General features: G+C 39.0%; 1 protein-coding gene across 1 annotated transcript; it reads right to left on the bottom strand.

Moving 5' to 3' along the window:
* Window positions 1-4270: 4270 nt before the first annotated feature.
* LOC105232481 (homeotic protein female sterile) lies at window positions 4271-65798 on the bottom strand. The gene is made up of 5 exons (XM_019992442.3): window positions 64856-65798; window positions 6181-6678; window positions 5915-6115; window positions 5104-5851; window positions 4271-5037 (listed from the first exon to the last, which is right to left on the bottom strand). Exons 1-5 carry the CDS (start codon window positions 64892-64894, stop codon window positions 4529-4531), a joined length of 1995 nt encoding a protein of 664 aa, XP_019848001.2. The 5' UTR covers window positions 64895-65798; the 3' UTR covers window positions 4271-4528.
* Window positions 65799-111624: the final 45826 nt, after the last annotated feature.

Genomic DNA, 111624 nt, shown 5'->3' with positions numbered 1-111624 from the left:
TGTACAATAAAATTGAAAACATTTCAAATATTTGCTATGGAAAATATTTATACAATTGTAGCGTAGTAAAATAATAACTTAAATAAATAGATAAAATAACAATTAATTAAAAATAAAAATATTTAGTGTAAAGTGTAATGAAAAGTTGAATTTCAAAAAACATAAATAAGTCTTAATAATTCAAAAGTAATATTTAACAAATATTAAAAGAAAACGAATATTAACAAAATATAAATTAATTTATTAATTTATTGTTATGTTTTTCTACAATTTTTTTTTCAAATGCGTTAAAATTTACAAAGAGAAGCTCAAAATTAAATTGTTTTCATTGTTTGATTTCTTTCTGGAAATTTCTTAAGTTCCTGGGTTTTAGAAACGAATTTGAATTAAAATGGTGTTAAAGTTGTTTAAAATCAGAAAAAAGTATTCATAATTAGTTTTTCAATATTTTTGTGATCCAAAATATTCAATGTTATTAAAAATTGCATTTTTTTAAACCTTCCGACAAAAATATGTTTAATACTATGCTATCGCCAAATATATAAGGTTAGCTTGCGTCAATTGTTTTGAAGAAGTTAAAGTTATTATTTATTTTTCTCAGTATTTTTTAAATAATATGTTAAATCAAAAAAGTGAACTTTTCCCAATTTTTGTATTTTAATTTTTAGAAAGCATAACCCCTTCGAAATAATATTTTTTTAACAGTTAGAAGAATTAAGTATTTTTCAAACTACTCCTAGAATATTGATATATTTTAAGATGCTCGAGCTAGTTTTTTTATTCCACGCTCAATTAACAAACTCGAAAACTTCAAATAAATAAAAATAATAATAATTTAACAAAAAATAAAAATAATAATAAAAAAACTGTTAAGTAAATTTCAAGCAATAAAACAAATAATTAAATTTTTTGTTAAATTTTTAAACAGTTTCTAAAATATTTTTTCAAATCAAAAAAAAATTTAAATTTTTTATCTACAAACTTTGGCAAGCTTCTACATCAATACTTTAAAAAATAGACTTTTTAAACAGTTGAAAGCATTTAGTATTTGTTCAAACTATGTACTTACACAAATTTTTAAATTTTTTATGAAGTCTGATGAAAGATTTGAATAAAAAGTAAATAATTTTTCAACAACAAACTAAAGGAATAATTTTTTCTTCAATATATTTTTAAAACTTTTTTGAAATAAATATTTTTGACTTTTTTATATTAAATTTTTTTTTAAGAAACTTTAAACAATTTTGAATTTATAAAAATAAAATTTATAATTTGTTGTTTAGTTTTTTTTTTAATATTTTTTAATAATTTATAATTTTACGTTGTATGTAGTTAGTATATTTTTTAAACAACTTTGAGAAATTTTGAAATTTGTAAAAAAGTCTTTTATATTAGAAATTTTTTGAAATAATTTTAATTTAGTATTTATATTAAAATTTTTTTTATTTTTTTTTTAAATGTTCAAAAAATTATTATTTCACATGAATGTTTTAAAATAATATTTAACAGTCAGAAAAATATATCCAAATTTTTGAAATTTTTTGAATTTACTCTTTAAATTACAAACTTTTTTGAAATAATTTGAATTTTTCTATATTAAAAAAAAAAAATTTTATATTTTCTTTATTTTTTGTGGATAGTTTTCAAAAACTTATTTTCTGAAATGTTTTAGAAATAATTTAAAAAATAATTTACAGTCAAAATATTTAATCTCTTTCAAGTTAGTTTCATAAATTTTTGAAATTTTTAAAAATGTTCATAAATTCTAAATTAAAAGGAACCTTATAAAATGTTATGTTTGTTTTAATGTTAAAAAAAAAATTAAAAAAAAAATATTTAATAGTAAGAACTATTTAATATATGTATATTTAAAAAAACTTTCAATAATTTTTGAAAGTTTTGAAATTGTATTTCATTTTTATATTTGAAATTTTTTTGGAATTTTTTTGTTTAATACTGTGTAATAATGTTAAGTAAATAGTTAAATAGTTTATCTACTAATGTAAGAAATTTCGAAAATAATGTTCAAATTCGTTTTTTATCCCAAAATATTTACATAAATTTAACGCAAAAACTTTCTTAAATGTAATATTTACAAACAAAACAAAATTTAAGTTTATAAGTAAAATATAACCAACAAAAATATGTAACCATAGCCATGCAGCTTAAATACTTAACCGTAAATCAGCTTTGAAATTAATTATTTTTCAAAGAAAAAATAATCATCCAAAATAAAAGTAGAAATTAAAAAAAAATAATAATAATAATAGTAACAAAAAATATATAATAATAATAAAAATTATAATAAAAAAATAATAATAATATTAATAACAATAATAACCATAATAATAATTTTTAATGAAAATAATAAAAATACAATAACAATAACGGCTAAAAACTCAAAATCTGGTAAGCTATTAAATAGATTTTTGTTTACATTTACAAAGTCAATCTCGGTTTTGCCTTTTTCCATAACTAAGCAAAAACTATTAAATAACCATTATACTTATTTTATCAGAAGCTACAAGTAACTGAGTTTTATAAGCTAATAAAACCTTTTATTATAATAATATACATATTTATTTTTATTTTCTTTCTTTAGTGTTTTTTTCTAATAATATTTTTTTAGTATCACCCTGTATAAAATTTTTCATAGTATTTTCGCAGTTTTTGGCTTTTTTTTAACTTTTAAACGTTATATAATCAAGTGGAAAGCAAATTGGTTGAAAAAAATATATAATTTTGAAACATAATCAATTTAAATTTTTTCCAGTAGGCTCCGAATAAGTGCTTTTACTGCTTAGATTTTATTGGAATTTCACTTTCTTCAATCAAAAGATTGTAATAAGTTCAATAGACCAATTTTAGAACGCACAAATGCAATGAAAAGTTATGAAAAATTCATAAAAATTCTGTTAGAAAATCGTCTCCAAAGCGACTCTCTTCACAAATCACTACTAATTCGCTTCCCGCTATCAAGTAGCTTACAAAAAATGCTAACTTAAATATACATTTTCAAAAGATAAAGCAATTATTGAGTCACATTAGAAACCTAGTGAAAACAAGTCTTAAAAATTGCATACAAAAATACAAAATAAGCATTATTTGGCATACAAATTTACATTGAGAGGAAATTCAATAATCTCATGCTCATTAAAGTGACATTTTACACTAGCGAGCCTTGACTCGATTTTTGTATTTGACTATTATTTTCGATCGATTGCGTTCCACTCTTTGCTATTGTTGTTTTTATTACTATTATTTTGTATTGAGTTTCAAGGGTGAGATTTACACATTAAATGTAAATACGTATTTTCTATTTAAGTTTTGAGCCAGACTTGTGTGACTAAACGTTGTTCTAGACGATATATTTCAAGTTGGAAGAAGAATATATAGAAAAAATAATTTTCGATACATTCAAGTGCGTTTAGAATACTCAAAATCTGTTTCTATATGTCTTTCATTTCACTCGTTGTATGAGCATGCTTGTAATTCTCAACAAAGTTACGAATTTTTATATTTGGATTTATTTTTGTGTAAATTGCTGTAGAAGGTTTTTGAAAGCTATAAAAAACAGTTAAGAACAGAAAATTCTGCTAAGAAATTGCTAAGAAATATTAAACAGACCTTATTAACCTGTATACTGTAACCTAAGCCCGAGCACATAGTGGCGACAGTAGGTCGAAGTCAAAATACTCCAACTTTCACAATTTCACTTGTATTAGACTACTTTAGGCGCTGTCGCCGCTTTATTCCATACACCACTATGGTCTCAACGTAAGTTATACAAAATTTACATACAAATTATCAAAAACTCAGAGGCTACTATTTAGTTTGTCGAGTTCAAAGTAAAATCTCAAAGAAGTTCAATTCAATTCTTTCTAAAATTTCCTCCTAAGATTCTAATTTATAATTTGGTTTGTAGAGCTCAAAGAAAAATCTCGAAGAAGTTCTATGCAAAATGTTCTAAATGAAGATAGACATATCTTCTTAAGATTCTAAAAGTGAAATCTTTAGAATTGAAGCCGTTATTCTTGGACCCACGTAAGTTTTTCGTTTAGTCACACAAGCCCGGTGTTATGTATTGTTGGCTGCTATACTAGTTCAAGAAAATTAATGCAAGTAGAACATCTATTTATTACATAGTTTTGCATTTAAACATTTGGCTTTGGCTATTTTTTTATTTTATTTCATTGGTTTTCTGCTGACTTGACTATTTTTGTTGAGTTTTTGGTTACTGCTATTATAAGTGTTGTTTGTTGTTTACTGTTAAAATAGGAACAACCCGCTCACTTAAGAGAGGTCTATGGTGAGTTTATGTCTGCTATAGAAAATGCTGCCTACAAAAATTCATGCAAATGAATACGTTTTTGCTGAGCAAAAATTAAACGCTACTTCGACTACTTAAACCCAAAATATTAATTTCTTAAAAAATATTAAAAATAAATGAAAACTCTCAATTCTCAAAATTAACCACACACACATATTCACCACACAATAAAATGCAACTCTGCGCCAATTTGAACATTTACTGCTGCTGCACGAGCAGCTGTTCGACCTGATCGGCGGTGCGTAGCAGAAATGCTGCGCTCTCCCGATACGCCGAGATCACCTGACGCGCTGCCGTAATTTCGTTGGGACTCAGTTTGTGCGCCAACAAGGGCGGTGGGCGTACGGCAGCAGCCGCAGCCACATTGGGATCGTTCATTGAGCCGCCAACCATTTGATTGGCATTCATGCCGGTCGCCATGATTGCTTGCTGTTGCTGCTGCTGCTGTTGTTGTTGCTGTTGCTGCTGTTGTTGTTGTTGCTGCTGCTGTTGCTGTTGTTGCAGCTGTTGTAGCTGCTGTGTGGCGGTGACGAGCGCATTGTTATTGTTGATGGAGAGACCACCAGTGGCGACCAAACTGGTGAGATTCGGTGCGCCGACACCCATCACGCCGATATTGTTGTTCGTATTGACGGTGGTTGGGGCGGTGGTGAGTGTAACACACGTGCTGGTGGACGATGGTTTCATGGAGAGATCCGTAGGAGCAACTGTAAGCAGAAACAATAAACATTGAAACGTAAAACTTTTAAGTAAAAGCGGCGCGTAAAACTCACCATTGCCAAGACCTGCTACACCCGGAAAGTAGCCGGGATAGGTTGGCGTGCGACCGGCAGCCACTGCCGCAGCGGCAGCAGCTACAAATGGCGATGCTGCTGAAGGTGAAGTGAAATCTGATGGCCGATAAAGTGGACTTGTGGCAGGCAAACCGGCCAGCCCACCCACCGTACCATTGGTTGGCGTATTGCCATTCGATAATACAGCTGTCAGCGGTTTTATGTCCAGCCCACTAGTGCTGCCGCTTACGCTTGTATTCGAACTTAACGCCAGCGGTGAGCTGCGCGCCGAGTTAATGCCACCGCTGCCACCGCCAGCGCCAGCCGTTGAAGCAGCCACAGCGGCGGCGGCAGCAGCAGCCACGGCAGCGGCTGGTGTCAACGATAGTGGTTCGGCGGCATCGGAGTTGGGTGTGGAACGTGCGAAGCCGCCACCACCGCCGCCAACAAACGGCAGCGTAGACGTTGTGACGGTGGAGATGGCGTCGCCAGCCGAAACCGATGTGATGGTGGAATTACCAACGCCACCCACGGATGTGGCGGAACTGGTGGCAGCCACGGCGGCCGCGGCAGCTGCTGCCGCTGCTGCTGCAGCTGCGGCGACGGCTGAACCAGGCGCTGGTATGGCATGTGTGATGGGCTCCAGGCCTATACGCATACGCTTGGCATTCATGGACTCATTCTCGCAGGCAATCGCCAGTATCTGCTCCGCCTGCACGGACGTCAAGTGTGCTGGTGTTGGACGGGTCTGCGGAAAAATATAACAATGTGCGTGTGGTGTGTGCTTAGTGTATAAGTAACGGTGACTTACGGTATTATCCCAGCCTTCGCGTGTTTTCTTGTTCCGTCGGCACGACTTCAGATACGTTCGTATACGTTTGCGTGAGCGATCGCTAAATTCGGGGAATTGTCGTGCACACGAATCAATGATTGCTTGTATTTTTTCTTTTGGCTGCTTGGAAATTGGCACAATGCGATCAAGATTTTCATCCACAAACAAGCGCACGAACATCTAAAACACAAGATATCAAGTTAGTAAGTGCCAATCTTCCTTTTAAATGCACAATGAGTACATACATTGAACGCCTTCAGCCGTTCGGGGTCATGTGTGGCCAACTTCTCGTCTAGTTTATCATCCGAATCATCCTCAGAGCCTTCATCCTCCTCCTTCTGCCCCGACGAGTTCGTCTCATCCTGCGCCTCCATGGGCGATGTGACATCTGTGCGCGGCACTGGCGACAAGGATATGTCCATTTTGTTATTTGCCGCATTTTGTGCCAAAGCGTTCTGGTATTGTGCCCACAAACCACCAACCACACCCAAATCGGGTCCCTCAGTGCCATTGCGCACCGCATTTGAATTCTGATAATTCCAAGCCAACAACATCAGTTTCAATTTGTCGGCATCCTTCATTAAGCCGGCATAGGGATCCGTTTCGGTGTTGTTGTCACCGCCAACGCTCCCAGCCACCGAACCCGCTGCGGCGCCAATACCCACAACACCGCCCGTGACACTGCCGCCACCATTACCGGTCGCGTCCGTGGTGGTTGTGGTCGCTGCAGCTGGGATGGTCTCCTGAAAGCAAACAAAATATAAAAGCAATGATTAATAAGTGAATGTGGTGTAGGACACAAAATGAGGCTAAAGTGTTGGTTGGAATTTGAGAAAGCATATTTTCGTCATGAGCCAAGCAGCGCCTACTTTGAGCGCGCAAGTCTCAAGAGAAGCAAAACTTTTGCCAAACAACTGTGATTTGTTGTTGCTAGGTAGCTACTTTGTTTTTACTAAGTTGGTGCCAAAGACGCTGAGCAACAGAAGTCGTCTCCGGTATTTAGTACTGCGCCCACTCTTTGTCAGAAATTTTCGTTGATTTGATTTATTTTAACTGAATGTTTCGTTTTGCAAACTCTTTTATACAGACACTTTGCTAGAATCGTTCCTGTTTGCATCGAGCGCAGACTTTTGAAATTTTCTTTTCATTTTCTGTTAAAATTTTTGGGGAATGAAGCTTCTTTGTTTCTTCGTTGGATCAAGTAAAAGTGCAGATAGTCTCGCTTCAATGCATGCTGACCGCTAACTGTATGTGACAGCCAATCATGGGTGTAGCCCCATAGCCAAAAGTTAAAGTCCGCAGCCACGAGTCATCGACTGTCGGTTAAGCAATCTTCATTAGTCCTGCCCTCACGCTCCCACACTTGGGTTGGTTATAAACTTTTATGACCAAAGCATAGCCTGCCAAGTAATGGACACTAATACACACATACGCACACATACACCTACATTTACGTGTGTATTTTTTAATTCATGGAAGGCATACGTAGCATCTAAGAAATGAATAGAAGAACCACAGAAACTTTTTGTGCACTCTCCAACAAAAATAGGGCTTAAGGCACTCCAAAGGATACAAATGAATATGAATGTGTGTGTGTGCATGGCATATAGTTGTCGTCTGCAGTGTATGTATAAATGCACGAAAAATACAGGACCTCTATGTTCGCCTGCTAAATCGTTGCATAAATGAATATACAAGCATGTCTATATATGTATGTATGTATGGATCAAAGTATGCTTGAGTGCTTCTCCCTTTGGGGTACAATTGAGATAGTACAGTTTATTGAAATACTGGGGGTCAGTGGAAACAAAGTTTCTTATATTTCTTCGCATGAATGATTGAAAGGAGACAAAGTGTGGCGAAAGTGTGCGCCCTTAAAGCTTTGTATGCAACCCTTTACCCAGTGGCTCATGCCACAGACACGGGCAGGCTTTGCTCTTCTCGAGAGAAAGACGTGCTGTAAAGGCAAGAAATTGATTTAATTGAAAGCTAAGCGCATGCTTTTTTTATATTTCCTTAAAATGCGGTTTGCTAACTTTATCTACCACAATTAAACAGATAAAGTAAATGAAAATCGATGCGATTAAAATGGGACTGGGAGACATACTATAAAAGTCGAGCCGAGTAATTGGAATGAATGGTAATGGAAAGGGAGCCTGCTCGAAAATCTAAAGCGAAAAGCTGTTTCTTAGAAAAATTTTGAGCTAAAAATTTAATTTACTAAGAGTTGGTAATGAAATTAAGTGACTTGCAAAAGAATTTCCAGTTCTTTGTTATTCAGTTTTGGATAGGGTGCATATCATTCCATTTCTCGTAAGCCGGGAACGTATGTGTGTGGTTCATATATTTATTTCTGACGTAGCGTAGCTTATAGGTAGATGTCTATAGATAAGAAAATCCTGGATTTAACACTTTCCTTATTGACAGCCTCCTCCAAGCTCTCGAAATAATGAAATATGTACTTCGCTCTCCTCCTTGATAAAAAGCTATCATGGAAGCCCAATGTTGAAGAGAAGGTGGGAAAGGCATTTCTTGGCTTATATTGCTATAAAGGTGCTATCGTTAGGTGATGAGGACTCTCATCAAGTGTTGTGCTTTGGCTTTCCGAAACAGTAGTTAAGCCAATACTGTTCTATGGTATATTTGACTGATGGAGTGCGCTTGGTAAAGCCACACTTAAAAACAAGCGGCTCGATTTGGCATCAGAGCTTCGTACAATACCAACGATAGCCCTTAAAGTAGAATGGCCCTTTTCAACATAGCCGGCAAAGGAGTATCTCTCTCCGGAAAGCCAAACACATTAAAGGTCCCAGAATTCGATACTTCAATGGATTTTCATTAAGGGAGGTACGCATCCACTTCGATAGCAAAGGTGTTATACAGGCCTTAAAGATGAGGTAAGAACATATCGATACTTTCTCCCCTACAATTTCCTGCTTTCGCCACACTAAGGCTGAAACATCTCGGTTGCTATACTCTCTACGATCTCGGCGAATTAGCTGGAGTAGATATCAGCCAGTTTAATAAATTTTCGGCTGGCTCTAAGCGCTTTGCAGATATACAACCGTCGTTTTGATCCGTATTTAGCAGTTCTGGACGTCACAACGGACTAGCGTATTTAGCATTCGAAGTGGAATTATTCGTGGTCTCACGATTTTTAGCCTATTTATTTTATCTAAGCAGACCTAACCTACTTACTCATAATGATAAAACGGATTGCTTATAATTCATAAATAGATTTATCAAACTTTCAGAGCAAGTTCAATATGCTTGGAATATATATTTCTTCTCATAAACAACTTAGAAAATCATTTTATATACAAAACATCTTATAAAACTTTAAAATTTCTTTCAGCTTTTGATAGAAAATATAATTACACATTGAAATATATATAATAAATTCCATTAAGTAAGGCATATATTCACAACCCATTCGAAATTTTCTGGAAACTGACGACTTTGTTAAAGCCCCCTCTGCTGTTATATATAGACTTTTTGAATACGAAGCCTCCCAAATTCCCTTAACCAAGAAATTTCCAAAGAAAATGCTTTATAAGTCATTTGCTGCTACTTTAGCAGATTGAGTTTAGGGTTGAGTCAGTCCTACTTGCGGGTAAGGCAACCGCTACTCCATCCTCTAAGCAACTGCGTTTCTAATTCCCAAGAAAGCAACATCTTTCAATTTCAAATGCCAAATACCAAACACTTTCATCTTAACGACAAATAATGTCACAAATAGTTTTCAGTTCTAATGTGTCGGTAGTTGCGCCTAAAAGCGGACTGTCATACATGCAAATGCATAATCGTAATAAAATTTTACGTACAGCGAGATGTATATATGCAGCCATTTGACTGTGTGCAGTAAAGTTATCGCTTTCTAGTCAGCCAAGTAGCTGATACAACAACAACAGCCTTTAGATTTCGCAACTTCCAACTCTTCTTATAGCTCATATTCGAGTATTAAATGAAGCGAATGTACTCGTAGTTAGGGGTAGCGGGTTGTCTGCTGCTTAAGTTAGACTTTCAATGACACACTATAAATACAAAATAATTATATGGTTACATGTGTACTTCCTTCGTTTGACTGTAATGCCTACAAGTATTTGAACTTGTGAAACGCTACGGCGCTTAGGCTGAGGTAGTTTAATATAGAGCTGAATGAAGTATATAGTTAATGGAACTTACTGAATAGTACGATATTTTATTAAGGTTTCAAGAAAATCATTATTATGTAAGGAACTGGAAAGAGAGCTTATGATGCCTTTAATCATTTTCTCGTTCAGATTATAAGGATATTGCTTTGTATATCTAGCGATATAGCTCATAAAAAATACATATGTGAAGCCAGTACTTCGGCACTCCTTAAGTTATCTTAAGAAAAGACGTTAGCATCAGTTGAACGGAATAATTAATGAAAAAAAAATAAAAGACCCCTTCAAGCCCTTGATTCATATCGTTCAGCTTGTACGGCAGCTATTTGCTATAGTAGTCCGATCGTAACAATTTTTCCGGAGATTACACTAATGCCTTAAACAATAAACCACGCCAAATTTCGTGAAGATATCTCTTCAAATGAAAAAGTGTTTCATGCAAGCCGATTTCATGATTCCGATTGTTCAGTTTCAGCTATATGTAAAATTGATCCGATCTGAATAATTTTTTCGGCGATTGCAATAATCCCCTAGATAATAGTCCAATGCCAAACATCATTGCAGTACAGGTCCAAGTTCCTATTAAAAATTATCTTAGACAACTAAGCTAGGATCATCACCAGAAGTAGGCATACTACAAAATGAAGCTTTTGATTGACACTGTTGCTATTGTCATTGAAAATGTACCGCAGCAAAGTGCAATTATGTGTGGAAATATGGCGAGGGTGTGGCTGAAGTTGCAAACTAACTGCAATTAGGTTTGGCCAATTTTTTTAAATACCCGCTACACACATAACAACAAGGCTATCACAGTAAAAACCCGCTTTGAGCCTTAAAGTTTAGTAGTATTAAAAAAGCGAACATAAAAAGTTACTGTATAAACTTAAAAAAAGTAAATGAGAATGTACGGATACGTGACTCTGGGTAGAGTTCTGCAGGAATATTGAAAAGGAGTGACCGCGACTGGTACTCGGTACCCACAGTGTTGTTACGAATAACACAGTATGTGTGTAATAGCTTGGTAGCACACTTGGCTGTCTATTTAAGCTTTATAGCTAGGCTGGCTGGAGTTAGAAGTCTAAAAAGTGCTCACCTGCCTGCAAAGGGAGACAGTGCTAATTCTCTCACCTTCATTAATTTATTTATGCATACAACAGATTTTTTATGCAACAACAAGTAAATGTAAATATATTTCCATACAATATATATACATTTTATGCGCCTATGTAACTATTCCGCATGCTTTTCACCACGCTATGCGCCTAAATGTAGGCAAATGCTAGCATTTACTCGTGTATGGGCGAACGCACATATTGTGCTGTCCACCCGTGCTCGTCGCTGCTGACAGACTTTTATTTAAAATAAATTTTATTTTATATTTTAAATATAACGGTATTGTATGGCGTAGCGGCAAAGGCATAAAATATGCAAAATAAAGTAAAATTACGCGCAACGCTGTTTGATGGGTTTGCAAATGTATGTGTGCATGTGTGTGTGGCAGGCTACAGTTGCGTGTCGAAACGAAACAAACCAGACATTTTGCAAAAAAAAGATAGTAATAACAAAATCAGCAAACCAATGGCAGTTTGTGCGGCGAATGCCATTGCAATGCGCCTAAATGCAGGCTAGCGTTTTTAGCATGGCAAGCGGTGTAGGTTATATTTGCATATACATTATATATATATAGTATATGGTATACTATATTTTTTATTAAACCCTTGTTTTGTGTCATTTTAGTAGCAACATTGCAACACTGTGCTGGCTTTGCTTGAGCGCACACACAATTTAACTAAGGAAAAAGTAAATAAGTAAATAAGCCGTAACAACAAAAAGCTTTTTAAAGCGAAATAAAATTAATTAAATTAAAATGAATTGAATGTCTATGCAATAAAATAAAATAAATTACAATTAAAACACAAACGTTTTACGATCGCCGGAAAATGTGGGCAAACTATGGGCAAGCAACACAGAAAAAGTGTGAGCGGTAGAGGGAGAAGGAGCGCAAGCAGTGCCGTGTATAACAAAAATGATGAGCAAATAACGGCATATATCTGTCGCCGTGCAGTCGCGCATATTATTTGTTTACACTTGTTTTTTAACGAACTTAATTTTATTTTGAAAATTTCAGCACTGCAATGTGGCTTGTAGCAGTGAACTCAAAACTAATTTGACGCGGCCACTTCATGTGTGTATGTGCCGCACAGAATGCAGACACAAAGTCATGAGCGCAGCACCGTTAGCAATGTTACATACATGTTGCCACGGCGCCACCCCCACTAATGCTCAATATGGACACTGTGTTGCTGCGCCTAAATGTATGTCAACTAATGTAAAGTGCGCTATGTGTGTAGATAATGGATGTACAGTGGCATGCAGGTGATAAAAAGCGGTTTAAAAGGAAAATATACGAGAAGAAAATGACAATTTTAAATCTTTTTTTGGGTTCGGTGAGTACAATTGCCATTTTTATTATTTGTTTGATATACTTCCCCCTTAAGTGCGACAAAATTTTCGGCTTTATACATTGCTTACTTCGTCTTGCTAAGATTATACGTATTTTTATGAGCTCGGCGATTTTCGTTTGTCAAAAGAAATGCATCAAAGAATTTTTTGGTGAATTCTTTTCTAAAGGCAATACTGTAACAATGTCGCAGCCTTCATATTTGCCAGACATGGTGTGATTTTTCACTATTTCAAAAAATAAAAAAAAAAAACCTTGACGGAGCCTCTTCTTACGAGATATGTAGCTGAAAATCGCGAAAAGAGCCAAAGGTTATCCCAAAAATCCAGTGTACTATATACTAGTGAATTTACACGACCTGAAGACATACGTGATGCATTTGGAATCAGCCCTCAGGTATACGCAACTACCTTCACCGCAAGTACGACCCACTGTGCGCTCGCAAAATCAACAAAAGCAAACACTAACACAATTGTTCGCTTTATTTGTGGGTCGAATGCGTCGATTGACTTTATTTGCTTGTGGCATGCCATGCATCCACGCACACACACACATTCATCCACAAACATGTGTATAAGCACTCAACTGCTAGTTATATATACCCACATTAGATTGTATGCGTTTGTGCATTGTTAATTTGACAGGCGTATAAGGGCAGCCGAAATTCAGAGCGCGCATAGCGAGCACAACACAAATCATCAAACATTCAAACTTTGAGGCAGACACATGATGAGGCGCTGTGACTGGGTGCTATGCAAAAATTGCTGGCACAAAAAATAAATTCAATGCACCACAAATATATGTAAGTGTGAGTGTGTGCTTGTGGAAAAAGTATTAAAGCAGCAACAATGTGGGCAAATCTAGTAACAAATGGTGGCGAGTACACCAAGCGGCGGGTATACATGCAACAAATTTAATATATATGATAACTATATACATATATACAAAATATATGTTCCGTTTGTGTATATTTATTTGTTTTTTAACTAACAACTAAAACCGTGTAATTTTTGTGACTTTTTTCGAACGGTACATCTATTACTTTAGCCACATTGCAACCATGTAATTGCATTCGGAGTGCATGGGGCTTATTTACTGCATACCGTGCTTTGTGCATACTCAAATAAGGCTATGGGGAAGGTGATGCAGGTGGTAGTATAATAACGCAGCTCCGAAGCCTTTTTACAATAAGAACGCGGAGTTTGGGAGACCTTTTATTCTACAGGGAAACTGTTTCATACAACATTGGGCGATAAGCAACAAATATGGCAATACATATATTAATAAAAATTGAAAATTCGCAACATTTCTAAAGCAAGTCTAAATTGCCTCCAATTTTTTTTTTTTAATTTGAAGATTTTTTAAAATATAAGCATATATCGTCACCTAAAATGCAAAGTAACTTAAGATCACTTTTCATAAATTTACACGCGAAGAAAAACGTTATAATAGAAACCAGTCATATTGAAACAAAATTTGAGTTTTGGTTAGGAAATGGTTATATAGTGGCTATGCATTGGTTACAAAATGCTTATGTAGTGGTTATAAAATGGTTATATAATGGTTATGTAATGGTTATATAATGGTTATATAGTGGTTATAAAATGGTTATAAAATGGTTATCTAATGGTTATAAAATGTTTGTATAATGGTTATAAAACGGTTATAAATTGGTTATATAATGGTTATAAATTGGTTATATAGTAGTTATATCTGAGAACGGAAGCTGAAAATTTTGCTACATATGTAACATGACGTAGTGAGTCGTAAACAATAAAACCTCAATTTCGATTTTTTTGATGATACGTTGTTTTGCATTTTAGGTGACGATATACTCTGAATGTCCTAACCTGCAACGCACAATATGAAATATTGCCGTTTAAGTCGAGCTAAACGAAAATATTAAAAGCCAAAAAAGTAAAGTCTCCGCAAAGTAAGCTATCAGAATCTCAAACTTAGTTCCAAAACATTTCTAGGTAATAACTTAGCATACATGTAGGAGTACGCTTAATACGCTTTCAAGCCAAAATTCGCGTATATACTTAATGTCCCAACACCTATTTACTAGCTTTGCCAGCGGCTCCACCAACAACTTGAAAAAATCTTACAATGTTTGCTGCAACAGCGCACGTCTCACTCTTATGACCAACGCACAACGCTGCGCCTATAAGTAGACTACAACAGGCAATAAAAAAGTACGCGTCGTCGTGAACGTGAAAGCGATAAAAGAAGCATGCCAAAAGTTTGGTTGGCTGCTGGTCAAGTTTTTCGCGGTCGCATGTGTGTTGGTGGTCGTTTTTTATTTGCCAGACGTAGCAGCATGGACAGCAGCCAAGTTAACGGTGGTGCTGGTGGTGGAGGGAGCACGAGTGTTTGTATTTACAATGCGTTGAGTAGCGGGCAAAGTAGTCAATATGTTTGCGTGCGGCAGGGTTAAGCAGCGATGGAGTTGTGGCATTGTGTGAAACTTAACGCGCAACGCAGCCGCGTTTGCTGTAAGCGGATGCAACAGTCACAGCGCAGCAGTCATTAAAACAACAACAAGGGCTTGCTGCAGCAGCAGCAGCAGCGCGACACTAACAAACAGCAGGCCTGGACCTTTTTATGCCAGCGGAAAGCAGGTTGCAATTTGCGAAAAATAAAGCACAGCAAAAAATATTATAAAATAAATGAGTAAAAAACACACACACAGACACAGACACTCATACTAGCAGCCATGTAATGCGCGTTGCGTGCAACAAAAATCGTGTACGCCAGTGTGGCAAGCAAGCGAGCGCGTGGCTGACGTACGCATGGAAAAAAGAGAAAAACAGACAACCAGCATTGGTGCAAAAGTTTTTATAGGCGGAGCTTTTTTGGTCTTTTTTCGTATATACCACGCACTGGCAGCAGACTGCGCCGCCCGCCCGCCGATCGTGCGTATGTCGTTGCAATGAATGCATTATGCTGCCGTTGCCCACACGCCGATTGATGCCACACACACCGTCTCGCCCAAACATATAACGCATTTATTTATGTTTGTATGTGTGACGGCGCAAATATTGTGCCATGACAGACACAGTGTTTATTGTTATTTTTGTTTAAGTTGTTGCCACGCTTGCCAGTGTGGCACTGTATTTTTGTCGATGTTTTAATTTATTTTTTACCCATTCGCGCGCGCGGCACAATTTCGCCTGTGCGCGCTCTGCTATGTACATAAAAAAATAAAAGTAGATGGTTATTATGGCACGCAAAACACACACACACGCTCATATATAAAATCACACAATCACACTCTCTTGCATATGCACGCACATATGCTGTATGTAAGGCTGTTGCATATCCTGCTTACAAGCACTCATCCTCATTTATTTTAAGCTTATGATATGCTGGTGATGGCTGCTTCCCAATAGCATTGCCCGTCACTCGTCACAGCCTAGCCGCCGTGCTAGTCAACAACAACGCGTTGATGCACGCATTTTTAAATGGTTCAACCGTGGCTCACGCACTCACCCTGACACAGCGCGACGCACACTCCTGCGAATCGAGTACAAATCGACCTCCACACTGCTGTGTTGTCTCCAAATCGGTGCACAGGGAAAATGCATGGTGAACTGTGTAATGCAATGCCCGTAGCTGGTTAGTGCACTGCCTGCGGTCGCTTGCTGGCCACCAGTGCGTATGAGTGCCATAGTTGCAACAGCAGCATGTTTGACTTCTTTAATTGCTCGCCTATTGCGAAAATTTGTTTTGTATTTTCCCAAAGTAAGTAGTATATTTTTTGTAAATTAAAAGTGCTCAAATTCTCGCTGGAAGTTTTGTGAGGCCTTAGAACATTGGAAGCGCAAATATATTTGAGCCCATAAAAATGATAAGTTAAATATATCAAGTATTTGTATATATGTAAAAAAAGCTCTACTTTGTTAGGGCGTCTTGCACATGCTAAAGCTATGGTGTAGTAGCCTTCACAGGTATTTTTCTTATAGGTTCAAAGGTTATAAAAATACCATTATTCAGATTTTTCATTATCACTATGTGTGGCAGCTGTCCGAAAATCAAAAATCTAAGTGTTTAACTTGGGCTTCCAGATTTATTTCCGAGATGAAAATAATGTAGATAGAATTATCAAAAACTACTAGGTATTGACCCAGAGACCTTCATTTAATAAAAATGTACATACCGTTGATCACATACTCCTTTTAGAATCTTTACAAATCATTATCAGAGCCTTCGGATCTCTATTCAATTAATCGGAAAAGTCTTTTTAGCCAATAAAGAATCTCTTGTGACAGCTAATATTGATTCCCGTCAACTCTTAAGGCCTACCGAAAGTATGAAATCTGATAAACCTAAGTTAAGTGAAAGCCGAACAGTGCAGTGGTATTTATGTATATCTCTATCTTTTGAGGTAGCTAATATTGAATCTAGCCAACTCTCATGGCTTACCCAAGGTATGAAATCTAAAATGTTTCAAGCTCAGTGCAGCGAATGTTGGTAGTTGATGAACGTTTTTGGGCATTTGTAAATACAATATTTGTTCCTGATTTAGAACATGCAATGCTTCAGAAATATGTAAACACAGCGTCTACCAATAGGTATGATGTGATTTTGACAGCTCGTGATGTTTACTTATGGATTTATGACAAATTTTGTCAGAGTATGCAGTAAGGTTTGACATTTTCTTATGTCACGTTGCACTGTGTTATAACGCTTGGAAATTGTTCTGAGAATATTAAGCAAATTCACATTCTCCGAAAAATTCACAAATTCATATTCTTCAAAAAATCATCTTCTCCGATTACACCCATTTCTAGCTTAATGGCTTCGACAATAAACAAAATTGTTACTAGTGGGGTGAGTCGAAAGTGGTGGGAGAGATCGTGTGATCTTTTCTTCGTTCGTTTGATCCTTCTTCTTTACTGGCGTAGAAACCGCTTACGTGGTTATAGTCGAAGGAAGTGCAAGTGCATCCCCAAAAATTGACGTTTGCTGCGTATTATGGTATGGCGACATCATCGGGGCTTATTTCTTTAGAAAATTAGACAAAAATGTCTTTAGTACCATAAACAGCGAGGGTTACAATACGATCTTGACCGATTTTTTCCCAAAATTTTATCAAACCGATGCGGATAGTCTCTTTTTCGAATAAGCCGGATCACTGCCTCATGTTACACGTCATGGACACATTACGTGCAAAGTTTGGCAACTCGTTAATTTCGAGAAATATCCCAGTCCACCAAGATCATACGATTTTAAGGCCTTTAGGTTCTGTCCCTGGGGGATCGTTAAATGAAAGGCTTACGGCAATCAACCGGCAATGGTCGAGGAGTTCCAAGACAACATTCAGCGCACTATAGCTGAAGTTTCAGCCGAAATGATGCGCCGAGTCGTGCCGTTGAGGCTACTTGGTCGACATTTTGTTCAAATCATAGATGGCATAAGAATATCTGTATAAGAAAAAACAGAAACTAATTTCTTGTCATTTTTTTGAAAATTGTTTTTTATGTTTTGGAATTCTCAAATGGTTTATGAATTATTGGCATATAGTTTCACATTAACATAGATGTTGTGTTGAGTTAATTTTCACATATTTAAGTTTAGTATGGGAAAAAGTATTCCTTTATGTCAAAATATGTCTTAAAAATTCCTTGATTCAGTTACTTTGCATTTCCAAGCCTTAAAAGCATTTCTAAACACGGGGTAATCAGCCACTACTCCAAAACATAACACCTAAGGCCCTTGGGCTTAACAAATGACGCGCTGCATATAGCGCTGAAGAACACTAATTCATGTACAAGTAGTTCAATACTCAAGGCGCTTCAATAGTTCAAGTTGCATGGAAATACTAGAATGGCGCATAACTTTGCAGCCCCATGAAAGTAACACCAGCATGCAAGTGCCGCCAATAATGCACAGTGGTGGCACTGCACAAGCACACACACATACATTAATTTATTTTTGTATGTATGTATGGCACTCCAACGCCAACATAATAAGCAATAGACGTTATAATTTTTCCGATTGCCTCATCCGCCACAGTTTCACAGACACACACACACATACATGCGCACATTGCGCCGGCACATTTTCATTTGCATTTTCATTTTATGCACTTTCTTTTCACATAATTTTCTAAACACACGCACCAACGCACACACATATACAACTGCGAACGACCGCATGTTGTGCCTGCTTATGCGTTGCATATTTACAGGCGCCGCAACATTGGCAAACTAACAGCTGCCTAACTCGATGACTAACTGACTGACTGAATAAGTGGCTCGCTGTGCTTGTGCGTTGCGTGTGTGTGTGTGAGTACGGCTGATGGCGTTGAGTGCCGTAGACAAAAACAAAAACAAAATCAGCTGTAAAGAATACGTAACGGTACGAAAAAAACCGAACGGCGGAAACTCAGCAATTGGCAACGCATTGCATTTGGAAAAATTGTTGGAACAATAGCTGTGTGGCGGCGGTGACGCTAGAATAAAAATAATAACAAGAGAGAAAATAATACAATAAAGCAACAACAATAACAACAACAACAATGCATATGGTAAATGAAACTGTGACGTTTGACGCACAATGCGTTCGCTGCAACAATGCGGTCATTATTTATGATTTGCACCAACGCATTGTGCCGCACACACGCATACGTACGCACGCACACACATGCACTCAGCAATGCACACATATACACTTAGCAACGCTCACGCATTCATTGCTGCGCTCATTCGTTGCCAAAGCGGGTGCATTCACAGATCTAGCTTAATACTTGTGCCGCTGTGTGGGCGTGCGTGTGCGCTTTAATGTCTGAATGGCGCGGAAATTACCAACGACAACAACAAATATAACAACAACAGCTGCAAATGCAAAAATACATGCGATTATTATAAAAATTGCCACGACCAAACACCCAGAAATGCAGACAGCCGTAGCACCGCTGCCGCCGCTGTTGCCGCTGCTGTTGCTGGCTGCTTGGCTGTGCCCCCAAATGTAGGCAATGCCACAATTCAATGTGAGTACAATCAAATAGCTTAACGTTGCGGAACGAAATGAGCATTTTCCGCTCGCTCGTTGCTCACTTTGTTTGTCTGCTTTCTTTTTTGTTATCAGCGCATAATTTTTTTCATATTTTTGTATTTTTATATATTTATTATTTTTTGCTTTTGTTTTTGCATAACTTTGCACGTGTCTAAAGTGTAGGCGTGTAATTTTCTTAATTAGTTGGACTGGTTAGTTTGAATTCAATGTTGTTGTTGCGCCTTGTTTTTTATGACTGACACTTCTGTGGCGATATTTTTTGTCGGCGTTCAGAAAATCGGCAGTGTTGGTAAAACGATTTAAAAAACTAGTTTATAGTAATTTGAGACTGGGTTGTTAGAGGCTGTTTCTTGCTAATTCTGGGTTGCTGAAACCACAAATGACAGTAACAATTTTCTAACACGTAGGACTTTTTGTGTTGTAGTGAAGAGGTGTATTAATCAAACCACTACCATTTACTAAAATGAAAAACATAGCTGTTCGTAGAAGAAAATTTTTTAACAAAATTTCGTAATCAAGATACTTCAAACACCCCACAGACCTCTTAGCACCTCAAAAAAAAGTTTTTTTCTTCAGATTTGTTGAGTAGTGTAACTATTGCTTGATGAATTGGTTAGCAAATTTCGCTTTGCAATATACTTTGTTTGTCTTTTGTTCTTAAAGATTGTGCTGATAATATATAGAGATTATTAAATTTATCATATCATTCGAAATTTTGCAAAATCTCTTAACTCAACTTAGAGCTTTCTTTCTTTGCTCTAAAAATATAAATGAAGATATTTTTATAAAACTTTCGGCTATACTTCCGGTTAAGTCACCGATCAAATTTGTTGAAAAATTTGCACAGACGTTTTTTAGGCTATTAGAAAAAGAACCATGTGCTTTTCTTGAGGGAATTTTCAAAATAGCTGGAAAATACTTTTTTTCAAAGAAGAAAATTTAAGATTTTTTTTTTTAACAAAAAATAAAATTGTTCTTTACCAATAACAGCTTATTGAAAAAGTTATTTTTTGTTATTCATTTTAAATTTTTTTTATTTGTTTATTGAACATTTTTGAAAATTTTGAAATTTTTTTGTAAAATTTTGTGATTTTTTTTTATTTTTACTAAAAAAAATTATGCCAGAAAAACACATATGAGAAACAATTCAAGCTTTTTATGGACTTTTAACCCTTAAATGCATGATTTTTTCCTTTTTAAATACCAAGTGTGCATTTGTAAGTGGCGCGCCAAGCTGTCAAATTATTAAAATTAAAAAGTGAAATGTCACATCATGAAAGTTTGCGTTCAAAAACCAACACAGATATTTTTAGCACCTAATAAAAGTAAAAAGTACTGTGTTTGAGTTACCGTTTAGAAATTATGTAATGAAGAAAACACTGATGTATATATACATCATCATGCATTTAAGGGTTAAGTTCTTTAAATACTGTTGTTTTTCCTACTGGGTTTTAAAAAAAAATTGTACTCATTGAAATTTTGTCTATTTGGTGCTAATTATTAATAGATTTCAATAAAAATGTAATAATCGAAGTTTTTCCTACTGGGTACATATTGTAGGTGGGATTTTATAAAATTATACTCATTAAAATTTTTCTAAGTGAATTCTATTATTAGCGTGTGTTGATAAGAATTGAAGTTATAAAATTTTTTCGTGCTGGGTTTCACTTTTTCGGGTTACAAAATTTTGGGTTATCAACAAAAAAAATGTATATATCTTTTTCAGAAAAAAACTCTCAATTTTTCCTGCTGGGTTCGTCTTTAGCAGATAAAAGCTTTTTCCTACTGGGTACAATTTCAGCCAGTTAAAAAATCATAAAAAAATTCATAAAAAACTATAAAATAAAAACATTAAAATTTCTCCCATTGGGTACTCAGTTTATTATTGATTTAAATTTTTCCTACTGGGTAATTCTTGCGCCTCTTCCAAAGAATGATACGCATTTTGCGCTATGCATTATACAAACAAGTGAAAAATGGAACACACAAACACAAAAGCCGCTACGCAATGTACGCATAAATGTACCATATTCAAACATTATAAATACATACATACCTACTTATTCCGCGTACTTACATAATTAAGGGTAAATAAAAACTCGTAATAATTGCATGCGAACAAACATCGGATCAAACAGGGTCTCAGATTCATTGCAGCCCACTGCTGCGTATAAATATAACGGGTTATTGCATTAGCGCCTAGAAGTTGCAGCATTTTCGTTGCCACATGGGTTTATGCAACAAAACGCATTGAAAACTGCGCGGTCTGCATTAATGGCAGCGCGTATTATTTGTATAGAAGCAGATGATGAGTGAAAAAATACGATTTCCTATCTGCGCTCGTAGATTTGTGTGAAACCGCTCACATGTCTGCTTATAATTGTAAATATGAAGGCATAAATGATTGTCTGTGCGCCTAATGGTTATACTAGGCCATGCAGGGCTCATTGTTGCCACATAAGTAAGCGCACTGCAATGTGTTGCTACAGCAAAAAAGTTGCAGTAGCAAACGAAAATGGAGCAATAGCTCTAACCGCAACAACCACAGCAAGAAATGCATATTCTAAAGGGTGATTTTTTAAGAGCTTGATAACTTTAAAAAAAAAAAAAACGCATAAAATTTGCAAAATCTCATCGGTTCTTTATTTGAAACGTTAGATTGGTTCATGACATTTACTTTTTGAAGATAATTTCATTTAAATGTTGACCGCGGCTGCGTCTTAGGTGGTCCATTCGGAAAGTCCAATTTTGGGCAACTTTTTCGAGCATTTCGGCCGGAATAGCCCGAATTTCTTCGGAAATGTTGTCTTCCAAAGCTGGAATAGTTGCTGGCTTATTTCTGTAGACTTTAGACTTGACGTAGCCCCACAAAAAATAGTCTAAAGGCGTTAAATCGCATGATCTTGGTGGCCAACTTACGGGTCCATTTCTTGAGATGAATTGTTGTCCGAAGTTTTCCCTCAAAATGGCCATAGAAGTGCGAGCTGTGTGGCATGTAGCGCCATCTTGTTGAAACCACATGTCAACCAAGTTCAGTTCTTCCATTTTTGGCAACAAAAAGTTTGTTAGCATCGAACGATAGCGATCGCCATTCACCGTAACGTTGCGTCCAACAGCATCTTTGAAAAAATACGGTCCAATGATTCCACCAGCGTACAAACCACACCAAACAGTGCATTTTTCGGGATGCATGGGCAGTTCTTGAACGGCTTCTGGTTGCTCTTCACCCCAAATGCGGCAATTTTGCTTATTTACGTAGCCATTCAACCAGAAATGAGCCTCATCGCTGAACAAAATTTGTCGATAAAACACATTTCGAACCGAACACTGATTTTGGTAATAAAATTCAATGATTTGCAAGCGTTGCTCGTTAGTAAGTCTATTCATGATGAAATGTCAAAGCATACTGAGCATCTTTCTCTTTGACACCATGTCTGAAATCCCACGTGATCTGTCAAATACTAATGCATGAAAATCCTAACCTCAAAAAAATCACCCGTTATCATGTGAATAAAAGAAATGAGGGAGAAAATTATAGAATGCGCTTAAAAATAACCGCAAACAAAACATTTGAAACAGCGCACTCGCCGCCGAGCGTACAATATGTGGCACAGTGGGTTAAAACGAGCTATTGAGGATGAAAAGACGTAGCTATCCAGTATCCGCGAAAAACTTTTCTAGAGCTGGCAATAAGTGCTAGAAGGGTTATTTAGTGAATAACTTAGATTTAGATAAGCTTTTCAGTTGTTAAAGGTACCAGACGCTCTAAAGATATTCACTGAACTTCTACGTCATATCATTCACGAATACTTTGGTATGGAAAAGTTCTGTGAAACTTGGGTGCCGCGCGAGCTCACTTTTGACCAAAAGCAAAGCGAAGTTGATAATTCGGAGAAGTGTCTGGAGATGCTGAAGTGTAATAAACCAAAAATTTTGCATCAATATGTGACAATGGATGAAGCTAGGCTCCATTATTTTACTTCGAAATCCAATGGAGGGTCATCCGCGTAGACTGCACAGTCGGCTAGCATTCCATTTACCATTTACTATCTTGAAAAACGAAGGAATTTCAACAGCTACTACTGTATGGCATTTATTGCATTATTTGAGGTCAGAAATCACAGAAAAACGGAAGCATTTTAAGAAAAAGAAAGTGGGGTTTTGCCAAGAAATCTATGCCAAACATCCATTAATTAATGGGCTTCTCGTTCCTTCCGCTCTGCCATATTCTCCAGATCTGGTCTTCAACGACTATTTCCTGTTCCCAGATTTCAACAAATGCTCTCTGAAATTTTGTCGAAAGAAGAGGTGAACTGAGGACTATTTTGAAGCAAACAGTTGGAGGGTTGCTATATTCAGTGTATCACCCTTACAGGGAACCATGTTAAATAAAGAAAAACAATTTTTACGAAGAAATGTGTTTTACTATGGTAGACTGGGAACTTTTCAATTGACCGAATACATAGTTATTGCCTTGCAGCCCTTTTCTACAGATCGTTTTGTTAAGAATTAGAACATGTGTTTTTTAGAATGAGCCTTCTTCAAAAGTTTACTCCATAGAACCATAAACAATTATATAAAATCTAATATTTTTTTTTGCATTGAAATTCCTTCGAAATTCTATCGTAATTAGGGCGAGTCCATCGGTGAACTTTCAACTTCAGAGCCATTTTAGAGAACATTGTTTTTAAAAAAATAAAATTTGTTTCACTATTCATATCCACCACACCACTGTGCCCACGATTCGTGTTGCCGATTGTTGCATTCATTTCTGATGGCGCAGCCGAAGTGTGGTGTCGTGGCGGTGTGGCACTTGCCGAGCTGGCAAGCATAAGGCCAAGCCGACGCACTTCAAGTGCAACACTGTCGTGCAACCAACAACAACAACAAGTGTTGCGTGTTCGTGTGTGTGCGGCAAGCATAGATTTCACTTAACTGCCGAGGGACGCCACAAAATGAATGGCAGTGTTGCCGCCATTGCCACCGCCGCCGCACGCTGTGGCAGCCACAAAACACGTGTAGACAAACAACGCAACAAACACGCACTACTGCCTGCAACTTCAGCGCTGGTGCAACAATTGTGCATAAGTGTTGGGTGTCCGTCTGTCCGTTAGACACGTGGAGTGTGGCTTGCTGGCTGGCTGACTGCCGCCTCTAGCGGGTGTGATTGTGCGCTTATGTGGCTTTATTGTTGCTGCTGCCGTTGTTGTTCTTGTTGTTGAACGTGTCTGCCTGTGCGGATGTCATCATGAAAATTCATATGCAAATCTAGTCAAATCAGCATTAGTGCATTGATGCCAATGCCTCGCGGCTCAAGATGAGGTGATGAGGCAAGTGCGGCAAATGAGCACTGCTGTTGTTGTAGTTGCTGCATTAGATGGTGTGCTGTTTGTGTTGTTGCCAAACCAATCACACTCCCATATGGGATAAGCATCTGAGAATGTACTGTAAGCAGGCAACAACAATAAAGTTTGAGCGTGAATGTGTGGCATGCCCAGGCAAGGCAGGTGTTGGCAGCAGCGTAGGTGATGAGGCACGACAAAGACAAAAGCAACATAACCGGAGACAAGCAAATTGATGGCACTACTTGATAGTCATTATCAGCAGTTACAACAACAATAACAACAACAAAATGAGCAAGCACAACAACAATAATAACGGTAAGTGGCAGTAAATAATTATGCGCATAGCAATAGCTATTTAAATAAAAATAACAATAACAGTTCGTGAGGAATTGCAGTTGACGCTTGCCGATGGTGGCACCGTTAGAGAAGTGTGGCAGACACAAACGGCAGCGCGGTTAGCCGGCTAAGTATCATAATAGCTAAAGTGTATCCATGCAAGTGTTTGCAACAACAATAACAAAAATTATTTACAACAACAAACTCGATTATCTTTGCCGCGATAACGCCAAAACAAAAGCGTGGCAAGCAGCGCAAGCGTGCTGCACACACACGTACACACTTGCGGAAAGCATCGTGTATGAGATCTGCTACAACGCTTCACTGTCACTTTAGTCTACATAGTTGCGTCATTGTCTCTACAGACGTCTGTCCGCCAGCAGGCAGTCATGGTGTGCCACAATTTGCGGCACGCAATGAATTGGAATGCATTGAGTGAAAAGTGCAAAGCCTAGTGGCAGCATGCAACTGGCTGCAATCACCCACACACATACAGGCGCATACAAGCATATGCAGATGATGTGGCACGCGAGTCTGGCTCACAAGACACATGCACGCCAACAAACGCTCATGCTCATTTGGACATAATCATGCATACATTTATGCCGAGCAGCAGGCATAATTGTCTGCCTCCATATCTGCATGCGCGCGCGTGTGTGTGTGTGTGTGCATTATTAACTGGCACAATTTGTGTAGTTAATACGCTGCAGCAGCGTCAGCTACTAAATGCTTGTTGCAATCAAATGTGGCCTGCCGCACACATGCATAGTGGCCTGGTGGTCGCTTTCCCCCGCACTGCCATTCGGTCGCATGGTTGAATCAATGAACAAAACGCCATATTATATAACAAATAATCTTCAACTCACACACACACAAAGAGTGACATATAATTTGCCTGTCTGTGTGTTGGTAAATATTTATTCATTGCAATATTGTATGTTTGGCCAATAATTAAACGATTTGGAATTGTTGCAAAGTGTCCATTACAATTAAATGGCTGACTAATAAGTCATAAACATGCGGCGTGGCAGAATGCACAACAAGTGTGTACGTGTGTGGGTGCCTGATTAGTTGTGAGTTCGGGACGCTTGAAAGATTGTTGTTAGAAAAGTGTCACACGCAAGTTCAAGGTCGTTTGAAGCTGCTCAGCTGCCCGCGAAGTATGGCAGTACGATATTATAATGTGTATAAGGAGAACAACCTGTATATTGAAAGCGGTTAAATAGTGGCTATATTGCGATTATACTACGGTTATATTGCGGTTATGTTACGGTTATATTGCGGTTATATTACGATTATATTATGGTTACATTTCAGTTATATTATGGCTATACATCGGCTATATTTTGGTTATCTGGCGGTTTAATTCCAATAATTGTAAAGTATATTAAAAATAAATGCATTATTTCGTCAATATATTACTTTAGTAGTATAGGGTGATTTTTTAAGAGCTTGATAACTTTTTTTTTAAAAAAAACGCATAAAATTTGCAAAATCTCATCGGTTTTTTATTTGAAACGTTAGATTGGTTCATGACATTTACTTTTTGAAGATAATTTCATTTAAATATTGACCGCGGCTGCGTCTTAGGTGGTCCATTCGGAAAGTCCAATTTTGGGCAACTTTTTCGAGCATTTCGGCCGGAATAGCCCGAATTTCTTCGGAAATGTTGTCTTCCAAAGCTGGAATAGTTGCTGGCTTATTTCTGTAGACTTTAGACTTGACGTAGCCCCACAAAAAATAGTCTAAAGGCGTTAAATCGCATGATCTTGGTGGCCAACTTACGGGTCCATTTCTTGAGATGAATTGTTGTCCGAAGTTTTCCCTCAAAATGGCCATAGAAAAGCGAGCTGTGTGGCATGTAGCGCCATCTTGTTGAAACCACATGTCAACCAAGTTCAGTTCTTCCATTTTTGGCAACAAAAAGTTTGTTAGCATCGAACGATAGCGATCGCCATTCACCGTAACGTTGCGTCCAACAGCATCTTTGAAAAAATACGGTCCAATGATTCCACCAGCGTACAAACCACACCAAACAGTGCATTTTTCGGGATGCATGGGCAGTTCTTGAACGGCTTCTGGTTGCTCTTCACCCCAAATGCGGCAATTTTGCTTATTTACGTAGCCATTCAACCAGAAATGAGCCTCATCGCTGAACAAAATTTGTCGATAAAACACATTTCGAACCGAACACTGATTTTGGTAATAAAATTCAATGATTTGCAAGCGTTGCTCGTTAGTAAGTCTATTCATGATGAAATGTCTAAGCATACTGAGCATCTTTCTCTTTGACACCATGTCTGAAATCCCACGTGATCTGTCAAATACTAATGCATGAAAATCCTAACCTCAAAAAAATCACCCGTTATCACGTGAATAAAAGAAATGAGGGAGAAAATTATAGAATGCGCTTAAAAATAACCGCAAACAAAACATTTGAAACAGCGCACTCGCCGCCGAGCGTACAATATGTGGCACAGTGGGTTAAAACGAGCTGGCGAGGAAGAAAAGTGGTAGCTATCCAGTATCCGCGAAAAACTTTTCTTGAGCTAAATACAATAAGTGCTAGAAAGGTTATTTAGTGAATAACTTCGATTTAGATAAGCTTTTCAGTTGTTAAAGGTACCAGACGCTCTAAAGATATTCACTGAACTTCTACGTCATATCATTCACGAATACTTTGGTATGGAAAAGTTCTGTGAAACTTGGGTGCCGCGCGAGCTCACTTTTGACCAAAAGCAAAGCGAAGTTGATAATTCGGAGAAGTGTCTGGAGATGCTGAAGTGTAATAAACCAAAAATTTTGCATCAATATGTGACAATGGATGAAGCTAGGCTCCATTATTTTACTTCGAAATCCAATGGAGGGTCATCCGCGTAGACTGCACAGTCGGCTAGCATTCCATTTACCATTTACTATCTTGAAAAACGAAGGAATTTCAACAGCTACTACTGTATGGCATTTATTGCATTATTTGAGGTCAGAAATCACAGAAAAACGGAAGCATTTTAAGAAAAAGAAAGTGGGGTTTTGCCAAGAAATCTATGCCAAACATCCATTAATTAATGGGCTTCTCGTTCCTTCCGCTCTGCCATATTCTCCAGATCTGATCTTCAACGACTATTTCCTGTTCCCAGATTTCAACAAATGCTCTCTGAAATTTTGTCGAAAGAAGAGGTGAACTGAGGACTATTTTGAAGCAAACAGTTGGAGGGTTGCTATATTCAGTGTATCACCCTTACAGGGAACCATGTTAAATAAAGAAAAACAATTTTTACGAAGAAATGTGTTTTACTATGGTAGACTGGGAACTTTTCAATTGACCGAATACATAGTTATTGCCTTGCAGCCCTTTTCTACAGATCGTTTTGTTAAGAATTAGAACATGTGTTTTTTAGAATGAGCCTTCTTCAAAAGTTTACTCCATAGAACCATAAACAATTATATAAAATCTAATATTTTTTTTTGCATTGAAATTCCTTCGAAATTCTATCGTAATTAGGGCGAGTCCACCGGTGAACCTTCAACTTCAGAGCTATTTTAGAGAACTTTATTTTTTAAAAAGAAAAATTTATTTCACAATTTACGAACACCACACCACTGTGCCCACGATTCGTGTTGCCGATTGTTGCATTCATTTCTGATGGCGCAGCCGAAGTGTGGTGTCGTGGCGGTGTGGCACTTGCCGAGCTGGCAAGCATAAGGCCAAGCCGACGCACTTCAAGTGCAACACTGTCGTGCAATCAACAACAACAACAAGTGTTGCGTGTTCGTGTGTGTGCGGCAAGCATAGATTTCACTTAACTGCCGAGGGACGCCACAAAATGAATGGCAGTGTTGCCGCCATTGCCACCGCCGCCGCACGCTGTGGCAGCCACAAAACACGTGTAGACAAACAACGCAACAAACACGCACTACTGCCTGCAACTTCAGCGCTGGTGCAACAATTGTGCATAAGTGTTGGGTGTCCGTCTGTCCGTTAGACACGTGGAGTGTGGCTTGCTGGCTGGATGGCGAACTGCCGCCTCTAGCGGGTGTGATTGTGCGCTTATGTGGCTTTATTGTTGCTGCTGCCGTTGTTGTTCTCGTTGTTCTACGTGTCTGCCTGTGCGGATGTCATCATGAAAATTCATATGCAAATCTAGTCAAATCAGCATTAGTGCATTGATGCCAATGCCTCGCGGCTCAAGATGAGGTGAAGAGGCAAGTGCCGCAAATGCGCACTGCTGTTGTTGTAGTTGCTGCATTAGATGGTGTGCTGTTTGTGTTGTTGCCAAACCAATCACACTCCCATATGGGATAAGCATCTGAGAATGTACTGTAAGCAGGCAGCAGCAATAAAGTTTGAGCGTGAATGTGTTCGTGCAACGTGTGGCATGCCCAGGCAAAGCAGGTGTTGGCAGCAGCGTAGGTGATGAGGCACGACAAAGACAAAAGCAACATAACCGGAGACAAGCAAATTGATGGCACTACTTGATAGTCATTATCAGCAGTTACAACAACAATAACAACAACAAAATGAGCAAGCACAACAACAATAATAACGGTAAGTGGCAGTAAATAATTATGCGCATAGCAATAGCTATTTAAATAAAAATAACAATAACAGTTCGTGAGGAATTGCAGTTGACGCTTGCCGACGGTGGCACCGTTAGATAAGTGTGGCAGACGCAAACGGCAGCGCGGTTAGCCGGCTAAGTATCATAATAGCTAAAGTGTATCCATGCAAGTGTTTGCAACAACAATAACAAAAATTATTTACAACAACAAACTCGATTATCTTTGCCGCGATAACGCCAAAACAAAAGTGTGGCAAGCAGCGCAAGCGTGCTGCACACACACGTACACACTTGCGGAAAGCATCGTGTATGAGATCTGCTACAACGCTTCACTGTCACTTTAGTCTACATAGTTGCGTCATTGTCTCTACAGACGTCTGTCCGCCAGCAGGCAGTCATGGTGTGCCACAATTTGCGGCACGCAATGAATTGGAATGCATTGAGTGAAAAGTGCAAAGCCTAGTGGCAGCATGCAACTGGCTGCAATCATCCACACACATACAGGCGCATACAAGCATATGCAAATGATGTGGCACGCGAGTCTGGCTCACAAGACACATGCACGCCAACAAACGCTCATGCTCATTTGGACATAATCATGCATACATTTATGCCGAGCAGCAGGCATAATTGTCTGCCTCCATATCTGCATGCGCGCGCGTATGTGTGTGTGCATTATTAACTGGCACAATTTGTGTAGTTAATACGCTGCAGCAGCGTCAGCTACTAAATGCTTGTTGCAAGTCAAATGTGGCCTGCCGCACACATGCATAGTGGCCTGGTGGTCGCTTTCCCCTGCACTGCCATTCGGTCGCATGGTTGAATCAATGAACAAAACGCCATATTATATAACAAATAATCTTCAACTCACATACACACACACAGAGAGTGTGACATATAATTTGCCTGTCTGTGTGTTGGTAAATATTTATTCATTGCAATATTGTATGTTTGGCCAATAATTAAACGATTTGGAATTGTTGCAAAGTGTCCATTACAATTAAATGGCTGACTAATAAGTCATAAACATGCGGCGTGGCAGAATGCACAACAAGTGTGTATGTGTGTAGGTGCCTGATTAGTTGTGAGTTCGGGACGCTTGAAAGATTGTTGTTAGAAAAGTGTCACACGCAAGTTCAAGGTCGTTTGAAGCTGCTCAGCTGCCCGCGAAGTATGGCAGGACGATATTATAATGTGTATAAGGAGAACAACCTGTATATTGAAAGCGGTTAAATAGTGGCTATATTGCGGTTATACTACGGTTATGTTGCGGTTATATTACGGTTACATTGTGGTTACATTTCAGTTATATTATGGCTATACATCGGTTATATTTTGGTTATCTGGCGGTTTTATTCAAATAATTGTAAAGTATATTAAAAGTAAATGCATTATTTCGTCAATATATTACTTGAGTAGTATAGGGTGATTTTTTAAGAGCTTGATAACTTTTTTTTTAAAAAAAACGCATAAAATTTGCAAAATCTCATCGGTTCTTTATTTGAAACGTTAGATTGGTTCATGACATTTACTTTTTGAAGATAATTTCATTTAAATATTGACCGCGGCTGCGTCTTAGGTGGTCCATTCGGAAAGTCCAATTTTGGGCAACTTTTTCGAGCATTTCGGCCGGAATAGCCCGAATTTCTTCGGAAATGTTGTCTTCCAAAGCTGGAATAGTTGCTGGCTTATTTCTGTAGACTTTAGACTTGACGTAGCCCCACAAAAAATAGTCTAAAGGCGTTAAATCGCATGATCTTGGTGGCCAACTTACGGGTCCATTTCTTGAGATGAATTGTTGTCCGAAGTTTTCCCTCAAAATGGGCATAGAATCGCGAGCTGTGTGGCATGTAGCGCCATCTTGTTGAAACCACATGTCAACCAAGTTCAGTTCTTCCATTTTTGGCAACAAAAAGTTTGTTAGCATCGAACGATAGCGATCGCCATTCATCGTAACGTTGCGTCCAACAGCATCTTTGAAAAAATACGGTCCAATGATTCCACCAGCGTACAAACCACACCAAACAGTGCATTTTTCGGGATGCATGGGCAGTTCTTGAACGGCTTCTGGTTGCTCTTCACCCCAAATGCGGCAATTTTGCTTATTTACGTAGCCATTCAACCAGAAATGAGCCTCATCGCAGAACAAAACACGCGCGCGAAACACATTTCGAACCGAACACTGATTTTGGTAATAAAATTCAATGATTTGCAAGCGTTGCTCGTTAGTAAGTCTATTCATGATGAAATGTCAAAGCATACTGAGCATCTTTCTCTTTGACACCATGTCTGAAATCCCACGTGATCTGTCAAATACTAATGCATGAAAATCCTAACCTCAAAAAAATCACCCGTTATAATAAGATCATATTATGATGAATAGCGTGCGAAAGATTATTATCCATTTTAATTCAAACCTTAACCTTTAGTTCGGATACAGTCAACAGTTGACCAATATCAGAGGAACTTTATTCCATCAAGACAACACCAGTTTACACACCTCAATAGTGACTCGCAAGAAGTTCAAAGAATTTGATTGTGTAGTTCTTATGCCTTCACCATATAGTTTGAACTTGGCACCAAGTGATTCCTGTCTATGGCGTATGATTTCATTGATGAAAAATTCACCTCAAGAGAGCCTGTGGTAATCTATTTTCTTAGTTTTTTTTGCCAGTTTTGCCCAGTATTTAGAACAAAAGTGAAATTTGACCTATATCGCATTATTCTAGGAAATAACTAAAACTTTCAATTCAATCAAAAATAATGGTGTTGTTTTTACTAGATCTTTAATAGCAAATACGCTCATATACACTGTTTCTTCTCGCTTATACCTAATACCGTGAGGCTAAAATATAAGAGCTTGGATAACTTAAGGTGCCTTTAATAACTTCCACTTTTGCTAGAATATGGAATAAAGACTTTTAGAATATTAGATAGTTAGGTGATGTTTGGATAGACTATTTGATCTGAGACCATTTTGTGCTACAGTTTTGGCTAGATTCTTATTTACTTCGATACATCAATTTTTTAAGGGTTGTTCAGGACGGGATCCTCATGAATAGAAGGTTAGAAATAAGAATTTATTTTCTCTTATGGGTAGAGAGAGAGAGTCCCTTTTGTCTATAGACAGAGTTCTAAGTGTCGGTAGGTTAAACTGGATAGTAACAATATCATTCCTGACGGAACCTCCTTTTCTATTTGTTGCGTCTTGCTATTCTCTTTTACTTGAAGCATATAAAATCTGCTTTTGAACTGATTTTTTAGTAAAAAAAACCAAAATTTTTCTTGACAAATATGCATTAAAAACTTGAACTTTGTTTCCGGGCTGGGAAAGAAAGAAAACTAGATGCTCTGGAGTTCATTTATTGGAGTTTGTGATTTTGAAACAATCTAAAGCTATTTGAATATGCTCACTTGAGTTATTATAAGCCGGTCGGTCTTTGGTAGTCCCTTGTTTAGCTCGGTACTTTTTCCATAAAATATACTGAAGCGTTCATCGAAAGCGTTATTCAATTTCACGGTTTTGGCAGAACTACTTCTTCTGCTAAACTGATTCCAGATGATACCAGTTAAATTCTCACAATACGGCCTCGAATAAACTTCTAAACGCCAGTGGTAACACCATAGAATTCAAAACGAATGTAATGTTAAGTGGAAATCACATCATAAGAATGTTAATCTAACAGAAACACAATTCAGGAGTTTCAGATTATTGAAACTTCAACTAAACCATGAGACATAATTTCAAATTTTAGATGGAATGAACATAGAGAAATAACCACAGAAAACCGTTACTTCGTCATTCGGAACTATACAATGAGAATAAACCTGAATCAATATGAGACCATGAGGCTTCAACCACAACGCATGTCTTCATGTCAAAAACGACGGCTAAAAATTAATAGCTGAGCTTGAGTCACGATGAGACTGCCTGGAAATATGTATTTACATGCCTTGTGATCCTATGTTAAAACGTCAGGATCTCTATGGGTTTTCGCAGTTTTAATAGTCTTTGATTTAAAACATGACATATGAACAATATTTAGCAGGATATCAGGACGAAGTTGAACCATAAAGTGATGCTTCTTTAGGAAGTTAAGAAAGCTCGTGAGCGGCGAAATTGAGTTTTGTTATTTGGGATGATGTTGTCACTTGTTAAAAAATTTGAATACAGTAAATATTAGGGAAAATTTAATTTTGAAAAAAGACGTTAAGTATGTGTTTTTTAATATTAAAAATTTAGTAAAAATATTTCTCTCAGTGATAGTCTTTGAAAGTGCTGGTGGAAATTCTGATGTGTACATGCTTCACCTACACCTATTAGTACGGTATATAAAATTTCTTTCATAGGTGCACATAGGACAGAGGCATTTATATATAAGCTATGTGGTATATTCACATCCACAAAAAAATATTTTGGTGATTGTGTTTATATTTGTGATTTTTTTCTATAAATTTTTGTACAGAATTTTCAATTAAATCTGGTTTGAAAAGAAAAAATAATGATAATAATAAATAAAAATGAACGTTAAGCGGAACAAAAAACGTGTTTTAAATTTTTAATGAATTTTAAAATATTTCGCTTGTGTAATCGGAAATATTATGTATTAGTTTTATTTAGCAATAAACCCGTATACAAATTGCACAGAAATAAAAACCGAAATATTTTATATTTATTAAGATTTTCATAAAAAAATTCATTAAAAAATGGAAAAATATGCAAAAAATATTTTTTTAATGTTTTTTTACAAATCACCAGCAGCGCCAAAACAGGGCGCAGCCGTGTGCCTTTTTGAAACACCAAAAAATATTTGCGTATATACTTTGAGCCCCCATTATTTGACTGACTATGTGTGCACAAGGGCATAATATGCATTTTCAGATAAAAATCAATGAAAATATGCATTAAAAAAGTCCGTTACAAATAGTACCATTTTTGGTATAAAAAAAGTATTGCTGTTTGCGAAAAAAGTAAATCCGACCACTTTGACGCGATCGTTTTTCAACACCCAAAAATACTAAAACAAAAAATGTTTGACAGGACACGCGTAGGTGGAATTTTTATATATTTCCTATACTTTTCGATTTTTTTCAGAGCATTTGCTGCTACAAAACTCAAAAACAACAAGAACAAAAGGCATTGCATACAAAATATATGGGAAAAATCAACATGTGTGTAGAGAGTACTTGCGCACCCCTGACTCACACACTTTTGGTACAAAAATAAAACAGAAAAAAATACTTAACGCATCGAAAATCTATAAAACTAAATTTTATTGGAAATGCTGCGGCGCCAAAAAGAATTGCTGCGGCGCGAGTTGGGCTGTGGCTGGTCGCCACCAACAGTTTCCAGGGGTACAAAAGCGCTCGCCAGGGGTGTGTACATATGTATGTAGGTGTGTTGGTGTTGTTGGGGCCTTGCTATTGGTTTGAGCTACTTTTTGTGTAGGTCTAATAATTCCAGCCATCGCAGTTATGTTCAAAATTCAATTCCAGTTGTTTGTTCGGCTGTTTGGATGTTTGGCTGTTCGGTTGATGGGCTTCATGCTTGAATTGTTGAATCGCACTGAAGGGCTTAAAGTAACACCCTGCATATGGATTTGCGTGACAAGCAGGGGTGCAGTAGGGTACACAGCTGTGACAGCATAGTTCGTTGAACTATGACGTTCATGTGTGGGGAAAGCTATTTTATGTGGCACCCAAAGAAAGTGTGGTAACATTGCAGCGCGCTTCAAATTTAAACACAAGTATACTATTTAATTTTCATAGAAAAAACCAAATGTTGACTTCGATTACGCCGAAGCTCTAATACTCTCCACAAATAAAAAAGTTTTTCATCAATAACATCATTCAGTTCGTATGGGAGCTACAGCTATAGTACTCCGATCTGAATAATAGATTTGGAAATGTTAGAACTATCTTTGGCAATTATCTATGTTGAATTTTGTGAAGATATCTTCTCAAATAAAAGAGATTTCTATTGAATAACTTTATTCGAATCGGTCAGTTTGTACGGCAGCTATATGATATAGTGTTTCGATATGCAAAATTGCTTCAGATATTATATCATTAGCTAAGATCATAATATTTCTCAAATTTCGTGAAGAAATCTTATCAAATTAAAAAGTTTTCCTCACAATCCTTTTATTCCGATCGTTCAGTTTGTATGACAGCTTTATCTTATAATAGACCAATATCGGCAGTTCCAAAAACAAAGGAAGTAGTTCGTGTACTAATCAACGAACTGACAGAGGACATGGCTAATCGATGCAGCTTGCCACTTATATATATAGTTTACAGGGTGTCCGACGTTCAATTTGTTTCATGAAAGAACTTTTGATTATTCCTAGAATCAACCAGTGACTATGCTGTCCAAATACTTGAAAATTATACACTAGTTTGGTGAGAAGTAGCAGCATTGTTCATAGCTTCCTCGAAAGAATCATTCAATATCATGGTCATCCACTCCATCTGAAGTAGAAATATTTTCTGAAGATATCAGTCGAAATTGGGGTCACTTAGGTTTCATTAATCTGTCAAGCTAACGAGCCACTTATAGAGTAGTTTTGGTACTTTTATATACCAGATGAGGGTTAGCCACCTTTGAGATAGAGATTTCTTCCGTGCCGTCTCATACCTTGTGACCTCCAAATGCTTGAAGCCTTGTGTGTAGGGTTAATACACAAGAGATACTCCATTGTTTTCTCAGTGTATAGATCTCAACATTTCCTGCAGCTTTCTCGATCTATCAGTCCATTCTGCAGGCATGTGCCGCCACCAGGCTGTGAACAGTGAATATTCCCATCATGTTCCTATAGTATTCTTCATCGAGTGCCAGTAGGAACTTCGCTTATTTCCGATCTACCGTCTTACACATGATTTTTGCAGTTTTGCACCCTGCAGATAGTTCCATCGCTTTTTGATTTACCATGCCATGTGCCTGCCCAGATCGTCCAATAGACTCGAATAGATCATCAAATAGACAATGTATGGGTTTTCCAATATCGAACTGGTTTTCGGGTGAGACCTGTACAACACTTTTGCCAATCTCGTTACTAGCTCATTGCTCTCGATGTTTTTATAACCTGGCATCCGGTAAAAATAAAGCCGCTTTTTTATGGCAACACTCTTCACTGCTGCCCTGACTTACTTAATATCTTGTAGCAGCCCGGTAGCTTAAAAATCCGCTTTATGTCTAACGCATAACGCACTGTATTTCCCCGCCTCAACTCCGTCCTCCATTTTCGAAACATCTTAAGATCAGTTAGTTTAACAAAAAAATAAAATTTTCCTATTATCAATATCCTTCCTCTGTTAATTCGTCGAAAACACTTCTTCAAAAATGGGAATACAAGGAGGTATTGATGCCCACTACTGATCTGTCCTATATTTTCTCCCAAACTGCTTTTTCAGAAATGGAGAGTAGCTCCAACAGCCTTTTAATAAAAGACGAGGTCTAAAATCGGACAACTCCTTATCACTCAATCTAACAATATACTTCTCCTAGGGTCCTTATTCCCGTTAATTTTTCCATCTGCAAGACTTTTAATAAGAAGTTGGAAAGAGATCGTATGTTAGTTAAAAATTATTGAAACCAACCAACTCTTTTTTGTCTTGGCTTATAATACCGTTCTGTTGAAAATCATAACCTCAAACTTTCAGAAAATGACATCAGGCTTGGAATTGGGTTGATGGGAACACTGGTAGTAGCAGTGGGAAAGGAAAGGCAGTTGCGAATATAAAAATTGGGAGGTTACGGAGAAAAATTATCTTTCTATTTTAATCAGCCATACTCATTTGCATAAACATGTTGGGATAGACGGGTAGAAAATATTTTCTAGGCGCATTTTAAGACACCCACCTACACACACTTGCGAGCACAACAATACAATCAGAAACATTTTTAAAAAACTCTTCAGGCATGTGTTTGTCAAGTTCGTGAAGGTGAATCGTCAGAGCAATAGTCGGGGAAAATGATAACTGTCAGTGGGGACTGTGAACTTTGCACGACTCTAACGCAACCCACAAATGTCAAAGTGTAGATGCATACACTTTTTAACTGTACATATGAACGTATTAGCACAAACTCATCGAATAAGTAAGAGTATGAGGCATAAACAACAAACATACTGAGAACCTCACAAACTGTAATAGCGGTGCTTCGTAAAAAGTGGGTATGCCATGCAGAGCCATCAACATACTTGGGTGCGCAGACAAATTTTCCACGTCCCTAAGTCGCTAATGTGCCACGCATTTTTTTCCTAAACACAAAAAATGCTAGAGAAAAGAGAAATTACAAAAATGGGGCAAGTACGTTACAAGAACTGCAGGAAGAGTACGACGAGTATGGCGAGGTAGGTGCTCAGCATGTTTGTGGTATGGCGGCTAACCTTTTAAAAACATTTACCATCCTTGGTTTTGCCACGTTTTTATTTTTCTGTGCTTGTTGTTGCTGTAACAGCAACGGTGAAAAGTTTTGCTGCCAGTAGTCACGTTCAGGATGGGCTATGGGACGGCTTGCGTTCGAGCTGTGCGTTCATGATAATGTACTGATGTGCGATTAACAACGACACTGCAAGCAAGTAGCTCCGGGATGTGCCCATTGGAAGGTTTATGATAAATGCATAGAAATCTTAGTCTTCATTTGAACCTTTGGGAAGATTATATTTTTAAAAAATTGTTGGAAATGGTTCGATAATGATGATTTTAGTTTTCCCAGTTTTACTAATAAATAGTTCGCTTGATCCTTTAGCGATATTAATAGTATAAAAAAGAGTAGTAACTGGTCACAATTATATTCCCTCCAACATGCTACTCATTCAAAATAGGACCTCACTATACCACAAGCCAGACACCATTAAACACTAACCCTGCACAAACCTAGTCTTTGGGGATATTTTTCACTCCACTTCAAAACCATTCAAGCATACCGGAGCCTTGGTAAGCGAAATACAAACGGGAGTAGCGAAAAAGACAAAAAAATGCAAATGAAATAAAGAGTAACTTGTGCCCACTTCCGAAGGACAACAAGGCATAGAAACGCCGCAGCGGAACATGAGCATGGGTGCGTCGCGAAAGCGTTGAAGCCGGCGCCGTAATGTATGCCTCATCCCTTCTTGAGACTAATGATCCACTGCTACGCCACCTACTTCCATCATCTACCATTGCACAGCCATAAACATAGACTAATTCCAGCGTTGAACCACAACGGGACCGCGTAGCTATGGTACTAAATGCAACAGTGCGGACAGATGGAGATGACGTAGATTCATAGGACAGCGGATAGCAGCACCGGGCTACGGCGCAGCGTTGTACCAAATGAAAAAATATTATAATTTGTATTGGGGAAACTTTCGTGCGGGTTGCAGGGTGCGGCTTAGCGCAAAAGTTTAACGCCTATGCGCGACAATGATGAAGGCGCTGCAGAAAACCAAAAAAATTTCGAACGATAGAGAGAAGGCGGTTGCTACGGTGGTAACTTTAAGGCGTGGTGGTGGTAATAGAGCTGGCCAACTAGTGTTGTTTCGTCGTAATTTTATGTGTGTGGTTATTCTTGCGATGCCTTTTGATTTCGTTTGTTGTATTATCGCAACGGTATAATTCATCAGTTTGCTTGTAGAACATCTTCGTCTAGCATTCAAGTCGTCTCGTTTGCAATAAAATATGACCTTACATACATATTGTTCTTTAAACTTGAGCTTATATGCATAAATTTTCCATTCCATTGAACAAGTATTCACATAGCTCAACTCTATAATCAGTGTAAGTATATGTATACAATATTTAAATAACCATTGTGGATTTTCGTAAGGATTTTAGTTTTTTGCAGATTCAAAAACTTTTTCAAAAAAATTTGCTTTGATTTCCCGATCACTCAAAATTACGTCAGTTTCGTTCGCTAAAGAAATTCGTTTGTGATTCTTAACCATTTTATATAATATATTGTATAATATCTAGTTCGTATTGGACGTGAATAATAACCACAGCAGACCTTTAGGCCTGTAAAACCCAGAGAGTAACACCTCCCATCACTGGCATGAAAATATATCGAAAAATAAGTCTCTATTTTCAATGTAATCTTAACTACGAAATCGTTGAAAAGTTCGTAGAACTGTTTTGGGGAGTCTAAACTTTAAAGATATCAACTGAATGTATGAATCATATCACTCACGATTGTTTGGATATGATAAGGCTCCGTGAAAAGTGGTGGTCACAAGAGCTCTCTTTGACTAAAATCAAAGAAGAGTTGATGATTCGGAGCAGTGTTTGGAGATGTTCAAGTGTAATGCGCCCCAGTTGTTGCTTAGATATGTAACAATAGATGAAAGAGGGCTTCATCATTTCACTCCGAAGTCCGATCAACGGACGTCCGATTGAACTGTATGGCGTTTGTATTTTGGGATGCGTATGGAATAATCTTTATTGAATGCCTTGAAAAGGAAGAACTATCAACATGGATTATTACAAAGCATTATTGGGTCGTTTGAAGTATAGAATCGGCGAAAAACGGAAGCATTTTAAACAAAAGAAAGTGCTGTTTCAGCAAGGCAATATCACAAGTTAGTGAAATTATGGCAAAAATCTTTGAATTGGGCTTCAAATTGCTCCTGCATTCACCATATTCTCTGGATCAGGTCCCTAGTATACTCGATGGGAAGAAATTTTAAACAGTTGATCGTTGAAACCGAGGCCCATTTTGAAGCAAAGGACACATCGTACTACCAAAAAGGTTTCGAAAAGTTAGAGGGTCACTATAGTATCGTCCATGAAGGGAACTATTTACAAAAAAAAAACGAATTTGGTCAAAACTAATATGTTTTATTAAGAAGGGGAGAAGAGTTTGCAACGGATCTATTAATAATATTTATTACGATCCCATATATTGATATATTCTTTAGCGAGATGAGATCAATTTTCGGGAATCTGATGTGAACCATATTTCAGAGAAGACTCAATGTATCGTTTCGAGCAATTAAACGAAAGAGTGTGCTCCGTTGTGCGCTCCACCGACAAGTCGAATTTAATAAAGGTCATGTGACGACTTGAAGGTTAAAAAGTTACCTTTTTTCATTTTCATTAACAAAGCACAGCACGACTTTTCAGCCAAAACGAAGTGGAAAAATACAAAAAAAAAATGTTTGAACGGCACTTTTAACGATTTTTTAAGACCCAAAAGCCCCTACCCTACATATCACTTCTCCGCAATTTACAATTCCACCTCTTTTCATGCTTTTATCTCATTCATATACAGACCTTTTTCTCTGTGCACAATTTTTTCGCATCAAATCCCTTTTCATTTTGTTACAAGTCAACTGTCTGCTAGAACGCTTATCTTCCAAAGGACCAGAAAACTTTCTACGCTCAAACGAGGCACACTACGACTCATATGCTTGCCACTGTACATACAAGTATGTGTATGCGCCTGTGTGTGAGTTAGCGTGGGTGTTTAGAGAGTGCCAACTGGGAGTGAGGGCCTTAGTAGAGGAGCATTTTTATCTGTTTAGCGACTGTTGGCTGTCCCTGTCAGGGACGATGATGACGACAGCGGCTATGTTGGCGCTTGGTCAGATGGGGTCACAACGAGTTGAAACGCGCACAATGCATGGAACCTTTTTTCGGCATTTATGGCCGAGATGGTAGTGTTGTAAAACGAATGGCAGGGAATGCGGGAAAGCAGGCAGGCCGCCTGGCGGGAAGGAAGGAAAGATGGTAGCAGAAAAGAAAGGTTAAGTCAAGGAGGCACATGATTTTGCAACCGAAAAGGGATAAAAACTTGCTTGCTTTGGCGCGCGGCAAATGTGAAAATGGATAGCAAAACGGCGCTGAATACTATACGGCGAAGGGTTTGGGACACTCAGGCCACACAAATGCCGACAAACAGGCGTTAGAGATTGACATGAATTGATGTGGGTTGCGCTGTGTGTGCACGTGTGTGTAAATTGTGAGTGAGTGTAGCTCACGAGGCGCCAATACAGAAAAAAATTGTAAAATGGAAAAGACGGAATGGAAAGCACATAAAAAGTACGCAATGTCTAACCAACATACCTGGATCGCTAAGCAAAGAGCTTGCCGACACACACATACACACATATGCAAGGGGCACAGAAAATACACTTCGAGCAGCGGACAACGGCAACATCATTCACAAACCGGATAGCAACGAATTGGTGGATTGTCTGCTGCCGGAGAGGTAGCATACAAAATCGTAAAAGCAAAAGCTAAAGCAAAAAAAAAGAAACATAAAAATATGAGAAACTCATGTATGTGCTTGTACGTACACCCCCGCCGCCATACTTGCAACAATGTGTGGCTGCAACATTTTGTAGCAATAAATATGTGCAAAAGTCGCGCGCTAGCAACTCGGCGGCGGCGATGATGATGATGATGGCAGCGCAGGAAAAATAAAACACCGAATAATGTGGAAAAAAGTCGAAATTAGAAGTCAGTGGTTAAGCATCAGTACCCGAGCAGCGGCGGCAGTAGAAGGCGTGTGAGCTGCTGTGTGGCAGGAAAAAGTAATAAAATCACAAGACAAACTTTCGACTGCACTGTCGAGACGTGGCACATTGCGACGCCGACAGCGCTTTGGCTATTGCAGTCGTCTTCAATGGCGTCACGACCACTCTACTCAAGCGCAAGCTTGATTTCCCTTTCTCAACGTCAACGCTCGGGCTAGTCATCTCTTCATCAACAACATTGTAAGCGCGCAAATGAATGCTAGATTCGACTATGAATATGTATAAGCGCTTGGAGGTACAAAAAAATGTGGACTCGCTGGTAAAAATGGGAGTTTGGCGCGTTACCGTTTAGTTTTACAGTGTAGTCATTGCCGGCGAACCGGTAAGAGATTATTTGCAGAGTAATCAGAAGAAATGGTATTTATAATAAGCTTAGCGGTATTTGGCGTGTTCATAAGTAGTAGGGAATGTAGTACAAGATTTAAATAAGGAAACGAAATAAGAAGCAAATCTAACTATTTTTGAGGTTAGTTTTAGTATATAATAGTTAAATGCTTTCCCTGGAAACTCGACTATGATATTCGGTGAAAGCTCAAATATGATATCCCAAACTGGCGGGACGTGAAGATTCAAACTGATTTAAAATTCAGGCAGCCTAAGGAAGACCGCAGCCAGACACTTTCGGTCGATCGAATATGATATCCCAAAGCTGAAAGCTCAAATATGATATCCTAAGTTTGCGGGATGTAAGGATTTGAACCGATTGAGAACTCAGATTTCTTAGGGAAGACCACATGCAGACAATTCCTGCTTTTCTTAACTTCAGACTGGCGTTAATCAAGAATGAATCCATGGATATCACAGTACGGGTTACCTATTGAACATACCCGGACCATATAGGAATTAAAGACTTCCAAGCTCATCATAAGATGCGAACTAAGTATTTATAAAGCGTCTGATAACGGTAACCATTTAGCTGCGGGATAAAGACCGGACTCCTTCAAATATCATCTATTCCCTGAAAGATTTACTTGTCTACTCCAAACAAAACTCCTCTATATATATTAGTACCAGGCAACGATCGAAAACGAAAATGCTTCGAGTCCTTTAACGAAACCAATAAGAGTCTTTTGACTTCAAACTCCTTAACTACAAATCTTAAGAAGCGCACACGTCCTACGTTCCATAATTTTGTTTTATGAAAGCATTTCAAAATGATAAGCGAAAAAAGCTAAGCTTCGCCGCAGCCAACCGGCATTGACATGTGCCAATAACGCGCTGGCGAATGGGGCACAATCAAAAGGGGTTCGTTTTCCTCACTCCACCGAGAAACACCGCATTTGCAACTAGTACACAGTGCGGTTACCGCAGTTAGTTATTATTTTTCCATGAATTGGGTGTGCTCGCAGCGACTAGAGACATTTGGCACACGGAACGCGATGTGAACGACTAACAAGCGCATAGAGCAGCCACGGAAGGTCGTTGGGGGGAAGAAATAAAATGGAAAAAATGTTGCCAAACATGCCAACTGCACGTCTCTAGCTCTAACAAACAATGTCCGGCCACTACTTGTAGCCGCGTGTGTCGGCGAGTGAGCGCTTAGTTATGGCGACTCAGCTCGACTCGACTCGAAAGAAGGCAAGGCAACCATTAAGCATGCCACAAGCGCACAGCCACTGCAGCAACGGTCAATGGGCGGGCGCGCGGACGGACAAATGGATAGAGGGTTAGACAGACAGACAGACGGACGCATCAAAGACAAGACTTGGCGATGTTGCCGACGCTGGCGCTGGTGCACACCCCGATGTGAATGTAACGATAAACGGATAAATAAGGAAAACGCAAAGTTGCTTTACGGGTGGAGAAGGGGTGCCGTGGCTTAGTTAAGGGACCGGCACAAGCAAAGTTGTAGACACACTGTTGCCTTGGCGTTAGCTGGCGTATTTTTTCATTATTTTACTACTCGGTGCTCGTTTTTTTTATGTTGCAATGTGCAGCTAAGCGAAAATGTTGCACAGTCGACGGTTCGGTGCAGTTGTAGGACAAGGAATGTGGCTGCGAACGAACTAAATTCTGCGCTGTACGGAGCACCAGCGAAATGCCGCCCACACAACTTTGTAGCGACTGGCGCTGCAACGAATGCGCTTGCAGTCTTCACACACTTGCCACAGCCGAAGCGAAGAGGGTGATGGCGGTGCAAACGTATTTGGAGGACATGCAACACACATACGTAGCGACCGGGTCCCACTAAAACGGCGTAAGTTTTGTGCGCTGGGGTTAGTGTTTTCGAGACTGAGCGTGTTGATGAGTTGAACTTCAGTAGAAAGGAAAAAAAGTATAAAAAGAGGAAACAAGAAAAAATGGGGTAGAAAATTATTGCTTTTGCCCCAGTGCCAACAATGGCAAAGGAGTGGAATGAAATAAGCATCAGCCAGCCATTGTGGTGGAGGAAGAGAATTTTTGATTAAAAGTATGCAGTCTTCGAGTTGCTAGCAACGAAAATTACAATAGCAGCTATCAAGGAAAACCCCCTTCAAACAAGTAGCCGCATGCAAGGGGGGGGGCTACACAAATGAAGAAGTTAGAATTTAGTGATGAATATAATGGCGCACCATGTACGATTGGCGTGCGCACCAGCGGAGGATTGGCCACAAACACAAGCTATAAAAAATAGAAAGCCATGTACGTCCCCACTCCGTTAGCGTTTAGTATGTCAGCAGCCCCGAGCGAACTTTTAATGTACTAAAGTGCACAGTTCACTATAAAATATCACTTTACTACATTGTAAACCGGGGGTCCAGCTGTGTGAGGGGATGTAGTACGGCTTATTGCACACATGTTCGCTGCCAATACAAGCTGCTTTGTAAAACGAGTGACTAAGCACAATTCTTAGACGAACTCATAACGAAATCCAACCGCCGTCGCTGCTAATCTCCAAAAGTTGTCAAACCAACAGTGGTACTCAAACCTCTCTCCTCTATCTTAATTAAAAAATCATCGCCAAATATTAACCAAAACCTCCTTTTCGCTTTTAGTTCTTCAGCCTTATCATTTCCAGTTTTGTTTTCTCTATATTCTTCTTCTTCTTTTGTTACTTTTCCATTTGCCTGAATTTTTTTCTTGTTCGTTTTGCTTTCACATTCCCTCTTGTTGGTCTAATGTGCGGATTATTACAGTCACTCAACCATCATTTGAGATTGTTTCGGTATCCCTAAGTGCTCGTTCCCTTTTCGTTGGCTTTGTCAGTTTTTTCTTTTCGACCACATCTGAGCTCGTTAACTGACTATTGTCAGTTCTGGTGTCGCCGTCTTTTTGCTTGCATTCACGCAGTCTAACCATTGATTAAAATCATTTCGAAGTTCCTGTGTTAAACTTAAACAACTGAGAAAGGGATTTCTTTAATCGTTGTAGCTGTACGAGTACAGGATTTTTCCTCAACATTTTCGGAGATCTTTCTGTTTGAGTTAAGTAAAGGATCAGTGTTGCGTGTGATATCAGTTGGAGCCAATTCCCCGAGTTCATGTAAAGTATGAGAACTGAGATGTTTTAACCTTAATCCGGACACTTTATCTATTTAGTTGTTTTGACCTCATGGTGCTTATTGCAAAATTGGACAAGTTACGTCTACCTTTTTTCAGCCCGACCGCGTGAGTGCCAACTGAACAGTATTTAGTTCGGACGACTATCATTCCTCTGATGTGAGTCTTGCTAAGACTTAGCAATTGCTGGTTACTGACTTACGCTTAATCTGAGCTCGCGCGAAGGCCATGTGTCCAGCGCCCGGGTGCACAAAGATCGAGGAGACTCATGTCGTTCCCATTCTGGTGGGATTTGGTATGAGTGCGAGCCAGGCGCCCCGACAAGTTTAATATGGAAGCAATAGCTTGATGCTTCTGTTGATGAGAAAAAAGCACTCCTTGCATAGCTTCGAGCTTACTGTCAGCAAACTTAAGGCCTGTATTTCATCTCTCCTATCGGACTGGATGCATACCTCCCTACCTGAATTTAAGAAATATTCAAATTCTCTGTAAAATTATTGTTATCGGGTTAAAACATTTTGATGTTTTTCAAACACAGTCAGATATTATATCCATAAAATCGTTTACTTTCGGAATTCTTTATTTTTGTGGTATGCGTGGGCACAATGTTTCTTCTCTACCGAAATTCAAGGCATTTGAGATTCGCTAATAAGTTAACCAGCCTGTCTCTCGTTTTATATTTCATATATGTATTAGGTTGTTGATTCCTAAGTGTACACATCTCGCGGCTTACGTTCAGGGGCCTCACGCCTCGGTAGATTATGTTACCTCATTTCATTTTCATTTTGAAATTTTTCGTCCAAGGTTCATTCTCATCCGTATTCCTGTTTCATTTTGAAATGACTTACTTGAGGTGAGGTTCGTCCTCACTTTGCATTCCTTGATAGTATATATATTACTGGTAAGAAGAGTATGCCCTCCAAACAGCTACACCAATAGATATTAAAACTTTTTAATAGAAACAGGAAAAAAACCCTCAATGAATATGTAGCTATTTTATTTTCCCCCCATATCTTTTACAGTCCCAACTAAGTCCTTGGTTACCAAATGCAATGAGTCCGTCTTACCTCACCCTCCAACGGCTGACATACTGATTTCCTGACGTAACTAAGCACCTCCAACTCCCCGCAGTGCACGTCACGACCACACTACAGCGTACTGACCAACCAAACATGGAATACTACATACTTTTCGTCTAACGGTTAATAACAGTGTCCAGCCAAAACGCTGGCGCCGTCCAACAAAGTAATGAAATTGACGAAGGGTACGGCTGAACTGGCTATACATATACGACTTGCAGCCAGCATAGAGTCGGAGAAAAAATTAAATCTTCTGCCATTTCAAAAGAAATAATTTTTACCCTCAAGTTTTTGTCGAGCATACGTACAGCCACGTAAAGTTCCAACAACAAGCTGTAAAGGAGCAAAAAAAAACGAAAAAGAAACCAGAATGAAGATGGATTTGCGAAGGGCTGCTAGAAATGAGCGCTGTGGTGTGGGGTGGGTCGTTGGGGAGCGGCCAAGTAATGGTCGAGTTAGAAACTGTCAGTCGGGTGCGGAATAGACAAATGGATAAAAGGACGATTACTTCGTTGGGTCTAGGGATATGGTTGCTTGTAGAGCAGCATGCTGTTGTAAGTTTGGTGTGCCTTAAGCTGCCTTCACACCCACACCCGAATAGCGTAGAGTGTGCAGGGTTTCCTTTGTGCGCTTTGCTGTGCCTCGTTTGTTATTTTTCTTGCCTTGTATTGAGGCAAAGACAATAAGAAGCCTCCAACCGCCGAAAAAATTGACAATCCAATACGGTATGGAACAGTTAGAAATGCTGAAGAAACTTGACGCTATGGTGGAGTGTTTTTGTATGTGGGTGTGTGTGGAGGAAGCGCGTGTTGCGAGCGGGGGCAAGAAATTCGGACTGATTGGACGGCTGTGCGCTGCTGCCATGGCAAGACGTTGCTCACCACAGCACACAGTGTGTATGTGCGTGTGTATGGGTGTGTTGATAAAATCAGGCCGTTACTGTTACCGTGCTCCTCAGCCACACCATACCTCGCCACCTGCGCTGCCTGTGTTTGGACTAAGCTTGCCACATTGATATCTGTACGGTGTGTGTGCGTGTGTTTGGGACGGCGTCAACTTTGTTACAATCTTGCGAAATTAAGTTCGAAGTACCCGGTAAGGGTTCGTACGGTTGCTTTGCGCCCAACGGGGCGTTAGTAGCTGTGCGCGTCATAAGCCTTCTGTGCCTTCGTCAACTCGCAGTCTCGTTTTCCATTTTGAGCTTCGCTTGTTACCCTTGCGCTCACTTCCATTATGTGTGGGGGTATGTCTTGTGCGCTTTCTTGGCATGAATAGACCTCCATGTGTTTGTTGGTTGCTGCTTGTCGGCGGCAATGACAGTGTGTTTTGTAACAAACTCCGGCGTTTGCTAGCTGATGGTCAGAATAAAGGCAAGGATGACTGTTACTTGATGGGTAGCAACAAGGTTGGCGTGTGTCTTTTTGTTTGTTGTAGTCCTTTTTATATCTTTTCTTTTTCTTATCCCGGCGCTTATGATGTAGGGAGTAAAGCGAAAACAAACATTGGACATTCGGTTTATGTTCGGTGCCTTGTAGAGGTGGAGTGGGGGCTGCTTGAGCACGTTTGTCGGGGTGTGTGTACGCTTTTAGATGCCTGTCAGACCGTCCATACATTTCATCCAACAACGACGAAGACGACGATGACGGTTGATGAGGTTGGTGGTAGAACACATAAAGACGCCGGAGAAGAAAATCGAGAAGACCGTAAAGCAAGCAAGAAAAAGCATAGAAAAATCGAGCAGCAAGAAAGCAGAAGCAATAACGTAAAAGCATAAGGGACGAGTAGGTTTGTCTTAGAGTATGGAATAAAACCGTAGTAGCAGCCAAGACGAAGGCAAAGAGCGGCAACAAAGAAAAAAGTAAATGGCGAGCGCATGTGGAAAACGAACAAATGATTGCTTGTGTGTGTGTGTGCGCGCTTAGCAGAAGCTTGGTAAAAGGGGATACGTTGGTAACCTTGTAGAAGCACATCGACTTAACTATTTTGTGATGGATCTCTTTTGGCGCAAATGAAAGACGACATCGCCTACACAAACTCTCACATGGATATCTACAATTTGCCGGCATATATGAGATCCAGGAATTTTAGGTTAGGAAATGAGTTTATATGTGTGTGATTGTGTGTGTATGTGATGCGTGATGTACGTGGGGTGAAAGGTGACACATTGATCGAAAAGTTTGCACAGAAGAAAAAAAAGATAGACGAGGGGTTAGCAGCAATGGCTTAAGCGTATCCTCCGGCTAATGTCTGTTTGTATATTAAGACTCATATTAAGAAAAGTTTGATGCAGGCGTAACAGATATGTATATAATCTTGTAATTGAACGGAGTATAAAAAGGGCATAAAGCAAATTGATGAAACACATATGACTAAGATGTCTAATATGTATGTGAAAAATCGTGGCTGAAATAAAAATCAGTAGTCAACATATAATTGAGATCTTCTCAGACTTAGTACAACTTGGAACATCTTTTCGATATTTTGAAGCGATTTCCGAAATCTTCCTAGTAGGATCTCCTTTCATTTTTTATTATTCCTATATATGCATATCCAATTGAACTGAAACTTTTATATTGGGAGTTGAAGCTCTCCGAAGCATTCCTACGAGGATCTTCATCTGGGTTTTACTTGCAGAATTTGAATACTTCTGAAAATATTTTCATCAAAATCACCGTAATCTGACTTTAAAAATAATATCTAGTACCAGCTATCCTAACCTCAATCAAATCAACCTAACATAACCTCAGTTTCTCCATTATGAAGCTAAATGACATGGTCTTTGTTGGAGTGTAAGTCCTGATAATTCCAGTAAAGACAAAAGCGAGACTGATTTCGCAGGGGTAATAAATATTCGGACTTTATTGGTTCCAATAACAACGGACCTCTCTCTACCTTAATCTTCATTAGAGAGAAAAATATTAGGGATTCAGACGTAAGATCTTACATTCAATGACCATCCAAACTTTACACACTGAACAGGATGATGCTTATAACACCCAGAAAGAAACGTCGGAGACCCTTTAGCTTTTGATATATCGATCTGAAATTTTGCACATTTCCTTTTTACCACACGAAGCAGTTCGTTTGTCAGAGCCACCGCTATCGTACAACTATAGCATTGAGCTGCCATACAAACCGAACAATCAAAGTCAAGTTCTTGTATGGAAAATTTTCTTATTTTACAAGATTTACCATATAGCTGTCATACAAACTGACCTTGTATTGAAACTTATTTATTTAACCAGATATCTTCGGGAAATTTGGCATGAATCCTTGTCCAATGTGGTGGTCCGAACATCCGAATATATGTATGTTTTTCATATAGAGGAATCTTTTTGTAGATCATACATAATAAATATATTGACATAGTAGTGCAAGCTCGACGATTTGCCATGCCCTTAGTCAAACATTCGAAAACCAAATAAGTAGATTCGAATAAGCTTTCCCAAGATTGGATTTCACGATATTTTGAACCCACAAAAGCAGGAATGAATAATAATTTCGATTCGATTGGGTTTTTCAAAACTAAGATCTCGCCTGCGGTTAAACCAGCTTTCTTTTCCTTGCAAAAAAGTGCGTACGACCCTAAATGAGAGCTACAAAGCAAAGACTCCAACCAAAAGCAACATAATAAATGTATCAACAGACGACATTAAACAGCAATAAGAGTTACGCACTACGGAAAATAACGAGCTGATGAGCTAAGGTGGCAGCAACAGCAGCCAACATAAAAGCAGGACGAAAGCTGGTAAGCATAGCAAGCAGCAACAACAAGCCAAACAAAGCGACAATCTTGCTGAAAACCGTAGACTTAGTTGCCATTGCAGGTTTTTTATAAACCTACAAACAAAGCAGAACAGCCGCTTGGAAACGGCGCTGCTGAAAGGAGCTGCAGCTGAAGGCAGACGAAATATTCTACAAAAAGACTTAGACGAAATGGGAGAAAATTACCCAAAAATGTCGAAATTTATAAGATGTACACGCCGGCTAGCATCCTTGGCACCCCGCCCAACTACGCCGACAGCTTTTATTGCCAGCAGTTTCCTTTCAACTCTCGTTGTTGTTGTTGCCGCCGCAACGCTACCCAAACTTCTAATTGCGCCCGTTCGTCGTCACCAACGTCGTTGGCATTGCCGTCTTCTCTCGAGCTTTGTCTTTGTCTTTTGGTTTCAATGTTCTTAAACTCATCGCCTCTAATGTAGCCTTGCGTTACAGCAACGCCACCAAGCCCCACATTCACCAGCCACCAGCGACCCACACCACAGCGCTCCATGAGCCTGTTGTGTTCCTACTCTTGAGTCGGCATTGTTTTTGTTTGTTTGCGACACCGTGTCGACTTGTATTGCTTTTAGACGACTCGACATTAGAGTGCCTGTGTGTGTGAGCCAGTTGTTTCGACATTGACATGGGTGCCTGAGTAGTTGGAGTGGAGCGCGTGCACGTTGGTTAGTTTCATTTGTGATGGAAAGTAAATTTAGTTTGGTAGGAGTTTCTTACAGTTCAATTCATGCCGAGTTGGGTTCGGGGGAAATAAATGAAGGCACAAGTTATTTCCATACCTCCAAACCCAGGGGAACTTGTGGTAACGTGGTTGTAGGCTCAAATGTTTCGGTAGTTTTGGTGCCAAAGTTTTCGAAAAAAGTTTTGCTGAGAAAAAGATGCACAAAACTTAATGAAAATGTATTAAAATGAAACGGAACGGTGTGGAATGTAATGGAATGGATCATGTTTAATGGTAATGAAATGTGAAATCGGTTGGAGAAATATGATGAGGATATAGGTGTCTATTCTGGATAAGGAGGAATTTATTCTACTTCAATACCAGAACGAAATTGTTCTGGGATTACTCTTGTGTCACGCGTCAACTCAACCTCTTGTTCTGCAACAGACGATGTTTGGACTCCAAGTACACCATTCACTGAGAGGGATTTGGTCGGTATATTTTTTCAGTTCGTCGACGTCTTGGAGGAATGTTCTCTTGATGTTCCAGGAGGCCACTTGCTTGAAACGTTGACTACAGGGATGGCATATGCGAAGACCGAAGCTGCTTGGAACTGTTGTAAATGCTCGATGGGATACATCAGGAGACATCCTGTTATGGTCCGGAGTGCGGTGTTCTAGCAGGCCTGTATCCTCTCCTTCTGCACCCTACTGCATTAAGGACCATATTTGAGCAGTTGAATGTGCCAACTAAAATTTTAGGGATGTTTACTGTCGGAACGTTGGCGTCGAAAATGTTGAGCTGCACTCCTTCGCTAGTTTGTAATTTGGGTGACCGTAGATTTAGCAAGGGTGAGTTTTAGGCTTCTTGCTGTGAAGAAGCGACGGAGTTCAGGAAGATAGTCGTTCTCTTTTGAACACATGCCGTCAATTCCATTGCCCGACGTCATTATCGTACAATCATCTGTTAAAAATAGCGAGGAGGGGACACCACCCTGCGAAACTACTGTTTAATTCCCCTTTATTTAGATTGTTCATCTCGAAATAAGTCTTCAGTCCTGAAGGGAACGTACTTTGTACGCTACTAAGACAGCTCCCTCACAGAGGGTTTTCTGGTTGAGGCCACGAGCTCTCTGGGCGCTTATGACACTAAGTGCTGTGTGGTGCGGTGCACTTTACGGAACTTTTGCTGGTGTTTGGTTAGGCACAGATGGTGTGTGAAGGGAGGGATTAGCAAGGCTTCAAGTGCAACTCCCAAAACAACATACGGTACCGGAATTGACCGAATTTATTCGGCTAGAGGCTGTTATTTCGAAGATTTAACCCTGTAAGTAATAAATGCAGGTCCATTTCGGTTTCGGACCACAGATTCGTTCTTTTCCACATATGAGATTCAGTTAGGGTACTTTGTCTTCAGATATTTTTACTCCCTAAACCTCTGCTACAACTAGCTTATTGTATTCAAACTTCAAACTAACTTTTTCGTTCGATCAACTCGAAGCAATCCTAATTCTCAACTGTTTTATGAAATATTGCTCATACGTAAAACTTCAGCTTCTAAACTATTTGCAACATATAATTTAAAACAGAAACTGTTAAGGAATTTATTTCAAATATGAGTGAGGATTTAGTGGATCTAGAGCGACAAATTGTGGCAATATCTCTATTATTCTTATTATTCTAAATGCATTTGCTTCGGTATTCCTATCGCTCCTTTCTCATTCAATAGTTGTTCAGGGTAGGGTATTTCTATTTCAAAACTTTCACTGCCAATTCTTTAGGCTTATTTTCCATAAGTTTCCTTCCTCTTCCTACACATGACCCAATCTACTGAGCCTTTGGAGACTACCAACGCTATGCTCGTATTCCTCTCAACTTTTCTTATTGAACTTGTGTGCCGGTTTGTATGAAGAGTGTACGACTTTGCGAATATTTTGCTGACTTGCGTTACAAACACTCTGCCGTATGTGTGTCAGTGTCAGTGCCAAGCGAAACAAGTATGGAAGAAACGTTGGAAAGGTGAGAGACGTAGGCACCCCTCTATAGATGTGGCAATGTGTTTGGCTGACTGCTTGAAAATGGTGCTCTAAAGTCGTTTTAAGCAGGTCCCATGCATAGCACACACACATGCGTTTACACATACACATTTCATGTGTGTCTGAAGTGGTGCGGTTGGCATAGAATTTTGCTTCGGATTTTCTTATACCGAAACTTCGTTTTGATTAGAAGGAGCACAGCTTGCGAAACGGAGGTGTGTAAAAAGCAATTTGAGTTAGGTATACCCAAGTAAGGATATGTGCAACACACACAAATACGCACACCGACTCATGTGGGGAGAAGGAAGTGGGTTTGTTGGGCTGTGAGTTAAGCCCTGCCTGCTTGAGACTGTTGTGTGGCAAGCACAATGAAAGCGGCGGCGACGGTGGCTGGGTTGCAAGGTTGTGTGACGCTGGTATGAGCAGGTGTAAGCATAAATGTTGGTTGTGTATGTGTGTGTGTGTGTGCATTTGACAAGAAGACGTTTGCTGGGTGGCTGTTTGGGTTTGGTTTTTGTCGCTGTAGCATGAGTTTGCTGCCTCATCTTGCTGGCGCTGAACGTATAGATTACGAAAACACTATACAGCTTGCCACATGAGACACACACACACATGTCTTGCCACACATACATGCATTCATATTTGTGTGCCAGCATCTTTTATATGCTCGTCTATATGATTATCTTTGTTCATATGTATGTATGTATGTATACAGATGAGCGCAGTAATGTGTCTTACAAGGCCGTACCTCGGGTGCTGGCGGGTTAGACAGACATGTTTGGCGTCCAGACGCCGCAAAAGTACTCAAACATGTATATGTGTGTGCATGTATGTGAGTATGTTGCACTCAACCTTCTTCACACATGTAGTCTTATGTGTTGTCGTAAAATTTCGAAAATGCCTTCTTATATATACCAAGCAATTGTACGAGTGTGTGTATATATATGTATGACGCTTTCTATTTTTGCAGTTGCCTCAGTATTTCGACAGTTTGGGGCATGCTTTGGCACAGCCCGCAGGCGACTTTCTTGCGAAAAATACACACACACACACCCACCCATGTGTAGCTGTGAGTTTTTTGGGTCTTACTCAACACCACCGGCAGTGTGTGCGTGTGTAGCTATATGCTCGCATATTAATGATTCCTTAAACTCGTAGCGTTGCCGTCGGCTGGGGTGCGTCTGCTTGCCACCACGGCATCTTGGCACATCAAATATTGCTAGCGTTGCGTTCACCTTCCATTTCCTTCAATTTTGGCAAGTTCTAAGCTTTTACTCTGTTGAGAAATAATTTTTTTTTTGTATACGCTACAACTTCTAAGCATCCTTCGTAGTGTGTTGTAGCAAGTCTGCCCAAGCCACTCATGTTGAGGCTTGAGTAAAATTCTTAGCAATTTCTAGTCATTTTCGCCAACGAAAAGGGTTCAAATGAAAATGCGTTTGTTTGTGTGCGTTGTATACTTTGTGGGGCGGTGGATATACTGCTACTATGTGCTTGTGCCTGGCTTGTCTCCTGTTGAACCGTCGTCAAAGTTGCGTTTCAAATATGTCTTAAACGGTTGAAGGCTTGATGGAACCCAGTCTCAGCTAATTTAACTCACATATAAGGCAAAGTTATTGAAGGAGGCTTGTTGCGAGTGTTTAAATATTGAACAATTTTAAATAGTTTGGGCAAAATTAAAGTGCAGTTATGCGTGGCGTGGGGTGAGTAAGCATAACTTTGAGAAAACAAGTTTATAAAACAGTAAAAGTAAGTAACAAGAGGTTGTCTTCCCACTGAGGGTATAAATGCTAATATCTGGGCGTCGGAGAAGATGGTTTTTTTCATGGAAAAGATTTTCTACACGTAAAAATGAATTCTTTCCCTTATTTATATAATGTTTTTGTAATTCTCAACCAGTTTAAAAATTATCTAATTATACTTTTAGCTTACTCTTACTAGTTCAGAGCTGTACCAAGTATTTGCTCGATCAGTTTGTATGATAATTAACTTTATGCTAATGTTCTCCAATCAGATAAATGTTTTCGGATATAATATCATTTCCTTAGGCAATAATTCAAGCCAAATGTTGTGAAAATATCTTTATAAATAAAAAAAATTGTTTATACAAGAACTTGAGCTCGATCGGCTAGTTTGTATGGCAGATTTATGCTCTAGTGGTACGTTCTGAATAATTTCTTCGCAGATTCCATCATTGCCTTAGACAATAACGTATGCTAAATTTGGTGAAGATATCTAATCACATCAAAGAGTTTTCCATACAAGCACTAGCTACCGATCACTCAGTTTGTATGACATCTATAGGCTATAGTGATCCGATCTGTAATTTTTCTTTCAAATATTGTACAATCATCTCGGGGAATATTTCATGTCAATTTTCGTGGATTTATTTTAACAAATAAAAAAGTTTTTCATACAAGAGTTAGGTTTTGATCGGTTACTTTATACGGCAACTACACGATCTAGTAATCCGATTTGAATAATTTGTTCGGAGACTACGCTATTGGTTTGAATAATAAAGTATACGAAATTTCTTAAAGATATCATGTCAAACAAAAAAGTTTTCTCTACAAGGACTTGATTCTCAACGGTCAGTTTGTATGGCAGCTATATGCTATAGAGATCTGATATCGGCGATTCCAACAAATAAGCAGCTTCTTCGTGAGAAAAGAACTTTTGCAAAATTTCAGAGCGATATCTCATAAACTGAGGAACTACTGGTGTATGTAATTTTCTGAAATACCAATAAAAGTGGAAAAAATGACTAATTTTCACATTTCAAAAATTCTTAAAATCTTAAAAATCTCAAAAATTATTACAATACCAGGCTCTATACAAAATTGTTTCAATATATGTAAAAATTTATTTATACAAAACCTTTGTTCCAGAAACGATATATATAAATGAATACTCAATTAAAGCAATGGAACCCCCAAACCTTATACTTAAAATTCAGCCATATTTATAGTCACACAAAAATATATATAGAATTACACATATTTGATTATTTTTGGGTACAAATGCTTTGAACAACGCCACCATTATAATATCATAGCACGGTCACAGACATCTTACCCCCTTCCCTAAGCATTCCCTTATAAATTTCTGACCCAAGCCGCACGTATACATTGTGACGCGTGTGTATGAACTCAGTGCCGCGCTATATACTCCCAATAGCTGATATATATTTAGTACATATGTAAATTTATTTCCCTCGCTGCCGGCGCACTTACACCAAGTATTCAATGAATGCGCGATGACCAGCACCGAAGGCACTTTAGCTTGTCTTACCACCCATTCTACCCCCACGCAAAACCTATAAATTTCCTTTTTGTGTAGCTTCTTGGGTTGGAAGTAGTAGTAGCATAGCCCACACTAATGCAATGCTCAAAGCCACCCAAGAAGCTGCTAGTATGCCTCTACCCTTCATCAATCGTCATCAACTTTTCTGGCCAATGTCCAGTTTGATGAATTACTTACGACACGTTAGAGGCGAGCACATTCGTGGTGGCACAGTGGATTAGGGGGGAGTAATTTTATAAAAAAATATATTTTTTGGATTTTTTGATATTTTTGAATATAAAAACAGTTTTCATGTAATTTCAAATGTATTTAATTTACTGGTAATTATAAAAAGATAGACATACACATGTACATGACAAATTCAATTTTAATTTACATATTATATAAAAAATAAAAATTATTTTTAATGGAAACATTAGTCATAAAAGGCAAATAAACTTTAATAAAACATATATTTTTTATAACTTATTTTTTATTTTTATTAAAAGTTTGTTTTATGAAATTCATAATTTATTTTATGTATTGTTAATTTTAAAAAAACCTACAAAAAAAAATTAATACTTTAATTAAATACAAAAAAAAAATATTTTTAACAGAATTATTAATTATATCTGAAAAATATTTTTAAATTAAATACTTTTTTTTATTAAAAGTTTGTTTTATGAAATTTAAAATTTCTTTTATCTATAGACAATTATAAAAAAATGGACAGAAAAAAATTAATAATTTAATTATAAAAAAAATGATTTTTAACAGAATTATTTATTATATTTGAAAAATATATTTAAATTAAATATTTTTTAGTGATTTTTGAATATAAAAATAGTAAATTTTTCATAGAAATACTAATCATTTAAAAAAATGGTAAAAAAAATTTTAATAAACAGTTTTTTATTTTGATTTGTGATTTTTGAGAATAAAAACAAGTAATTTTTAATAGAAAAATTAATTATATACAATATTAGAAATATCAGCAAAAAACATATTTAAAATAATTTTGTATAGAAATATTAATAATTTTAGAAAAATTTTGGAAAAACATATTTTTTGTAGTATTTTTTTTTTGTTATTTTTGAATGTAAAACCAATCTTTATGAATTTATAAATCATTTTTATACATAATATATTATTAATTTTCTTATAAAACACTATATATTTATTTTCGAAAAAAAAAATTTTAATCACAAAATTTTCATCAACTTCTTCCCACTGTGCCACATATCGCTCGAAACAAACGCAAATCAAGTGACGCCACAGTTGGCGGCGGCAAAGCTTACGTCAAAGACATAACGCGTTCAGTCAGCGGAGCGCCAGCTGAAGGACGCAGTCGCTGGCGAAGAAGCGGAAAATGGGAAAAACGAAGTTGGGCAGCCGCAAGTAACAGGAACAAGCAACAACAACACCAGCTAAATAAATATATATCTGCACAACTTAGAAGCACAATCGCCGGTCCAGTTGAGCGCTCCTTATGGTTTGCTATTGTTGTTCTTGTTGCTATTTCTTTCTGTCATTACTACACCGCCCCCACTGCATAGCAATTGGAAACCTAATCAGCCCGACAACCCCATTACTCAGCGCACTAAACGTGTGCGCATTTGTAAAGCAGGGCGTATAGCCCCTAAAAGCGCGCTTCAGTACATATGCATATACCTAAGCATATAAGGAGGCGTATGTCAGTGTGCCAACACTATGCTGGCACCAAATATACATACATACGAACTCATGTGTGTGTGTCTGCTCGTATCATTAGTTGCTGCAACGTCTTGTCGTGGGTCTCAATGTTTGTGCATGTGTTTGTGTGCATGTGTGTGTGTGTGTGTGTTAGGGGTACATACTTTACTAAGTTTGATGGTCTTTTACCCGCCCTCCTCATATCCTGCCCACGTTCCTGCTCCTGCCGTGCACACACGCCGCACAGTGGCACCGCTCCATACATTTCTTGGAAAAAAATAGAAGGAGTGGTCGTACAACAATGAAACTTTGCAGAAACACTTCTCTGGACAAAATTAAGAAATTTTGAAAAAATCTTGGAAAACCGCCCACTGCCACACCCACCTCCCATATAACTGCAATTGCCAAAATTTTTATTTTTGGACCTAGGGACTTGAAATTCGGGACACTTCTTAATTGAGTTCTCCTGATGAAAAAAAATTAAACTTAAACGCAAAGTGACGTTATTTATACCTTTACCTTGATAAAAATCCAATATAATATGAAATTTTTTTATTGAATATGTTACAGGTGAAAAATTGTGTTAGTTTTTATTTGTAATATTATGCAAGCACCATATCTTTAACAATGGGATCTAGTTCTAAGGAAATTTTGTTCGAATGACGCCTTAAGCTACTTATGTAAGGATCCGAAGTTATGAGAAGTCTGTTGAAGACATTAGTATTTGTAGAAATTCGATCACACTTTCTCGAAAACATCAATCGATACTTCCTGTAGTCTTTGTTTCTGGCTTCCTCGGCTTCCTCTGAAAGCATTCCTATTGGTAATACGGCAGCATCCATTATATCCTTACCATGCATTAGTACTTCGTGCACAGTAACAGGCATATAAAACCAACTATAATTTTGTACGAACAGTTTCGCAGTTTCCGACGTATATAATTTAAATTTGTCACTATCAATTTTTTCGCCACATGTAATTATTTGAAGAATTATCCTGAATAGATTGATAAGTTCTTCATTGACGCCAGTAATATCCGCAACCATTTGTGGGTTTAAAAAAAAAAGCCTTGACGTGTTCCCGTCGTTAGAAGTTCCTGTACCTTGTTGAACAAAATCAACTCGCAACCGCATTTTATCTTTAAAGGCAGCTTGTATTTTTAATTTATTTTGTATTTTAATTTCTTTGTTTTGGAAGGTTGCAGCCCATTTCTGAAATGGTAAATTATAAGAAGGAGAATGCATTCCATAAACTTGATTCTAGCATGTAAGGATGAAATTCCCAATTCACATGCATCAGGTTTAATTGTTTTCATGGAAACTAACTCTAAGCTGTTCATTTCAGTAGGTTTCGCTATACAAATGTAGCATACTGCTGCTGCAGTAGTATGTGTCACTATCTGAGCGGTTTTACCATCCAGCATTGTAAAAAGGAGCTTGTGTAATACATTAATTTCCTTGCCCTTTACATGAGCGCCTGAAAGTATACTACATTTTTTTGGCTTTTTGACCATTTGTATGAAATATTGGAAGCGACTTTTGAAATTAAAATCGATGTTACTAAAAGGGACGGTAATTGGCGGTTGTTTTTTTTTTTTTAATTGAAAGTACAGACTTGGAACTTTCATTTCTTTATAGTAAGAGGGCTAAGCAAGGCAAAGCACATAAAGTTTTTTTCCATCAAAAAATGAAAAGTTGATATTTTTTAGTATAATTTTTGAAAAATTATAAAAATTAGCTTCCTTTGCCAATTTCAATAAATCTTTTTTTTTATAAACAAGTAGGTGCTATATTTTCACTAAAAAATAAATAAAAAGTCATAGCTATAAACTTACACACAAAAAAAAATTCTTTCTTTGGACAATAATTTTAATCTGATTTTATTGAATAACTTTCCGTCGACTTCTGTTAGTTTTTTTAACTATAAAATTTCACTTTTTATAAAAAACCTTGTTGAATTTTTTTTATCCAAATATTTCTTTACAAACCAAAAACATTAAAGTTTTGAAATTGGAAAGTGGAAAAATCCTATTTTTTCCGCCGAAATGCCACTGTGCGCCGCACACTCGCCTTGCCGCTCGGCAAACGCTACCAACTTTGTCTGTCCGTCTATGGGGTCATCTATCCATCCATTATATTTGGTACATTGCAAAATGGGATTTATTGTGCAAAAGGCATGATTAACTTTTTTCTCACTCTCCAGCACACTGCTCGACCGCCGCCTCCCCTTTCCGGCTGCTTGTTTGCTCTTCTATACGCCTTACTGCCAGCCGTACGGACCCTTCGCTTCGTACTTTCATTTTTCTTATTTGCAACTTTTTTGATTTCGTTTATGCCGCTTTCTACATTCTAGTTATCTGTGTAAGTGTGTGTGTGTTGTTGCTGTAGCTATTGCTTGCCTTACTAGCCTTACTTGCTTTGCTTGCCTTGCTTGTTTCGTGTCTTGAGCGGAGTCGAAAACATTCTATTGAAGAAGTTATGCTTTGCAGTCCTTCTCCGGCAGCATTTCGTTCATCTCTTTTTCATAGGGAATTAGTAAGTTTTCGTACGTCCAACGTCCCCTGCGTCCGTTGCCGGACTCTGTGTCTCCTTTAACTGCTGTGTGAGGCGCAAAAAAAGTTTCTGCTAAAAACAATAAAGCATGAATCGGCAAGTGGGGTGCTACCCCTCATAACTTCTTTTCGTTTTTCATTTTTCATGTTTCGTTGTTTTGTTTTTGTTTTCACTCAGTGTTTTTCTTGTTGCTTGTGGCGTTGGTTTGAAGCGCTTGCTACGAAATTGATTAGGCATTAGTTTTGTTGGAAATTGCTGTCAAAATATATGCTCTGTAGGCCTAAGGTATGGGAATGTACGGGAGTTATGGCACTGGACTTGCTTGTGCCTTTTGCACGAGCGCACAGATCTAAGCAGAAGCTTTCTGGAATGTGCATGAGTTTAACTGATGCTAAAGATTCTGGTGAACTTCCAGGAAAATGTGGGGTTATAACAATTTCTGCTGAGTTCGTTTGAGAATATAATCGTTTTGAAATAGTTAGTAGAAAATCAAATTTTTGGTTACCTTTAGGAGAACTTGCTTTAGTAAAATCAGAAAGGCATAAATATGCACGCTTTGTATAGATATGTCCTTTCTCTTCAAGTTGTTTCCCCATCTTGAGCTGATAATTATATAAGACTTACCAAAATTTGCTTGAACAGAACACGAGCGAAGAATTTTGTTCTACATTAAATTATATTTTTTACCCAAATCTTTTTGTAATCCAAAAAGTTAATGGGTTTTTGGGGTCTTCTTAATATACCTTTGAAAGAGGTCTCCCAGCTAAAATGCTGACATAAATCACTTTTTGATAAATTTTTTTAATACCTATAAAAAAGCGTCTTCTATGCCAATGTTTCTACTAGTAATGCCCACTTTACCTCTTTATTTCCTTTTCTTTACGTTTGAGTTAGTTCTTTATGATTCCAATGAGATTGTAAGGCTGATATTGGTTATTAAAAACCCTAAGAATACCGGAAAATTACATAGAAATTTATAATGTGTACCTAAGAGCAGATTGGTCTTGATATTGTTTATTAAATACTATAAGAATACCCGAAAAGATACCCAGAAATTTCTTAAATGTGCCGAAGAGCATGAATATTACAGTAAGAATCAAAAAGCATCGAGGTGCAGTTTCTTGCGCTTTCCCTTTATTGTCTAACCTCGAAGTGGCGTAATTTTAGAGACACCGTATTCGATCTAATGAGATGACCTAATTATACTACGTATAACGCAAAAAAAAAATTAAAAATAAAACGAGACATATAAGCATTTATCTATTTATAGTAAATTTACAATCAATAAAATTAACTTTGCTTTGTCAGTGTGGCCCAGAAGAATACAGTAATAACTGTTCCTAGAGATGTAAATAGGTACTTCGGTTAGCTCCGAAATTTTTTCTCAGTAAGTTTTTAAATCAAGTCCATTGAATATGTTCCAAGGATATCGGAGGCTTTCTGGTCTCTAAAATCGAAATGAATTTTAAACTACTTTTCATCTATCTAAAACGAATGAGCTTTCGACAATACCTGTTTCTCTTTTAAATCAATTGAATCTAATAGTCCAAGTTTCGTCCGTTTTGAACTTCCCGATTCAAAGGATTTGTTTCTTTATTTCCGCAAAAAGTAGAATAGAACTAATCCTTCGATTCCTCTTGAAGTTCTCTGTAAACAAAATCACTGCAATTTGGTCTTTAAGTCTTACACACTTTATTAGATTTTAAGCAGATTTTGTCGGCCTAATTTTAATGATAAATTAAAAAATTAAGGAAACATTGAAAAATATACTCCTTTGATGTTTCTTCAAGTTTTCAGCAAACATTTTGGTCTTTAAGGCCTACAGATCTTGACTAGAGTTTAACCATATCTTATCAATTTTCGATTCTTCTACAAGTATTTCTCTGAACTGGTTAATTTGGAATGGATTGTAAAGGAAATATTATTATATTTCTTTGAGTCCTAAGTAAGTAAGTTATTTGGAATAAGCACTTAAGGATAACGTCCCACTGTTTGAGCCTAACCAAAACTTTCTCGATTTCGGTCTTTCAGGCCCAAATCTTAATAAGATTTTGACCAGATATTTTCGTTTCAATTTCATAATGAGAAATAAAAGATTTGTATTAGGTTTATAAGAACGCCTCGATAGAATACATATTTCAGAAAAACAAATGCAGTTTCAATGTTTCTATGATATAGTCTGCCAATCTAGAATATAAATATACAAGTTTGGTAAATGTTAATAGATATATTCTTTTGATTTTGTTTCCTGCATTTTGGTCTTTCGGGCTAATAGGTCTTGATAAGATTTTTATCAGATCTTGTCGGATTAATTTTAAAATGAAAGTTAAAGGAAAAAAATTTATATTTCTTGGAATGATTATTAAGATCTTTGTATTAAGCAGATAAGAATAGCATCCTAGTTATTAATCCTAAACAGAATCCCTTGATTCTGGTCCGTCAGGACCACTGATCCTGCTTGAATTTTTATCAGATCATGTCGACTGTATTTCAAAATAAGAAAAAAGGAATATATTGATATATTTTTTCTATTATTTTTCCATTTTTCCATTTCTATGAAGTAGGCATATCAGACTAACGTCTCATTTATTAATCCTAAATAAAATCATTCGATTTTGATCCTGTAGGCTTACAGTTCTTACGTAGAATTTTACCAGATTTCGCCGATTTGATTTCAAAAGAAAGAATAATGGCAAAATTTACAAGTTTAACTGATTCCTAACTGGTTCTAAAGATAAGAAGATGATAACTATGCTTTTATAGAAAAAATGTCTCCTTCGTTTTAATGTTTCCGACATATTAATTTAATTTCACTGGTTTTATCAATCAGGCTACATCAACATATAAATATATACATTTTGGCCCAGAATAAAATAATAATATGTTGTTGTATCAAAGACTATTGATTTTTGTGTAAATTTTCGCTTGGTTACAATGAAGGTTGGTTGAATGAAGGTTTACGATTTCACCGATAGATGTCACTGAATTTACTGTCAGATTTGATTGCTAAACAATATATTGTTTTTTTTTTTTTTTTAAATTTTAAATGATTTTTTTGGTTATGGTGCAATGATTTGGGCCATGAAATTACAGTTCATCCGTTAGAAATAATTTCTCTTAGGCCTTTCTTTACAATGACATAAGAGGCAATGATATGAAAGTTTGATCCACTAATTCAAACTGTGAAATACTATTTATTAATAGATCAATAAAAAATTATTTCTTTACAGTGGTGAGTTTGTTTTTCGTATTTCGTATTAGTAGGAACGAATACTAATCTTAGGAGTGGAATACTTATTGAGGTTCGAGTGACCGATTTATGACAAAAATTGTTCCCACGACAGTCGGGTCTATGTAACCGGTACGGACCCGGATTTTTATCTGGCAAAGGACTGTCAAATCGCTAGTATTCTGCCGCTACAATAAAAATAAGAACAACAACAAAAAATTGTTTGCTTCTTTACTAATCTCAAGAGATAATGATATATTGGAGCAAAAAACGTTATTAAGCTCATTATTTGTAGTCTTTTCCGGCAAAATTCCTTTCGTAAACCACAGATTATGCCAACTTAGCTTTTAAGATATAAGTTTCTTCTAATAGAATCTAGGGAAAACTAATCTTCTAACAGAATCTTCACCTAACCTAAGTTCAAACCAAACCACGCGAAGGGAAAGTATAGCGGCAGAATTCCGCCGAGTTGGCAGTCCAGATAGAAAATCCGGTCACGTAGACCCAACCGTCGTGCAAACTACATTATAATGTAGCACATATAATGGTTAATACTGCCACTACAAAAACAGCAACAACAAGGAGAAAGTGCATGTATTTTAATTTCGAAGCAAATTTTCGCTGTTATGGCAACTCCATTACTTCCTTCCGTCTTTTCAAGCAGTCTCATCAACTTTTACGCATTATTTCTTCGACTTTTTCTTGACTTTTTCTTAAAATTTTGTTCAACTAGTCACCTACCTTATGGAGCAGCACCGATGCTTTGCGTTTCGATGCCATTTTAGTGGTGCCACCACCACTGCTGCCACCGGTACCGGTTGACGACGCTGTACGTGTCGACTGTTTTGGTGTTTTTCTCGGATTCTTCGGAATTTTGGATAATTTTTATGCGCTGAACGCCGGCTTTGGACTACAGGAAATACCGTTAAAGGAAAAACAAAATGCAACGGCTAAACGTTGGCAATGCGATGTGCTAATTAAATTGCGCTAAGCGTACGAAGAATTGTGCGTGCGTGTGCGTGTGTCACAATTCTTAGGGGTTTTTACTTTTAATGCCCTTGGATTCGTTGAAAATCTCTGCAAGGCTGTGGCTGGAGCGCGTAATGTTGCAGTTAACGGTAAATGCACAAACACTGTCTACACACACTTCCGAACTGCACTTTGTTGTTTTTGTAAGCGCTATATTTAATTTGTTATTTTTTATATTTTTAGCAAAAATTTTCCACTTTTTCAAAAGTAAACGAAAGTAACGGTTTTTGGAACTCTTGCTGCCAAGCAACTGTCAGCGTTTACTTTGTGGCAACACTTTGTTTGCGTCTATGAGACAATTTCACACACTTTGAGTTAGGCGTTTCTTCAGAATATTTTCTTAATTTTTTTTTTATTTTCATAAAATATTTTTTCACATTTTCTTTGGTGTTTCTTCGCCACTTTTTTTTTATTTTATGGTTGCTAATTAGCTTGTCATGTTCCGCTAGCACACGTTTTCTGCTCGCCTCGTGTACGACGCTGTACTGACTACGACGAGAGACCTAACGCCACCGGATAACAACTGCTGACTGACCAAAACAGAAACAAGCGATTGAGTTTTAACTTTTGATAAAACGGAATGTGCCGCCGCCAAAACCGCACCACACCGTCGTACAACCTAGCTGCTGCACGTCAACCCCAACTAGTGTCCGCACGAGCACGCCAACCGGCCCAACAACATGTGAGAGTTGGCAACGAGCTGAGCATAGCTGAGCTGTGGTGTCTGTCGTCGTCGTTGTTGTCGTCGTCTACCCCGCGCCGCTTGCGAAAAAGGAAGAAGCGAAAGGATATAGCAGAAAGAGACGACCAGTAGTAATGGGCATGCGCACAGAGTGGGCGAAGGACGCCAAAAACACCGAAGATCGGGCGCAGCAGCGAGAGAGCGAGTGTGATGTGTGTGAAGTGAGTTTCACTTAGGACTCCACAACACATAACGGTAATGTATTTGTCTGTATGTGCCGTTGATGACGCTGCATGCTGGCTGAGTGGGATGAACGTAAAAGAAAATTGACGATAAGGCGGCCTGTGTGTGACGTCGTGAGAATGAGAAACGCACAAGAGAAATGGAAAAAATGTGCAACAATGAATGAAGTAGGCTGGTCGTTGGCGCGCGCCAAGTGGTTGTAAACATTGCGAAGTGGAGTCGAGCGGCGAACGTGCGGTATGTGGGGTGCGCAAACTGCCCTTATAGAGCGAAGACGGGCGAGCGCTGTGTCGGTGGAGGTAAGTACAGCTGGATAAAAACACAGAAACGGCGATAAGCGACAAAATGTCAAAGTGACGAACGAAGTGAAGTGAAAACAGTTTAATGAAATTTGTGCACCGAACGCATTGGCGAACTGGCGTGCGACAGCATGGACGGCAAAACGGCAGTTTTTCGTGTAAACGACGAAATGTTGGTGCGTGCAACAGTGCGTCGGCAAAGCATAAATTTTTGTTTGTGGCAAGGCAGACAAAACGATGCGACGACGTAGGTCGCGCCGTATGTGGCTGGGCGTGTGGGATGGTGTAGTAGACCTACCATGGCCACGACTGCTGCGACAACTGACGCGCGTATGACTTTTGGGGTAGGTACGGCAGGCGTATTGTGTGCCCGTCGTTATGCCAAAAGCTGGCGCAGGGTTGCTGTTATCGGCACGAATTGATGCGGATCGGGCAGTTAGCGCGCACGACGCTGCGGCTGAGTCAATGCCAGCACCAACGTTGGGCTGCAGCTGTGCAGAGTTGGGGGCGACTATGCAACTGCCGATGGCACCACTCGAAACAGCTGAGTTTTGTGCGCCGCGTGCATGCTACGTACTGTCGATGAGGTTTGGCGCGCCTTACGAGCTGTGTCAGCGTTGGGACAGCTGGGCGGAATTGATGTGGCAGTGAGTGGTGTGAGGAAACGAACACACGGATGGTTAGCGAACGTTGTTGTTGATGATGATGATACGGTGAGTGTGGGTCGGGGTTTGTGTCGAACAATGTGAAATGCATGGTGTGCGAAGGTAGTTGTGTGTGGGAGCCATAGAATGAGTGCGCGGTCGAAACAGAGTGACTGGGAAATTGCGAGGGTTGGATTAAGCGTACCTAGAGGAGGTCGGCCATATGAAAAGGAGGTGGAGTAGAGCGCCGCGTAAAACACAAACAGTTGCGTGTGCGTGCGACGGCAGCGCCGAATAAAAAGTGGAAAATATGAGCATAAAAAATAGAAGCACGGCAGTTGGGGGCCGAGTCGGCATTTCGGATATGAAAAAAGTATGACAAAAGTTGCTGTTGTTGGAGCGCCGTTTGGCGGACAACCGCGCCATGGACGTCGCTTGCGATGAGTAGCGTACTGAAGGTGGTGTCGATATACTCACTTTTTTCACGCTTGGGTTAGAGAATTGTGGCGCATGGGTACCACTGTGACTTATGATGAGTAAAGGATTGCGTGCTTGATAAAAAACAAACGCACATAGGACACAGGCAGTGCAGGCAGTGTGTTGTTGGAGTGTGGGTGGAAAAATTTTAAAATGAAAATAAAATTGGAAAAGCCAAATGGAAAAAATAATATTGCATTAGCATGAGCGCGGGGGAAATGAGCAAGCACAGCGTTCGTGTGAGCGTGGCGCAGCCGATTTAGGTGGCAACACTGCCACACTGAGCAAGGTGTGAGGTCGAGTGCTAGGCATTTGTGCGCTATGTTGTGCTAACGTTGGTTAGTTGAGAGTTAGCCAACAGCTGACGCCGCCACGAAAGGTGCGCACTATGTGCGAAGGCGTAAAGGACGAACTATTACCATGATTGCGCTAGTGATGATGAAGATAACGATGAGAATCAAATGTAGCACGTGCTGGCGCTCATGATGCCGCAGCGCTTAGCAATTTTTGTTGTTTGTTGTCGAGTTGCTGGCCGTTTTGCTGTGGTGTGAAGCGGGGACATGCTCCAATTCCACATGTGAGAATGGGTCAAGAGCGCGCGGCGGGCTTGTGCGTGGCCCAGGCGCGTCATATAAATTCGTTTAGCGAAAATAGACTTTTTGTTGTGTTGTTTTTTTGCTTTGCTTGTGCTTGCAAATTTATATATTTGTATGTGTGGTAGTCCGGGTTAGTTGTGGGTCGCTATGCAACTTGCAGCTACGGGGCAGCGCTTCAATTGTAGGCTGTTATTTGAAAAATCATGCTTTTTCGCTTTTGCGTTTTTTACGCTTTGATATTGTTTTGCTTTTGTTCTTGTTCTTGTTTTTGTGTTTGTTGATTTTCGGCGCGCTTCTGACTGACCGCTGCATTGCATTTTATGCCGCGTGGGTGGCTGTTGCAAGTCTTTGGGCAGTTTGTGTGCGTGGTGGCAACAAATAGACAGAGAGCAATGGTGTTGCATGCAACATTGCGCCAAGCAGCGCGTCGATTGGCGTGCTAAGCATAGACATAGAGGTGCGACGTTCAATTATGCTTTTGTTTTTGGTACACGGTGCGTAGGCGTACGTATGTGTAGCCTGCTAGAACAATAGGCGCGCGGACGTATGCGTTGGCGCGTGTGTGTGCGTTGCCACTGTAACTGCTTTTTAATTCCTACTTTGGCCGGTTATGTTACCACTTTTGCTGTGATGTAATTCATAATTTTTTTCTGTTTCATTACTGGCAATGTAATTTCAAACATTTCCTAGTATATATTTATATTCCGGTAATATGAAAAAGTATTCAAAGTGGTTTGACAAATTTAATAAATGCCGTCGGCTATCAAAATGTTGATCGGGGAATTTGTTTCTCAAAATTCAAAGAGAAACAAACAGTTATCGGGAAACCTTTCATATCCATTTTTGGTACGACCCAAACTCATTGAAAAATAAGAAAGTATGATAGCTTTTAAAAGCTCTGCTACTGTGCTGAATAACAGGTCAAGTACAAAGTCCCCGGCCTGCCACATAGATGACGCTACTACAATTAAGTCCTTACGATATTTAGGTAGCGCTAACCTTCAAATGATGCGTGTATGAATTTGACAGCTGTCGGATCATTAGATTGTGACTTATATTATTTTGAGAGAAGCAACTTTTGTTATCGTGAAAAGTGGGATAAAAAAGAATTTCACATGTCCATAAAATATTGCTTTTTGAAGGGCAAAAATACAGTTGAAGCGAAAAATTGGCTTGGAGACGAGTTTCCGGACACTGTCTCGGCAGAATCGTCCGTCAAAGATTGTTATGCTGTGTTCAAACGTGATAAAATGAACACCGAATTCGGGTATTACCGACGAAAACATCAAAAAAGTGCACAAAAAATTTTGGATGATCATAAAGTAAAGTCGTCCGAGAGAGCAAATATTCTAAAGATATCAACTGAATTTGTACATCATATCATCCACGAATATTTGGGTATAACAAGAATCTGTGTGAAAAAGCAAAAAATAGTTGAAGATTCGCAGTAGTGTTTGGAGATTTTCAAGCGTAATAAACCCAAAGTTCTGCGTCGATATGTGCTGAAACTTAGCTCCATCATTTCACTCCGAAGTCCAGTCGGCAGTCATCCGAATGAACTGTGCACAACGGACCCGTTCAAAGCGTGGAAAACACAACAGTCGGTTGGCAAGGTTATGGCATGTGTATATGGGGCTTCGAATTGCTTCTGCATCCACCGGATTCTCCAGATATGGTCCCCAGTGACAATTCCTGTTTTAAAATCTCATAAGACTGTTCGCTGGTAAGAAATTTTCGTCGAATGACGAGGTGATCGCCGAAACTGATGTCTCTTTTGAAGCAAAAAAGGTATCGAAAACTTGAAGGGTCGCTATATTCAGTGTATCACCTTTGAAGGGAATCTATGTTGAATAGAAATAAAAAAAAACTAAATTCTACCAAAAAAAGTGTTTTATTATGGCCAGGCACTTTTCAATTCACAATTCACTTGTTATGACCTACAAATGTTGCCTACCTACAAATATTCATGTACCAAAAGTAGTTGTGAATTTGTTTATAAAAAAACCAATAGTTTTTTTATGTTTCACAAGTCCATGTCATTTTCCTACAATCATCTAAATCTCAAGTGCCCTCTTTGTAAATTAGATATATTTAAAGCGTTAACACATCCAGTAAAGTTGACAAAAATCAGGGTGCTACTAAAGGCTTTTTCTTCGTCTTGATCAGCACAGGAACTGCCTTAGTGATTGTACTACATATCTCCACATATTCCCTCATGAAAAGCTTTAAGACCTTTTGTTTTTAGAATGTCTATTAACTTTCGAAGTGATCAGATGAGAACCAAAGTTTCGTTATGTCATGTCATCTGCTGTATTTTGATTCTCTAGCTTCTTTACGGATGTTACTAAGCAAACCTGTTCATCCCTTCCACCCAATATGGGGAGATTTAGGTTTCCAAAATCCTAGTGGAGTTTCAAAAATTGTGTAACATAATTTTTTCTCATTTAATGTCCCCTCCCTAACTTCTCTCTAAAACCTATCACCGTTTTTTATCATACACGGAGCATAAAGATTTATGTTGTATACTCCAGTTTTATAAAACATTTCCATCAGCAAACTATTTTACTCTTTCTAATCAAAATAGACTGCAGTCCAATAAAATGACTAGTATTTCCCATTCTGGAACTTTGCATAATTTAAATTTCTTTAGAGATTCTGAGTTATAAATGGTGGGCTTAATAAGATTTTATGGTTGATGGCACAGATTATATGACCCCTAATCTGTATCTTGCTGTCTTGCAGCCTCAATTGCTCAATTTTACGGCGTAAAGAAAGTCATGATAACCGAGAAGACGCTGATAAAAATAGTCACAAATAAATAAGAAAAATTAAAACTGACTATTTGATTCCTGAAATTGAAGCTATTGATTTCGGCGGCATTTGGTTTTAAAAAGACGGCGCCACTTCCATTCATTGGATTTATTGAGATATTACTTCGGCGAGCAGATAACTTCACGTGTTGCGTCTGTAGATTGGCCACCAAGAATGTGTAATATCGCAACGTTAGACTTTTTCTTGTGAGGATATGTAAAGTCTAAAGTCTGTGCGAACAATTCCGCTTCGATTCGGGGCTTGGAGCAAAACATTACGCGTGTCATTCGTCAGTTACCAGTCGAAATGCCCTTTGAAAGAGATCATCTTCAAAAAATAAATGCCAAAGAATGTTCTTTCAAATGATAATGAACATTTCACATTAAGTTTGAAGTTTCTGTATTTTTGCTTTAAAAAGTTGGGAACCTCGAAATTGATCATCCTTTATATGGATTTTATAGGGTCTCCGATGTTTCATTTAGGGTAATACAAACTGCGTGGCTCACTTAATATACCGTGTTGAGGGTATAACAACTGAATGCTTATTTTTAATATAAAGCGTAAGGTTTTCAGTTTGACGTGTTTCTTGATTAGATTCAATTTACGTTTCCAAACCAGGTCCAACCAACTCAATCAAATAGTAAATGCCAAGGCTTCGAATTTATATAACACCATAAAGATCACCCCACGTAAGCATTATTTTATTTTCAAAGATATACGTCTCTGTAGATCAAGATTTTGTCCTCAACAAGTTGAGAGAAAATCAAACGGAAAGGCCAAATAATATTTCTTTGAACATTGTTGCTTATCACCAAGACCTACTAAATGGTCACCGTTGACAGTCAGTTAGGATCAACAGTATCATAGTTAATGTTTTGAAATCAAATACTAGAATATCAAAATGCTGATACAGGGTAGGCCATTTAAAGTTGACCCATCTGGCAACGCTGTAACTTTTAACAGCGCTGACAAATCAGCTAATGTCATACCGCGTTAGAAGCGTCATTCGAAGACAATTTATACCATGGAACAGTACACTCCAAAAGAACGCGCTGAAATTGTTCAGCTTTATATTCAAAATAACTTTTCAATTGTGTTAACTCAACGTGCGTTTCGCAAAAAAAATAAAGTGAAAAGTGCTCCAGTTAAGAACACAATTAAGTCTTTATACGCAAAATTTGTGAACACCGGTAATCTCAGTAATGCCAGTCATGCATCCAGACAACGCACAAGACGTTCTGATGAAAATATCGAAGCTGTACGAGCCAGTATTGAGGAGACTCCATCGACATCGAGTTATCGCCGCTCTCAGGAATTAGACATCTCTCGCATCATCTTTGTGATACCCATTATTCGCGAAAATGACATGGATAACTTCTGGTTTCAACAGGACGGGGCTACATGCCATACAGCTCGACCAACAATCAATTTATTGCGACCATTTTTCCCCGGGCGATTGATATCGAAAAATGGTGATGTTGACTGGCCACCGAGATCACCAGATTTGACGCCACCAGACTTTTATTTGTGGGGTTATTTGAAATCCAAGGTATACGCTAATAAGCCAAAGACCTTAGCTCAACTGAAAGCCAACATTCGACGTGAAACAGCCGCCATATCATCCGAAACATTGGCCAAAGTCATGGAAAATGTCGAAAAAAGAGTGCATTTAGCTGTCAAAGTAAAGGTGCCCATTTACGCGATCTAATTTATAAATATTAGATGAAACAAATCCCCTTGGACCAAAATAAATTATTTTTGAAATGAACAAAAAACATTGTTTTCTTTTGTTCTTTTTTTTTAGAAACAAATGGGTCACCTTTAAATGGCCTACCCTGTACATGCTTAATCAATTTCAATTTTCAACTGACGCAGAAACTTTTATAATCCCTAAAAGATAAACTTCTCCTTAAAAACTGTTGGCTTCAAACTAGTTTTATAACCATAGTCTCTTGAGCTGAGTTGTTCGGAATGATCTGTAGAACATTTTATATAAAAAATCTATTATTTTTCGACATTTTAGAATGGTTTAGAATCTATATCATGCGATATATGAGTGTGATTGGCTTCCGCTAACTTACATTAGAAAGATACGATTTTCTACTAAGAAAATGTCTCTAATATTTCTGTGATATATAGACATATTATTCTTTGAGCACGCTCAAAGTGCCATATTGTCCGCTGTTTCCTCGATATCTACGGAAACACAGAACAGGCGGCTGGAAATATGAATAATGATTATGATCCTTATTATAACAGTCAATCATGCTCAAATTTTGTTTCAACGATTCCATCCCGGTATATTTGATATGATGTACCACCAATCATATTATGGAAATTCTCGAGCCGGACCATCATGTGAGCACTGTATTTACTTATTCGAACCAAAAACCGTTTGGAACGTGGTAAGTGCAGTTTTGTGCAGAGAGCAGCTCGATGTATTGATAGACCGAATTTGAATCTGCGAATCACTGCTGAATCGCAATAAAACCAATTAATTTCTGAAGCGGATGATTATTGGTGGTGAAAGAAGGATCATTTATCACAATATCAAGAGAAAATAGTCATGATTACCACGATTCGCAACAGGCTCAAACGGTAGCCAAGTAAAATATAAAGACGCTGACAGTTATGCCAATCCTTTTGTGAGATTTTCAGGTAATCCTTCTGCTATAGGTTGCGGCCAAATCACCAAATGAACCGTCTGAAGGAAGTAATCGTCCAGCTGTTCGATTAGGACAACGTCAGGCCACTCACATCGATATAGATAAAATGATGAAAAGATGCTCCGATACCTTAGTTGTTTCTCTCTAAAGTGTGTGATTTTGCTGAGAAAGAATTTGCCTCATGAGAAGTTTGTGAACATCTACTGCCTAGGGTTTTTGCCAAAAGAGACGATGAGTTCTATGAAAGAGGTTTTACGAAATTACTTTCCAAATGGCGACAAGCTATCAAACAAAACGGGTCAAACTTGACTTGAACTAGATCACTCAAACCTTGCTTACTACAGCCTTCAATCCAAAGGTCCAGATGATTGGGTTAAGGGGTCGATCCTCACAGGAATCTCACTAAGACAGCTTAGAACGCCGGTCCGTTGTGTTACCTAAAACTTCTATTAAATAGGACTATTACAAATCGACCACCCTATCACAAATTTGCTCAGACGGCTAATGCCAGTTTCGGTTATGCCTTCTGGTTCGTCGGAGGTTGCGCAGTCGAGAAGTTTTAAGCTCAGTCTTACAAAGATTGATCAACCGAGGAGAAAGTGTCTGGAAGATCCCACCTCACCCTTCTCCATACAACTCTAACAACTTGCGTTCGACAAGATTATTAGCAAGACCGTATGTATGCCGAATAGACAGTGTCCAGTAAGAACTTCATGATCTTGATGAGCTTTGTTAGAGAAAGTAGTTCAGTAATTCTCCTGTATTCTACTCTGGGTCAAAGTGATCTTGCAGTCGCATAGGAGCTGGCTGGCCTGTTTCCTAAGCGCACGCGAGGTCCATTGGTCCAATGCCAGAACGCAAAACGCCAATGGAAATCCAACTCGGTCCCACTCCGAAGCCAGCGATTCCGCTATGACGAGACAGATTGATGCTATTTCTAGTAAGGATAAACAACATTTGAACAGTTCGCGGGCTTAGCGCTAATATTGCCGCTCTACCGTCGGAGTGAAGGCTCACAGCACCGAAAGGGACTGAATTTTGTAACAGTACGTTTACTGCCACAAGCCCTTCTGCTTGAAAAACACTACAGTGGTCCGAAAGCACATAGCTAAGATTGACGGGGAGATCCTTATAGTTGAAACCCCCTTCAACCTTCCCTTCTACTCTCTACCCATCCGTAAAAAAACTCATTCCGCCTCTTCATCAGCGACTGCTTCCCAAGCTGCCACGAATATTCTTTGCGACTTAGCTATCCATGTTTTCAGGAATGCAATTTAAGAAGCCTTCCCTAAGCCTTAGGGCCCACGTCTCTTTACCACTCTTGTCGGAATTATCCACGGATGCTATATTTAGGATTGGCGTGTTGGTGTAGTGCACTGTACACCAGAGATGACGATGGGGGACGCTCTGTGGACACGTTCAAACATCTTAGCGAGTGTAGCCTTTTTGAGTGTGCTTCTCCAAACAAATACAGCATAGAAGATTGCTGACTTGACAACGTTTTCGTAGAGGCAGATCAACGCTTTTGGTGAGAGGCCTCATCTTTTCCCTATAGTTTCTCTCTAGGCAACCGATGCCTTACTTAGTCTCTCCTACGAGTATTTGGCACCAGTAAACCTTCAAACCAAAAATCTTGGATTTCGTTTCCAACCGTTCCAACACTATGTGATTGGTAGCACTGGAGATATACGACTACAACGACATCTATTGCCAAATACTAAACTACTTTTTCGACTACCCAATAATTGGACTTAAAGCTTTTTTACATACTTCTTGATTATCAATTCTACTGGGAATCCATTATCTTTAAAAGTAGAAGTTGTTCTTTTGTCTGAAATTCATTTTATTCCGATATCTCCCCACTTACACTGTCAGTTAGAGGAAGGAGAAATTTTTTTCAAACGCTCCATCAAGTGTCAAACGCCTATTTGTTTCCTTTAATAACCATAGTAGCTAAAATAGAAGAATACTTTTGGGCTAAAGTATTCTAAACTCTCGATGGCTTCAAAAATTCTAAACAACTTGATCATATTTTATCATAAAAGCATGCTGTGAGCTCAAGCCTTTCAACATCATCCCCAATTGTGACTTTTTGAGATGACAAATTGTCTTATGATCAGCAATTTCTGATTTCTTAAGGCACACACTTATTAACAGGCAACAGGAGAAGTTAACGGTGACATTTGCAACCCTTCTTGCGTAATATAATTTAGAAAAAAGCAACTGATACTCAGTTGCGCGATAGATTGCGGTAGATCAGTTACGTGGTCTATTAATTAAAACTTGTGTATAACGAAAGCACGACACCTATGCGAAACGGGGCCACCAATACAGCCACAGGAATAGGCACAGTCGCGCAAACACACGCCCGTACATGCACGCGGCAGGCATGGTCAAGTGTTGTGTGTCCCACTCGCACGCTATAGTGCCATCTCATTTTGTGATTTGTAGTGTACCTTTAGGCTCCTCCCTCGATGCTGGGGACGCACGCAACAAAAAACGGACACACTTTGTGCTCACGGCCGATATGTATGTGTGTGTGTGCGAGTGCAAGTGTGAGTGTGTGGGCGCTTAACATACACCAATTTGTGGCTAAACGCTTAGGTTCGAGTGCGTTTTGAATGTGACTCCGCTGCATGCCTACATGATGTTTGTATGTGCGAATGCATTTGTGCAGCCCGTTTTTATATTATTTCAACTTTTTTCGCCCGCCTTTTAATGTTTTCGCAATTATTTGCTTATTTTATTTATCAGCGTTGATTTTTTGTGGGCCTGTCATGCCAAACCCAGCCAAATCAAGCCAAACTGGGCGCACATACACACACAAACACACGCGAGTGGTTGCACCGTATTGATGCCACAGCAGGCAGTCACATTTGTTTATATGTATATGTATGAGGTTGTGGGTTCGTGTGTGGTTGTGTGTGTGTCGCGCGCGCGAAATGCACTTCACTACAATTACATGTGCGCTTAGGTGCTTCACATTTTTGTATATATACCAACTATTTTTTATGCGCGCAAACACATTTTGTGCCATCTATGCGGCCACCCGCCGCCCTCCAGCCGCCTGCAACATGCGCCTTTTTATTTGTGCAGCGCTTTTTCATTTATTTCATTTCCAATCACGCCATGCCCAGCACTTACAGCTTTGAACCCAAAATTTTTATTCAGATTGCACATCAAATGGCTTCAACTACACTCATTACACCAACACACACACACGAATGCAGCCACACGTTACTCTAGCTAGCGCTTTCCCAATCCTATTGCGTATTTGCCGATCAGCCATAAAATGTGCGAACAAATTGTAGCCACTTCATGCACACACATATACATATACATACATACATATGCGCGCACTTTTATGAAAATTTGTAAATTTCCATGTTTGTTTGTGTGTGTGTGTGTGTCTGTCTGTATAAGTGAGTCAGTGTTGTTGCTCGCCAGTTTCAATGCACTTTATTATTTATTATGCTTACATGAGTAGGCCTCCATTGTATTTATGTGGCAATGTCAGCATGCATTTGCCTGTGTGTGTGTTTGTGTGTTTGCGCTTGCAAACCTGATCGTAAAACCCAACTTCTAACCTACCCCAACACGGCGCGCCAATGGCAATCTGGGCTAGTGCATCATAGGTCTATGCGCGCAATCGTTTTTATTTCGTTTTGCAGTTTTTGCATTTGTCTTTTTTCGGCGTTGCATTTGCTGCAAACACACATGCCCACATGCACTTTTATATATATATTCAATTCGATATGTGTGCCCAATCAGCAATTTGTTTAGAGTTTGGTGGAAAACTTTCAGGTAGCAGCATTGTGTTCTTTGTTGTTGTTATCCAAACCAATCGTCTGATATAAAACTAATCCCATCTAAGCTAATATAAATAAGGTCGTTTTCTCTCGAAAGGACAAAAAAAACTCTGTTCGCGGCACACGGCTGCAGAATGGTGTTGACAGATGAAGAAGACTGTAGAAAACGTCAAAAGCAATGGAGCATCTCTTGTGCACTGTTCTCGTATTGGCAATGCAATGCAGCCATCCCAAAGGATGACTTGTTTTTATGGACTTTGAAAGGGCACTATATCTGGTATTGCAAAGAAATAAAGCTAGTCTATGTGTAGCCCATTAACCTACGAGACTAACCTAACCTTAGAATTAAGTAAGAATTTCTGTCAAAATTAATTATTTGACGTCCTATACTTCAATTTTTTAGGTTAATTGCTGGAAGTATATAATCTGAATTTCGTTCCAAGTTTGGCTATTTTTTTTCCTCTGTGCCTACTCACTTAGCTATACCAGAATAACGCTATGTAGTTTATGTGTCGAAGTGTGAAGGTGAATTAACAAATCCCGTTTTCGATTTCAAGATTTCAAAAAAAAAAAAATAAAAATTGCTTTAATAGCGCGATGGAGACTGATGTTAAAAATGTTGCCTCCAAATTGGAACTAGGCATCTACAAAACTCTTCCTTTGCGAGTGGAAACCGTTTTGAAAAACACCATCCTGAGGAAAACGCGAACGAGGCAGATCTCTCAAAATTGTAAAATTTGAGAGAATGTTTATTATAGGGTATACTATCTGCTAATGCAACAAAAAAATCTATTTTTCGAAAATTTCACACTGGGACGATCCCTTAAATCTGGTATCGCGGGGGGCATTAAGCACTTGGAGTTTGTTCTTCGTAATGGCTGTGGTTAAAATACAAATGCGGGAAGAACTGAACACTTCAGTTCAATGTGGAGTTAGATTTCAATTGATATCCATTGATATGAGGTTAGGCTGTCAACGGCAGGTACTCAGGTAAACACAATGGATGTTTTGCCAACATCCAAACTTTAATGTAATTAGAATGAGCTTTAGAATATGCATTCATTCAAAGTCATTTTACTTGGGTATTAATCTGCTTTCGTTTTAGCCTTTTCTTTGAATATCCGCAGGAGTAAGCCTGCCTTTCTTTTCCAATTACGATTTTTCTTTTCAGATTTATTCAATCTAAAACCACAAACAACCCTCAAGGAATTTTCAGGAAGTGCTACAAATTAACTTTTCGAAGAGTAAAATATAAAAACTAAGGCTATTCATTTGGTGGAATTTTCGAAAGCACCCTCTTCTACACAATAATCTGTCAAAATGTTTGCTTGGCACACAAATCGTGACTCCAGCTACCAAAACAGCACGCCATGTGACCCATCGCGCAAATCTGCGCGGACATTGGGGGGTAATAGTGCATACGCGGATGCTTAGGTGCTTGCATGTATGCCAAATTGCTGACTGCCATTGCGCGCGTTCGTCCCTCTGTGTGAATTGCAGCAAAAAAGTACTGTTTGTGTGCGCGCGTGTGTGTGTTAGTTCGTTTCACGCCTACTGACTTTTTTGTTCTATGCCTCATTGCAGCGCGACGCCGGCACCTCCAACACGCTCTAATTGTGCGAGTTGGACGAACGCGCGCGTGTTGGTGAAGTCCAAAACATGTACACACACACACACACTCGAGCATAGATATAATTTATTGCGACTGCTGTTGATTGTGTGCACTGGCATGCGCTCATTTGCCTGTGTATTAGTGCACGCATTAAATGTGCATGCAAAAAATATAAAATAAAATGCAAATAAAATGGCAGGCAAATAAAAACAAAGAGCGCGCACAAAAAATTTAAATACAATTACAACAACAAAAAAACCCAGTAAATGCTAATAACAACAGCAACAAAATGAAATAAATAAATATGGTTGGACACATCACTTGGCAAATGGCATTTTAGTGCCGCCGAGTGCATGCGTGTGTGTATGTATGTATGTATGCGCGCACGTGTATTTGTGTGTGTGTTTTAACGCGCGCTTTGTTGTTATCTTTTTTCGCGCTGAGGTTTAGTTTTGCTGATATTCAAATTCCGCTAACTGCAAAAGTACGTGCGCGCATGTGTGTGTGCGCGCTGCCACAATTTTTGTGTAGCGGCGCGTGTATCCGCCTGCATTTGCGTTTTCATATATTTGTTTTCGCCTGCATTGGCGCGCGACTTTATGTGTGTTGTGTCAGCCGCGCACCTTTACCTATACGGAATTTTCGTTTGAGCGACAATGGCGACAGCAGCGCCGCCGCCACGCGCTGCCAAAAAGGGCGAGTGGGAAATATTTTTAATTGAATTGGGTGCACCGCAACGCATCAGCGCTGGCGCTCGGGCACAGCTACGGCACATTTTCTAGTGAGCGCCACCTGACCGCGCCACTCCCGCTATGAGCGCGCCACACACACATACAACGCCACACAATTGGCCTACAATTTTTTCAGTACCCCTCTACTATCCTTCTGTGTGTGTGTGCGCGCTAGCATAATTCCGTTTTAGTTGGTCATTTATTCAATTCGCTTCTATTTTTTCGATGAGCCACCGGCGCTGCAGCCGCTGTCGTGCTGCACTTTGGCATATTTGTAGGCGCTCATGCGAGCACTGATGTGTGCTTATCACGATTTTTTGTCTCTTTTCGCTTCTATGCAATGCCGCGCGTTCTTATTGTTTTTGTAGCGCCGCTTTAGCGCCTATATACGCACACACGCGCTAACGTGTATGGGTATGTAAACACATGTGTACATACATATTTATATTTATAGAAATTTTTTGTGTGACCACTTTTGTTGCCATGGCAAATATTTTCATGGTATTAATTTTTGATGCAGAAATTTTTTGTACACTAGTGTCCATTATTTTTATGTTGTTGTTGTTGATAATGTTATTGCATTTATTGTTGTTGTTGTTATTATTCTAGTTGCACCAATGCCGTTAGCTTTATTGTTATTGTTGTCGCTGCAGTTGCGCCAGCACACACACACAAATATACGCACTAACACACCCCTGCGCTTAAACAAACCCACGCACACACACCCGTACAATCGCTCCGGTGCAATCTCGCTCTTCACCATGTCCCGGCTAATGAAAAATGCAGTTGGCCTAGGCTTTAGCCAAAGTGCATTTTTTCCACGCACTCTTCCATATTGGAAGCACTCGTGTTTCGGTGTCTTTTTTTTGGCCACTGCCATTGGGGTTGTTCCCACTATTCGCACAGGTATACAGTGCATGCGTGTGTTAGTGTTGTTGCCTGCATATGTATGCGCCTAAAACAGTTTATTTTGAATATCATATAAAAACATGCATTTGCATTGGACCCTCGATTGTTCGCGAAATTTAATATTAAATTTAATTAGAGACTAACGAATTTGCTGGAAAAATGCTTTATATGTGAGTTTTGCATTGTAACGGTGAAATTGTGTCTTGAAAAAATTTAGTAAGCTCTCTTCAGTAACCCCCCTCGAGTGTTCTCGATTTTTAAAGAGATTTTCCCGCGAAATTAATATTGCTGGACTTTTTTTTACAGGCTTCTGGGCAAGACTTGGTATTTAAATAATCCTTCAAGCTAAGCAAAATATTAATTTATCTGCCTTAGTGTTTATTTGACTTACAGTTCTCACTTTACAATGGGTGATCCAAGTAGAACGTAACCGTCATTGGCGACTTTATCGCACCATGATAACCGACTATTTGATGCCTGAAATTGAGGCCCGTGATCTCGGCGACATTTGATTTCAATCAGCTGGCGCCATTTTCTACACAGCGCACCAATCAATGAATTTTCTGAAAGAACACTTCGGTGAGCAGATAATTTCATGTTTTGCCCCATCGATTGACCATCAAGATCGACAAGCGGACAACCCCGCTTCGATTCAGGCCTTGGAACAAAACATCACGCGTGTCTTTTGTTAGTTACCAGTCTATATGCTCGAACAAATCATCGAAAATTGTACTCAACGGTCGGGGACATGGCCATTTCGTGAAAGAAATAATCTTCAAAAAATAAATATTTCTGTCTTTTGTGTGTTTAGCTGTCCTCCTTATTTATTATCCTATTCTTAGGTGTTGTTTCGCGTTTTCTACCTCATTCGTCTTGAAGGAACAGTGGTACAGTTTTGCGAATATAAGGTAAATGCTATAAAGAGAAATAGTCTTTCCCCAGGGATCATCTTTACAGTCACGCTATGACACATTCTACTTCCTCCGATCATTGACTGACATTAAGAGCACTTGTTTCAAGGGTCGAAATTCTCTGTGGGCGAATTTTTGATCATCAGAATCAATAAAAATTAAATGTGTACAACGGGTTATTATGTTCATAAATTTCATTCGTGCAGAAGTTGTAATTCATACGAGTTGTCCATCAGTTTGGGTATGAAGCGTGTGAAATTCAGACTCGTTCCAAAAACATGAATTTTTTTCAAAATCGAAAACAAGACAAGGTCCAAAAAATTCATGAAAACGTAGCGGAAGACCTTACATTCATAAAACGTGTAATTCCATTATTAGTTACGAAACGTGGGTTTATGAATATTACTTCGAAACTCTCCGAAAATCTCGCGAATGGCGTTCTAAAAATGACCCGAAGTAGAAAAAACGCCAGCCTAGCCGAGGCTTATAACAAATGAAGTAGCTTTTCGGTGTTGGTAATTTTGACAGCTGTTACTTGATTTATACCCAGTTAGGTTTGCCATTTCATTATAAACAGACCTACTCTATTGGTGAACACACTCTTTTCGGGGAATTGGTCCGAAACGAGATGACCAACCATCCCAATTTTCACAAGAAAGTGTAGTCCATTCTTGAATCGCCGTTACATCCTCAAAAGATTTCTGTTTGTAGAGTTCTATAGGCAGAAGAAATCTTCGGTTCATATTTCATTTAATTTCCTTATGAATAATTTTACAGACAATAGGGTTCACTATAGAGCCATGATTAATGACTTTTTCTTGCCCGAATTGGAGAATATTGGTGTGAAAGGCATTTGGTTTCAAAAAGACAGGCGCCTTTCTCAGCTAAGTTCTTGTACTAATAAATGAAATTGTAGTTTTTTCATCGGTCCGGGTAATATTTGACTTATACCAAAACCCTTCTTGGCAATGGATCGCTGCAACAAACGTTAATATTGTTAAGGGAACAAATATTTATAGAATTTTTTCTTATGAAGATGTATTAATTAAAAATTCTTTCGTAGAAAATCGGCTACTCTCCCAAATTAATATTAAAAACCTGGAGCAGAATCTTCAAATAATAGTTAGGTGTCCATACTTTCGAACACAAGCACATATATAAAACTGAAAAGGAAAAGAAACAAAAAAACAAATGGGATATAAATGAGAAATCATCTAACCCCACATATCTCACATCATATTAGTGCCCACATAACGAGAAACGATATAGAAAAGAATAGCAAAGGCAAAGCAAAATGAAAAAAAGAAACGCTTGGTACGACACTTGAAAAAAGCCCATCAACGCTCTAGTAAATTAAGTGCTTCATCACTGTTGTCATCAAGAAAGGCGATGCCAATCGAAATAGCAAAAACAAATGCAACACCGTCACATCCACACACAGCGGCAAACGGAACACTCCGTCAATGTGTACAAAGCGCTCTACTACAAAAGAACATACAAACCGAAATCTTAGATTGTAAGTAGATATGTGCCATGTAATCGCGTGTGCGTGACCTCAGGCCCCGTGAGTGTGTGGCGGGCACATCACCCCCATCAGCACTGCCACCGCCAACAAGCGGCAATCAATCGAAGCCCGATTAAGGGTGGTTACTTGGGATGACGACTTGCATTTGGGCTTCATGCTGACAATAGAAGGACGATAACATGTGAGTGGTTATTTCGATCAACTATTTTTGGACACAAGACACTCTGTTGTGAGACGGCTACAGACTACAAATCAAAAGTGTTCAAAATCGATGTGAGTCAAATTTGTTTGGTCACTTCGAACACTCTGTCGGCTTTTGATGAGAATTTGTTTAGTGTTTGTAGGTGAGCGCTTGAATTGTCGATTAACTGTTTGTAAATTATTATTTCTTTCTGTTTTTGAGTGCACTATAGGTAGTAGAGAGTAAAAACCGTGAAGGATATTCACTTTGTGGAGTTACCACTAATGAAAAGTTCGTTTTTGAAACGTTTTAGTAAGTTGGAGGCTCGGTATCATCATAGTTTTCATGCTTCAATGGAAGTACTAGCGACACTGAAGGTACTCCAAAGTTGTCATATCTTACATCAATTCTTTCAAAAATGTCCTCTTGCCTTTCTTGTTTCTTCAACTGCAGATAGTTTCATATATTGTCAGTTGCAGCTGCCTTCTTGAAGTCTTGTCTCACTCACGAATATTGCTAACTGTGTGGTGGCCGTTTCTTAACAAGATCTATCACCTCAGTAATGCATTCGAGTAGACCTCAGCTCCCTCGCTTCAGTAAACATACAATATACTCGTATTTTTATGTGCATTTACTTGAGAAGACTGTTGAGTTTTGGAACTTAGTAACAACTTATTCTAAGCCGGAAGATCAAACGCAGAATAATATTTACCAACAGGAAATACTTTGAATCTGTAGGCTATTGAGACGTAGATCCCTCTTTTGTCGAGCAAAATTTACGTTATACAAATCTTTTATCACTCCGTACTATTATACGGCGCAGATGGATGATGACGAAACGAGTTGAGAAAGAACTTGAAGCATTTGAGAGACCTGTTTCTAGCAACATTTTTGGAGCCATCTGAGCGAGCGATGAGTACCGATCGAACCACGAACTGTACGATCTCTAAGACGACATGTATGTACATAGTTAAGCTCGTAAAAATTGAACGAATGTGCGGGTTAGGTCAGGTCATGCGTTTGAAAGACTAGGGTCCAGCGAAAAGCTTTTTCGATTCAGGATCCTTGGATGGACAACGTATGCAATGGAGGAACCAAGTGTATATAGATATGTCTGTACTTGGGATGTACAACTGGCACACAAAGGATAGAGCCAACTTGCAAAGTTTTGTGTTGTAGGTCACGAGCAAACCCCAGTTGTAGTGAAAAAGACGAAGAAGAATATATCAACAACAATAAACCTATCTGAAAACCTTAATAGATGGACCGTTAAGGTGCTACCGTACTCGAAAGAGAGAAGTTATTGTTATAGTAAGACTTGATGTCTTTCTAGCTCGGAGAGTAGTTAGTGGAACTTCATTGTAAAGGCTTCTCGGCGACTCTTAATATGACTAATATATAATTTCATTTTAAAATGTATTAATATTTGGTAACTTGATTCAGAGGTGAACGTTTGAGTTATACTAAATTTGAGGTATCGGACTATACTTTGAAAATTCGGAAAGTTGAAAAAGGGCTCTTTTTTAGAGAGGATTAATTGTATTGGAGGAACTATAAAAAAATTTATGAAATTTTAATTAGCTTTCTTGGTGTGTCCTCAACATCCTGTTCTGAAAGACTCCACAGCGATGCTACAATAACAGCTTGCGAATGCCGTCCACATAACGTAATTTTTCCCATCAAAGAGTATGAGCACCAATCTTAATTTCCAGTGCCGATGAGTGCTAGCATGTCTAGTAGCCTCTAAGTGTGGTGATATCCCTCATTGTGCAATGACAATAAATTCATCACTGATAATTGAAAGTGTGGGTCCAAGATACTCACAATCCAATCAAATGGAAATAGATTAGGGTGGGCACATACTCAACCGAAATGCCTGTCTATTTGAATGAACTTTGGCAAGAAGAGCGTGAAATTCATTGAAGTTGTCGGAAGTGCGTATGTGCTGTGTTGTATATACCTACATATACCTACCAACAACCGACAAACTCTAAACCGCCTTGAAAGGGTTGTAAAGAGCGCAAGTTTTTGAGGTCGAAAAAACACGCTTTAGAAATGGGATATACGATATTTGAAAGGCAAAGCAAAATTTGAAGAAAAAAGAATTGTCTGCTTAGCTCATGCGACTGACAACGCGCACAATGCGCGCACGGGCACAATGACAAGCTTACACATGAGCGCCAAGCTGAGACAAAGTCGAAGTACAAACAAACTTTTGCACGAAAACCTCAACACCCCCAACCCTGGTGCCTTTTTGATGGTATTTTTGAAGGAAATTGCTTTGAATTTCTAACCCCCGAAATTGACGGCGCAAGTTGGAGTGCTGTGCACAAATCGAAAAGGGTTAGTGAGTTAGTTAGCTCGGCAATCTGAGGCTTGGGTATGTGTAGTTGTTGTTGTTTCTTGTAGTTTTTTTTTTTGTTTGCTGCTGCTTCATTGTACGAAATTAATTTGAACGTAGACATTAAGTGACGCACCTTTTTCATGCGCCGCAACACTTGTGCTGCTTCCCGTACCGACTCGCATGCATACGCACACATATGCACACATACATATATAGAGGCGGTTACTTGCATGCGCCTTTCTTTCGGTTAGCGCCTTCAATCGAGCGCACACACAGCTAGCGGCGCGCAGTCAACGCCGCGTTACGCGCCGATGAGTGATGAGGCCGCGGGTTAAGACAAAACTGCTGTGCTGCCGCGCCTACGCACAATTCTAAGCATAGCACCGGCGTCTCACGGCTTACGCATATGTGCATGTGTGCGCCTCTAGTCCCATAAGATGCCTATGAGTTTGGGGTTGTGGCGACACGTGATGGGGTTGCGCCGCAACGCCACTACTGTAACCGCGCGCGTTCACCACGCCGCCCATCCCGCGCTCGCTCATCAGGCACGCACACACATGTGGCATGCTATGCGGCTCTGTGCTACCATCGGCGGCACTACTTTGTGGCGTAGGTTGTTGTGGTTGCGCGGCGGGTAATGGTGTGCGCTTGTCAAGGGTCTTGTGCCGCGCCACCCCACAGTGCGCACGGAGCAGCGACTTTTCCTAATAATAGCAATATTTTGGTGTGCCTCTATCACATTTATATATGGCAATGCTTGCAAATGTGTGTGTTTGTGCCTGCTTACGCGTTTTTGGGCGCGTCGCCGCTGACGTCGCCGGCATACTTGCCGTCATCATCACTTGCTTTTGATGGTTTGATTGACATTCCCCTTCTGCATTAAGGAAAGTTGCCGCATTTCAGTTACACATACGCTTCAATGTATATAAATATATATCGATATGTGCGCGTGTGTATGGGTACGCGTACAATTACCACACATGCTTTTAGTATTGTTGCTGTTGTTGTGACTAGTGCCGCAGCACTATTACTCGGCACTAAGTTTAATGCTTTCGCGGGGTTCTTCCCCGCCGTTGACTTTTTCTATTCCGCATATAGTATGTATTATTCTTATTGTTGTTGTGGTGGCACAAGGCAAGCTCGTTCTCGGCATTAATGCCATTTCCTTCCCTTCAAGCGACAACGTATTTCATTTCCAATACTAAGTTAGTTTTTGCCTTGTTGCTGCTTAGGGCGCGGCGTTGTGGGTGTAAGCGCGGGCGGTGGTGGAGTGTATACCCATGATTCCCAGCGCTATTATTACAATTACTATATCTAAGTAAGCATTATTATTGTTTTTGTTATTGCTATTATTATTATTGTTACCGTTAGTTTCATTGTGCGCTTAGTTGTTGTATGTTCGCATAGTTGTTGTCACAAGCTATTATGTCGTTTTGGTTGTTGTTCTGCATGTGCTCACCTTATAAGGCTGTAAATGTTCCTTGTATTTGCTTTTGTGTCCCACACACTCCATTTGTAGCCCCGTGCAAGTATTACAGGCTTAAGCGTAGGGTGCGGAAACGGCAGCAGGGCAGCTATGGGAATCGAAAAAGTAGCAGCCAGCAATTCGATTGCAGAGGGTGACTGCTTTTCAAATGGGCCATCGGAAATAGTGTATAAAGGAGATCAAGTACTTTTTGGTGTATAAATATTGACCATTTAATGAGAAAGTCAATCCAACAAATAACTCACTTCAAGTCAAATATAATTAGAGTTTTCGATATGGTTCCATTTTTTGGGTTGTTGGGAATTTTGTTTACAACGAACATGTCCAAATGATTCTATATAAAATATGTGTAACTCTCAAAACTGCGCTTAGAGCTGGTTCGTATTTTTTCGATACGTAAAAATTGTTGCAGAAGTGGTTTGGGGAATCTACTTTACCAATAATATTATTATTCGAGTGCCAAAAAGCAAACTTTGAAGGTCGTGAATTCATACTATTTTGACTCATGCCAGTCGTCTATCCACTTCTGTTAATGACGATAACATCGAAAAGTTTAAGAATCTATGACTGAAAATCGATTTGTTGGTATTAGAGCGAAAAATTTGATCTCAACATCTCTTATGGATCGACTTAAATATTTTGATCGCACCAGAAAATGTGCTTCAAAAATAAGTCGAAACCGAAAAAAAAATTTACTGAAAGCACCTAAGCCAACAGCAGCCCTGATTTAAGCAGGAGTGTTTAAGAATTGGATTAAGCGTTGGCATGTTTGTATGGGCTGAAAAAGGAATCTAGTTTGAAGACACTAATAAATGCATGTAATAAAATCCAAGAAAAGGAAAGTTGGATACCTAAATTCTGTATATTTCCCACCGAAATATTTCTTATATTTCATTACTGAATTGAATGTCTAAAAAAACAATAAAATGTATTAGGTATTTACGATGGGATGGGATGGATGATGATTATTCATTTATTTGTTCAATTAAATTTTATGCGGATTCAAATTTTTGGAAACATTCAGAATGTTGGAAAAGGTCATCGGTTATAATTATTGTTTCGAGCAAGTGCTTTTGATTGGTACAAGTCATTAAAAGAGGGTCGAAAATGTGTTGACAACGAAAGCACGATTGTTTCCAAAATTACTAAATTTTTTCGAAAAATAGGGTCTCTGAAATAAATCTTTTCGACTAAACCATGTCAAAACAAATTAAATATCAAGTTTCTGTTGACGGTTTTCTTCGATTATCGTGGTGTGGTGCACTCCAAATTACTTTTGCCCGGTCAAACTTTCAACATGGAATATTATTTGAGTGTTATTCGTTGTTTGCGCGAAGCTATTCGTAAAAAAAATCGGAATTGCGGGCCGAGAACTCTTGGCTTTTGCTTTGCGTATTTAGCTGATTTTAGCTTCTGGCTATTCAGCAAACACAAACGAACGGTCTAAGGAAATCGTTTTGAATCAACTGAAGCCATCAAAAGTGAATCGCTACGCGCCTTGAAAGTTATTCCAGAAATTTACTTTAAAAAAAAGAAAAGGCATTTAATCTCAACTGGATGTTTCCATGTTTTATTAACTATTTCGAAGTATTTGTTCTTTGTAATATTTTCGTGGTAATCGATTCAGACTTCCCAATCTATTGATACCCACCTTGGCTTAAAATTCCTATCGTTGGTTTGGTGTGACCGATTGTGGTCAAATATTATTTTTTTTCTCTTCATTTTCTCCTTATATTTCATTACAAAGTAAATACTTTAGGATGATAACATAGAATATAAAACAGTTTAACTTTTATGCCGACACAGCTTGATTCAGTATATAAAAAATGTGCTATCGTACTTTAAATTTGCCTTTCAAATGAAAAAGGACCCTGAGCTGTAAAATGGTAGAAATCAGTAAAGAAAAGAAACAATACATATCGCTGTGACTTTATATTTCTATCGAAAAGATGCCGATTTTGGCCTGTTCAGATCGAAGAACTAGCAAGTAATTGTAGGGAGAACTATGTAAATAACGGGTGATCCAAGTACCAGTACTTTTTGGATAGCTATTTTTTGAGAGATTACGCGTTAGTTATGTTATTTTGAATGAACTTCTACCTCGCATTACCAAGGATCATAAGTTCTATTTATGGCATGAAAACTATATCCGAAACTAATCCCTATACAATAAAATCAGAAAAGATTAGGTAGCGTTAGAATTATTTCTCTCCGAATACTAAGAAAATTTGAAAAATCTGGTTTTTAGAAAAAGAAAAACTGACTGAGCTGATTGTTACTCAATATTTATTTGAGAAATCGATTAGAAATTTTAGTATGTTATGTTTAGAGGTACATACTTATTATCGAAATAAGAAAAAAAATATTTTTTTTACATTACTATATAAGGCCAGGAGATTGATGCAATATGTTGAAGAATTGTGAATGTTAATCTATTAAGTTCTTTAAACTCAATAAAAAAGTTTTTAATATTTGAACAATAATTGATTATTAAGTCAATGACTTACGAACGTATACATTATATTATATAACATTATACTATATTATAATAGTATATATGGAATATTTTTAGTTGAAACAACAAAAATTGCATTGCGTACTTAATATCCTATCAGTTGTCTAATTGATTTGTTGTAATTTCCGGAAGCAATTCATGCAGAAGTTGCAAATAAAATCTCTTTGAAGTATATATAAAACATTTACTAATTTATTTTATGTGAATTGGAAAAAAGTAATTATTTTTTTGGGCGGGTAATTTGCGGCGTTATTGACGAATTAAAATTTTCGTAAAAACGAAGAAGTCGAAATTTTCAAATGTGCGATACGAAGACTAAACGAAGACGTTGGGATGAAAAGAAAGGAAAATAAGCCAGAAAGAAATCGAAATAAATTGATGACTACGCTTGGAGGAAAAGAGATAACAAGTGTGTAAAAATGCACGAAGATGCCAAATAGGCGCCGCAAGAAGTTGCAAGGCTGTATGGAATAGGTGTGTTGGTGCATAGGCCTAACGCCGAAGCGGACGAATGGCAAGCTGCAGTGCAATAAGTGCATGCCAAGCACGCACACATTCGAATTAGAAAGTTGCAGAAGACTCAGATGCATTTTGCCGCCACACACTCACACGCCGCAGCAGCCAAGCATGGACAGCAGTCGAGTTGAGGCAAGTATTTTTGTTGCAAACGTATACGCGTAAGTAAGTATGAAGTAAGTGCACGTGTGTGTGTGCGTAATTTTGACCAGCTTACGCACAGCGACGCCTAAATTTAGGCTAAATGCATTGCAACAAACCCAGTGCAGCAGCCAAGAAGTGCATTGCTGTTGCGTATGTATGTGGCACAAAAACAAATTTACGCACGTTCATCTGTGTGGATGTGTGGCTTCAAGAAAATTTTCCTATAAAATGCTTGCAACGAGCATCTTAAGAAAATTCATTAGGGCTGCATGTGTGCGAAATGTGCAATTATTGTGTGCAATATGCCCAAATGCCTAAAAGTATGCAACATATAAAATTCAAAATGCGTACGCAGCAGTGTGCTCGGCCTGAGCGTGTGGCTGTAGTGTGCGTCGTCAGTATATAAGCACTAAACTGCTAAGAAAGACGAAGAGCCTCCAGCAAAAATAACAACAACTAATGGTAATGTGAGTTAGGGTGCAAGTTATTGCATTTAAGAAGTCGGGTCGTCGTATAAGCGTTTAGAGGTGGTGAGCAGAATGCTTTGCTCTGTGCAAATAAAAGCCGAAATGGTCAATGTTGGTGAAGATATTAACGTAGCAGTGCAAGAACAAAGCAGTCTTAAAAATGTGCAGTATATAGTTGCAAGCTGCAGTTGTTGTGCTGCTGTTGAGTGCACAGTAGTTGCATTAAAATTTTTGTTGTATATATGCTCACTACTAGCTTGCTATCCATAAATGCGCATATATAATGCATCATTCACTAAGCATTTCTTGGTTTCTTGCAGCTGTCATTCAAGACTTGCTTCCGTCAACGCCTTCTTCACCTTCTTCTGTTTCTTATTTCATTATGCTGCAACAAAACAAATTTTACTTGTTGTTATTTTCGCAAATTTTATAATTGCAAAGCGTTGTTGTTAGTTTTTGTGGTACAAACACTCTTTATTGTAGTTATTTGTATTCGAAATTTGGGTTCGTTGCTGAGACTTCCTTTAAAATTTGGTTGATATTCAGCAAGAAAAGTAGAAAACAGGAAAGCAGTTAATTTCGGCTACACCGAAGCTGTAATACCTTTCACAGGTGCATTTTTATCACCCTGAAGGTTATAAAAAGATACTTATTTTGATTTCGATCGATCAGTTTGTATGGTAGCTATGTGCAATAGTGGTCCGATGTGAATTATTTCCTCGGAGATGGAGCCATTGCTTTAGACAGTAGTCCGTGCCAAATTTCTTCAATATATCTCGTTAAGTGAAAAAGTTTTGCATACAAGCACATGATTTCGATTGTTCAGTTTGTATGACAGCTGTATGTTATAGTAGTCCGATATGAACTATTTCTTAGGAGATAGTAGGAATGCATTGGGTTAATTTCTGCGCCAAATTTTGTGAAGATACCTTGAAAATTAAATTAGTTTCCCGTACAAGCACATGATTTCGATTGTTCAGTTTGTATGACAGCTGTATGCTATACCCATCAGAATTCGGTGATTCCGAGAAATAAGCAGTTTCTTGTGGAGAAAAGGATGTGTGCCGAATTTCAGATCGATATCTCAAAAAGATCAAAGTGGAAGGACTAATGAGATCTTCGACATACTTTATGTCCTTTATAAAGTTATACCCTTTAGATAGGATGTATGTCATTCAGCAAGCAAGTTGGCCTACGATAAAATTGAAAGACTTTTAAAGTATTGCCTATATGAGAATAGGGCCCAACATTCGATAGTTTCCCTCTTCTATTGCACAATATATCGGAACCTTTAAATGACGTGACTCCAGCTTGCAATAAATTAAGAAAAAATATAAGGAATGCCCCAAGGAAGGGTTCTACTACTCAGAGTAAGCTTAAGAGACCTTTTAGAAAGCCTTAGGTCTCATATAAATATGGTTTTAAAAATAACTCATCATGAAGTTTGATTAAGACAACTATAAAAATACGTTGCCTACATTTCGGCGCGCAGGGAAAAACCATTTAGTTGGAAGTAGGACTTTTTCGGTGATATGACTATATATTTTGAATGATAGACTTATATGACTTACTTTTCAATGTCAAAATGAAAGAGATAACATTAATTTCGGCAAGATTCGAATGGATAACCTCATCATGACGTTGAATTAAGATAAAAACAAAGTCGGTTGCCTACATTTTGGCGCGATTGGTTGAAAAAAGGGCTTATGATGGTTGTAAACTAATACGGTTTAACTTTCAATGTCAAAATAAAGGCGACAATAATGATTTCCGGAAAAAATATAACTCGAGAGGATAACTGTTATAACTAGAAAGCTCATAAAAATCGTAGATAAGTCAAATTGGTTTTCGGGAAGTTTACTTACAAGAATCAGTATTCAAAACTCTATTTCTTATAATTTCCTCAAATAAGATAATTATAAGGTCGAGAAGGCTCATAAAAATTGTAGATAAGCCAAGTTGATCTTCCAAAAGTTTGCTTATACTCGTATAGATTAGTATACAAAACTACATATTTTTCTCAGATACTATAATTTTATACAATATATAATGTGTTGTAGGAATGCATTAAAAAGGAGATGTGGACGCCTAAGCACTTGTGGGGAGCTAAGAAGTGACCACTTCTACTCACAAAAATGTATAGGTAATTTTAATCTCGGTTGGTTACCACCCTAAGCTGACCCACCCTACTAAGTGTTGAAAAAATTAGCTGCCCAAGTGTAGTAATATATAAGGATTACTGTGTGAAAGTGCTGAGCTTCTGACATTTTCACGCAGCACATCAAATGTGAGCCTAATACATACATACAGCTCACAAACACACGCACCTTAAGCTATTTGACACATGCAAGACACAAACCGATATTCGGGTAACAAATGTAAAGCAAAATTATATACACTTATAAGTATGTACATATGTGAATATGTAAGGAACCCTGTCGCTTGAAGGGAGAGACAATTGATTAAAGTTGCGTAGCGCCTAGAAGTAGGCAGCGAACAAAAATCAGCATACAATTGTCCAGCAGTGACAATTTTCCTCAACATTGTTGTTGCTTGCAGCACAGGCAGCATGCACAGAGCGGCAACAAAATTAGCAACAACAAAAACAAATAGAAAATGTTTGCGCAAATGTTGTTGTGTGTGAGTTTTCTTGGGTGGCGCCAGGCAACAGCCGAAATTTTGAACAAAGCAGTCATACGCCCCACAAACACACATACACGATAGCTGATAGCCCACTCATATGCCTATTTATGTATGTGTGTGGATGCAGCTTCTTATTGGCATGCAAGTGGGTGCCAGAAAGCCTACCGGCGCCGCAGCAAGTGTAGGTGTGGTGAATTTTATTTGCAAAAGTATATGTGTGTGTGTGTGCATTCGTATGTCTGTGACTTGAATGCATTTGAGCATAAATTTTCTTTGGTCCCTGCCACACAAACAATCATATGCATATAACTATGAAGCAACGTAGCTAGAAAATGCCTGCTTGTGTGTGCAACAACAACAGATGATATGGCAACTACAACAACTAAGTCAAGCAAGCAACTGCACAATCTTACTCCACCACTTCTGCTTTCTTCACCGTCCCTCTCAACTTGCCACATCCATTTTATTTCCAGCATGTATAACACTCACACTCAAGCAAGCTGGCCAAAGCACGTATGTGTGTGTGTGTTTGTATGCACCCAAAAGTCCAAGAAATGTGCACCGGAAATGCATTTTTGGCTGCAATTCCATGCGATAGAAAAAGAAGCCAAATATATATAATCGTACAAGGCAACAACACGCATACATAAACACGCTCACTAACACAGACGCACAGAAGACAAGCAAAAAGATGCTGAAAGCTGGCAGCAACAATTATTTTAGAGTAAAAGTAGAAACAACAACAAACTCCATGCACAAAATTGCACCAAGACTCTTCTGGCGATCACCGATTTCGTGTGTTGACTGTGGGCTGGTCAAGATATAGAGGCGAGGTGTTGAGTTTTCTGCTCCGAGACTTTGTTTCTGTAAAGCCAAGGAAGCGCAGTGGTGTTGGCCGGCACCCTCAGCATGGTTAAGACAAGAAGATGACCACATAATGTGGTCAGCAGTAAAATGTATGAGCTGCATTTGTTGTTGTAAGAAGACTTGGGTGGATAGAATTTCAGCACGGAGGTGTATTAGTGTTGTATTTTGAATGTGGTGAGAGGCGAGGTGTAGAGGAAGTGGCGTTAGAAAACGAAGGAGTTGGACGAAGCTAGGAAAATGAATATTGAAACTGGAAGATGTCTGTAGATAAGAAGAAGAGTGAAAAGCATACAAAGAAAGTGCACAGAGATATTTTGCGAGTTTTTGGTGATAAGCAAAGAAATTTTTCTTCTCGTATACACACTGGGAAGCAGCAGGAATACTGAGTTTGATGATGATTATTTAGAGTTTGAGTATAAAAAGTAATACAAATTGGTAAATAGAACTACGGATATAGAATTATATTGAGTTATAGATTTAACTAATAAAAAAACTTTCCATTACACGATTTTGTTGTTATTAGTTAGTTTGTATGGTAGATATAGGCTATAGCGGTTCAATCTGAACAGTATATCCGGAGATTGCATAAAAGTTATTCATCTGAATCGGTGCCGAATTTTGTGACAATGAATTGTGAAACAAAAAAGTTTTCCTTACCAGCACTTGGTTCTGATCGTTCACTTTGTGTGACAGCTATACGTTATAATGATCCGATCTGAACAAAATATTCTGAGATTACAACAATGTCTTAGAAAGGAGTCTGCACCAAATTTTGTGACGATAACTCCTCGAATTAAAAAGTTTAAAAGAATTTGATTCCGATCGGTCAGTTTGTATAGCAACTATATGCTATAGTGATCCGATAAGAAAGCTTTCTTCGGAGATTATGTTGTTCTCTCGAGCAATCTTTCATGCCAAATTTTGAACCGATAACTTGTCAAGAAAAAAGTTTTCCTTACAAAAATTCGATTCCAATCGGTCAGTTTGTATGGCAGCTATATGCTATAGTGATCCGATTAGAATGCTTTCTTCGGAGATTATTTGGTTCCTTTGAGTAACCACTCATGCCAAATTTCGTACCGATAACTTGTCATGAAAAAAGCTTTGCATATAAGGACTTAATTCCGATCGTTCAGTTTGTATGGCAGCTACATGATATAGTGATCCGATGTCGGCAGTTCCAAAAAAAGAATAGCATCTTGGCGATAAAAGGACGGAGACAAAATTTCAGCTCGATATCATAAAAACTGAGGGACAAGATCGCGTGTATACAGAAAAGATCTTCAAGGCATAAAATGTAAGGAAAGAACTCTTTAGGTATACCATTATCTGAACCGCAGTCACAAAAATTCCTATGAGCACTCGACTATCAATCTATTGGTCTTTATTTATATTTTTGTTAACCTATAATACCTGGAAGAACTATTCCCCACACGATGTTAACTCCATTTTTAAGGCGTTTTTAGGATAAATTGACAATAAGATGCACATCGAGTTATAAGCTGGTCAAAAATCGTAGTGGAAGACTGGAAAAATGCCGAATTAAACAAAATAAAACGTGTATTTTGTCAAAATGTAAACTATGTATTTGCGAAAAATGCCAAAAACCCAAAAAACAAATTTTCTTAGCAATATTTATTCTATCTGTAGAAGAACGAAGTGATTTGCGTCAAAAATATGATGAAAAATAGTGAGGTTAGGAAGGACACAAAAGAAAAAAAATATTTTAGAAGTTTATTATTGAAGATAGTCTCCATTTAGCTCGACAATTTTGGCTCAAAAAACATATTTGCCCGAACTCCGTTAAGTAGACCAGCCTGACGTAGACAACCTCGACCCAAATCGAAGGTGGGGTACCAGTTCATAGTCTAATTCGAAAAATTCGGAAATTGTTATGAGCCGGAGTCTTGTTGTAAAGAAAGAGAACAACAGCAAAGTCGAACAGAGCGGTCTAAGTTTTGGGAGTTCGGACAGTGGGGCAACATAGTAGTCCGCAATTTTTGGCGACGGCGGTGCCGGTGAAGATCACAAAAAAGCTTGTTGTTGTTGTAGTGACAGAAAACATTATTGATGTGATTAAGAGGAATGGTACCGAGTTGACAGTCCTTGCTTAGATAAAAATCCAGGTCCATTCCGGATTCTTAGGCCCGACTGTAGTGGGAATCGATCACAAAAAAAGTCGAACCGAGCGGTTCAAACCTGGAGAGTTCGAAGAATTCTGCAACAAGTTATGAGAATTCAAGTGGAATATCTTGTTTTTTCATTTTGACCTTCTCCAGGTAATCTATGTAGACCTTGTGAATACTTGAAAATGGTGGTCAACACCTTTCCGGTCGATAGTAGTTTTCGATTCCGACTGACAGTAACAGAAAGTGATGTGACAGTAAGAGTTTATACCACACCGGAAGGCTTAAACGCCCAAAAACGTGCACAAAAGAAATCGTTCCACAACAACTCAGACTTAGTTCAGAAGTTTTGAAACTGACGAACTTGAACTATACATATATATATATTTATGTGAACGTTTTGCAGATCAGTCTTCATCCTCAATCATGAACCGCTTATACTACCATGCAATGATCCTTCACTCCTTATTAACGGCTTATTTCCTTGAAAGAACTCAAACTTATCAACGCGCATCGAATTGCACACGCCATGAGCAACAACAACTTAAGACCACCTTCGCCATCTAAAGCAAACTGAGTATAAAGTGAGTACTCTTAAGTGCGCCTTGTGATATATTCTACATCGTCTATGTCGGCCTAGAAGAAGAGAGTCACTCTACTCTGTTTGTGCGCCATCAACATTCCGCACTTTGATTATAACCTTGGAATAGCCAGTGCTACTTTGCTTCGCAGCTTAGTTCCATTTTTCTCAGTTTTTCTCTTATGCTTGCGCCTTCAATTTCTTCGATTTTGTTGATTATACTGTCGACTCGGTACCCTACCACAGCACGGTATTGTTTCGCCTCCATTTACTTGGATTTACTGTTATGGTTTTTCTGTTGCTCGGTGCCCTTTTACGAAATTGATGACCGGCGTCCATTTTGGCTTTGTTCATGCCAAAGCATTGCTGGGCATTATCAACCATTCGTGGGGGCACACGCGTCGAAGATGATGACTTGGAGTACGTATACAGCATGAAAGTAATTCATCTTCTTCGTGGGCTTTTTTCGTCCTTAGCGTCGACTGCTTTACTGTCTAATTCTTGGTTTTTCTACAACACCGTCTGCTCATCCACTTTCATGGCTTGCCTTTTACTTCCTCTTCATTTTGAGCGGTTGGATTTTCTTGGCTTCGAGCGCCAGTTGACGAGCGCAAAGCAGAAAAGTGAATGGAATGTAGAAATCGCATATCCAAACTTTCTGCTGCCGTTTTTGTCAGCGATTGCCGACAAAAGTCGTTTTTGTTCTTCTTCTTGGTTGCTTCAAAAGATTTGCGGTTGCTGGTAGCCAAAAGAAAACCGGCACCCACGCCCACACGGCGAACTTCCGCAAAACATTCGCCAACCGAGCATAGCATACAGTTAGATATTGTAAATGCTGTTGTTGTTTTTAAGTACTATGCCCAAAAAGTTTTGCGCTGGACTTCAGGTTACCCAAAAATGAACCAAAAAACACTGTTATTTTTGATAGTCGCATCAGCTGGAGAGTGAATATGGTTCGCAAGTGCCGCCTTGTGCTTCATCATTTGTACGTAGTAACATGCTCTGAACCTCAGCGCCAACAATGACCGATATTAACGTCCCGTAATCTTACCGCCACCTCGCTCTTATCTACTCATTGCGAGTCTCTGGCGGCAACTTTGTAAGCCAACGAACCCCACCTAACATCAAATGTCCTTCGCCTTTGCAACGAAAGCAATAAAAAATGGAAGAGAGAATCCCTAGCAAACATTTGCCATAAATGAGAAAAAACGTAAAGTGAAAGAAAAATTCGAAAAAGGTTCACTTGGAAAAAGGGATAACGACGTTGGGACAGTGAAGCAAGCGTAGGTGTGCCACAGCGCCAGCTTTTTCTTCTCGCCCACCTACTGCACACTACTAGTGTTTGTCATTCACAAGCAACGCTGCCTCACCAAAAAGGTCTGAGAAGCTCCTTCACACACACACACACAAGAGACTACGTGTGGCAATAGCAGGTCCTCTCAGCGGTGTATTCTTTGCTTTCATGACAGTAACTTAAATCCAACTTTTGCTGAATTTTTTCTTTCATTTTGATCTACTTTATTCCTCTTTGCCTGTGAATCTGGTTGCGCAGCAATAAGCGTTAAATTTTCTAGCCATAATTGAAGTAGTTTAGTTTTTGGACGATGAGAAGACGAAAGACAAAGCAGGAGGAGGGTGCATGTGTGCGCCTTCTGTCACTTTTTTTTTGTTCAGAGGCAGTTTATTTATATGATCACTCATTTCACATTTCTGGAATATACTTTCAGTCAATAAGCGTAAGTATTTTCAAGATATTGCATACTTTTAGGAAATTTATTTATATGGTCCTTCATTTCCCATACAAAGATCTTAGAGAACCAATAACTATCGAAATTAGTAGCAAGCTTACGACAAATTTCCATTTCCAAGTCATAAATTAATATATACTTCCTTAGTTGTGACCTAGGCACATTGGTAGATGATTTCCTATTGCTACCTTTCTTTGAAACCAACCCACCACTCCGGAAGTATGGATCAAAATGATACTTATGAGAGCATTGTAGAGTGAGCTACTTGAGATCCTTTTATTAAAAATATCCTCATTCTTTTATAGCCCTCACCCATTACCATCTTTACTTAAGGGGTTTCCTCTACCCATTTCCTTGAACCCATTCCATTCTAAACCCATTTCCGCAAGAAAGGCGCTTTGCAATCATTCGTTGTGTGAGCCTTCCATGGAACTACAAGCCTTGTTGGAGATTTATCTACCGTGTACTTGCCTGATCTCTGTTTTAATTATTTATAAGGGCATTCTTTTTTTAATCTGAAGCCCCTATTCGATCCTTACTCATATCTACTTCTCTTTATTAACACACGTATACCTTATTCTTCAATGATATATATGTATATACTAGTATATTTCTAAAAATATTTTCCAGCACAAGAGAAAAATTTATTTTACTTATACTTTTTCGTTGAATGTTTTCAGTTTATAATATTGCAAAATTTTTAAACAAAAAACTACCTAAACAATAATCCGAAATGAGCCTAGAACTCTATCAACTACTGTAACCCTTACCCCAACTCACATTTTCTTAAAACCCAATCAATATCGTGGCCCCTACCATCCTAACCACATTGCGACTGTCCAAATCGAACTACTATATTTTTTCGTTTTTGATTTTCTTGATGATATTGCAAATGACTATTGACTATGCAACGAAAGGAGTTGGAACTCTGTCGCCAAACGGTAACTGTATGCAACTTGTTTGACAATGCATAGACTAGATAGGCACTAGCACAGCAAGAAGACAAACAACAAGGCGAACAAGTGCAAGCCGAAATGAAAAGAGAGCTCAAATTTTCGAAGGAAGTTCAAGGGTAGACCCTAGGAGCGCATCCATAAAAAATTACGACTTTTTTATTACACCTCAGCGCTGCCATAAAAAAGCGGCAAAGAAACGACCGAAACGTCTGCATTCGAACGTCCACAGTCGCTACGAGCGTATTGGCTATGCAGAGGCAAGCGCTGCATAATTCGAATCCAAACAATGCAATGTAATGTGACTGTTGCAAATGCAATGAAAATCCCATGTCCTGCCAATTTTCTCATAGTCCAAACTTCTCAAACACTTGGCTGTTGAAAAGCTACTCCAACGTCTTCCTACTAATTTTACTTTGGTATCCTGTGCCTTTTATCTGCAGTTTTTTCGCATTTATGCAGACGTCGTCTGGTCCATCTTTTTCGTCATTTTGGGCTTGGATCAAAATTGCATTTGGCTTTGTTGCAATTTTAGACATGTCTGCTTTACGTTGCATGTCCTTTAGCATTTTTTTTCTGTCCTCCCCAGTTGTTATTGGCTCTTCACAATGCCTCTTAGTTAATACCGATTTCCTTTTCTATGCAAGGCGGTACCCTTCTTTGATGAGCAGCTTTTTTGTAGACCTCTTTTACCCATCCATTTATGTCTGTTGATGAATATTAATTCGCGTTGCAGTGTTTTTTTGGTGGTGTCGGTATATTAGTCAGACACTAGGGTTACAACTCTCTTTAAAGTCTATTTAAGAAGTTCGCTAGGACTTTGTGCACTGTAGGCTGCCATATATTTTAGTTGAAGTATGTGGCTTTCATGGCTTAAAAAAAACCATGAACAAAGTGCAATTCTACTTCGTGTCTACGTTGGAACCTGACTATCCAGCAGCAAGACAGCAAGGCGGCTATATTACTAAGTCTTGAGCTCACTAACCTTTCGTTCAGGGATAGTGAAGGAATTCCTAACCTTGTTATCCATGACTTAGATTCACTTAGTGATAAGAATGGTGACTTGTCAGGTCACAACGGAAACGCAGGTTACTGTAAAGCTGACGAGCTGGCAAGGAAAGCCGCTCTAGCCCTGCGATCAGTAGAGTTGGAACAGGTCGGTGCTCCCTTCTCCTCGTGTATTCAACTACTGTATACGTGGGCTTCACAGGAACTTAACCAGCACTAGACCATCATCGTTTTCTCCGATATGGCAAGATCTTTTTGGCTTAATATCGAACGTAAGAGATCCAGTGAGTTCTTTGCCTTCAGTAAGGTTAGTCTCAACCTAATTTTTGGGATTCTAACAGGGCTTTGGTCTAACGGCGTCCATGCTGTAAGGTAGAACATCTTACCGGACGCCAGCTGCAGACGTTGACGGGAAGTAGATGAGGTGGAAAAATTTCAAGACTTCTTCCTTGATAGTTGCGAGTTTGCGAGATCAAGGCTTAAACACTTAATTGAGCTGGTGGAAATAGAAATTAAATGTCTGAGTCTTCTTCGAGACACCATCGTTTTTTGCGTTTCTTGAGTTCATGGCATACACCACTTGGGTTGGTGGTTTAAATCCCAGTCGAACAAGAACCTATTTTATACAATAGCTGTATATACTCGAGAGATATTTCAAGCAGTTCTATTTGAAACTCTTTATTAGACTATACTATTCACTCCCTCTTACTCCTCAAAGGCATCCTATATCCGCAAAAAAATACCTCAAAGTAATAAAATAAAAGCAAAAGTAGGGAAAACTCACAAGGTTACCGTTTTGTTCCCAATTATAATCTGTCCGTGCAATCAAACTTTTGGCAAAACTCATTTGCAACGCAATTTCAAGCGTTCAGAGTAACGGCAAAAGAAGAAAAAACTTGTGATAATAAAGCGAAAGACAACGAGAACAGCGGCACAAAGCAGCAACACACATACAAACGTGAATCACAAAAGTATAGTTATATACGCGAACAAAGGCTACGATAAACGTAACAACCGCCAAGACCGAACCTGCGAACGCCAACTCTCGCCTACCTCAGCTGACAGCAGCCCATTCGGCTCACCTGGTCGAAGGCAAGAAGGCAAATAGAGTGAAATCGGCACATGCAGCTAACAAAGTTCCGAGCGTTTTTTTCTAAATCTTGTGTTTCTTCGCTCCCATCTACCAGCTCAGACGTGTTTGAGTTGGAAATGGCAGCGACAGTATGCTGGGTTTGGAGTTGGCCGCCACCACTTATATTTTTACAGCTGAGGTAACGGTTTATGCGCAAGCAGACTTCATACCTTCTGTAGCTAAATGTCGCCAACCGTTTTTTAGCGATTAAAGTCTTTCCGTTTTTTTATTTTCCATCATTCGTTTGTTCAATAAAAGGTGTAAGGGGGAGGAAAGAGCGACACAAAAATCCTTTGATTTTTCATCTTGGAGAGAAGTGTAGAATAGATGCCAATACGTAAAGTTCGAATCACTTTGGGTGGTTTTTATCTATTTGAAAGTATGTATATACTCATATCTGTATTTAGTATTAGTTAAAACCGAAAAAGTTGAAGATTTCAGAGCTTTGTGTGACCTGAGAAGTTACTCGAATGACAATCAGGAGCAAGGTCAAGATTTTATGAATATCCTCAAAAGAAAGTTCGGCTCCGCAACACTATCAGTTTTCTCTTTGAAAAATTTGAGAAGTAAAGGCGGTGAAGTCGCATTAAACTAGGGAGTTTTAAGGATCTTTAGATAACAAAAAGGAATCAGCTGGGAATACTTTAGTCGGGATTTTCAGCGAAAAAACTGTCAGATAGAACTTGTGTTATGAAAATACTTAAAATTATAGATTCAGCTTGTTAGCCTGATACATAGACCAGGTAGGATGTAAGAACACTTTCGTGATACCTTGTAAGAAAATGATTTGGATATGATCTTTGGAGTTCCATTATCAGAATTTTAAAATAGGACTATGACTAAAAACTATTCTAGAATACGAATACGAGTACATAAAATTTTATCTATTTCTAACAATTTATGAAATATGAATGGCTTTTTTTTGAACCAAAATTAAACATCAAAATCCACGCATCCACGGAGAAAGTGAAAAACGGTAGTATTCCCCTCTAACTGGCAGTTTCGGCAAATATATTTATAAGGCAGGAATTTTTACGGCGCAAAAAATGTTTAGCCCAAAAACCCAAAGCTCCGTTACGGTAGCTCTAAGTCTGTAAATACTATTCCTGGTCATAAGTAATAGGTCCTTACTTCTACAATTATCATAGTTAGGCAAAATCTACTTCGATATCTTGTAGTTGGTTATTGATTTATGGCTGATCTGAGCTATTTGATCAAAGTGCGAATAAAACCATCTTTTGATCGTTCTCATCGGGTATGATATTAACTCGCCTCGGATGCATCCAAAGAGGCTCCTAGCCTGGCCAACTCGTCTGCATATTCATTGCCCAAAAATTTCTCGTGACCAGAAACCCAAATTATGGACAAGAGGGCTGGCTAATCGTGTATGTGGTTGTTTTCTGTATTCTCCCCTTTTTACAAAGGCTTAACCAGCAGAGTTAAGCTCAGCACAATAATACTTTTTTGAGGATTATTTTTATTTCGACGCTATTGTAAGACTCCATTTGATCGTCGTTTTTTTCAAATCATCAACGAAGCCAATATAATGGAGCGCATTTGAAACACTGTCCATTTGCGACGAGAGTTTTCGGTCATTCGGATCCGCGCCACCCCTCACACTTCCACTACCTCAGTTACCAACCCGCCACCTTCCACTCTTTATCTTCGCAATTCTGTGTTTGTAAGTGTCAATTTGCGCTATCTATTCGCCTGGCGCATGGTCCCATTCATTTAGTCAAACAAGACATGGGTACCATGGGTACACTAAGTAATCACACTGTTGTTGTACATTGGTGGAAGTGAAAATATATAAAATAAAAATTGCAAAAACGTGGAAGAAAGAAAGTGGAGCGGACAAAAAGCGGCGAACAAGAAATGGAAGGAGCCAAACCGTGTTGGATGTTGGCGAGCATTGGGCTTTAGTCTAAGAGTGTATGTGCGCTTGGAAAGTTAGGTAGGCGTTTCGGCGCTGGCGACAAGCTCATTGCTGCATGGGGTTTACACATTTCAAGAGGGCGCAGTTCCAACAAAACATGAAGCAACATTAAAAAAGGGAGAGCGAGCGAAGGCTCCTTGTACGATTTTGCTAAATGACTACAAATATACATCCCGGGCATGCATGGGTGCGCGTCTTTGCTCCCGCGCTAAGCACTCGTTAATGCTGTGACCCCTTCAAAGTGTTTCCCAATCGCTAACGAAAGCAACAGCAATGGCTTCGCTAAAATAACAGTAAAATTGTGCCTTTTTGGCTGGTAGACTTTGTGGGAGGGTTGCCGCTTGAAGAGGAAGTGGGCGCGGCAGGCTTCCTTTGCCATTTTTATAGCGCTGGCTGGTCTTTAGTAGGCTTGTTGGACTTGGCATACCCCTGTTATGAAATTGCTGGCGCTTGCTACAGTTATACTTTTTATTTCGCCCATACTTTTTTGCGTTATAGTAACCCCGCAGACAGCGCCACGCAATACTTCAAATCAACTCACACCGCCAACTACTCGCCCTCAATATACGCGCATTCAATATGAACTCAATCATTCAGCCGAGCGTCGGTTGCCCTTGCGCTCGCAACAAAATCGTCTCATCTAACCTGCCTTTCCGTTCCAGCTTTGCCAACACAGGCGCCGCACTTGCTTTGGCGTATATGGGTGTGTGCGCGTACGATTTGTTATTTTCATTATGCTTTACGCGCGTTTTATTTTTTATTTTTGCCTCTATGCTTCATCTCATCTTTCGTCCCAGCTGAATTGGTTTTTGAGAAATGGCGTGTCCTGTGTGCGCCGCTGCCTTGTCGTTACCCCAAGTTGTCTGAGAAGACACAATGGACACATGAAATTGTGGCTAAGCCCAGCAAACGGGCTCATAAGCATCGCGCCGCTCTAACGCTACGAAACTGGTGACGCAGTGGGGTTCCAGTGAGGGGATGTCATACTCCCATAGCTATGCGGCGGTTGTGTCAATTCAGTTCACTACAGTTAGATTTCGGTTTGATGATTCCTTTTTCGGTTTTGTTCTTCTTCTATTTTTCCATTTGGTTATGGTCTCCGAAACGTTTATGATGACTTCTGGCCAAACGCTTGCGGGTAGCGCAAGGGTGTTGTGTTTTGAGCTCGTTACTTGGGCATGATGGCGCTGATGGCAGCTGTCAAGTGAGTGTGCTATATTGGTGATGATTACATGGTTGTTGAGTGTATGACCGGTGGTAGGGGGAAAAGTTGGTTGGGATAAGAAAGGGACCGTACATGAATTGGGTTGCACACAATGGACAAATGTGCAAATGTGATATTCTTTAATTTGATGTCGTTTGTGTGGAATCTTTATGACGAAAAAGTAAATAAATCAACACACGTGTGTAGATATGTTTGTACACTGTAGGATATAGAGACTTTCCGAATCTGACAAGTATAGCCAGCAGTAAACCTGCGTGCATTTGTTTGAATCTTGAATGATGGAATACTTTGAAGTAGGCGGAAGGAGCAATGACAGCCAATAAACAGCATAAATCTTGCCCTAGTGTCTTAGCATGATTCTGTTTTCTTCTTTTAGGAGCAGTTTTTTTAACAACTTGGGTTGAGAGAATATCGATCTTGGACTTTTGTAAAATCATTGTAGGAACGTTGGCATCATTTGTGGTCCTTAACATGAAAGCTCAATCAAGCTTCAGGTGAAAAAGTTTAAAGCATACAACGATCAAGCTTATCTAAAAAGTTCAAACAGAAAATAGTCAGTTCTAACATTAAAAGATTCATTGAAAGAATTTTGGCAACATTTGTTATCCTTAGCATAAAAGCTCAATCAAGCTTCAGGGAGAAAAGCTTAAAGCATTCAACGATCAAGTTTCTCCATACATTTAAAGTAGATATAATCAATTCCAATCTTTAGAAAGCTCATTGGAGGAATCTTGACAGCATTTGTGGTAAATAAAATGAAAACTTAAAAAAGCTGCAGGTAGAAAACTTTACAGGATTTAACGATCAAGCTAATCTAACTATTCGAAGTAGAAAACAATCAGTTCTAGACTTTAGAAAGCTCAAGCGCGGCATTTGTGATCCTTAAAATGAAAGCTCACTCAAATTTCAAGCAAGAAAGTTTGAAAACTTCCATGTTCAAAGTCTGTATCACTTCGCTTCACCACATTACTTTCTATGTAAACACTCTTTCTGAATCCAAAGAAATCCCTCTGTAGCTGTATTAGGAAAATTATATTAATTGCTTCCATCAAAATCTTAAAATAGCTCAGAAATAACACGAAAGCTCTTAGTGAGTATTAAAAATACTCCTCTGTCTAGACTACGGATCCTTTTTGAGTGAATATGGTTTAGTATTGAAGTAATTGAGGATGGAGCCTTATGTAGAAGTACACGAAAGTGAGGAAAGTTTTTTGAAATCCATTTATTTGGGAGTGGCCAGAAACTATCCTTCTGAATATGACTGAAGCAACTTACGTTTGGAACCCGTAACGTAAAGAAACAAACCCAATAATAAGATAAAAAAAGCCTTGCGCTGTTGTAAAGCAGAATAAAAACAATTGAAGTGAACATGCTTTGAAAGATATTCACAAATCATAAATCCGAGGATGCAGGTCTTAAAAAATTATTGGAAGAACCCAATCTCGAACTTAACTGAACTCCAAAAGGCAAACCGAGTAGCTAACCAATCTTAAATTCTGAAAGGGAAAATTCTGTCTACTTCATTAGGATAAATAAAAGAATACCTGGCATAATTACATGAAAGCACAGCAGACGCCTTCAGCTCAAATTTACAATTTTTCATTGAACTTAAATATAGCGCTGTAATTCTCAACTGATTTAAAGGAAAATAGTTATAAGAAACAATCGAACACAACATTTTAGAAACTTGTCTTAATTTTTTCAGTAACTTTCTGCGGTAGCAGTACTTATTCATCATGCTAACGGTCTAACACAAGGACCAAAAGTGTTATAAAACTAAATACAATTCTCCAAAAATCAAAGATGGACCATTTGTAATGAAAAAATAAATTTTTCTCTTTTTTAGTGCTATACGTTTGTCTACATTGCTGTTTGCTCCCAATTCATATTGAAATCACTTCATTGAGTGACCACTGCCTTATGCGGCACGTAAAGTGAGTCGCTTTTTACACATTCTTTGAACTTATTTTGGTTTATCACGATTTCCAATTGTGCGATTTATATTAAAAATGAAATAAATCCAATCACTGTCATTTCACTAAGTCGTCCATGCTTCTTGCCTACCTTCCTGCTTATCATGCCCGCCATTTCTTATAAGTATTGATACACAGTTGGCTCAAATGTATACAGTTAAAGACAGTCGATGCCTTCCACCGACTGCCAAGGCATATACATAAAGGACCATTACCTTTTTCCAACTGCCTACCCCACACCGGTATAATCCACGTGCGCTCAACCATAAGCGGTGAAGGGTACAGATATCAAGCGCTCGCTGTGTCTGTTCTAAACAGGCAGCGTTGAGCTTCAGTAGCAGTGCTTTGACGCCCCACATTATACCTACGTAACCCATGTACCGTTGTAGGCTATGGCTATGTAACCATATATGTGGGGGCTGTCTCTGTGTACTGCGTCTTTTCGATAAGTCCGTCGGTGGGTACCACAATCAACCGCCGGTGTCTGAGTATGAAGGTGGTTACGGATTCGTCGTCAGACAGACAACCACTGCAGTAGCAACAGCAACAGAGCTGCCGCCGCCGCCACCATGGCAATTTCACGTTCATTGCTTTCTTGGAAGACGTTAGTAAGACGAAAATTGTGCGCCTGCAACACATAACGGAAAAGCTCCACTCCGCAGCGTTCATTGCTCGTGTGCTCCAGCAATGGCGTCCGTTTAGCTGACGACCAACGACGGTTGGTTGTAGCAGCGTCGAGACAATTTTTGTGAAATCAACTTACGAGCACAGCAGACGATGTTCGCATGCGGAGAAGGGGTAAGAGGTTGAAATTGTCACCAAGGACTAACCGACCCGTACGCCCAGCCAGTCATGCAACCTTTCAACCATTCAACTAAACCAAGTAAAACCAAGTCAGGCAGTAAGACGGCGGTAGACGGCAGCGACGGCAATGTAATGAAACTCAATACTTTCCTTTTCTTTGACAAGCTCAACCTACGTCTTCCTACACCTCCGCGCACAGCACCCGCATTTACAGTCAGACCAACTACCGAACTCAATATCTATTTTTTCTGCTTTTCTTTTGATTATTTTTGGACAAAAATATTACTTTGTCGTTAGTCCTTCGAAGTTGGGTCGCGCGTTGACAGAGCATAGCGGAGGACAGTGGGGCACGTTTTAGGTGAGGTGAGCGTACAAACTGAAGACGTCTTAGACTTTGTCCCTTTTCATACTAAACAGCGAGTCACTGTCGTTGATGCCGACGCGGCGGAAGTGGGACGGATGTCGGACTTGTGTGTGTGTATGGCTATGTGCCCACATCGTGCTCTGTTATGCGCGCTGTGCTCGTTGAGGCTCGAATAAAAGTTATATGTGCCAATGGCAGGAGCAGTAATGTGCCAGTGCCAGCACCATTACCGTTAGCTGAGTACTCTTGCACGCGCTTGCACGTGGGTGTGGTTGTGCCATTGTCGAAGGATGCTACTGTTTCCATGTTTGTGAGCATATTTTTGTCTAAGGGGTACAAGTAGCTGTCGTCTTCCAGTTGACAAGTATGCCGCCGGTTACCTTAGCTCAGCAGGCGGACAGCCTTGAGTACAGAAGCATTAAATAAATGAATGTTTGGTGGATGTGTGTGAGTATCTAAGGAATTAATACGATGGTAGATACACAGGGTGTGCTGAAGGAAATTTTGAGGGTTTTTATGATAAAGGTTATGAATGAAGGGATTTTAGGGAGTATAAGGAACCTGTAGCCAACTTCGGTTCCTTTCCTCTTTTCATACGAGTCTCAGAATCCTCCGCAAGTAGTATATGAGTTAACGATTCTTGCAGAAAACGTCCGGATTTAACTGAGTGTCTCACAGCGAATCCAAAGCATTCGACTAAGCTTATGAATCGACACCCTATATAGTTCTTTCATTCTACAACATGGAAAGTGAACGAAATCATTGAGGAAAAGCAAAATAAAAATGAAATGAATTGCAAAAAAGGAAAGCGAAGGAAAATTACGAGAGTCGGACACTGGCAAATCCGTGCACTCCTGCCGCCATAGCGCGCTATACGCCCTCACCGCCGCCATTATTGCGACCCAAGCGTCTTCGCTGCCACTACACACCCTATCGAGCGGCTATAGCAACGGTTAGGGTTCCCACACCACGCTTCGGCTACTAAAATACACATAACCATTATCTGCTGCAAGCAGACCCGGGGTGCTCGAACGACGCACCACATCATGCGCCGCACCTCGAAGCTAAATTTTTATGCCTTTTGCATCAACAAGCGACCCAAGTTTGTTAGCTATGCGATTACACAGCTGAAGCACATTTGAACATTAACTCGCGCCGACGACAGTGGGGAGCGTGCTCCGGTTACAAGACAAGAAGTGGCACATGCAAGCACCAATGGAGTACGGAGAGTGTGAGAAGGGCGACGAACAAACCAAACAGCGGTCGCGTTGGGACCGAGGCACATTTTCGGCCGTTAGCTTAACGCTTGGCAATCAAGTAGGGCTTGCCGGCGCAGCAAATGTAACTGTGTGTGTGTCTACGGTATTAGAGCAGACAAGTAATGGTGGGTGGATCGCACCGAACACGCTCACCCTTAGGGAGCAAGGCTGGTGTAGCAAATGCTATTTTTTATACTTTTATTTTGGGTGCCGCTCAGGCGTTGGTGCTCGGCCAAAGTTGAATCAAGCGTGGCAAGAAAGTTGAGTGAGGGGTGCCGGTATGCTAATGTATCCTCATTTTATTTTTTGGACTTATTTTGTCTTATCTGTGGCTCCAATATTTGGCGCTACAAAGTATTTGCTTTAGCAGGCTCATTGCAAAGTGCACGCAGTGGCGCAGATAAAATGTGATATATATATTATACATATAATATACAAGTATATGTGGTAGATGAAACGAATTTTCGTTACCCAACCAAATAAAGGCACCCGAAGGTCCGAGCTTTGTGCTAACTTTATTCTTTTATTAGCTAAAACAGCCAACACTGGCAGCAGATGGGGGTAAAGCCATCACATTGAGGCCACCACTGAAGCGGCGTGCACCAGCCAGCACATTCGCAAAAAACATAGAAGAAAAATCGCAAAAGCAGTACAATGTTTGCACTCACCGTCCCGCGTCGCACGGCACTCGTTTATCACACGACCATCACATAACCCCCTGCCAAGTATTAGCCTCAAATAAACCCACAATCGACACGTCAACTCGCCAAACAACGCTGGCGGACAATCAACTTACGCTACGCTTTCGGCTTGCCGCAGTGGGCGTCGCGCATATTGTTGCCCTTCTTTGTTGTTGCTATTTCTATGCGCGCCCGTGTTGCCAGTGTTTTCAGCTAACGCGCGCATTAGGCGCTACCTACTCACTGGATACTCTGGCGTGGCGTTGTTGCTTGACTGACATGTGGGCAAATGTTCAATGTTGGTGTCCACTTTTTAGTTCGTCGCAAATCCGTAGCTTACCCCGCTGAACTGCCCGTCTGCCGCGCCCTTTTCTGTTGTTTCTGTTTTGTATTTTTTTGCGCTTTTCTATGCACGCCTCGTTGTCGGGGCGCTACTAGTGACCGGATAGAGGTTTGGCTGTCGCAGCGGTGACTGAAAGGGCAAACAGCGCGCGGCGCAGGGGTGGCAGGGCGCACAAACGTGTCCACATATGCGGTATATGTATACAAATAGTAACATTTTTATTAGAGCATGTAGCCATATATAAATATACTTTATGTAGTTATTGCCTCTTAGCCCTGCCTCTCGGTTTTCGCACTTTTTGTGCATTAAAAGCAAAATTTTTATATAAGTTTTACGTTGCACATACAATAACGGTTCGAACATTTATTCCTACACCATGTATGTGTGTATGTATTGGTACGATGTCGCAAAAAATTTCACCTCCTTCCACCTTTTTCATATGCGCCATCATCTCTCCTTTCTCGCTCCACACCACAGTTTCTCTCGCAATGCACCATTTGTGGGTCGCCGTTATTATTTTCGTCCTTTATCCTGTGTTAGGCAACTATTGTGTGGCATTGATGTCTAATTTAGTTGTTTTTATTATATTTTATTCGATACACCTATGAATAAGAATGTATTTGTCTGCTCGACAATCACCGATCAAATTTTTTACGATACCGCCGGCATGCTATTATTATTATTTTGTGATCGATGATTGCTTTCATGATCAATGAATGATCTATAACCGCTTAAAATGCGTTCCAAACTCAAAATATTATATTCGAATTATGTTTGTAACCGAGGAAGTGTTTCAGGAGTGAAAGACAGTGGCTAGAATATTTTAGCTTCTTTTAGAACAAGCCGTTTTTTGGATGTATGTATATAACAAGTTTTCAATAAGGACACTACAAAAGTATGGTCGTCATAATCGTCGTGTCAGATAAACAATCGAGCATCTGTTGGAAAAATTTTAATCCACAGGCACAGCACAAAATGTTCCCGTGCCTGTGAGTCCCTCGTGTCTAGAATAGTACTACCGCTACCGCATTAATTGACGAGGACCCAAATCAGTCTCTCACACGTCGTTCTCAAGCGTTGGGCATCTATGTGACGTCGTTGTGGCAGTAACTTGAAAATGAACTGGATTTCAATCGAAAAATCATCTTAAGCTTATGAGGCATTGCATCCTGAAAAAGTTAACAATTGGTGCGGTTCATGGGCCAGCGATATAGTAAGGGGATGTACGCAATGATAGTCAGTCCAATGATAACATATAACGTTAAGAGTCTC

The sequence above is a fragment of the Bactrocera dorsalis genome, chromosome 1 (assembly GCF_023373825.1).
Source record: "Bactrocera dorsalis isolate Fly_Bdor chromosome 1, ASM2337382v1, whole genome shotgun sequence".
In the NCBI taxonomy this organism is placed as follows: Eukaryota; Metazoa; Arthropoda; class Insecta; order Diptera; family Tephritidae; genus Bactrocera; species Bactrocera dorsalis.
The sequence above is the reverse complement of the archived record's forward strand: the minus strand, read 5'-3'. Positions and strand labels throughout refer to the sequence as shown.

Coding starts and splice junctions, on each gene's coding strand:
- LOC105232481 (XM_019992442.3), bottom strand. CDS start 64,894: ATGGCATCGAAACGCAAAGCATCGGTGCTGCTCCATAAG. Junction 6,116..6,180: donor AACGGCTGAAGGCGTTCAAT/GTATGTACTCAT, acceptor CTTGTGTTTTAG/ATGTTCGTGCGCTTGTTTGT. Junction 5,852..5,914: donor GCGAAGGCTGGGATAATACC/GTAAGTCACCGT, acceptor ATTTTTCCGCAG/ACCCGTCCAACACCAGCACA.